The sequence below is a fragment of the Haemaphysalis longicornis genome, unplaced genomic scaffold, assembly GCF_048455015.1.
Source record: "Haemaphysalis longicornis isolate Haplotype H1 unplaced genomic scaffold, Haemaphysalis longicornis Haplotype H1 scaffold_9, whole genome shotgun sequence".
Classification (NCBI taxonomy): Eukaryota; Metazoa; Arthropoda; class Arachnida; order Ixodida; family Ixodidae; genus Haemaphysalis; species Haemaphysalis longicornis.
The window spans coordinates 82284281-82421916 of record NW_027526460.1 but is presented as its reverse complement, the minus strand read 5'-3'; the positions used below and the strand labels follow the sequence as shown (position 1 = coordinate 82421916).

At 45.9% G+C, this 137636-nt stretch overlaps 2 protein-coding genes across 3 annotated transcripts; one reads left to right on the top strand and one right to left on the bottom strand.

The window, feature by feature from the left end:
* The first annotated feature begins 45954 nt into the window (after positions 1 to 45954).
* Positions 45955 to 114184, top strand: LOC144152475 (uncharacterized). 2 transcript variants are annotated; one of them, XM_077683748.1, is made up of 6 exons: positions 45955 to 46099; positions 67328 to 67425; positions 88928 to 89001; positions 104283 to 104366; positions 109257 to 109298; positions 113970 to 114184. In XM_077683748.1, exons 1-6 carry the CDS (start codon positions 45992 to 45994, stop codon positions 114101 to 114103), a joined length of 540 nt encoding a protein of 179 aa, XP_077539874.1. In that variant the 5' UTR covers positions 45955 to 45991; the 3' UTR covers positions 114104 to 114184. The 2 variants fall into 2 exon arrangements, with proteins under 2 accessions (XP_077539874.1, XP_077539873.1); XM_077683747.1 differs by having other exon boundaries at positions 67328 to 67464.
* An 822-nt stretch (positions 114185 to 115006) lies between these two features.
* On the bottom strand, positions 115007 to 119499 carry LOC144153288 (uncharacterized). The gene is made up of 2 exons (XM_077684937.1): positions 118739 to 119499; positions 115007 to 115238 (listed from the first exon to the last, which is right to left on the bottom strand). Exons 1-2 carry the CDS (start codon positions 119497 to 119499, stop codon positions 115007 to 115009), a joined length of 993 nt encoding a protein of 330 aa, XP_077541063.1.
* Positions 119500 to 137636: the final 18137 nt, after the last annotated feature.

Sequence of the window (137636 nt, the reverse complement as noted above, 5' to 3'; positions counted from 1 at the left end):
ATATATATATATATATATATATATATATATATATATATATATATATATATATATATATATATATATATATATATATATATATATATATATATGTATAGCGGTTGAATGCATTCAGCGCATTCTCTATCACCTGATTAATCGAGTGAATACGATGCATTGTTTATTACCTTTTACGAAGACATGCTTGTTCATTAGGTTGACTGAATTCTAAGGTGGCAGAAATTCGGTTAGTGATTACTGTGGAAAGTACCTTGTACACGACACACAGTAAGCTTATAGGCCTGTAATTTTTCAAGTCCTTCATGAAACCTCCCTTATAGATTAGGAAGATGTTCGCGTCCTTTCAAGATTCTGGTACACTCGCGGTCATTAGTCACTGGGTATGCAGGTGTACCACTTTTTCTTTTACAATTTTCCCGCCATCCTTCAAGAGGTCTGGTGTTATCTCATCCCCACAGGTGCTTTGCGCCCTTGCATTCTTTCTAATCATTCTTCACTTATCCTGTCGTTACTGGTGGGATGCCTATCTCCTCTGAACTACTTTCAACTTCGGTTGATCCTGGAGGTCGCGGCTACTGTACAGATCTCAATACCACTCCCCGAGTACTATAAATATGTTATTCTTATATGTGATGACATTGCCTTGATTGTCTTTTAAGGCATACATACGATTTGTCCTCATGCTTGACGCCTCTTCACTGCTGTCAGACGGCCTCCGTTCTTTACAGCAACCTCGATTCTCCCCATAATTCCATTATATCAGCTGTCTTACGCATATTAACTTCAAAAGCTGAACTAGTTCGTATCTGTGAGCTGGCGTGGAGATTGTCATGCTTTGTCGTTTCCTAGTTAATCCTTAGGAACGTTTACCAGTATCCTGTCTAGTGATCGCACCTCCGACTTTTAATGCACACTCCGTAATAATGCATGTCAGATTGTCGCTGGGTTTCTGTTGGCCTGGGTTGGAGCTGAACACCGATTCTGCAGCGTGATCTTGAATTGTTTAATATTCCGTCTTACCGTAGGCTCATTCATCGGCTTCTTTCGCACTAGCTTGTAACGGGGTCTCCTCAAATCTGGCCTTATTCCAGATCTTACCAAACGGTGGTCACTACACCTCGTCCTTCCGAGAATTTCCACATCCTCCACGACGACAGGATTACCGCGTTGTATAATGTCCATTTCATTTTTACGCACCCTATTCGGGCTCCCCCACGTCAACTTCCGGCTCTGCCGCTGCAGAAGGTATTTATGGTGCGTAGATTATTCCGTTCGGCGAACTCGACCATTAAGTGCCCTTTGTTATTTATAAATCCCAGACCATAGTCCCCAACTGCGTTTTCGCCAGGCTGCTTATTACCTCATTTATTCTAATACAATGAAATCGAACCAATTTTTATTTCCTGATAAAACTGGGTGGTTTCCGGTGTAAAAGCTGCATAAGCACCTTGCCGGTGCCCAAGAAACTAGAAGGCTCAGCGGCGAGCATCATCGTAAAAATTTGAGTTTACTATTGAAGATAGAAAAACAGCATTTGAAAAATAAAACAAAAAGGTTTACACGCTTTTAAAAATTCAGAATGCTTCACAAAAGCACACAAAAACCGACAAGATGAAACTACAATTTCCTGGAGGTCAGTCAAAACATAATTGCCAAAATTTGTATAAAACAAATCTGAAATAAGGAAACAGAAGTAATCAAAAGTAATCATGCTACAAACCTGAAAAATATTGCCGAACTTCTTCGACTGAAAATTTGGCCATGTTTTCATATTTGTTCAAAACCGATAGAAGATTATAGGCCAACATTTGTAGTTTGTAATTGCGACAACAATAAGCTTTCTTTCAGACGTCAAGGCACCGTGTGTTTATATTTCTACTATGATAGCTATAATTGTACTATGATGATAATCAGCCAATTATGCTAGGACATTTCTGATACTAGGTGAAGAAAAATAATAAGTTTGAATGAAGCGAAATTCATAAATGTACTCGGCTTTGATTATATGCCGTTTTAAAATGCTCCCTTTGTTGTGTGGAGTGGTTCATTATTTGCCATCAATCGAACCATGCTGTTCAGGAGCCGGAACACTTTTGTTATGTTAGACTTGGTTGTATTTCTGTACGCTAAGCAGCAGTAATTTTGTCGTGAGTAAAATAATGTGTAATCAATATGAAGCTTAGCCGTTACCGCAATTAAGAACCGTGATATGGATAGTGCACTACAAACAGCCGAAGGTGCTTTACAGATGTAGTCGGTATGGTACTCCCAAACTATTGGGCCATCGAGGTATACCCCAATAACATTGTGCCCTTTACAATTTCTCTAAGTTAGAGGTAAATGTGTATCGTTTGATGTGCATCAACGTATGAAAACGATATTCTTTCTTGTGCTAATAAAACGCAGAAATTTTGACTGTATGTCTTTGCGTCTGTCTGTTACTTCATTTAGGCACAAGGCAAAGGAAAAATAAAATCTGCGCAATAGTCCTATATACTGACAGTAAAATCTAAACATCTAATTGCGGTGTCAATCATCATACTTGTCAACATTGTTGAACAGAACAAGATATTACAGGAATGTAAGGCAGAAAATCAATACATAAGTGATATTTGAAGTGTTGCTTTATTAAAAATTCACGTATGCTTGGTTTTTGCGATAGCAAATGATATACATCAACGGCACAAAACCGTCGCCTGGTGTTGCCAGGGCTTCCTCCTGGAGGCATTTAAGAAATCAAACGGCAATAGCAACGTAAGGTTCCACTAGGGGGGATCTACGTACCGCTTTTTATTTCATTTTCTTCTATAAAACAACCAGTTGTGTCTGCATATCAACACATTATTAGCAAAAATGTAACCTATATCGCGTCTGTGCAGATCTACGCCATATGTACGGGATACACGTTCCGTTTGGAACGCTCGTGCAGCAGAGCATCCTGGTTCTACGAATGTTGTAGTAGGGTGCCTCAATTCACACGCGTGTCTCCACCGAACGGCACCGCGGATATAAGGGCACCCGGCTTCGAGCGCTTGAACGCGGTGAATTGAAATTGACTTCAGGAAACCTCTAGCGTGTGATCTTGGGAGGAACAAAACGGCAAAAAACAGCATGAAAGGTGAACGGGAAAGAAAAGAGAGGCCTTTATTTTGCAAGAGCACCAGTCGACTATCGTCTATCTGCGACATTTGCAACAACAGGAGCAGACACGTGGCCATTCCTTGTTTGCACAGAAATTATAGCGTTAGTTTTAGGAGGTTTAGTTGTATTTTATTTAATTTTGACCAAGCGGGTAACTTCTGCACTACTACCTTGCATTTTGGTACCAAGGGGTTTATATCGGGTCCCAAAAAGAGCAATCACTATCATCACCATATATTATATAATTTACTCCTTCACCAATAATGCCGTTTATGTACGTGATGGATAACAGTGGACCCAAGACACTTCCTCAGGGTACGCCAGAACTTATTTGCAGAAGATCGATTTGTGGTTTTAATGCAAACAGGTTGGCTTCTGTTAGTTTAAATACGACTCTCGTAGTCATAACTGCATGCTAGGAATTCCGCAAGTGGAGAGTTTGTTGAGTAAAAGTTTGTGAATAACACACAATAAAACGCTTTATTGAAATCATCAAAAACACTGATTAGCATTGAAGTCTTCCATAACTACGGTGTACTGTCTTTTTTAGCCATTGCTGATTCCACATCTTTAGAGGAGCGTCACTAAAGAAGCCTCACTAACGAAGATGAGCGCCACCTGCAAGGAATCCAAGAGAGAGAGAGAGAGAGAGAGAATGCAGTTGAATGGTGCTGACGAGGTCTGCCCAGCAGATAGTCTAACATGCTGCGTCTGGTGAATAATAAGTAAGAAGCGACATGAGTTTAGTAGTTCGGGTAAAAATAAAATATGTGGTAAGACGCACTAGAGGAATGTTCGAACGCAGTGGAGAAATGTCCGCTTTCAATTTGAGCAGAGTTCAGAAACCGCGGAGCGGCCACACGCGATCACAAGTTCACTATGTCGGGGTAAAAATAAAAGAAGTGGTAAAACTCACCAGATAAATGTTCAGTTTCAATTTGATCACAGGTCACCAAACCACGCAGCGACCACATACGGTTAGGGTACGTTCAGCGATAGCATAGCTGTCATGCTGAACACCACCCCGAAATGTTTACTGGGGCACCACGTAGCATTTCAAGAGTGGAAAGGGGAGGAACACGGTCATGTAGCACAAGTCACATCAATGATCGATACTGTTAAAGACGGTGGACTAGACCTGAACTTTAAAGAAAGCTGAGGAAGGCTTTCATCACAACGAGTCGTTTCCTGGGGTCCACCTTTGAACAGAAAGATGTCAATTCACGCATATCCAATTTGCGCATGTGCGTTTGGATGCGCTTCTGCACTCGTCCACATTCTCGAATGTGTTCTGGTGCGAGTGTTTTACGCACTCTTCGTTCGGTTCGCTGGCGTATGGCACGAAGCCTTTGAAACTCTGCGACGGTGTCAGAAATACCTCGGGTAATATAAATGTTTTCGTGCTCGTTTTTTCGCGCACTACCTAGTGTGCTTCCAAAGTCATCGTAGGACACCACTGAATTCGGGCCCAATTGGGCGGTTGTGGCAAATACATCCTAGTTTGGGAATCGTAACTCGTGTTTCAGGTGAACACCCGCAAAACTGTCCAGTGTTATTCAGGTAGGGTGGTGGTTGCCGCCATGGGAATAAATGTCCACCCCAGACCAGCTTAATTTGGAAAACAGCTCGGAGGAAACCATGGTTACGTCAAGAGCGGTTGAAACACCTTTGCAGATAAAAGTTTGTTCCACCGTATTACGTACCGCCATAATGTATGATAAGCAATGTCTAGTAAGTGCTGCGCTTTAATTGTTGTTTTGCAGCTACCCCATGACGGATAATGCGCATTGAAATCATCATTGAGTATATACGGAGGCGTCGTAGCACGAAGGATATCTCCAAACGGTAACTCTACAACGCCTTTCGGGGTGGTATATATGCGGCAATCACGGTGAAAGACAGACCTTGAATTTTCACCGTCGCTGCTCCGTATTTATTTTCCGATCTTGGCGACGAATCATGGTGCATAATGGTGAGGTCATTTCTCAGCGGTAAAAGTACTTTCGTGTCAGGTACATCAGTTTTGGAACGCAATACTATATATTCCGAAAGGCGTACGTCTTGAGATAGACGTGATTTCGTGATTGCGATCACAGGGAAACGTTGCTTGTTTACAAATCTCCGGAAATCGGGTAGTCCCGACTGCAGCCGACGCCCATTCTACTGAAAAATTGTGGCTGTATTGAATATTTGTTGTATTCTAGGTGTACTGGCTGGAGTCATAACCGCTACTGCCACTGAGTGAGGAAGCGAACCGCACAGTCGAGGAGTGTGATAAGCGCTTCATCTTCTCGTGAAGGAAACGAGGCCAGGAATGAATGCATGGTCTCCATCATAAAGAGAATTAGGGAGCTCAGTTTCCCGAAGCCTTGTTGATTGGAAGGTTTTGACCGACGTTTAACGCATGGACGGTGTGGCGATTTTGAAGATGCATCCAAACAAGCACATTTTCCCCACCCCACTGGAAGCCGCATTCTCGCCTCCACTCTGTACTCCTCGCAATGCCGCTTCAGCGAGGCAGCAGACACGCTCTACCATATCATCTGGGGCTGGGATAAGAACCCCCACAAAACCCTCCTGCCCTTCCCCTCACCTGAGCACGGGGAAAAACACTGTCGAGCTCGCGCCCGGACGACCAGCTTTGGCTGGTACGGGGAGGCCAAGAAGCCGAACGGACTCAAGGGGTCCTGGAATGAGGATTCTTCCCTTTGCTGACGGCTTTAGAGACAAGTTTATTCCTCCTACTCTTCAACTAGCTGGTTTTCGTGGCTGGAGGTAGGCGCGTAGCCCTGTACCACCCTGAATATGTACCTTTTATTAATCCTCATTATTAGACAAGCTACCTTTTGTATTCGGCTATGTTTAGCCACCGGCTAAAATATTGTTTATGTTGCAACCTATGCTATCATTGACAAAACATCCCACTCCCAGTTCTGCCCGCAAGACCACGACAAAATAGGACATGTCGCTTTTTCAGCACTGTAAAGTCTTCACCTGTCCTCCTAACCTCGCTAAGCGCTATTGCATCTAATCTAAAGGGCCCTGAAAGGCGTTTTGAGCACACTAAATGAAGTAGCGCAATCGTTATATTGGGTCCTCAACGTCATCTGTGCCAAGTATTACTCTTTTACGCGCAGCGGAAAGCTCACACTCTTGCTGCAAAGTTTGTCGCCCTTTTCTCACCCTCCCCTGCGTGTTTTTGGACGCCGCCATCGTCGCATGCCTACGTCATCTATTCGCAGGTGTGCGTCATGAGGTAGACATCCTGCTATAGGCGGATTTTTCACGCACTTCCGGTGAAGAGATCTGTCGTCTGCTCAGCGCCGGCTCGGCGGCTGGTGTGCTAGCGGAGTGCCGAAGTGCTTGAACATTTTACGACTATCCAAACAAGTGCAAACAAACGCTTAACCGTTTGTATTGACTGCAACACCACCATAACACGACATTGGTCTTCCCTTACCCGGGTACGTTCCATAAAGAAAGCGTTTAAGCCCCGTGGCACTTCCTTCGTGCAATCGCAGAGAAAGCCCTGAGCCGAATGCCCGGGTTTGACGCATACATTTCATTAAACTTCAAAGCAATCCAGAGATGCGATTCTAACTAACACAACGTCACAACATGCGTTGCAAGTCTGAACCACAATTGACAGACGATCGGTTGCCTCCTCCTGCCCGTCGTAAATTCGGCACTCACCTCGCGCGCGGCTTGCGGGGACGAACAGCAAGTCACTTAACTCTGGCGCACAAGCCGATAGCTTTTAGCCACGCACACTGCACATACCCCACGCGAGGTTGAGTCGTACGTCGCTCGAGAAAGATAATCCAGACCATGGGAAGCACTATCCACCCACAGAAGCACAACGTCGCATTTAATCGCAAAACAAATGTGCCCACAACACACAAACCATCGCCTCCTGTATTCTTACGATGCCAAACGCATCGCGCACTTCCCAATGGGAGTGAGTGGTACGCCTGCAGTGCCCACATGTCACGAGGTGGGGCCCCAAGCTCAGCCGGGATCACGCAACCGTAACTGACTTCGAGAGTGGTTTGTGCCCTGTTGCTAAGGCAACCGATGTTTGAAATTGTCAAAGTAATGACACTCGCGCCAGCGCTGGAAAGCTCATAGCCACGGCGGAGCATGTTTTGCCAACGTTGCCGCTCTCCGCCACACGACGCCCCAAGCTGAACTAGTCACATAATTGAAGCGCTTGGAAGGCTACCGATTGGAGGAAAGTGGCCAGAGTAGAAGGAGAAGGCTTGGTTGCCCGGTCCGGTCTTATGCGTTTGGCAAGCTTTGTTCGGACAGTCAGGGATGTTACGACGATACAGATCTACGTGAGGGCGACATACTAACCCCTTGACGTATTTAAAAACACAGGGCCAAAGAACTTGGTTCATCGGAAGCAAATTACTGTCCACAGAAGAGCGCTACCGTGGATGGTTGTAGCGATCTTTGCCGCCATGTTGGAAACGCAAGCAGCCTCACGTACGCACAGCTATTTTGCTGAAATAGCGTCCGCTATTCTTCCGTCCGCTAAACGCAGAAGCGTCTTAACGTACGGCGCATGCGCAGTGCGAAAGATGCAAAAAATAGCGCTTGCTTACTGTTGGCGTACGGCTGCGTACGTTATTCTAAAACTCTCTATTACTACCGTTCACAAGATTTTGGTGTAGCTTGTCAGAACACGGATGCACGCTGCACGAGTGCGCCGCTGGTTTGCTGTTCGCCTTCCCGTTCATCGCCACTGATAAAGCGATCCGAACCGGCTTGTTCTGTGCACGGGTTCTGTATCGGTTTAAAATGTCTTTTTCACATGCCGCCGATAGGAATTACCACCGCCGCAAAATAAGACCCGGCACCAGTGGGGCCACATCTGGGACGGCACTTTTTGGATAAACAGCGCGGTGCATCAAAGGGAACGAGCGCACGATCCCCCCGTGCGGCTGCGAGTTCGGCGCCGATAGAAAGTCACGTGCCGCCGATAGCAACAGCAGCAACATACATCGCGAAAGGGGAACGCAAGGCCACACACATGCGGCCAGGTCTTTCGTTCGCTTTTCCAGCCTTGAGCGGAGTGCGGGATTCATCGTGTTAACAGAGATTAAAAAGCCAAAAGAGCTTACCCGTAGCAGACGGCAGTCTGAGGAGCGCAATAGCGGAAGTACGTCACTGCTGAGGAGCGCAGAATAATGGGAGGGAAGGCTTCCGCGCCATCACAGCGAAGAAAAAGTTGAAAGGAGGGGGAAATGCGGTGCGACGATAATGCGCGGTTTTTGATTTACGATTTCTCAGCTAATACGCATCGCTTTAACAAAATTCTTTCGGGAGGAGATTGCCAATACATTGCTTTATTTGGTTACATGTACAGCCATGCATCTGCGAAAGGTATTTCAGGATCCCTTTAATGCCCTCTAATTCGTTTAAGACCTACAGACTCGCCTTGCTGATACACTCCTCGTGTAAACGTTGCCAGGTTCAGATTCCAGGGAGGGCCTGTACGGATTCAGGGATTCTTAGCACCCTTGGCTGTATCACAGGTCTGACCGCCGCCGTGGTCAGTTTCTTTGCAGCCACTGCAGACTGCGGGCCGTGGGTGATTGATGTGTTCATGAGGGGGTTGGGGCCTTTACTACACCAGGGTGGCCAATCCTTCTCTAGTGAGGGAGGGCACTACTGGGAATGGTCGCCAGGATCAGGCCGCACCCCAAGCCTTCTTCTGCAATTCCATCAACACGGGAACATTTTTACTACGGTGCTAAAGGGGCTTTATAGCGATTTGAACCATTGCCTTTCTGCACGCGAGGCGGATGCTCTACCTCTACGCAATCGCTGTACCACCCTGTGCCATTTACGGCGAAAGGAAAAACAAGAATGATGTTCCTTCCGTTTAACATGATCTTGTTTACATGCATTATTGCTGCTGGACTTGGCATAAGGCAGTTGCATTATCAACGCCAAGTAATGCGGTTCTCGTGCTAACTTAACTTGAACCCTTCCTTTTTCACTACCAACAGCTTGTTATAACTACCATTGTTGTCCTGGGCGTTATCTTAACAGCCAGCCTTAATTGAAATACGCACGTCTCTCGCACTGTGCTAAACGCTAAGCGAATGCTTGTTTATATTTGGCGAAAACTTTCCTTAGCTCGCGGTTCTGGTATCCTGTGTTGTATCAATCTCGCGTTCAGTGAAAACTCTAATACGCGGCTTTAGTATAGTGTCCATACAGCGGATCGCCAATAAGGACAATTGAAAGTATTCAGAACCGAGCATCATGTGTCACCTTCCAGATTACGGCCATTTATCAAGTGTAACGCTGATAAAAACAACTCTGTCGCTCGCACTACTCTCACTGAGCAGGAATATATCGTGCCTGTGTCTTTCGTTAGATTGAACCCCACCAAAAATGAGCCCTTATCTCACCTCACTCATGTTTTCTGGCTCTTAGATGATTTTTGCGAAGAAAATATCCCCAGATGCCGCAGTGCAGTGCATCACATTCCGTGCACTTCATCGGAGTTGAATCGACTACCGCCAATTATATACTGATAACAAGATCGACGAGTTAAGAAAAAAGTTGTCAGATTACCACAGTGCAATCAAGCTTTTGTAAACCTGTGTTTGCACAGTGTTTATTTTGCTTTCAATATTTCTCACATTCACTGTCAAGGTTAGGTTTTCGCGCTCTAGGCAATACCTGCACTGATCTGTGTTAAGCCTTTGTACATATTTGCGTACGGTTGTATGTTTATTGTTTGCCTGCTGACCATAGGTCGGCGTACTCACTCGTGAGTACACTCATTTGTACTCATTTGTACTCAAACTCACGAGTGAGTACGATGATGAGTGATCACACACCCCAAAAAAAATAGTGAGTACGATGACGAGTGAGTATAGGGGTAAGTCCACTACTCGTGAGTACAGTACTCATGAGTACACTTCTCATGAGTATGAGTACTCATGAGTACAGCATTCATGAGTATGAGTACTCATGAGTTTGAGTACTAATGAGTACACAGCACTCATGAGTACACAGCACTCATGAGTACACAGTACTCATGAGTACACATCACTCATGAGTACACAGCACTCATGAGTACAATACTCATGAATACTGTTTTTCCGAGTGCTTGCACTCTTGAGTATATGCACTCCTGAGTACAGTAGTGCAAACAGTAGTGCAAACAAGAAAACGGACGACAAAAGCTGCCACCCGAAGACACGCAGAAAAACGCAGTTTACGGCCACGGCTGCACCGACAACCCCCGAGCTCCCCTGAGCCCGATCCGGCCTGAGAACAAGAGGAGACACCAGACGCAACGCGAGGGCTTACGTTCCGTTTTGCTTTGTCACATGTACTTGCCTTCGCGCAGTAAGTCGCCCAACGACAGTGCACCGCATCAGACGTTTTCTTCCTCTGTCCTGATTTATATGTAACCTGTGTTTTTCTAATCAATTAAACAATTTATTTTTTCTACTTAGTCTTTCATTCGAGCTACGACCTAGCTAACAGTGCAGATAGGTTGATTATTCGTGAGTAATACAAATTGAGTACTCATGAGTACAGATTGAGTACTCATGAGTGCAGAATGAGTAGTACTCATGAGTGAAAAATGAGTAGTACTCATGAGTAGTACTCATGAGCAGTAGTACTCATTGAGTACTCATGAGTACAGATTGAGTACGAATACTCGTGAGGACAAATGAGTTTGAGTACAAGTGAGTACGATTACAAATGAGTATTTGATGAGTGAGTACGAGTGATTTTGTGAACAGACGAACTTTTTGAGTCTGAGTTTGATTGAGTACAGCGTGAATGAAAAAAATTGTGATTGAGTTTGAGTGAGTTCTTTCTGTTTTGCCGACCTATGCTGCTGAGGCATGTTTTTTCTATGTATCCCATGTTTGTAACAGTTTGAACAAGCTGATGTAACATGCCCTTCTGTAATGCCCTGTTGGACTTTATGGTACCTGAAATAAATAAATAAATAAATAAATAAATAAATAAATAAATAAATAAATAAATAAATAAATAAATAACCCTTTAAAGTAAAGTCAATAGGGAAAGCGGGTCGAACATAATTTAGAAAAAAATCACTAAAATATACTAACAGGAAAAATAACAGTTTTGCAAAATTGAACTTACGAATAAAGAATAATATACACCTTTCCTCAAAGAAGGAATACTAAACCAAGGAATCTGGGCAAAAATAACATTAAAAATACGAATAACAATAGCTGGTGCGTTATACTAGCCAGCGGGACTGAGTTGAAATTCTTGGAATCTTGTCATGCGTGCGTTGAACATTCGGGAGCCGGTAACATACGCGCGGTGCTCTTGGGCTCCAGTGACCCCTGCTGAGGCTTCAACTTGCCTCAACCTGACTCTCAACTAAGCAAGGTGGAAGCAATCATCTGGTGTCGATCACAAATATGTATTACAACGCACCTATCCTCCATGCTATTTCCCCTACCCAATACACCTTCACTTCTCTCTTCCGGCCGTCTCCTAATACCACCTTCCACATGATGTGGGCCTGTCAAAACACCCAATCACTCAACCCCAATCCCAAGTCTTCCCGCAGCAGTGGGAGGGCCTGCTGACCAGCTCCCATCACGCTGACCAGATATTTCTGCTCACCCGTGCCAGGGTTGCAGCAAAGGCCCAATGGTTACCTGGACTGAGGCGAACCCACCCCACCAAGTGACGGCTCTGGCACCATTGTCTTCTCCAATAAACGTTTATTCTATCTATATAAAATACCCAAAAAGTGAAACGTTCTTCAAGATAAGTGCCGACCGAAACGCAAAATTCGCGGGAGTAGCACAATGAATCTGTATATTACTGTAAATGGAGACTCTTGGTGCAGAGGAATTTTTAAAAAACAAAACTTACAGAAATAGAGGAAACAAAAATTATCCACAAATGAACCGACAGATTCAGAAATGTGTACCGTATACATCTCCTCTGAAAAATGAAGAGTAAACTAAAAAACCCCAGGGAAGACGGTTAGTAATACAAATACGTTTGCGAAATTGACCAAATCATGAAACGCCCTGCATTTCCATAACGGTTACGAGGGCATGAAAGTAACTGATTAGTCGATAGAATAGTGTAAATGTCAATAATTTATGAAACCTAATGTCATAAAATCAGATTTTACCAAAAAACAAAACAAAAGAAAATTTTAAGTGTGAACTCATGAAATAAAAAACGGACACCTTATACATAATGTCTGCCAAAATAATCACAGAAAATAAAGTTGGATATACGAATAAAGAGAAGCACGAATAATCAAACAGTTTAACGCCCTGCATTTCCACACAAATAAATAATTGGCAGAAGTGACGGATTTATTTGTTTTAATAGCGTAAACAAATGTACTTACTCCAACCGAGTTTTGAAGGGAGAGAGAGAGAATAAATTCAATTGTCTTTGCCAACCGTGGGGCTTAGTCATCGGCCGTTGGCCCTTGGGCTCACGGCCGACGACAAAGCCTCATCCTGCTTGTATGCCCACAGTTGATCTTGCGGGTGGGATCTCAGGAGCATGGTCTCCCACTTCTCGACGTTAGTGATTGTGCGGCCTTTCGTCATTGCCTGCTGATATTGCCTTAACATGTGCGCCAGCTCCGCTCCTTACTGAAATCTATGACACTCGGGCGAGTAATGCCCTGAGTAGCAATAGCTATACAAAAGTGGGTTTCGACACTGTCGGGTGTGTAGGAGTCACCAGACGACCGAATGTCGCTTACTGAAGGATTGGTGTGCGGGTGGGTAGCGGGACGGGCTAAACAATAATGATTTGTAACGATACTGTATGACAATAGCCTGTCCCTGCCCGACATGGGGACGAGGTCCGCATCAGAGGTGCCGTCCCTTAGTGGCTTGTACCTTAGCGATACCTTAGTTGCTATGCCGTCCGGTTCCGGCACTGAGCTGCTTCGGAGGGCCGCAATAGCGTCCTGTACCTCCCGGAAGGTAATGTGGCTGTCGAGGGAGGTGTTATCGCTGCCCGACTAAGGGGTAGCGTTTATGTATTCTAAGGGACCATGTAGCGACCTTGAAAGGCCTGAAGAAGGTGTTTGCCGCTTCCGTTAAATTTGTGGAGGCCAAAGTTTCGACTGTGTTGTTGTGCTGTCTTGCATTCGTTAAGGTTTATTAAACAACGCATGAGCTGCCATGTCTTAGCTATCACGATCTCTCTTGCTCCCGATGAAATCACGTGGGCCATTTTTTCTCGAAAACGTTGCTGAGTACAGTCTTCAATTGCCCTGCCTAGTCGGCCAACCTGACGACGGAAGTTGCGATTTAGTTTATATTTGCGGAGTTGCTTTCGTACAGTGCTTTTCGCCTCGGACGTGTGAAGTGGCTGTGCGTCTGCCTGACACAGGCCTGCCTCGGCGGGATACGTTTGGTGAGTGTGTCGGCATCTCGAAGTAGGTGCTCCGCCCACATGTTTACGTCGACTAACTTTGCCGCTCCCGGGGCGAAATTTGAGTCAGGATGAAAAGCGCGTTCGGCTGGAAAAATTTCTCGGCGCGCGTCCAATTCGACTAGTCGAAGCTGCTAGAAGTTAAAGCTGGGTACGGTGGCGGTAATTGCTTACAACAATAGCGTGGTGCTTTTCCGAGCTACGAGAGCTCATCCCACCTAGCAAATGCTAATAAAAACTAATACAAGTGCCTCAGCAAACAACGAGGCACTTTTTTGTTTGGCCCACGTGATTTCTCTCCTCCAGACCCTCAATTTGATACCCCACATTCTTTAGTGCGGCATCTCTCTGAATTTTAACCCAATCTGAGACTATCCATGACTCCCGTGTTACACGGTTCGCCATTTTTGATATTTTGTCTTATTATTTCTTTTTTTTTTTGTTTTTTAACCTTTAGTTTGATCAATTTTCTACATTTACGCTTTTATAATAATTACAGGTTGAACTTCCCTGATATCTGCATTTTTGTGTAAATTCAGGGAGTTACACGGTCCTGGCGGGAGGAGGGTGTGGGGGGTACTCGGTAAAGAATGCTACGCATTAAAAAAGCAAAGGCATGTCAATGAACGCCTAGCGCTTCAGAGATTCGCAAGGATAGTTCGCTTTGACACAAGGCGGTTTTTCAGGATGCAGAGCAAGAATGCACGGAACCGTAGCCCTAAACAGCTTCGACGTAAATGAACGGAGCAGTAAGCGCACGTCCCCTCGCCCAGTCTTGCTTGTTTCGACCCAGGGAGCCAGCACACTCTTGAGTCTGGACCACTTCTGTCATGAACACAAACACGGAGCCTACAGCAAGAGTTTGGTATCTAATATATACGTACAATTTCTTGCAACCAGCGCTAGTCATCATGGGCAGCAGGTATAGCTGTATTAAATCTGCAACAAAAATTGTTTCCGACCTCACAGGAGCTATGGCGTCATGTCGTGCCGATTGCAAGAGTTTGAGATCACGAATTTGCACCCGTAATATTTTTACCACGCGTGAATTTGAAAACACCGAATGCTAATGAAATCAGAGTCCATATGAGCCCGAGTAAATTCCTAGCACGAGAGAGTTGTGACACCATATGAGTTTTGAATTCATTTTGAGTTCTCAGCCCATTTTGAGTTCTGAGTTCACTTTGAGTTTTGAGTACATTTTGAGTTTTGAGTCCATTTTGAGTTTTATTATATTTTGAGTTTCAGTACATTTTGAGTTTTGAGTACATTTTGAGTTTGAGTCATTTTGAGTTTCGAGTCCATTTTGAGTTTGAGTACATTTTGAGTGAGTGCATTTTGAGTTTTGAGTACATTTTGAGGTTTGAGTCCATTTTGAGTTTGAGTAGACTGAGTTTGAGTACATTCGGAGTTTTGAGTACATTTTGAGTTATGAGTTCTTTTGAGTGAGTACATTTTGAGTTTTGAGTACATTTTGAGATTGAGTACGTTTTGAGTTCTGAGTACATTTTGAGTTTTGAGTACATTGTGAGTTTGAGTACATTTTGAGTTTTGAGTCCGAGTGAGTTCTCAGTTTTGCGCTCAATATGAGTTTGAGTTTGAGTGAGCGCAGATGTGCTGCTCAGCATTGAGTGAGTTTGAGTGAGTGGTGATTCGAAAAAAAAAAAAACTTGTGAGAGAGGTTGAGTGAGCCGCGCCAACTTTGCCGAGGTATGCTCCCTAGACCATACCGGAAGACGCCGACTCGTAAGTGCAAATCTCACAGGATGTCCCGTCGATGACGATGCGCTCCACGAGGGCGTACCTGTCGGCGTTCACCTTTTTGCTGTGCTAACTATGACGATGTTCTGTTGGTTATTCAGGCATACTACGTCGTCCAGAATACCTAACCACAAGGCAGTCTAAATATTTCCTAAACTGTAAAAAGGCGTTCATATGAACGTTTAAGCGCTATGTGTACTTTTCTTCAATATAAAAGGCGCTAATTGCACTCAATGTGGTTTTGAAAAACGCCACTCTGCAGGGCTTTTGTAACTGAAACAAAAATTTGTTTTTAAAGCTTTAGAAGCATGTTTGCTTACTCTCAGTGGACTCGCATGTTACAGCGAGGGTTTGGATAGCGTCAATCCCCAATTACTAGTAATCGTGACTTGCAGTGGTATTTGAAAAGACTCCAAAGACTATGATATATCACATTTATGTCTATATATCAAGTCAGCATGCAAACAGTTCAAAATTTGAACAGATTAGTGTTAGCGTCCCCAAGGTATGTTTTTGGCCACTCTTTTGAATGATCTATATAAATGTCCTAGTTAACATTGATCACGTTACTAAATGTATAATTGCGTGACTTCCACCGCCTTACTACAGCACGCGACAACCCTGACAAACTAATTGTGATGGCAAACACTGCTAAATAAAAAGTACACTGAAAGAAAAGCATTTTTAAGATTAACTCCAGTACAACAAAAAAATGCTTCAGAACAAAAGCATACACATAAGTGTTCAGAAAGGTATGATTTTGGGGTGGTTAGTTGCCGCTGCGTTAATAAAAGTTAGCGCAGATGAATGGGAAAAGAAGAACAAACAACAACAACTAACAAAAATTGGCCGCGTATCCGCTCCTTTCGTTGCAAATGTCGTCAAAAGACGATAGACTTTGTAGACATTTGCCAAGAAAATGCCCCCTTTTGCTTTCCCGCTCAACTCTCATGCTGTTCCTGTACCGTCGCGCTCCTCCCAAAGTAAACACCGCGTTGCACTGCTACAGGCCGGGTTCATCCACGCCAGCGCTGGAGTACGGCGGTGACGCGCGTGAATCGAGGTGGCCGACTTCAAGGTTTTAGAACCGCGTGGCCGTGCTCCACGTGCGTTCCAAGCAGAACGTGGAACATAGTTATTGAAACAACCGATTTAACCCTGGCCAATCCCCCCTTGTGGGTGCGTGCCAAAATATTTGAGGACATCATCATCATTATCTTTTGTTGCTGTTGTCGCGTGATTTTTCATATGCCGCCTGAAAGTGGCGCGGGCAATAGCAGGCGACGGTTTTCTGCAGCAGATGTAGAATATCATTTGCTATCAAAAAACCAAGCATCCATGAATTTTTTAATAAAGGAACACTGTAATTATTCCTTGTGTACTAATTTCCTGCTTTATGTTTGCGTAACGTCTTGTTCTTGTTCAACAAAGTTGACAAGTATGAACATCTAAACCGGGCTTAGACGTTTACCTTTGGCTGTGAGTATATAAGACTATTGCGCAATATCTACTTTGCTTTGGCCGGGAGGCTGAATCGAGTAACAGACAGACAGACATAATTTCAGACAGACCCAAATTTCTGGGGTTAAGCAGCCCAAAAAAGACTATCGTCTTTCAAATATAACTGCTCATTTTGATACTGAAATGAGGTCCTTCTAAACGAACTTGTAGGCTTCTCAGAAAACGGTTTCCGTATGCGCTTTACGAAGTCATGCCGTTTTCTCGCAAAATGTTTTTCTCAGGCTCTGAGGTCCATCCCCGTCCGTATCCTAGCTGTGTATGTGCAGCAAGGAAAAGAACAAGAACAACGACTACTTCTTGTTCGGCAGTGGGCACGTGGTGCGCGAGAAGGGAATCTCTATTCCATGGTCTGGCAATTGGCGCTTATGTAATCAACCTAAAACCATTGATCAGTGTTTTGTTTTGCGCCAGGATGCGGTGTTTTTCAGGGATGTTTTGCAACAAGCAGTTAAAAAGGACATGAATATTACCCCTGATACCCTTTGAATTTCGTCTCGATTGATTGTAGAGTTTAACGCGCCGGAGCAACGCAGGCGATGAGGCACGCCGTAGTGGAGGGCTACGGATTAATTTTGTCCAACTGGGGATCTTTAGCGTGCGCCGAAATCTCGTACACACGGGCGTTGTTGCTTTTCGCCTCCATTAGAAAAGCGGCCGCCGCGGCCAGGAATCGAACCCGCGACCTCATGCTCAGCAGCGCAATGCCTTAGCCACTGTGCCCCCGCCGCGGGTATGGTATTGCCTCCTGGAGATGTAACTGGAGTGCCGTATTATATTTTCGTTGGTATTCGAATGTATAGGTTGTGGAAGTGCCGCATGACTCACAGGCACGCAAAACCCCTCGCCAAACGAAGTCCATTCTCCGGTAGCACGCTGCGTTTGTGCGGAGCATCTATGCGGCGCAAAGTGACCCACCAGAATGGCTGCATGAATTGGACGCCTGCGTCTGCTTGCCGGAGTTTTGACAGACGGCTTATTTTAGAAGCATTGACGTCAATCTTGTTAGGTGACTGATAGCTTTTGTAGGCTGTGATAACTGCAGTTTTCTATGCTTTTTCAGGCTGTGATAAGTGTACTTTTCTAGGCAGTAAAAAAAAAGTTCGGAGATAGCGCGGTTTATACAGCACTATATTTTTATTGTAGAGACCAAGGTTCAAGTACCCTTGGATCGTGTTTTTATTTGTGTTCTTTTTACTGTAGAGTTATAATTTTATTCTGTCAACAACGGCGGCGCTTTTTGCTAAAATGGGGGATTTCAGGCTTTTGCCTCCGTATGAATATGCTCTGGACATTGCCATCAGAGAAAAAAACAGCATCGTCGTTGTTGTGTTTCCCCTGGAAGAACGTGTAGTGAATGGCTTGAAAGATCATAAAAGAATTTACGGACGAAGCATTACGATTGCTATTCACTATTTAAAACTCTGCTGCAAAATAGCTAACGCTGTTTATGCATGCTCATGCGATATCCTTCTCTCCCACTCTGAAGAAATTACTGCAAAAATAGAGCGATTCGAATATTCTCGTTCGAATGTTTCGTCAGAAAAAATCGTCAGATGAAAACACAAAAATATTAACCATAAAACATATTACAGCGAGTGTGCAACGACTGCAGTTAGCATTCTTCTCTATGGGAAATATATTTTTCCCATTGGGAATCGGACCAAATGTACTGTGATCTTACAAAAAGATTCACGGAGTAGCTGATAAATAAACGTTGCACGTGGAGTAGGTCAGAAATAATCTTTCATTTTTTATGGTGTGGTAATTCTGTTTCCAGACCCCAACCGATGGCGGTATTCTTTGCGTGGTACCTCTATGAAAGATTCAGAAAGTCTTCTTAATGCCTCTGAAAGTCTAAAACGGTTTCACAGTTCCCAAATATTATTGCGGTTTTAAATGTTTTCACTAACAAGGAGGCAAGCTAAGTTTTTATTTTTAATAGAACGTGCTTAATACTTCAAATCAAAGCAGTGTAGATTATCCCCCTCAAAAGGCGTAGTAGCTTCTACGGCCGGCAACCCCCTGAATGCAACACTTGGTCTTCTTATACGGTAGAAATGAATTTCAATCCGCGAAGGATATTACCCTTTTACAAATGAAACAAGCCACGGGAAAACAATTTTTGCGATATTTTCGCTTTAGATAAAGGACCGGCGAAAAAAACGAACACCGTTGGGCGAAGATATTCCTGGTGCTACCTACAACTTCGTGCTGATCAACTCCGGAAGTACAGGTGCCCCAACGTCTGATTTATGTCATGCGCTGCCCTTAGACTCGACGCTAGCTGTTGGGGTCATATCCGAGTTTGGGAACCATGTGCATCTGTGGTATTAGCTGCGTGAGCCCTAGATATAGGTCCTGCGGTCAGTTGGTCTTATCAATTGTATAGGATGATTTTTAGATCAGGTCGCTTCCGACATTGTCGTGTAGCAATTCAATGACCACTATATTTGTTGTTCCTGAGTTGAAATTATTTACGTGTTATTGCCCGGATTTGTAGTATAATTCTGCATTTTAAACCCTCTTCGTGTATCTGAAATGGGTGATGTTAATATCCTGGTTTTTGTTTATTATTGGGGTAATCCTGCCCTTAAATAGAGCATTTTCAGAACCGTAGTAGTACCAATAGACTCTTGACCTTAGTGAGACGAATTTTTTTTTTATGCGGACCAGCTTACAGCTTAGCTTTCTGCCGTTTAATAAAAGAACATTGAACTGACAAGAAAACGAGGGCGAATACCTATGAATAGAAACTGCCGGTGCACAGCGAAGCTTGGAAAATAATACAGCTATCGCAAAAACAGGACAATCCACATTAAACTTTAGTGACTCGCCTGGAAAGTTAGCAAAACATATACTTGGACTTCATACCGAGAGCCATCGGAAAGGTCACAAGAAGTTCTAATGTCAGCCTCATATCAACGCAGGGTTTCTGGGCCGTGTCCATTTCACCCTTAGAGTTACCATACACGTAAAGAATTGGGTGACACAAAGAACCCTGTATCACCCAAAACAGTATGTGCCGCTAGGGAAAGTTTCTTTCCGAGTATAGAGTATTCCACAAGGTGTACCACTAGGATCAAAAGTAGGTTTATTACAGTTTGTAATTTATGTCAATGTTAATATAAGTATACTATTATTACCTGAACTTTGTATGTACGCAGATGTTACAAACATTTTCTTTTTTTACTTGACGCAGCTGAACTTCAATCGGATGTTAAAAAAACGTGAATGCATTTGTCCAAATATTTTTTGCACAACAAGCTAGAGGTGAACGAAAAAAAGACCACCTAATAGCATTGAGGCTACGTAACAGGAGCATGCAAGCTGCACTGCTCGTAGACTTTAATGCGTGACAATAGATCAAAAGAAGAAAAAAATTCATGGGGGTATGGTTTGTAGAAAACCTCACGTGAACTAAACACACCACTCGCTTTACAGCGATTTATATAAATGTGTCGGTGTAATATTTACAATTGCACACTTGGTACCACTTTGGCTGAAGCAACTATTATATAATAGAGTTGTAACTCATTATAACGAACACTGATATTTCGAATAATCGGATTCGCGTTTTATCGTCACAATATACTAATAATATTATTAATAGTAGTAATATTCAAATACATTAATAAAATAATTTGCCCTCCTATTGTGTAAAGTTAGATGTGTGCCTCCTTCACAGGATCCGTTCCTGCTTGGCAATCTCAAACCCTTTCTTCATGTCAGCTGTCATGATGTAGTCTGATTGATTGATTGATTGGAGGGTTTAATGTGCCGACGAAGCGCCGGTGATGAGCCGCGCCTTGTGGAGGGCTCCGGAGAAATTTTGACCACCTGAGAAGCTATAACGTGCGACATGATGTAGTGTGGTGGCCACTTCTAGAGGTATGGTTCAGGACCCTATGAAGCATGCCGAGGTTAATGTGTTGGCATGTTAGGGCTGAGTTAGGCGTGGAAGTGGTGTAAGCGTGGTCTGCAGTACTCCATATCACGAGTTATCCTGGTCACATGGTTAGTGTCAACGATATGGGCCTGAAATTTGTACCTTTTGTCGGTTGCGTTCCTGGTTTAGGTATAGGAATAATAATTTAAATACGCATGTGATCCCAAGCGCACCCTGGTTCCACTCCTCAGTGATGATTTTTGGCCGAGCTGCCTCAGTGTCATCGAAAACGTTTCGCAACATCTTCCAAGTGATGCCTTCATGTGCCGGCGCGGAGTCCCTTCTGCCATGCTTTAGGGCGGCATGAAGGTCTCCCAGAGCAATAGGGGCGTCTAGGTGTGGCTTCGTAGACTCGAGCTTCCGGGTTTCAATAGGAGCAGGTTGAGAGACGCTGGTGTGACAAACAAAGATTTAGTGATTTCCTCTTTCAGCGCGTCGATGTTTTAGCGCGGGGTCAGTTTCCAGCGGGGAGAGACCACTACGTTTTTTAAGCGTTTTTTCAATGATTCCCCGGAGCTGCTTCATGCTTTTACCTTTTCCGAGTCACTCGCATGTGGAACCACATTAAGCTCCACTGAATTGGTCCCCATGTTGTTAGGTGAGTTTGTAGGTGTCCCTGGTACTTGGAAAAGTTTGGTGCATTTTGTAGCGTAAGCTACATTGCCCGAGGTTGAGCCGTTTTGTGTGGACCTGGAAGGGCCGTGCTGCGCAAAAGTTCGGAGCATTGGGTTTGATTGCTATAGATTTGGATTGGTTTGAATTGGATTTGGATTAGTTATTGGATTTGATTGGAAATCCAATGTAGAGAATTGTGCGTAAAGAATTGGGTCTGCATATTGGCCAGTCTGCACATTCCAGAGGAGTAACGTCATAGCTTTGGCAGACGCAGTGGGGCCAGTGTGTGCCCAGCTGTGCGCCTCCGTTGCGCAGTAGCCAAGTCTGGCGCTGCGCCGGAGCCGCGTGATAGCCGTTTTGCGTGGCTATTGGAGAGTCGTGCTGCGCATGCGCGAGGAGCAGTGAGAGGACTGGACAGAACCGGACTGCACTGGACTGAATTGAATTGGGCTGGACTGGACTGGACTGGATTTTAAATCGTTTTAGATGCAGTAATCATGATAATCAGCTGATGCTAGACAAACAGGAAACCAAAGAATAACCAGGTGAACCTTAGCTCACGCTACGTATATCCTGATATAGCCGAGCTAAGCCACTGCTAATTTTTTCCGTTGGTCTTGTTAGCTTCCTACCAAAGAGATTTCATCGGAGAGTCGCTGAATCCTTCGTCTTCTTTGCCAACTGTTTACATTTCGGAATGGTACGTGCTGTTTGAGAGTTTTTTATAGATGGTTACAATGATGGGCTAGTGACCACTTCCCCATGAAGTAGAATGCTTTTCCTGTCGCTCCACTGCTTCTATCACCACTTTGCAAAAGCACGGCTCCGAGGCTCGTGTTCCAGGCATCAGCATGGAGGCCACAAGGTTTAGTGAGGTCAGGTGCGTGAATTATGGGAGGGGAAGCGAGGCAGCGCTTCAAGGTGTTGAACGTTTCCACTCGCATCGTACCCCCAGGTGAGGATGTTGCGTTGTTCCTTCCTCGTAAATCCGTTAGGGGCTTAGCAATGGCCGCGTGATTCGGTATAAACTTCCGATAGTAATTAGACAACCCACGGAAGGACTACACAGCTTTCTTGGTGGAAGGTCTCTGGGAACCAATGATCTTCTCCAGGGTCTAGAGAACTGGATTGACTTGAAGCTGCCAATATGATGCCCCAGAAATGTTATGCTGTGTTCACCGATTTTGCACTTGCTACGTTGGATGGTTACGTTTGACTGCTGTATTCTCTCGAAGACTTGCCTGAGAGCATCAAGCTGCACCGTCCATGTATCCGTGGTGATCACTACATTGTCAAAATTATGTTAGACATTTACCAAGTCACCCGGAACAACTCTCATGAGACGCGCAAAGACAGCCGGTGCATGTTAATACCAAACGGCATATACCACAAGTGCTAAAGACCTGACGTACATGAAAACGCGGTTTTTTAGGGCTGCCAGTAGCCATTGGTACTAGCCAATATCCTTTTGTTAGGTCAAACTTAGAAAAGAACTTTTTGGATCCAACAAGCGCCAGAACAACGTCAATTGGGGGATAGGTTCATACTCCGGCAGGAGAGTCTTGCTGAGCTCTCTGAAGTCAATGCACAGCTTTATAATGCCGTCAGGCTTCTGGACAACCACAATGCGTGCATAAGAAGACTGCGACATCTCGATGATGCACATTCGAAGCATCTCCCGAACTTCACGTTCAATTGCTTCGGGTAAGGCTAGAGGTAAGGGGTATTGCGGAATGCACCGGTTTGTCTGACGTAAAGCTCAAGGAACAGGACACAAGATTGGTCTTGCCTGGCAAATCTGAAAATATTGTTGCGTACTCTTGGATCAAAGTTCGAATTTGAACGATCGGGCTTTTGTGAAGGGAAGAAGAGAGCTTGACGCGTGCAGCTGTGTGGGTACTGAGGAGCGGTACGGACAAAAGAACATTTTCTGTTTTTCGCACTTGTGCTGGTCTCCTGTATCGGATGAGACATAGTTGGCCGTAATGGCAGCTGATGCCTAAGGTGGAGGCGAAGGTTCTCGGTCTTGGTATAGCTTCAGTATATTCACGTGGAATACCTTGATCTTTTCATCCCGATCAATCAAGTAGTCAACGTCAATTTTGGCCTGCAGGACTTTGAAGGGCCCTTTCCATTGCATCAAGACTTTGTTGAGATCGGTGGGTAAGAGAGTAAGAACTTTGTCGCCGGAACGGAGCTTCCTGGACCAACGCTTGCGGTCATAGTATCTTTTTTGCTTGATGCGCGCCTTCTGCAGCTCCTCATTCGCGAGTCACCACGTCTCCTCCAGACGGTCCCGAAGGTCGACTAGGTAGCCATAAGTAGTTCGCTCTTCGCTGTCAATATTTTCGTTGGTCCAAAGTTTCTTTAGAACAGTCAATGGGCCACGTGCGGGGCGTGTGTAAATTAGTTCGGAAGAAGAAAACTCGTGCTCGCTCCTCGCTCATGCTCCTCACTTCACACAAAAAGTAGTGGTGCAAGTTAGTGATCTCATGTTCGTGGCTTTTCTTGGCACATTTTCTTGATCATCGATTTGGGTGTGCCATTGAATATTTCCACGAGGACGTTAGCCATAGCATGGTAAGGAGTCGTGTGAAGAAGCTTAACGACAGTAAGCGTCCTACTTCTTTGATGAGGTCGGAGGTAAAAATGGCACCTTGGTGTGTGGTCATCTCTTGAGGTATTCCAACTCTAGAAAAAAATTCCACGACAGCTTCGGCGACATGCACAGCATTCATCGTAGGTAGTGCTATGGCGTCTGGTTATCGGGTAGCGAAGTCAATAAGGGTTAAGAAGTAATGGTTCCCACGTTTCGACCTAGGGGACAGTGGTCCTATCAGGTCGACTGCGACGCGCTGAAACGGCGTCCGGATCAAGGGTGCATTGATTACAGGTGCTACGCCGAATTTCCCTTTGGGCGTGGTCCTCTCGAAGAAGTCACATGATCGTTTCACATACCCTTGTAAATCCCGCCGATAAAATTATTTCAAAATCCGATCGGCTGTTCTATGTATGCCCTGATGACCAGCCATGATGCTCTCATGTGCGATACGAAGGATAGAAATTTTTAACGCCTTTGGCACTACGAGTTGCTTGAATGTCGTTCCAGTTTCGAGGTGGTATTTCCGGTATAAGAGGTCCTCGTCTTCGAGGAAAGTATAGTAGTGTCCTGCTCTGGAGCGAAACTGCTTCCCAACTTTCAAGTAACATCAAATTTTGGTCTATGCGTTGTTCCAGCGAGAGTTTATCTTAGTTGATGCTGGCGTTCGCAATCGGAAATAGGTTTAAAGGTGATGCTTTCACCCCCTGAGTGCTCGCGATGGTAGAAATCAGGTTGAGAGGTTGACAAGACGGTCTGTGTCCCATGCTGTTCGTCTTCGTTGCTTCGTCAACAGCGCCTTTATACGCCCAATCTGGGTCTCCTTGGTGAGGCTCACTGACGCCTGGGAGCTTACCGAGCACAAGGTCATAAATTGAACGACTCATGCAGGCAGAAATCACCTCTTTCACAAAGTATGGCGTGTGAACCTTAATTTTTTCCTCCTGTAGTTATTTTTATGCATCCATTAAGGAAGACAACTCGAGCCATTAAGGAAGACAAGTCGAGCAATTATCGTCGACCATGTCACGGTGGACGATGGCGATGTTGCTCCCGGTGTCTTTGAGGATTCTAGCGGCTTTACCGAGCACTCGGCATGAAACAACAGGCATCCCTCAACTAAAAAGGTAACCTACTGTCGGTGTTTTTGCAGTTTGAATCATCAGCCATGTTAGACAGCTTGGCAATGCTGGACTTTACTTCCGCGGCTTTGCTCGGGAGTTAAGTGTACACGCAGCGACTTGATCTTTGCCTCCCGGTCCGCACTGGCAATTATCTGCCCTGTGGCGTTGCCTGCTACATTTACAGCCGACTATATTGTCTTTGGGCTCATTCCGACAGTCCTGCGCGCGGTGTCCGGGACGATGGCACAAGAAGCACTTCTGTGTTTCTCTTCTCGGTGTGTGGGCTGCTTCATTCGGATCTTCGGCGCGTCACTTGGAAGCTTGCCTTGGTTAGGGAGGTTCTGTGCCTCCAGCAAGCGGTCCGCCACATCCGATAACACACTCAAGCTGTTGCACTCGCGTTCTTTTAAAAACACCAGGAGCTTTGAATGGCAACAGCGGTAAAATGGCTCCAAGTTCATTAGGTCGCGGAGGCCTTCAAAAGATTTAGAAATATTGGCCATGTTAACCCAATAATCGACGTAACTCGACAGCCAGGCTGTAATCTGCCTTCCCGTTTCGCTGTTTTCTTCCCGGCCTTCGTGGAACGTTTCCTGGAACCCTTCGGCATTTAATCTGAACCGTTGGAGTAGCGCTTTTTTGACTTTACTGTAGTCAAGCGATTCCTCCGCAGTCATCCTCCCAATTACGCTGAGTGCTTCTGCGGACAAGCACATACTGAGTGTAACGGTATGTTTGTCCTGGTCCCACCCCTGTCGAGTTGCCACGCGAGCGAAACGCTGAATATACGTGTGGAGATCATCGCGCCTTTCGTCAAATAGGGGTAGGAGCTTATGAAGATTCATCACGGGTACATTGCGGCTAGTTTCACTTTCGGTAGTTATATGTGCGGTCTTTCGCGATCCTTCTCGAAGACGTATCTTCAGCTCGAGGATTCGCGTTTCACTATCCGCAGCTTCTTTTGCCCTCTCACCGGATTCCCGAGCTCTTTTGATGGCTTCACGCCTTTCCCCGTTTTCTCGTTCCGCAGATTCTTTAAGCTCCTCTCTCTGTCAGCCGCCCTCTCAGCAGCACGTTGCGAGTCGATCCACGGCCGAAGTTCTGGCCCCGAGAGTCCTGGCTGCGTCCCTATCTCCGATAGCTCCAATGTTGTTATTACACTCACGTCACGAATATGGGATCGGCATCCAACTCGGTTCTGCGGATGTTAATGGGCGGATTGTGGGAGGCTCGCCACTCTTGTTACGCTAGGATCGCGCAGAACTCAGTGAGAGGAATGCCGAACGCACACACAGGACGAAGTGTATTTAGAACATATTCAAGACGTTGGACGACCACTAACAGAAAATAACGGTAAATAAAATTGTCCAGAAGGAGGGATCAGTTAGCTTTCTATGGCACTGGCTGGCGCTAGGCCAGCAAAACAGTTGCGTAAGCACGGCTCAAACGTATGCTTTGCTAGAGCACAGTGGTTGTCGAGGGTGAGGGTCGCAGAGCTTGGCTGGACGCTTCACGGACAGGTCACTGGTGAGCTGGTGTGAGACCCTCCATAACACCTCCGAGACCAAGCACGTCAGACCCAAAAGTTGCGGCCAGGCCTCAGCAAACCGGTGGTCCAAGCACGAGCATGGCGCACCACGAACGTCGGTCCCACACCAGAAGGAACCCTGGATCGAACCGGAACGGGCCGACGCAGCAGTGCCTTGTGGACTCTCTCGTGCCCGAGCGGGTAGCCACACCCACACGGCAGCTCACCTTGGTGACTGATGGCGACGGTCTCGTAACGGATGGCATGCCTCCCCTACGTCTGACGTGGGAAAGCCCAATACAACCGCGCATTGTCTCGTTTGGCCTGCGCTTCCCGTGTTCGCCGCTCCTTCTCGCACCGCCCCTCGTCTTCTTCCTCTCGGTGGTGTGTCTTTTCCCAGCGGCCGATTGGTGTCTAGCGCGGTGTGAAATCTTCTCTCACTATTTCCACGTTGCCCCCCCCCCCCCCCACCCGAGCAGCTCATCACAAATGCGTATAGGCGTTCCCTAGTCCGCACAGCCAAGCGACGCATGGCGCCATCTAGAGGCATGTTTGAAACTATGTCCACATGCATGTGGCCCTCAATTTATTCACTCAGATCCCTTTGGTCTCGTAGTGTAGTATCTCTGTATCTACACCTCTCGTAGCAGCGGGAGGTGTTTTATCATTATGTTGTGTGGAGACATGTGTCAATGTTTGAAGTTTTTTTTTACCATTATGTTGTGTGGAGACATGCGTCATTGTTTTGTTTTTTGTTCACTGTACCCAGCGGGTAATAAAGAAAAGGTCTCGTAGCGTAGTAGTTCCGCTTCCGCAAAGCAAACATCCTAACTCGGGTTCAAATCCCGTTGCCGTTTTTGTTACTTTCAAGGGTTCATGATATTCGAATGTTCACATCTGTTATCACTCATATAATGTATTTATGATACATAATGCGTTATAAATGGGATTTCAGGTATTTTCGTTGCCATTTGGTCAGTTTCAGTAACTGCGTCATGAAGTGATAAGAAGGAAGACGACGCGACGCAAGCACGTGCCGCCAAGGTCATTGCCTGGGCTACGGCGCTGAGCGCTCGAGATGAGAGCACGAGCTTGCGCCGGACGCGGGCCAATGGGACGCGGCCAGCGGCAGCAGCTGGCGGCAGAAGGGGCCGAAAAAGAAATACGGAGTGAGAAGAGAGACTGTTAACGGTGGAGCAAGACCGGGATGCGCGGCGGTCGGGCGACCAGACCCGTGCCGTGCCCTAAGAAGTCCGCCACGACGGCAGCCTCTATGTCTTCTCCTCTGCAAGGAAGTCGGCTCGCCGTGCGTCGGTGATAGACAGTGACGCCCAAGACAGCTGCGTTGACCTCTCTGCAATGGGAGGTGGGAGCGCGCTCGACAACCACGGCCACGACATCAGCTAGACCTTGCATCGCCGTAACACTTTGACTGCGCCTCTGGGACGTGAGGTAGGGCAACTCCGTTCCGGCAGCGAACACATATTTTGGACATTTCATTACCGTACTCAGTCCTCACCCTTGACTTCCGGATTTTGACTATTCCCCGTTTGCTTGAACTCTTTACCGTGTTCCATACCGCTTTTTCACCGGTATTCAGTATTTATTAGTTCTCCGCTGTAATTTAGTTTATCTCTGTTTACTGTGTGTATTTGTTTGGGTTTCAGGTTACATAAACAGAAAGTCTCGTTTCCACAGTTTATTATTTTTTTATTATTGTCCCGAACCTGACAATAATTGGCGTCGGTGACAGGACGAGACCAGTTCGTTTTACAATACCCATAAAACCCACAATGGACACACGGGAGCTCATTGCCATGGGCGAACGCTTGGGCTTGAGTGGCGAGGAACTGAGGCAGTGGATCCAGGCAGAGCAGAAGGGCTTACGCGACGAAAGAGAGTTAGAGCGGGAGCACGAGCGGGTGAAATCAGAGCACGAGCGGGTGAAATCCGAGCAAGAGCGGGCTCGTGCAGAAGTCGAAGAACGCAATTTGCAGCTGCGGATTCGCTTGGTGGAACTCAATTCAACGCGTGGAGAGGGGACGCCAACAGATGGCGAGGGAGAAACAACTGGTCAGGCTCAGGCTGCCACCCCGCAAAGCCTCAGCGCACGCAAATTCTTGCCGCCTTTAGAGGATGCTCGAGATGACCTCGACGCATACCTTAATTAAACGGTTTGAATGCGTAGCCCAAAGTCAAAGTTAGCTTAAGTCGAAATGGGCCATCGCCATCAGCACGTGTCTTACCGGAGAGGCACTGAAATTCTACGGCCGCCTTTCCCTAGAAGAGTCGCTAGACTACGACCAGGTCAAGCTTGCATTACTGGAGCGCTTTAGATTCACCGCAGAAGGCTATAGGGAGCGCTTCCGTCAATCGAAGCCGGAGAAGGACGAAACCGCTAAACAATACGCCGTTTTACTGAAAGGTTATTTTGAGCGGTGGGTAGAACTATCTAACATAGACAAAAACTTCGACAACCTCGCTGATTGGTTAATCACTGAGCAACTTTTCTCTAACTGCCACAGAAAACTCGCGATGTTCGTACGGGAGAGGGAGTGAAAAACACTCTCTGAGACCGCGACCACTGCTGACCATTTTATGGATGCCCAAAAATAGAACCACTTGTTGTTTCTTAATGATAATACCGGGGAACAACGCGGCAACCCGGAGCCGAGTGAACGTAACGTTGAACAGCAGGCTGGTCCCGGCCCGGCTGGTATAAGGAAAGAAAAATGGAGGGTGACTAATGCCGTCTTAGACGTCCGTGCAAGAATGGATAATATGCCTGTTTCGAAAGGCAGAGTCGAAGACAAGCCGGCAATCATTTTAAGAGACACGGGAACTAACACAGTAATCGTTCGCGAGTCTCTCATTTCAAGAGCGGCACTTACCGGCACCTCTTTCAGGTTACAGTTGGCCAATGGAAAATGTGTCACTGCCCCAGAAGCGAAAGTGTTTATCGAGTCACCGTTTTTCACTGGAATGGCGTTGGTAAGCTGTTTAAAATCTCCACTGTACGATGTGGTCATTGGCAATGTTCGAGGGGCACAAGACTGAGGATCTAGCCCGGAGTCCAAACCGACTGAGCCCAGAAACAGGATCGCCCGGTAACTGTACCACGTCGAAACCTCGGAGAATAGACGTAGCCAGAGAGCAGGTGAATACCGGTTACGATGACGATCCAGGCGGCTGTCAATCACGCCAATGGTTCCCTGTGTATCCGAGCAGAGTATTTTACTTGAAACGCCGAAAGCCACCAAATTCACTGTAATACGCTCAACAGCACTGCAATGTTGTTTTCTTGACTTGGCGCTCATTTGGCGTACGTTCAGTTTCAGGAAGTTTGCCTACAGTTGGTCAGCATGTGGGTTAAGTTGGGCTTGTGTGCCGTTCTTTAGTACGATGATGCTGTTAAAGACTAGGAATCGAGTTGGCGTGCTATATTATGAATGTTCTGCCGACAGCTTCGAGAAGTTTTGGTGAACTGTGCGTGGTAGGACTAAGTAACATTTTTGTGAAGTGATATTTAACTGTGCGTGGGGTGTGAACATTTTTCGGTGAAAAATGCTTAAGTGGGGGGATATTGTCATGAAGTGACAAGAAGGAAGACGACGCAAGCACGCGCCGCCAAGGTCATTGCCTGGGCTACGGCGCTGAGCGCTCAAGATTAGAGCACGAGCTTGCGCCGGACGCGGGCCAATGGGATGCGGTCAGCGACAGCAGCTGGCGGCAGAAGGGGCCGAAAAAGGAACACGGAGTGAGAAGAGAGACTGTTAACGGTGGAGCAAGACCGGGATGCGCGGCGGTCAGGCGACCAGACCCGTGCCTTGCCCCAAGAAATCCTCCACGACGGCAGCCTCTAGGTCTTCTCCTCTCCAAGGAAGTCGGCTCGCCGTGCGTCGGTGATAGACCGTGACGCCCAAGACAGCTGCGTTGACATCTCTGCAACGGGAGGTGGGAGCGCGCTCGACCACCTCGGCCACGACATCAGCCAGACCTTGCATCGCCGTTACACTTTGACTGCGCCTCTGGGACGTGAGGTAGGGCAACTCCGTTCCGGCAGCGAACACATATTTTGGACATTTCATTACCGTACTCAGTCCTCACCCTTGACTTCCGGATTTTGACTATTCCCCGTTTGCTTGAACTCTTTACCGTGTTCCATACCGCTTTTTCACCGGTATTCAGTATTTATTAGTTCTCCGCTGTAATTTAGTTTATCTCTGTTTACTGTGTGTATTTGTTTGGGTTTCAGGTTACATAAACAGAAAGTCTCGTTTCCACAGTTTATTATTTTTTTATTATTGTCCCGAACCTGACAAACTGCTTCTTCTGTGTTTTTGCGGGTTTTCCCCTTTTAGGTCGATTTCGGCTAGTTCTCTTGAACATTTTCTACGCCGTGGTTGTTAACCATTTCAGATCCGGTTTGGCTGTTATTTATTTCAGTTCGGGTGGTTTTGTATGGTAAAGTATGTCTATGCTGTGATATAACCCCCATAAGCCAGCTGAGGTAACGGCTGGCTGTACTGACTAGGAAACGCATATCCGCCATCACAAATACCTTGTGGGCGACTGACAGTCAGGATCTATGGCTGGTGTTACGGAAGAAGAATGAAAGCGAGAGCGGAGCCATAACTGCACAAAATGGGGCTGATCTTTTTAATCTCATGGTCTACACACGGATGGGGATGGACGGCGGCATACCCATCAGAAGATGAAACATCCTCCCGCTGCGGCAACGTTCGTACCTGTTCTTAACCGTTGCACTGCACACTGAACTTTCGAGCGGTTGAACAGCTTCCCCAGTAGGCGTTGTGCCTGGCGGAACGTTCTGACGGTACGTTCTGACCACTGCTTGAGTGTGTTCGAAGCAGGACAACTCTCCTGCAGTGAGGTTCCGCAGTCCATGCAAAATCTCGAGCGGCAGGTGGGCTTGGCTTAGCACTTAGCATGAAAGCGTCGCTTTGACGCGTGTGGGATACATCTGCGCTGCGGCATAGCCAAAACGTGTGGATGCGGTGCACGCCGTGTTGAAGTAGGTAAAGCTTTTGTTCTTTGGGGTTTCAGGACACTGCAAGTCTTGCTCAGTGACGTCACGCCTCTGCTGCATCGTATGGCAACTGAAGTCAAACGGTAACGAAGTATGTGTCAGCCGACTCGACCTCCAGCTCATGTCGCAGGTGGCCCTGACCCTCATTGTGTATGGCGATGTCTTCTGTGGCTGATCACCAGCTTGGAACAACGAATGGTTCTTCTGTCGGTGCGCACGATCGCGTGCCTATGATTCTCTGTTGGTCCACAGGTGAGTGAGTGTGTGTGAGAGGAAAAGAGGTTCCCAGCTTGCACAGGTGACTGAATTTCATCAGGTCAAAACATCTGTCTTATTCTCCACTCCCAGCTGTGAGAAAATCCTAGTGGGGTCCAAAAATTAGCCCGCAGTCATAGTGTATTGGTTTTCTTTGCGGAAGGTCATTCCGTCGGAACCGGCTCTCAAATGCTGTCACGTCTTCTTCCAGTGGTAAATCGTCCAGTGGTGAATCCGCCGTAATGCAGCATTCACGACAGCCAAACGGCGCCAAGCTGAAAGTTTGGACAACCAAACTGTTTTCGAGGCTGGATGAAATGTTTCCAGTCCGACATGTTTATAGAATTTGTAGTAACAGTCTCGTCTGACGATGCTGAAATTTTCGCTGTTGCGGTAGCCCTGGTACAGTGAGCAGAGCAGAGGTCCCAAACCAGTCTTGCGCTTTCCTTGGATTTACGTTTCCGTAATTTTTGTTACCGATGAGTTTCACTTTATGGTGAATATAAACTGAAATGTTTTCTCTGCAGCTTCTCCAACAGGCCTCACAGCCTCCTCGCATACGACCGAAGTAACTAGCAAGGGTTTGTAAGCTTTTTCAACACGATGAGATCGAAGGAGTCAGATTGTCTTATGACTGCAAGTTCCTGCTTTACTTCGATGGTTTCAGCTGGTCGGGTTCCACGAGGTTCTGATGGGTACTCGCCCTTCATAAACTCTGGAACGAAGATATACTCAAACTCAGTCACATTCAACACGGCAGAGCTCGGTGCCAAAGGCTTGGGCACCTATGGACGGAGAGTATGAACGCCTTCGCGCTGTGTGCAGGAGAGCAGAGCACCGTGCGAAGAAAACGCTATCACCAGATGACATTCGAGCTTCAAAACATGGGCAGAAGCGCATTGAGAAGTACTTGAATTAGCTCGCAAGACAGTGGGGGAGAGAATTTTGTTTTTAGCTTGATCCCCGCAAACTGCTGATTCGCATTTGGCAAGTTTTTCGCAGCCTTAGAGCAACACAGAGTCAAGCTCATCCGTTTCTATCAATAGCTCTCCAGCGTGGCGTGAGTGAACGGGACGCAGCAGACGTATTTTGCGCTAAGGTCACAGATCCGCGGAGCTCTGCAGTGATTTCATAGGTCTTCACTGATTGGCGCTCCACAACAAACGCTACGCTCATGGATAAATGATTCATTGTGCACGAGCTAATCACAGCGTTTGCGTCCGTTAACCTGCCTTCTTCGCCAGGCGCCGATGGCGTTACATATTTAGCTTTGCGACCCCTCGGCAGTGACGCCCTCCGGCAACTGCTTACCTTCTACAACAAGTCGTGGCAGACAGGCCTCGTGGAACAAGCTGGAAAGTTGGTCGCCTTGTAGCGATCCTCAAACCAGGAAAACCGCCGACTGACATCAACCCTTACCGTCTCATTGCTCTACTAAACTGCATAGGAAAGGTAATGGAGAAAATGGTGCTGCAGCAACTCGTCTGGGACCTTGAGGACCGAGAAGTGTATCCCCCATAGATGTCAGGGTTCATAGAAGGAAGAAGTAGCATCGACAACGTAATTGTTTTGGTGAGGGATATTCATCGGCAAACGGCTGCAAAAAATATCACAGTAGCTATCTTCCTAGACATCAAGGCGGATTTTCACAGCGTTGCTCATGAAGCTATTCGAAGGGAAATAATGTTTGTAGGGCTACGAGGGCGCATTTACATTTGGCTATGTGACTACTTGCAGAATCAGTATGTCTATATGACCAACAATGAAGGCGACAAACTGCGAAATTAGATCACACAGGGCATTCTTCAAGGAGAAGCTCTAAGTCTTGTCATGTTTAGCATGTCCCTCATCCTCATCACGAAAGTACTACGACAAGGTGTCAACATATCTGTCTACGCTGACGATATTTTTGTCTGGGCTTCTTGGGTATACGATGCAAACTTCAGAAAGCTCTTCTTGCAATTGAAAAGTACCTTAGTACCTGCGGATTGCTAATTTCACAAGAAAATTGTGCCGCCGTTTCCTTTACGAGGCGGGATGTATCTCGCTATCCTCTGGTCAGAAATAATACGGAAATACTATAGGTTCATAAATATAAATTTCTTGGAGTAACATTAGAATGATTACTAACCTGGGCCCCCCATTTCAGCCACCTCAGAGAAAGCCTGCACTCATTAAGTCCCATTTTTCAGATGCTGATAGGGAAAACATGGGGCTGCTCAGTGGCTTCCCTATTTCGACTCTATAATTATAGACACTATTTCTTGGCCTTCTGCAGTACAGCCTCCCAGCGATGGCTGGTTTGTCTGAGACAGACTTCAGAGTGCTAGAGTGTGTACAGGTTCAAGCTCTGCGTATCTGCGCGGGCCTTCCAAAGGGCACATCCACGAATGGAACTCCCGGCGAAGCAAAGTGCATGTCAGCCCAGACACTCCAAGCTCAAGATTTCCTTCGCAGCAGCCTCCGCCACGTAACTCGGTGCACTGACCATCTTCTAGCACAGGTGTTTACACCTCATGTACGGAACCTCGTACCAGCCAACTTCGATCACCCAATCAAGCCTGCATTTCCACCATTGAAAGTTGCACCATGGGGTATATGCCTCACCATACCAGGTATAGGCAAGGAATCATCTCTGCCTGAGCCAGCCTTGCTACACTTCACGCTGGAGCATATCAGCTCACGTTATCTTGGTCATGTTCACTTGTCCACAGACGGGTCAGTGAGCTTCGACTCGTCAGCTATAGGAGTGTGGATTCCTTCGGTTGGACTAACTGTGAAAGAGAGACTCAGTCACAAGACGTTGTTAACATTCACTGAGTTAACTGCTTTTAGAGCGGCACTCCTTCACATAATCAATAAGCCCGCTCCCGCTCAGCAATGGGTGATCTTTCCGGACTCGCGGCCTGCCCTGCAAACACTGATGAGGCTATCCCACCGCTGCAGCCAACTTGTGCATGATCTATACGCATTGCACACACTTGGGCTACGACTCGATAACTACATCTCGCTTCCATGGCATCCAGGTCATTTCCTGCATGCAGGGGAGCGTCCTCTCTGACGCAGCAGCGAAAGATGCTCACTATCTGTCTGTGTCTATTTGAATTCCGTTTTCCAGACAAGACAGAAGTACGGTCGTGAATGCACTGGGATGGAAACTGCAGCTGCCAGCTTGGCAGGACCCGATTAGGATACCCTTGCCTTTACACGTGATCAACCCTCGGTGCAATTTCCAGTTTCCGCAAGGCCTACAAAATCAAACAGAAGGTGACTTTCACCGACCATACCTGAACGTTGCCTTCACTGGTAGTTTTCTTTTTAAAGTAAGCTGGGCGGACTCGACAGTGTGATCTGTGTGCTCTGTGAGAGAAGACATACGGCATGTCTTGTGTTACTGCCCACAGCATACAATTCATTGCGAAACAGCGAAAAGCGCTCTTGCGCGACGGTTACGCGGAAACTCTTTAGAGCTGCATCACTTTCTTGGTCTGTGGCAAAATCGCGCTGAGGTGGCGCGAGGGACAAAAGCTCTCTTAACTTTTTTGGTTGACTCGGGATTAATCAAAGCTTTTTGACCTTGGGATCCTCAGATTTTTTTTTTAGTGTTGTAAATTTTCTATACGTGCGGAACTACTTTTATTTTCTTCTTCCTATTATTCATTGTTGCTGCGTACTTCTTTGTGCTGCGTACTTACTTTTTCGCCTTACTATGTTCACCCCCATTTAAAGGAGCAAGCCCCGCCATTTGTGGGGCTGACCTCTTCAGTGTTCATTAAAACTTTCTTTCTCTCTCTCTATCTCTCTCTCTCTATTTTTTGCCCATATGGAAATCCGCGTGTTTGAAATGTGTCAATGTTGCAGTAGGGGACTTTCTTGCATGAAAAGTAACCACGACTGAATTGGTGAATCCCATTCTATAGAGAGCAAGAAAGAGGGAGAGATAACCTCTATTTTGACCGGAACCTTCTGGGACAAGTGGGGGAAGTGAGAGTAAACAGTGGGGTTTTCTGGCCTTTAAGAGATAGTTTTAGCAGTCTGTCCGTTCCGTCGCGAACGTAGCTAGCGTGTTGACCGGGCCCCGTCTGAGCAGTTGGGGATTCGTCACGGTAGGGGGATTATTTCCGCTGGCCTGCCTTCGCCATGTCCGCGTCTCCTCGCCCTTCCTCCTCACCCTTCCGCGTGCGCAGGCGCAGACCGGTCCCCGTCAACCCGGTAACAACGTAACAAACGGAACGGACGGACTGCTAAAACTCTCTAATATCTTGAAGGCAGACAGTTGAAACAGAAACAGTTCGGCTCTTTCAGAGGGCAAGAAGACGCGGGAGATGTATAGAGCTAGCTCACGGATTTAAACTGCTCGCGCCATACTGCTTTGAAATATGTTGAAACAAATACTGCGTGGAGTGTTCCAGAGCATGAGGTCTAGTGCACAAGAAGGTGAAATTTCGAGAAGTTCTGATGGTCCTGTGGCGCACGAATTTAGTAGTGTCAAATTAGGACTGGAGATTGCCGGGTGGGGGGAGATGCGGTACAAATGTCGAGGCGGCCGGGATGGAGCAATTAACGGAGGGTCTCTTGGGTAAGGCTAGCAGTGCAAAATAGTTGTGTATAAAAATGTCAGCTGTTCTTGGGAGCGGAGGAAGCGTGGATAAAAAGTCGTTTGGAGTACCTTAGCTCCTACGTTTTAGGTGGCCCCTACAGTATTGATACGCCAGAGCTTAACCGAAAACCATTTCTAACTATGGAAGCACATCGCCGAACCAACTTGGTTATGTGGACGACACAATATTAGCACGAACTTTGTCCAGTAGGCAGGCAGTTGTCGACACTAGCCAAAGTAGTACCTACAAACAATCGGTATTTGAGAGATACGTGCCCGAAAAATATCTATACGGCTTGTGCAATATTGGAATTGGGTTCGCAGACAATTGCACAAGTGCCAAATGCATCTAGAAAATGTGTTTTACCCAGTGGTATATGATTTCTATTCCCTGTACCGCGGCATCCAAGTATTTGTGTGGCTTTAGTGCAAGTAATACAGGTGTGGTATAAGTACTTGCTAAAAGTTTGGTTTCTGCCTTGTTCATTATCCGTCTTCTTCTTGACCAGGGTGCACACTTTTCTCCGTAGTAAGTGCCTGATCTCCAACCACCATGTCCCAATATTATATCGGAATAAAAATATGCGGTGTTTATCACCGCTGACCTGGGCAATCAAAGGCTTGTCGTACCCAGAGGACATTGCTTTCCTTTGAAGAAATAAAAAAAGGTTCTGGAAGTACTCATATTCACACAAAAGTTTTGTTAAGTGTTTACAACTCTTATGGGTCTTAAAAAATTGTAAGGTGTTTTGCGCGTACACTTGCATACTTGTTCTGTGGCTTTTGGATGTATTTCGCGGGTTAACTAAAACTTCGCTGCCTTAGAGTTCCGATTCATCTTATAGAAAACAGTTGACTGTATACCAATGGAATTCAGTGCTTTCGGGAATTACACGTAGGACGCAGTCGAGGATTGAGGCCGGAGTTATTCGTTTTGCGCGTGCACACGTGTGCACAGTTCTACAATATACTGCACGTCAAAGTCGAATGTCCGCAAACACACGAAATGCTTAGTCAGCTGCAAGCGCGTGACATAACTCAACGCCAATAAGTATGTGAGCTATGTTTAAGCCTCGACTTCGAGCTAGTACGGTGTGATAGCGTTATCGAGTCCCCTTCATTCGCATCATTTGCTACGACGTTTTAAACCCTATCGCAGACGTCATTAGTCCTCGCGCTGAGCCTGGTAGAATGAGAGAAATGTTCCACTCATCCTTTAAAGGCCCCTTACGGGGGCATATTGGCCGTACCGGTCAGAACGTTCCGCTTATGTGACCATGCCATCTTTTGGGACATCACTGTATGATTTCGGGGATTGAAGTGGTGCCGCAAGTTGGCGCAATAGAGGTTTGGGGTGACGCCTACTTTTGTTAACAGTGAACCTCACCGACGCAACTGGGCCTTTACTACATTGTGTGAAAACTACGTGGACGCGATTTCGAAGATGTCGCCCTCAGACAAAAAGATAATATCGCCGATACTTTCTCCTATGTCCAACACTGCTTTCCGTCCACCCGAGCGCAGTATTTTTTGCCGCAAATAAAGCATGATGGGCTATACCAGTTCGTGAAAGTGGATAACCAGGGAATTTTAGGTGACACAGAATTTCGAAACAAGCACGAACTAATTTAAGGGAGAGCCATCTTTTATGAAGCCGGCGATGTCAGCCGAGCTGCGTTATCTGGCCTTCTATTCCAGATGATTGCGGGGACAATAATGAATGTAAGGATGGTTAGGTGGCGTTAACTTTTTTTAACTGTTTGCAGGGTTTTATGAAGGTTTGTGCCTATTACATGCTGAAAGAGGGCTTTTTTTTACTGCCCGAGGCTTGTTTGGAACAACTCCAATACCCTAATACGTCCCTAAGTTCTGGTTCGTCGCAGAGCGGTCAGCCAGGAGACACTGTGAGCGACGCTTTTTGAAAAGTGTTCGTCCATGGCCATCGTGAAGAAATGTACCCATAAAGTTTTGCTGGGTACAAACCCTTACATGCCTTATCAAAAAAAGAGTAACCCTCTTCGGAGACAACAAAAGTGGGACCAACACCACGGGGACTCAGTGGCCTAAATTCTGGAGAGAAGAAGCACAGCTATCAGATTCTCGGATCGGCTGTCACGTTCTTACATGTAAGCAGCGTTAACTGGGTACGTCCGATTGTTTGGTTTTATATACATTCACATGAACGACCAGCTCGGCTTGGAACAGTAAGACTAAACTGTACATGCGCGTCGCTCAACGTGCCGGCCACCAGGTTGGAACAATACGATTGCGACATACCTACCACCACAGTAGAGGTGAAAAAAAAGAGGCTCACAAGCATTCCGAAAAATGCCAATGCGAGGATGGAGAGAATGTGGACATACCCGGCGCCTGTCGCACATCCGCAAATCTGGAAAAACGTCCCAAGCTAAAGCAACTGCAGACCCAAGTAGAAGAAAGCAGGGGAGCAAGCAAGCAAGCAAGCAAGCAATGAAGCAGGCCAATGGGCCAACACAAACACCCGCGCTACGAAATTATTGACGCTTAAAAGACAAAGGAGGCCTAAGTTGTTTTTGCTTGATCACATGAAAGACGCATGAGAACCTCGCTGTAAAACGTTTTGCTCGTAGCTGTCTCATGTGACGACGGCTCACGGTTCAGTTGACTTGTTCCTAGAGAGGGCCAGTACGTATGGCTCCTGAACAAAGCGAAAACCGCAAATTGCTTCCACCTGCACTATTATTTAAACCCACGCAGGATCACTTCACAACAAAAACGCTTCCACCTGCACTATTATTTAAACCCACGCAGGATCACTTCACAACAAAAACAATGAAAGCCGTTCCACTATACGTGACCTCTGTTGAAGTACAGAGCAGTGACTCACCATAATGGGCTGTAGCACCGTTATCCGCTCACTGCTACCACCCAATACAATTCAAATTTCCTGGCTTCGCACTGCTCGCGCTCCCCCTCCAACTGAGCGAGGAAGAGTTCTGTTCTTTTTGTGCTTGCTTTTCCTCCCGGCCGTGCTGGGTTGCACTACCGCTTTTTTTCGCTTACTCTCGTAAAAACCAATCCACCGAGCGTTCCTAACTAAATTTACGTGGGCGATGTAGTTTAATTACGTATATTTTCTCTCCAATGTACCTTCAGTTGTTTTTTGCACTAAACAACGGGAAAATTTATTATAAGCGCCAGCAGTTTACGAGTTTCCAACGCTTATCTATATAAAAATCGCTTGACTTTTGAAGCCTATGTTGGACGCCACGACGACAGAATGCCCTGTGGCTCAAAGTGGGTTCACCGAGCGAGCCACGACAACAAGGCGAACCCCTAAACTGATGTGCACTTAAAAAGGCGAAGAAATGGCCAAGTGAACCTTAACGCCCTTTAGCCAGCCTCCTATCGCACGTAGAGGTCAAACAAGCAAAGTACTTAAAAAACGCGATATTGGAGTACTTGCGGAGTAAATATCAGCATCTGTTTGCGTCAATCTGAATTTATTGTGCGCTTTATACCACCTGCCCGCATCAGAAAATCCCGTTTATTGTTTGAAGCAGCAGAGTAATGGCCGTTTCAGGCTATTTGGTTAAACTTTGCTCTGGTATTTGGCTGGTACATTTTGAGCTCCTTAGCTATGGCAGTGGAACCATTGAGCCTGCAGCGGCCGTTTTACTGTAAGAAAGATAAAGTAGTACACAGGTTTCGTGTGGAAGCAAATCACCCTACATACATTTTTTTTATGTAATTCTGAAAAGTAACAAAATACTTCGACGCATAGCGCTATTTAGGGAAATCACGAGAAGATATATACCAGAAGATTCAAAGGTCACAAAAAGTTAGAATCTTTGCTTCGTGCCCACGTATACTTTCTGAGCCGGATTTATTCCACACGTTCTACTTTCACATAAGAAATTCGGCGACACATGGACCGCTGTTCTCGACAAGGCCTTTTTTTCAGAATATTCACGGTTTTCATCCAATGCTTTCCTTGCCTACCCGTCAGTTCCGTAACACGTTTGTGGCGAACAAATGTGTGCTTCGTTTGGAATTCTGACATTTCGTGACCGTAAAGAGTGGTGTTTTTAAACTCTGACAGTTTTATGGCTCCTGATTTTATGTTTTTCCTGGCTAGGATTTAAAAAACCTGCAAAATGCACCGAAGAAGACACCGGCGAACGTTTATTTGCTTTTGCAATAAAACTACGTTCTATTTCAAGCCTAAAAGCAGTTCTGCTTTTGTGATTGGCTATGCTGGACGACATATTTTAAACCTTGTGGGCCAAAGATAGCGCCCCGCATGGGGATATTTTTTTGTTGAAGGTCACTTCATTTATCTTCTGAAAGTTGCTGAACAATCTCACTGTCAGGCACAGGGAATTTACGCGTGAATATTAAGCGGCCGATTTTTCCCATGAGCTGTAATCCAAAGTGTTTGGTAAAAATTGCAACTTGGGAGCGTTTGATGGTATATGATAAGAGGAGTCAAGTAAGCTTTTGTGTTTACAAAGTGTTAATAAAACACCGTTTTCTATTGCGTCGAACGACATCGCGAGAAAGCAGTACATGAGATTCGTTTCTAGCACGCCACCTCACGGTTCCTGTCAAAAGTACTCGTTGTAGGCTCATATTTGGCAATATAGGCTTTGTTGATGAACACGCGTTGCAACGCTTTTACTTCTAGCGGGTATTTATTTTTTATTCTACGAATTGGCATTTTCACCAAAAAGAATGAAGGGGTTATATTCCCCGTTCATTTATTTTTAATTGGCTGCAAGCCTGCCTAGCGCTGCTGACGCAGGCGTTGTTCCCAAGGTTATTTTTTCCTTTTGGGAGGGAGACGAACATAAAAAAAGAATCCGAATTGGTGTTGTGGGTGGCCTTGCTACTCCTCATAGCCGCGAGAGATGCCAGCCGCTTTTGAGGGTACTAGTACGTTGATCTGCCTCTCAGGCAGGCAGGTTGTTCGTTCGCATCCCCACAGCTGCAGCTGGGCGTGAGCAGGTTTAAGAATTGTTGGTAGCCTACTAGCCACAGTGATGCAGCAGCTTGAACTGACGGTACACAGATAGCAAACCAACAACTCGAGCCGTAGTGTGGTTTACTTCTCTTCCCGAAACCTGTGGCGTATCACCTTTGGTCCCCGGACTAGGCGCAATAGAGTTATGCACTCACTCACTAGGTGTCCCGTCAGTTTGAAGAGTTGCACCCCCATGATGAATCTTAACCATCTGTCTCTCCATGGACTATTTTTTCTAATTAGACAATCTGTGGTGTTAGTGGTTGCATAGGCTGCATTGTCTTGCGAGCACATACATGGTTGGTGATATATTGTGTAGAATTGCGTTCCATGTCTGGGTATGTACACGTCACCAAAGCGGTGCGTCGCTGCGGTTGTTATAAAAAAAGGGCTGATCTGATGGGGAGCGGAGGCTTTTAAGCAGTTAGCGGTAAAGAGCCCCTTTGTAAAGGCTTCTGACTGGGAGGTGAGGGAGTGATTACGGTGCGGCTTTTGAGCTTTTTTAATGTCCGGGGAAGGGTGTATATCGAAAGCAGTGCGTGAGCAGCCTCAGTCCCAGGGAAGTTAGGGAGACCAGGTGCCAGACATAAATCGGGGGTCCTGCTGCGTGCATCGTAAGATGTTAGGAGCTTTGTGCCAAATATTCAGTCTTTTAGAACGATGTTGTTGATACGCTCTTGTGTAGCTGTATTTACAGAGAGCGCTATGACATCTTCGGCTACCGTCTTTGAGGTAGTAATGGTGAAGGTAACGGACGTCATGTGGGGACATTTTTTGAACTAGTGTACACACTTTTGGACTTGAAGAGGTTGTAACATGCTGTTGCGTGGGTTAAAATGGCTTCGGGTTGCTTTAATGTTGCTTCTAGGAGTAGAGTATTCTCACATTTCGGCGTCCTTCTTTCTGAACTGGGCGCATATGGGTGGCAAGTGGAATACTTTATTGCCCTCCCAGATGTTTCTGGAAGGCGGGTGGGTGCTTCTTTTATGGTTCGTTCCTTGGAGGAAATATCCAGTCTCCCGAAAACTGTGCAGCCTGTCGGTATAGAAACAATGGGCTAAGTTGGTTGTGTTTGTGAGTTCCCAAAATTTCTGACAGCGTATTTAAAGGCCGAGTTTGTAGATTTGCGCAGTCGTGGTGAAGCTTGAAGTCCAAGAGGCATTATCTGGTCATTGAGTGTGTTTCTGAATGTTCTTTGGTTCATCCTTTTGACTTACGGCCAGGTTGGCTGCTCCAACCAACAGGAATCTCGGGTGAGCGCTGTCGTCATACCGATCGTTACAGCGGCGAATCTCCCCACCCAGAGCAGCAAGAAACACTGCTATTATCACCACAATCTTCAACCAGACGCCACCGTCTCTTACCCTCACAGGCTGCTTCTCAAGCAACCATTCTCTTCTTCGTAGGCTCTGCTGGTTGCTCTGTACGCAAAGCTGGAATAAGCGGATTGTGCGTCCTTGTGCATTTTGCCTCTGAATGTAAACACACCGACATACACCCTCAACAGGGTGCACAAGGCTGAGGCCTCTGAAGGATAACCACGGCGGTCTTTCCTCCCAGGCGCAGCCGGGGAGCAGGTAAGTCAGAGAGACGGGGTTGGAATGGATGTATGCATAAGTAGGCCTCGATAAGGAATACATTTGTGGCGCTTTCAGGCACCGGTGAATGAATTTCGTGTAGGAGATCTAAGTTGCAGAAACTGTGGGTCAGGTGAACGCCTTTGCTGATGTTGCCACGTTACAACCTTTATGATTTTAGATGCAAAGCATCTCTTAGTCGACCCTCCGTCGTCCGGCGTCCGCACCTCTCCTACTCTCCACCACAGCTGTGATAACGCCGCTCTCTCCCCTCCTCCTCTCCACACCACCTGTGCGCTAGCGCGCGCTCCTCCTCCTACCCCCTCTGCACACCGGCTATACAATCACGCGCATGCGCGCTGCTCCTCCTCTCCACTCCCTCTGCTCTGCAAATAAACCCGTCCGCGCTCCGCTCAGTTGCTTCTTCGGTACTGCGCCGTCCGATGACTGCTAATGGACGCCAACGTTTCCGTCAGCGAACTGGCTGGCACACCTTCAACTAATGCTAGCCTGCACACTGTCAGAACCGCGAGCACCTCCGAAGACAAGACTGCACAGAGGAGAGCTCGCGACGCCGAACGTAAACGGTAGCGTCGAGCAGCGGGTTCCTCGCTTCGAGAACGAGAAGCCGCTTCGAAACGCCAGCGGCGAGTAGCTGATTCAGATGGCTTTCGGCAACGTGACAACGCTTCGAAACGCCAGCGTCGAACAGCGGATTCCTCGCTTCGAGAACGAGAAGCCGCAAACGTTCCCCACTACTCTATAAATAAAGGAGACATTTAATACGCTACTACACGTGTCTTTACTCTAACAACCAATTAACACGCTACTACTCCACGGCTTTGTATCCCCTCAGGGTTCCCACGTGGGAAGATGGCGTAATTTTTTTTATGTCACGTCACTAAATGTAGGAGGACGCTGCAAGTGGTTTTGTTGGGGCCGAAGTGGTGCGCATGTGCATGCATGGACCCCACATAACAGAATATAACCTACTGTGGTATCATGTTTCGCAAGGCGAACCTACCAGCCAAATGTCTGCCACATCAAAGACTTGTCAAACAGTCGTGTTCAAAGCCTGAGCTCGACCAGTGACTAATTATAAATACCTCCAGTTGGTTTTGTTTTATTTCGCCTGTTATAAAGTTTGGCTCACGAGCCTAGAACAAGCTGTACGGACACATGGAATGCTTCTATGTGTTCGAAGCGAAATTTGATAAGACTAACTCATTCAAGCACATGGAAAAGTATACTTTTTATTCTTGTTGCAAGACGATGCCAAACTGGGCAGAAGCGCACTGCCCCGTTAAATCCAGGCTTAGATGACGATATTCTGAATATGGCATAGCCCTGGTTTCCGCTCGTGCTTTCATGGGTGCCCAATAAACCATCACCTAATCTACCTTGGTTTGTCTCATCTTCATCCTGCCGCCGTTAAAAATCTTTGCGGGAGGGTGAAATGTCCATTTCACTCCTACATTCTAGTTCCGCACTACCGCGGCCTTGAATCGACAATTGCAGCTACATGGATTGTATCAGACACATTCAGCCCCACCGCACACCACACAAGCACGGTGATCTCCTCCGCCTCCTGACCGCAGGGAGCGAGACCTAAAAGACAAGACAAGAGAGCAGCCATGAGCAAATTGTAACTCCCCACCCATTTGCCTTTTGGCGCTGCTCAAAGCGCTACAAAGTGTCTTCTTCGCCATGGCAGCCTTTGCTGCTTTGAGGCCCATGTACAGACAGCTCTTCATCTCCATCCGTGGCGGAGAGGTCTTTCTCTTTGGTGGTTGCCATATTTCGAATCGACTCTCGCCATTACGGCACACGCCTTTGAGCTGTGACCTCGATCGAGAATGTCTCTCTCGACCGGCGGGATAGGTTAAAAGATATTAGAGAACGAAGGAGTGGGGAATCTTGTGAAGGATGCCTGAATAATGATGGCAGTGCTTTTAATGCGGCATAGCCCCTGTGCTAGCTGACAATTCACTTAGCAGGCAATCAATTTACTGATGCGTAAGGAGTAAATTTGTTTCCTATTGCTCGTCACACGTGTCCGACTTCCCTGCAATTCTATATTTATGCGCGCTCTTCCCAAGATTTTTTTGTTAACAGCTTGTGCACTAATATTAAGAAAGTAGAAATTCATAGCACAATAGCAAAGATATATTGAAAAACAATTTAAATAACAAAATTATGGTAACATTACGTTGTCGTCATAAAGATGCAAAGAAATGAATGGCAAAAAAACCCCATCAGCAACGTCCCTAAATAGGCATGTGGTGGCGACGTTTTTGCCCCCAGCACACCCTAATATTTGCTTAGTTGCTCGGTACGAATCCATCATAACAATAGGTAGCGCACAGTTTTCGTCAAGAATAGGCCTATTGTAACTACAGGGTTTACGTGTTCGCTCAAAGTCTCTGCTTCTTCACCTATATTATTAGTGAAAACAATCACCAAAATTCAGCGTTGCTACCATCAAGAGCCTCTGATTGATGGCAACGCACGTAAATTTATACAGTGCGCAATGATAAACGTCCTATTTATAGGCTTCTACCCTTCGTGTTAGCAAGAGGTCGGGCCATTCGTTTCTCAGCGACACATGGAATTTCAAAAGACTTCGTGCCCTTTCTTTCGCGAACATGTCCATCCACACTCCAAACTTAAGACACTCCCGCAGGAAAGGTCATCGCACGCACAAAAGTGAATGCAGCAGAACAACTAAAGAAATAGGAAATAGCACTGCTACGAGGGATATATTTATATATATATTCCCTCCACAGAATAACGACGTAGGTTAGTCTGCCTTCTAAAGAGGTATCTTCGCCACTTATGGTAAACAAGATGAGGGCTATCACTTTACCAATATCTTTCGCCTTCCTTGCATCTTTAGCTTCGGGCGGACTCTACGGACCCCCATATATGTCGGATCTAATGGAGGTAACAAAGCTTATTTTATTTTGTGAATGTTTGCGTAAGGAATTTGTTGTGCAGCGATACAAGTGAAAAATTTGTGACATTGTAAAAATGCAGTGTTCCGCATAATTTCTGCTTGTGGCATTCCTAATCAGTTCCCTAGGGCGCGCCTTGTTAAAACTTCATTGAACTAATTTCTCCAACTGTCCACGCACACGAACATGTGCGCTTAAACAGACGCAAACGCATGCGCACGCACCCAAACTTGTACACGCTCCCACACACACACACACATTTTCTGTACACGCACATATGCATGCACCCACACACACAGTCACGCGCAACCACAAAAGACACGCACACACACACACACACACACACACACACACACACACACACACACACACACACACACACACACACACACACACACACACACACGCACGCACACACACACACACACACTGATTGAGAAAAAAAGCGAAAACGTCCATGTGTTGGCGATTTCCGAGCCCTTTAAAGATTCCCAGTTGGTCAAAATTATTCAGGAGCCGTCCACTATGGCGCGCCCCATCGCCTGTGTAGCATCACCGAGTTGTGAAACCCCACAATCAAATCAATCAACACATGTAAGCACACGCACGCAGGCATGCACACACACAAACATTGAGGCGGCGTCAAAAGAGCACACGACGAATGGGCGCGCGACAGCAGAGCACCGAAAAAACAGCACAGCGTCAAATGGGCGCGCGACAAGATAGCACGCGACAGAAGAGCACGGCATCAAAAGCGCACGTTTCAGAAGAGCACATTGACAAAACAGCACAGCGTCAAATCAGCACAGCGACACAGACGCACTATTTGATGGAATGCCTAACTTGGCAATTGTTTAGATTTTAACGCGTGTACAAACATTATCCAGGGCCCAAAATACTGTGTCTGAGTTTCTGTTCACGCTCCCTTGCTCTTTCTCAAAAAACATGTTCTGGCTGGAATTACTAAACAACGTATGATGTTGGAAATGAAAGCGTCGAAAGCCAGGGTCGTCAATTGATAAAAACATTCAGACACTTTCAGCAAATGCACTTGTAACCAAAAAATTCAAAATAAACAGGCGAGAGCTTGGCTGGCATGACACTGAAAATGGCTTTTGTTTCCTTTCAAACATCAATGTATACGAAAAAGATCACTTACAGCAATCGTTTCTGAAGTAGCCCTTAATTAATCCTGAAGTGTTAAAGAGAAGTCTGTTGCATACGTACCACTGCGAAAAGGACGAGATTTCTCTACGGAGAACGGAACAGCTGGCAGAGTTAGAAACGCACTTAAATATTTTTACATCATTGGCATAGAAAAGAAAACTACAATCATTAAATACTGTTGAGGCATCTTTTATAAAGATTGAGACGAGAAGTGTTCCGAGAACTGAGCCCTAACGGACACCACTGGTGGCCTCATACGAACGAGAATACATTCCATTTACACGGACGATACATGGCCTATCACATACATAATTGCATATAAGAGATATGAGGGATGGTTTTATATCAAGATAGTTTTGACTAAGAGCTCGTGGCAGACGATATCAAAAGCCTTGCTCAAATTAAATAGACTACATTTAGTTGGCCTCTCCCTTGCACAGCTTCCGAAGTATGCAGCATCAAGTTGACCTGATTGGTAGTGGTCGATTGCCCTGCGAAAAAGTCATGCTCTAGGTATTCATGTGGTTTTTACACTGAACGTGAGTAGTTCATGCAGTACGGACTCCAACTGTTTAGAAGCAGCACATAGAATAGGTATAGGTCGGTAGTTCTTAGGGTGTAATTTTGAACCTGCTTAAATACAGGAAGCAATGGAACGGGAGATGATACGTGTAACATTAAGGGACAAGAAGAGAGCGGAGTAGGTCAGGGAACAAACACGTGTTAAGGGCATATTAGTTGAATTCAAGGAGAAGAAATGGACGTGGGCAGGGAATGCAATGCGAAGGCAAGATTACCATTGGTCATTACGGGTAACAGATTGGATCCCTAGAGAAGGCAAGCGTTGCAGAGAGCGGCAGAACGTTAGATGGGCAGATGAGACCAAGTAGTTTGAGGGAATATATTGGTCGCAGTTAGCACAGGACCGGGATAATTGGAGAATAATGGGAGAGGCCTTTGCCCTGTAGTGGGTGTAGATAGACTGGTGGTGATGATCATAAAATACAGGAATAACTCTTGCATTCTTCCAACGAGCGGGGAACTTTCCAGAGTTGAGAGAAGTTTGATATATACACGTCCAGGCTGGAACACGGGTATCACCAAACGCTTTCACTGCAGCAGAAGGGAAGCTGTCAGTGCGGCACGAAAAGGACGATTTTATTTGTTCTAGAGATTTCGCAGCAATACATTCTAAAACCAAAACTTCTGAGCATGTATAGCAACCTAGAGACACTGGAGGGGGACATGCTGAACTTTTTTGCCATAATCGGAACGTAATTGCCGCGCAAAGGCATTGGCAACGCTCGATATGCTCTCTCCTCGTTCATCGATGAGCTTAATGTTCCCATGTGAATTTTATGAGGTTTGAGAACGGACGTGGCCCCAGAAATCTTTGGCATGGCGTGTTGCGTCAACCTCAACCGCGGCAATGTAACTCGACCTATCGCGCTGAACCAGACATTAGCAAAGAGATCTGAGTTCGCGAACGTCATTCTGCTACCTTTATTGCCCCGTTTTTTTAGCTTGTTTGTACGCAGGATTTTTCCTCCCCAAAGCTCGTTTCAGTTGAGCGGAAAATCAAAGCGGAAAACTGCCTTTCTTCCAATATTTTCGGAAACAAATCTACCTAAGCCATCGTAAAGAACTTCAGTGAAAAAATCGGCCTGCTCGTCAACGCCGTTAAGGTTGGGTATTGGCGACCAGTATAATAATATTAATAATAATCAATCAATCAATCAATCAATCAATCAATCATGTTTATTTACGTGCCCAGGAACAGCCAGAGGCCTGAGTGCTGGCGCACGGGTAGTTTCATGAAAACAAAATACAAGAAACATATAGCAAGAAACAAACAAGCGACAAGACACACACAAATTGAAGTAGTGAAAATGACAAATACAGCACAGGCGGAGCCTGGGTACAGGTAAAAAATAAAAAAAAGAAGATGCCTATGTTGCTCCGCCTGTCGTAAAGGCCACACGACAGGCAGAGCAACAAAGTTTGACAGTAATACAACAAAAACAACGGCAAGAGTGTAGAGACAAATGATAAGACGAACAAATGACAGTAAACAGTTTCAAAAATAGGCAACTATCAGTTGGATAGACACAACCACAGAGAAACCAAATTCCAGAAAAAAAATAGCGACAGACATATCATAGGTGTTTAACATACTGTATTCAACAGCGCTGTACGGTAAATTGTAAAGGATTTCTGAAAGATGTCAAGGCGTTCAAAGAAGCGGTTGTAACAATTCTGTATTCTGCGCACAGGGGAATGATTGGAGTTGTGCGCAGCGGTCAAGAACGGGCGGTGCGACCTGGTGGGCCTTTGTGGTACACTAAACTCTAAACAGTTAAGCAGGTCTGCGCAAGAAAGGTCACCATGAACAATTTTGTGAAGAAATGTAAGGTCTGCACGCATACGTCTGCAGTTCAAGGAAGGGATGGAAGGGACTATGGGTAAGTCAGAATCAGGATGAGAACTGTGATTGTGATGACGGTGCTTAAATATGGATAAAAACTTCTTCTGCACACGTTCTATTAATTCACTACTAGATTTGGAGATGCCGTTCCAGGCAACAGAAGCATATTCTAACTGTGGTATACATATTGCATTGTATAGCATTAGAAATGGATCTGGAGAAGAGAATTCCTTTGTAATCCGACACACATTTCCAAGGCTTCGGAGTGCTCGCCGGGTGATGAGCCTAATATGAGGAGAAAAAGAGAGGGTACTGTCGAAAAGCACCCCTAGGTCCCTAATCTCATCAACCCTTTGCAGAGGAGCTCCCTCAATACTGTAGGAAAACAGCAGACGGTGGGTTTTCCGGCTGTAGGTGACAACCTTTGTTTTAGTGGGGTTTAAAATTAGGCAGTTTTTCCTGCACCAGACCGATAATTCCGACACATCCCTCTGCAAGGCACAGCAGTCCTGAACACCGCTGATGTGCCTAAATAGTTTGACATCATCAGCATAGAGAAGAAAAGAAGAGTTTGTTAACACTGTTGAAACATCATTGATAAAGACAGAAAACAATAATGGACCCAGCACGGAACCCTGGGGTACACCACTTGTTGCAGGGTAAACACTAGACTTTTTGTAGTTAACATCTACATAAAAGGACCGGTCAAGGAGATAGTTGGACAACAAGGCAACAAGGCTTGCGTCTACACCGGACTTAGCAAGCTTGTTAATTAATAACTGATGGTTCACCACATCAAACGCCTTACTGAGGTCAAAATAAATAACGTCCAACTGGGCGTTTTCACAAACTGCAGCCGAAGCCTGTGTCATAAAGCTTGCAAGATTTGTGACCGTCGATCGACCAGAGAAAAAGCCGTGCTGATTTGGTATCACAACGTTCTTGACGCAGGCAGCAAGAACTTTGTGCAGAGCTGACTCAAAGAGTTTTGAGGCGACACAAAGGAGTGAGATCGGGCGATAGTTAGAAACGGCTGACTTATCACCAGACTTAAATATTGGAAAAATTCGAGCAATCTTCCATGCACAAGGAAATTTACCTAAAAGTAAGCAGTTATTATAAATGGAAGTTAAGACAGGCACAAAAATGTTGCCGTAAGCCTTCATGAGGGCTGCTGGAATTCCATCTGCACCACAGGAAAATGATGGTTTCATCCGTTGAAGGCTATCATTGACAATTTTTTCATCGAACCTAAGTGTGTTAAAATTAGAGTTATTAAACGATAGGCGTTCGTCGTTGCCATCTGGCAGTTGAAAGACAGAATGAAAGTACTGAGCAAAACTGGTGGCAACATCCTCAACCTCTTCACCATCGGAATTAAGCAGGCTAACGTGTTCTTTAGACGCCTTAGAACGGCCGCGTACATACCTCCAGAATTCAGCCGGTTTCTGAGACGCAGCAGCCTCTAACGATTCTATATAGAGCTGGTGGTCACGCCGGTAGAGGATTTTACAAAGTGAGCGATACCGACTAAACTCCGCTTTCCACTTGTCAAGCCCAGAACGCTTGGCCCTTTTGTGGGCGCTATCCTTAAGTTTAAGCGAACTTCGAAGTTCTTTAGAAAACCAGTGGGGAAATTTGGAAGGGACAGGCTTATAACAAGGGATATACTTTTCCATGCCCCTTCTGACGATTTCAGTGAAACGTCGAACCTGTTCGTCAACATCATTGACATCCAAAACACTAGACCAGTCAGCAGATGAATAAAAGTGATACAGCCCAGCATAATCTCCACGCTTGAAAGCATATCGCGGGACTGCACAATTGTCAACACCGCCAGAGCGATGCTGGGTCGTGACCGAGACAGAGACAATAAGAGGGGGGTGAAACTTGTCGGGGTGCACAAGGGATGTTTCGGAGGCACACACTTGTACGTTTTTTAAGTTTGAGAAGCACACATCTAGAACATTACCACAAGAGTTTTCTATGCGGCAAAACTGCTGCATGGAGGTGAACGATTGAAAATCTAATAGCATGCTCCATTTCTGCGCTGCATAATGGTTTTTGTGCTCAAAGGAAAGACTGTTCCAGCGAATACCTGGGGTGTTGAAGTCTCCAAGTATAATGAGCTTATGGTTGGAGTGTGCATTTGAGACATTTTCTATGGTTGTGAGTGTTCGATTAAATACAGAAGGTAATACATCCGGGGATATATAGAATGCACCGATGAGTAGCTTCTCGCCCTTCGTGAGGCCTACCTCAAGCCAGACTGATTCGTCTAGGGTCTCGAGGTCAGCACGCCGCATGCAATGCACTGAATGATCAATGGCAACGAGAACCCCGCCACCTTTTTGTTTAGGTCCAGTTAATTTTCTGTCGCTTCTAAAGATTTGATAGTTAGAAGGGAAATAGTCGGAAGACGAGATATCATCGGAAAGCCAGGTTTCAGTAATGACAACAGCAGAAAATTTAGAGCATACAATATTTCTAAAAAATTCAGAGGACTTAGTTCGTAGACCTCTAGTGTTTTGATAGTATATGTCGAAACTCTCGTACTTACTGATCATTTTCAGTTATTTCGGAGCTGTGCAGCATACCAGGGTGGACCTTGCCCTGAAACGGCTTGAAAAGGCAGCCTTTTGGCCACATAGACGGGTCGCTCAGGCGCCTATAACACTCCTATAATAATAATAATAATAATAATAATAATAACCAATCAATCAATCCTGTATATTTATTCTGCCCAGGAACAGCCGTGAGGCCTTTGTGCTGGCACACAGATGGATACAAGTGAAAAAAAATGAAAAAAGTGAAAGGAAAGAACACTTCGACAACGTATAATAAGGAAGAGTAAAAAAATAACTTTTACAATGGATATTACAAAGTATACCGTACAAACCACTTCAAAACGAAGATAGCGTATACACTACATGCAATGAACACAAACAGGACTGACAGGATACAACAGAATTTTTAATTACATCGTACAGATGAAACAGGAGATCTGCACGCTACAGAAAATCGTGTAACGTTATAACAGCAATCCCTAAAATGGAAAACAACAAAAATATATGAACAGCATACTATCCATATAGTAAAGCAAGCAGGTAAAAAGAAGTTACTATAACCAGAACAAGATCCATTCAGTATGACGGAACAAAGAAATATTCCATATAGTTTCGTGTAAGAGAATAAGAGGGAGCGTATTAGCGAATGAAAATTCTGCAAGTGTCTGAACTGAACTGATTGAGGGAGCTGTTAAAAATATCTACGTCTGCAGAATAGAAGTTACACGTGCTCTGCAGCCTAAAGCGCGGCAAATGTCGGTTACAAGAGCTGAGAGTACGAGAAGAATAACATTTTCTTGTGGTTTTAGGAGCCACTGTTAGCTGGATCTCAGAAAGAAGACTATTAATAATATAAAATAACAAGCTATTCAATTAGGACCCCCTTACAAAACTTTTTTGAAGTCTCTGAACATCGCAGTTCTTTCGATTCTATTCAAATTTTTCCAAGCTTTACAATTCCGATTGAGTGTAGAGCTGCCACAAAATGTGGAAGCTCTCTTCTACCTCATGTGGCTCGGCGTTGCCTACACATTTTTTTCTTTAAAAAATGGCCCAGCTAGCACTAAGGGTGCAAGGCAGGAGAAAAAGCAGAGTTGGCGGCTCCCTTCCTTCGTTGTGAGACAAGGCTGCTGCATCTCATATTTATTTCCGAACTTGGTGCTGACAGCTCTCCAACACTAACAGCACCAGATCGTTTCGTCCGCAGACTTCACAAAGTGGACCACGTTAGCCCGCGCTGGAACTGGCGGCCGAGTCTAAAGTCAACGCCCGCGCTACGATCCCAAAGGAAATGCTGTGCGCCCGGAATGCGATGAGAGCTCCATCGGTATTCATAAAGCGAGGAACCCAGGTTCAATACTGACCACGAGCGGTGTTTTATAGGGTCGTAGCCCCTGAGGGGCTGGGGCTGTTGGCGTCTCCTGTCGTTGTCGTCGTCGTCGTTGTAATCACCGTCTTATGTTGTCATGGTACTAAAACACCGGGAAATCGCTTACGCCTCGCGCTAGCGCGTAACACGCAATAACAGACACCGGGACACTCCTTTACGCCTCGCGCTGGAGCGCTTCTTAACGCGTACTAAAAAACACCGGGACACTCGGTGACGCCTCGTGTTTGATATCTTCGTGCTTCAAAGGCAAGAGACTTTTACAGCAAAGCTGTACACCACTACCTCCAAACTGTTGCATCTCCGTTGGCATAAACGCCAAGGCGCCAATAATACACTTATACACTGCATGCTTCGCCCCTCCGGAGGTTTCTGGTTAGTGGAGATGGCCCAGGATTTATTTTTGTTTCCAACTATTGTTATTCTGTTGCTCACTGTTGACGCTCCCGCCGTACCCCTCGGGCCAAAGCTCCCACTAAGCAGCTCTGCTGTTGAAACTACTGTGAAAATTCATCATCCCTTGCATGTAGAGAGCACAAGGAAGAAGTTTCCAGAACGTATTCGATTGCCAAATTTACTGCCGGCTAAAACTTGAACTGCACCGCAACAAATAGCAGTAGCTAAGCATATTATGGTGGGTACAGCAGCTATTACGTATGCGGCTGACGCTGACCATGAAAATAACGTTCGCGCCTTCAATGCATTCTTTAACTCAACAGTTATCACTCAAAATAATAAAGAGATAGTGTAAGCCCGTCACCGCCAATTCCTGAATACGAACCCAGAAGCACCGACTGCACCTCGTGAACCGTGTCGACTTTGTCAGGTAGTTGGGATTTCTTTAAGCGGGTCTTTATCCCTTCGTTCAGTGCAATGGAGTAGCCGGGGTTTACTGGCCAACCCCTCCTCTGAATAAACCAGTTAACCGAGCTACCTGCCTATTTTCTAAACGACCTACATCGGTTTCTAGGCAAAAAGCTTTAAACATAGCTTGACTGAGGCCCAGGATCCAATAAATGGCATGGCTTACACTACATAAACCTACAGTGTCGAACTATTTACAATATAAACATCACGATGTTTCCTAGAATGTGTACCTTTAAAAAAATTACAAAATTCAAATTCACTAGATACAAGGATACAGAAGTTGTCCCAACCAGCACACTAAGTTCGAACATGACAGTGAACAGTGTTCGCTAAAGAGTGAAAAATCCTGAACCACCTCCACTCACGTGAAACCTGGGGAGGAAGAAGCATGCAGCGTATAAACATATTCTTTGCGCGTTGTCGTTTGTGCCCTCGGGGATGAATCCGTTGAGTGGCGGAGGTATACAGTTTTGCTCTAAAGGTTCCGTGTCTTTGAAGCACGAAGCGTTCTAGCGCTGGGCGTTGGAAAACGAGTGACCCGATATTTTAGCACCGTGAGTACGACGACGACGATGACAGGAGACGCAGAAAGCCGAGCGCCTAAAAAACATTACAAATACACATAACCTAGTACAATGAAGTAGTGAGATGATGATGGGCTTAACATACATGACCGCGATTGCAAATAAAACAGAATCAGGTCCTTGGCTTCAACCTACCATAAATGACATTCAGTACAGCAGGTCTCAAACAAAACGAGGACAGACATTGCGGGAAACAGTGCAGTTATTCAATGCAATGCAAATTATTCTTGCACAGCTGATATTCAAGGCGAAACCCTTCCACCGCGTATATAAAACTATGGCGGGGGTTTCTACGATCAGTTCACGCGCCGAAAAAAAACCGCCACCACATTAATGCCTTTTTAGCGAACAGTGTTTGGTGGGAGGACGATTCTGTGAAGACGTTTTGTTGAATTAAATCCGACACATCTAGAGAAGCATCTTTTGCGTGGAAGGACAAAAGATAAGCGAGGTTCTTGTATTGGTGCTCGCTTATATTTTCGGGATTAGTGCCTTTAAAGTTGGTATTTCGACAGCAAACTAGTCTTCCTATTTTATTGTACACGGTAGCTGCCCATGCCGCTCAATAATTTCTTTCAGAAAAATTATACCTATGAAGGGCGTGGCTCTTTGGGCTTCTGCGGGATATTAGCATGCCTTTTCTTAGCATTTCTATCATGTGTGCCTTATTTCAATTTCTGCCTTTCAAATTCTCTATGCAAACACGGTTCCAAGAAACAGAAAAATAAGCAAACCTCCCGTAATCTAACAATAAATGGCTGAAGCACGATGTCTGGTTAAGGTGAAGAAAGTGGTCGCTTACAATTCATTTCTTTGAATTCGATTTATTCAGATGTTGGAGCGGCATGGAATACGTTTAAATGGAGCAAGCACGTCATTCTGAACTTTTATTACAGATGTTCGTGCTCGCAATTCTGCGTTATTTTAGGCCAGCGGATGGTTAGGCAGTCTTGCGAAAAACGAATATTTATTTGTTAATTATGAGCCGGAATATTTCAAGCTTTCAGTCAATCTGATAGTTCGCGTTTCTTTTTTTTTCTGTGGACCTAATTTATACCACAAATCAATGAGAGCATCCCCGCGTTTTTTTTCTCACTCGTTCCTTGTAATGTCTTATTGTAGTAATTTTTTGAGGAACGCTTTGAGGAACCGGCGACAACAGATGAACAATATAGCAAAACGGCATGCGTAATTGAAGTGAGTGCGTATCGAAAAATTGTTTAAAATAAAGATTAATCAATTAAAAAGGATTGACGAGCGATCCTCATTAAATATTCTCAGAAGACATGGTTTCGAAAAACACCCTGAATTATAATTTTGCTATTTCTAATCATGTTTCCAGTGTTATTTTCCGCAGTTTTCTTTTTCGGTCTTTGTGAATTTTAGCTTATGTATAAGATGCACACTTTTTATTCAGTTGAGTAATTTTTGTAAGTTTGTTCTTTTTATCCCTTGGTGTTCAAAACTTCATTTGACCAACTGCCTCTAGTGACATTGATATAAATATTAAATGTGTCAGAGCTCCACAGATTATGCATTTGTTGTCCCTTAGTCTGCGCGTATACTTTCGTAGTACCTGCGAAAGTCTTCGTAGGTTTTTTACAAGGAACGCCGCATATGACAGCGGGAGATCGGGCGGGGGGGTGGGAGGGGCAAGATGAGCGTAGGTGGCGGCCGAAGAGGGCGAGGGAAATATTTGGACGCTATTGTGCAAAACACTTTAGACTTGCCAACTTTACGTCCTGGCCTCGCCTCACGGGGGAAAGGGTGACGAACCCAAATTCCAAGTTAAGGAGTTCTACGTACCCCAGGAGCCACTGACGGTCATCATTGCATTTGCGTGGGGCATCATTGTTTGCTCTTTAGGAGGGGAAAAACCTGGTGCGGTGCGAAAATGGGAATGTAGACGAAAACGTTGACCAGAGAGGATGACCGACGTGAGCCGATAGCTGACAGGTTGCCAGAGAGTAGTTAACGTCGACTGTACACGTTTTCGCCTTGCAATACACGAAACTAAGTTCTAATAAACGAGTGACGCCACAAGCAGTCATGATATAATGAGGCAGAGCGTTCAATCTCGTCTCGATCGCCGGTGAAGCCGCAACGAGTGTAAACGTCCATCATGGGTAATCACAGAATCCGCACAAAAAAAGAACGTGAACGATATGATGCGAGTAATCAACACAGCCGCTGCTTGAGCTGGCGAACATGGGCATGTCGTGCCCGCTAAATAAACACATAAAAATGACGGGATAAACAATCAAGAAGGGGGACCTCCAGGCGATATCCGGACATTTCGGTGTAGGATATTTTGGTGCCGGACGTTTCGGTGCGGACATTTCGGTTCACGAACATTGCGGTTGGTGTACCACGAAACAACCCCAAAGCCCTTTGCCTGTCTCAGAATCCCACTCTCAAAAGACCTGCGCTATTTCTACTCGTGTTTAAAATAGCTCCTCTCAAATACACACATTAGAATTTGACCCCCCCCCCACCGTGTAACGTAGGCTGCGCCCTTTCCTCCGTGAGAACGATTGGGGGGTGGGCTTTCGTTTGGGAGGTGGGCCATCCCTGCGCGGGTCATATATACCGGGTGCAGGAGGTATTTGAGAACGCTATTCCTTATTGTTGTACACACCAGCAGCCTCATCATACATATATAGGCTTACGGCTTCTTGTTCGTCGACCACTTATCATTGATACTGCGCAATTTGTTCAAAGATGGAGGGGTACAAGTTGAAGCAGGAAATGAAACGCCGTGCACTCCTCGTCGCCCTTGCCACGCACCACAGCGATTTGGAAATTGCCACCTTTCTCAACATAGCGACGTCTTTCCTTTGCAAGGCGCGGACAGAGCTCATGTGTTGTCGCGGTGACGTGGCATCTGCGGCGAAAAGGGAAAGCAAAGCACACTCAGCGGTCACACATCGTCAGAACCCTTTAATTTTTCCGCCGGAAGGGTTATCCGTTGTCCGCAATGAGCGTGTCGTCATGCCGCCCCACTTTTTTGCAGTACTCCGGGCTAATGCCGCCAGTTACGTGAATCTGCTTGACGCCGCTGTAAAGCCATTGATAGAAACTGTTTCAAAAGGAAGACCATAAGTCTTTCAGCAGAGTTTGGCTCCTGTCCGCACCGTCTGCGTCACCCAATAGTGGCTGGCCGACAACTTCCGCGACCCCATTACTCCCAAATTGTGGCCTCCTATTTTTCCAGATTTAAATCTCCTCGACTACTATGTCTGGGGCATCGTTGAGAGAAAGGCTAAGAAAGGGCCGCATAATGCAAAAGATTCGCTGGAGGCCGCCTTTTCTCACTCAATGGCCAACATCTGTAACGAGCACCTGTTCTGTGCATGGAGCTGTTTGCGAAGCCGAATCGAATCACTGATTGCTGCCGTTGGTGGATTTATTGAGTAGTTACGCAAATAAACCGTAAGAGAAGTACTTCGAGAAGTATGTTGAAAATATGTCTCATTTTGGTGGAGATATTTTGTTGTGCCTGAGGCCAAAGTTCTGTTCTCAAATACCTTAGGCACCCAGTACAATGGGCCCCTCCCCCCCCCCGCCCCCCCTCGACTCAACAGCAACAAAGGGGTATTACTGCGCGTGCGAGGGGACGTACAATGTGTGCAAGTGCTTTCAAAAAGTCCGTTCTTGCTCCACGGCAATATCCAAAACTTGCCTAGGGAAAAAGCTAGCGACAACATTGTTTGCAAATTCGGTTTGTCGTGACAACGCAGCCTACATAAAACTTTTCATACGATTTTCTGCATTTTTGGGGCCAACTGAATGTTTGTATAGCGGCTTCCTTTGTAAGGCAAGAGGGCCTTTTATTTCGAGCAAATTTCATTAGGAATGCATTCTACCGTAATAAACACCAGCCGGTTGTCTTAGCTGATTTGCTTCCCGTTAAAAATAGCGAATACAAATCAATGACTTCATCTGAAATAAAAAAAAAAACATGTGCAAAAAAATTTAATCTGTTCGCAGCATACAGGTGTTCCTTGAACGAAGTATAAAACTACAATATACAAATGCCCAATTTCTAAACATAACTCGCAAAATTCAAACACGTCATAAATCTAAAAATGCAATCCCTTCGCAGATCGTTGTTCGTAACTCACGTTATGCGGTAATAAACATACAATGGCTGTTTCAAAGACACATTCGGTCGCCGAAAAACGTGTACACCAAAATGTTCGTGCACGCAATGTCCGTACACCGATATGACCGTACGTCGATCTGTCTGTGCACCGAAATGTCCTACGCACAAATGTCCTACACCGGGATACGGACATTTCGATGCACAGACATTCCGGTGCACGGACCCTTCGCAGCCGCGTCTGGCCGCGGTGTAGTACCGGCGAACGTTTGGGGCGAGAACATCAACCCTGCCGTTGTTTGAGCCTGCGTGCGGGAGCCGGCGCGCATGCATACCCGAGAATTGAAGTGTTGAAAAAAAAAGCAAATCAAGCGAACGCAGACCTGAAATGCCCGCGTAACTTGTGCGTTGAGTGGGAGAGGGCAGCAATCGTGGGTGATAATATACAAGGCCACTGCAGGGGCCGGAATTTCTAGGCCCCCACGACCCCGCCTGGTAGAGACACGGCCCCGGACCAGCCCGAGCCCTACAAAACATTAACATAAAAGCCCGAGTCCGGCCCGCGCCCGAAACAGATTTAAAATATGAACCCGAGCCCCACCCGAGCCCGGCAGCTTTAATAAAACAGACCCGAGCCCACACACTGTTTTTATTTAACATCAGCCCGAGTCCGCCAGACTCCAAACCTGAGCCCTAAAAGTTTTTTAACGTAAATTATGTATAGAGTCAGTATATTGATTTTACATTTGTTTAGTAGTTGGACCTATATTTGTACAACATAAATATTCTGAATTAAAAAAGTATTTTGACACTAAATCTCGGTAAATTAAGCCCTGTATTTGCGACAGTCTTCGAACTTAAGGCACACTGAGGATCGGTTACATAATGCTGTGAAAAGTGGGTTTCTTTATTTATGAATTCCTTGGACAGATATTCCACCTTCCGTTATTTCATTCAATTCATTTCACAAAGAACTCTGTTTCCTTCTTGTTTTTGACGCTAGCACACTCTGCCGAGAGCTAGCTAAATTCCAGGCCACATTTCTTTTTATTTAGTGTAAAAAACAAAGGAAAAATACTTGTTTTCTGCTACCACGGTACTCTCGTTTTCTCACCCGTTCTCTCCGCTATGCTTAAGAAACCCCTACGTTTTTTTTATGTGGGCGTGCAGGCTTTTTAAGTAAAATACGTCATTTTATTATTTTTTAAAAGCGGCACGGTGACAGCACTTCGCTTTTTTGTTTTTATTTCACCTAAACGATCAATGAGCGGAATGTTTCTTATCAACAGTCTAAATTTGCGGCCCACGACTGCGGGTCTCAGGGTTTGGGTCGCCGTCTCGGCCCGTAAAAGCTTTTGTTCAAGCACGAGCCCGGCCCAGGCACGAGAAAATGCGTGCTACCCGGCCCGAGCCCGGCCTGTGGGCCGGGCCAGGTTTGGACTTTCAGGCCAGCCCGGGCCCGTGCAGTGCACTGACTACAGCACTGCACGGGCCGGAATTTGTATGCCCAGCCCTTGCTTGTCCGATAAAGCTACGGCCCGAGCCCGAGGCTGTCCCGAGACCGGCCGAATTGAATTAATTAAGCCTGAGCCCGCCAGACTGTTGTTAAATATCCCTAGTCCGACAGGACATAAACATGAACTCGAAGAAATTTGCTCTTAGCTTAAAAGACGTAAGCACAAAGCTAATGACACTAATTTGAATATAAATTTCCGCTAAACTTATTCCAAACTTCGTACAACTTTAGTATCCTCACAAGCTGTATTTTCCGTAGTCGCGAACCTCATTTGCCACTTAATTTGCCAGTCTTTGAAATCAAAGCCCACCGAGAATACCGTGAATGATTCCGGGCAAGTGGAAATTTTTTTTAATATTGCAATTTCTCAAAAGGTATTGCACCTTTTGTTGTTGCATTACTTGCTGAAGTTTGAGACAAGGATGAGTACGGGTTCACCACTTCATTTTTTTTGTTTTCCTCTAGTTACGTTCGCAGCAATATTTTATCTGCCCTTCCGTTTTTCTGGCCTTTAATGAGGGTTGAAAAAAATTGTCAACCGAACAAATTATGGGCTCTGCTTCAAAAATTGGTACTTCAAACTCTGCACACAGTGCAACGTCCAGATCACGTTTGATCTGTTTGATTTAGCTTGAAAAGCAGAAGCAACAGACAGTCATGTTGTACTCTGTGGCTGGAGTGCCGTCGTTTTCTGGCCCGCTCTCGCCCACTATGCTGATGTGGCCCAGACGTTTTAATGCGTAGCATTCTATGCCGCCTACCCCTCCAGCCAGGACCATGTAATGCCCTCCATTTCCACAAAAACACAGATACTGCGGAAGTTCCCCCTGTAATCGGTATAATAGCGTGAATGGAAGTAATTGGTGGAAGGAATTTTTGAAAACTAAAACTAAAAGAAAAAGAAAATACCAAGAATAACAAGAACTAGCGAAGGATGTAACGCGCTGCATTTCCACAACAATGCAGATTTCGGCGAAGTTTCAAATGTAATCATTATAATAACGTAAATGGAGATGATTTGTCGTACAAAATCTTAAAAAACTAAAAAATAAGACAAATATAAAATAATTAGGATAAATGCCAATACGTATAACGCATGACATTTCCACAATAATGTAGATATCGCGAAAGTTACAAGTGTAATTACTATACTAACGTTAATGGAGATAATTGGTAGAAAAGTTCGAAAAACTAAAAATAGGGAAAATATAAAAATATATGGAAAATGTCACAACATATACCGCATACCATTTCCGCAATAATGTAGATATCGCAAAATTTCAAACTGTACTCCTTGTAATAGCGTAAATGGAGGTAATTGGTTTAACAAATATATGAAAAATCTAAAAAAATGGGAATATGTAAAATAATTACGAGAACTGGCCAACCGTGTAACTCCCTGAACTTCCACAATGCAGTTTTCGGAGAAATCATGTACTCGTTCGTTATTATAACGTTATATTAAAGTAATCGGTATAAAAATGTAATCGTAATAATAACATAAATGGAGATAATTGGTCGGACGAAATTCTAAGAAACTAAAAAATTAGAAAAATATTGAAAATTACGGAAAATAGCAGAACGTACAACGCTTGACATTTCCACAATAACTCAGACTTCGAGAAAGTTTCCCCTGTAATCGTTATATTAGCGTGAATGGGGATGATTGGTCGCACGAAATTTTGAAATACAAATTTAAGAAAATATAAAATATTTCCAGGAAATTGCGAATCATGTAACGTCCTGCAGTCCCACAATAATTCAGATTCGAGGAAGTTCCACCTGTACTTGTTATAACATGGTAAAAGGATATATTTGCCGAACAAAATTAAAAAAAAAATATCAAGTAACAAAAATTACATAAAATACGGAAAATGGCAAACCGTATAACGACCTGCATTTAAACTGTAATGCAGATATTGCGCAAGTTCAACCTATAATATTTATATTAGTGTAAGTTAGATAAGTTGTACAATACAATTTTGCAAGACTAAAAAATAAAAATAAAACAATTACAAAAATGGCTAACCGCGCAAATCCCTGAACTTTCCCAAAAATGCAGATTTATCGAAACTTACAAATGTAGTCATTAACACAGCTTAGATGGAGGTAACTGGTGGAACGAAGGTTTTAAAAACTAAAAATAGGAAAAATATTAAACACTTACAGAAAACGGCAATCCTTATAACGCCCTGCGTTTCCACAATAATGCAGGTTTCGCGAATGTTCAACTTCGGATCGTTATAATAGCGTACATGGAGATAATTGGTCGGAGAGGATTTAGGAAAACCAAGAACTTTGACTGTAATAACTCACACCCAAGACAAGCGGCATAGGAATTCTACGCATTGGTAGACACTTCTGTGAATTTCTGCAGGATTTTTTAACGGATGTTACGGCTTTCTAAGTGCAATGGTCTTTTTATCATATATTTTAACAGCGCCGTAATAAATTTTACACTTCACTTCTTTTTGTTTTCACTTAACGTGAAGGATCAAACAAATTCTTTTGCTGTAAACAATTTATAATCTGCGGGACATGATTGCCGGGCCACAGGGAACGCCCGGGCCGGATCGAACCGGCACAGCCGACAAAAATTTTTGTTGAAGCTTGAGCCCGGCCTGGGCCCGAGAAAATGAGGTCTACCCTGCCCGAGCCCGCCTCGCCAGTGCACTATACCACACTGCCTAGCAACGCCAGCATACCCAATGGTTTCAGTGCTCTGCCCATACGGTGTGCGGTTCTGTCGTGTGCTGTTTTGCGCCGCACTCTTCTGTTGCGTGCGCTTTTTTCGCTGTGCTATTCTGCCGCTGTGCCAATCTGCCGTGTGCGCTTTTGAAGCTGTGCCCTTCTGACGGCGTGCTCTTCTGTCGCGTGCTGTGTTATCGCCGGCTCTGTTGTCACGTGCCCTTTTGAAGCCGTCGTGTTATGTCTGTGCTCTTCTGTCGCGTGACCTTTCGTCGCGTGCTGTTCTGTCAGTATACTATACAGATTTACGCCCACAAAAACGCGTGCGCTCCCACGCACAGACGCGCAAAGAAGATTATGATTTTCCGATAGCAGAAGTACCATTTGTAACGACACGAGTAGCAAAAAATTTTGCGGATCATTGTAAGCTCAGCCACGACAAAAATACTGCTCATACTAAAGAAGTTGTGATGAGTTGGGAATGCCGATGAAATTAATGTTCATACTTGTCAGCATTGTTGAACAAGAATAGGACATTACGCAAATATAAAGCCTAAAATCACTACATCAGTGATATTTGCAGTGGTCGTTTATTACCGAAATCAAGGAGGCTTGATTTTTGCGATAGCAAATGCAATGCAGTTAAAACTCGATTTTACGGAGCCCTATTTTAGCGAAATTCCTGATTGTAGTTCCTGATGACATTTAAGAAATCAAGGGGCAACAGCAACGAAAGGTTCCACTAGATAGGTTCCTCGTTCCGCTTGGAATGCTCGTGGAGTAAGCTAAAGTGGTCCTATATAACGTTGTAATAGGGTGCCTCGATTCACGCGCCTCTACGCCGTACGGCAGCCCTGGCATCGAGACATCCGTCTTGGGGCAGTGTAACCCCGTAAATTAAAATTGACTTGAGCAAACATTTATAGTGTTATCTCGAGAGGAACAAGTCGGGAAAGGAACAGCATAACAGGTGGCCGGTAAAGAGAAACGCGTTTACTTGCAGGAGCGCCAGTCGACAAATGTCTTTTGTCGACATTTGCGACAAACGGTCCAGGTACACGGCCATTTTTTTCTTTCCGTTGCCATTGTGTGCAGCTGAAGAATGGTCTTTAGAGGGGGCAAATGCAGTGCAAATATTAGGATAATTCCCCTTCACGGGCATGTACCGTGGCCATATTTCAAAACTTGGGTGCAGACACTTGGGGAACACTGAGCAAGGAATTTACTATTTCAGGGTTTCGAAAGCCTGAACTTTCTTCTAGGGGGTTATCTTAGAATGGGCAGGAAATCGCTTATACACACTTTGCCTCCGACGGCTTTCCTTTCTCCTCACCCTCGCCAAGGTGAACCCTCGGGGAGAGTAACAGAGCGGAAAAGTAACAATAACATCTCGTAACTGTACAACAGAAGGTAGAGAAAAAAAGAAAGAAAAAAACGAAACGAAAGGGGAAAGTTTGGAATGGAAAGGAGGCACATTTGCGACGTTGATAGAAAGAAAACAGATGCCAAAAGATCATAGTAAGTCTATAAAACAAACGGCGTGCTGCCTCTGGGTGTGGAGAGAGAGAGAGAGAGAGAGAGAGAGAGAGAGAGAGAGAGAGAGAGAGAGATTCATAATAACATTTGAACAGTCAAAGCTTGAAAGCCCGAATGTAAGAGCTCTAGATGGCAGAGAAGCATGCGAATCCCTTCCTACTAGTGTTAAATGGCAAGAAAGGACAAATAACATCATTTTTTATTGCCCATTGAGTCAGCTGGTACACAGAGACAGGTGCCACGTGGCCAGCAGGTGGCCCAAGGAAGCTTGTAGGGATACAAAACAGTCTTGGGAAGACTTGGAAAAAAATTACACCATCTCCCCGAAGGGAACTACGTGGTGATGCAAAGCATGGGGGTTCCGTGTAGCTTCCACACCGCCGCAGAACCGGCGCAGGCGGTGTCTCGGAGGAGACTGAACGCCGCGCAGCGCGCTCACCTGCTTTTATACAGCTGGACGAGAGGAGAATGAAGGAGAGACGCGCATGCGCAGTGGGGGTGTGGACGGAGCAACAACACGGGAGGGTTCCGTGCCGGTTCCATTGTGTTGCCGTTGTGTTGTTTCATTTATCGTAGCACGAATGGGATCGTAGTGTTAACCCCCATGTAGAGACAGACAAATGTAGCGACAGCGAAGAGACCGACACCGGCGTTACCTTGTTGAACACCTCCTGGTTCTCGTCTTTCTTTATTGGGTGCTTACGCTCCTACCCCGCTGCCGGCCCTCTCCGTCTTCTTCTCTGGTTGAGCTGCAAGGCGCGTCGGGCTTCCCGCCACAGCTTTCCCACGGGAAATTCAACATCCTCCTCTAAAGTTTTTAGTTCGTCGTTTCCGTTGACGTTCAGCTTCCCGTGCCTTCGTAGTATCAGTAGCTTCTTGACGTAGTTTGAGTGAGTCAAGGACATTTCTGATGGAGGCGAAAAGCAAAAACGCCCGTGTGTACGAGATTTCGGCGCACGATAAAGATCCCCAGGTGGTCAAAATTAATCCGGAGCCCTCCACTACGGCGCGCCTCATCGCCTGCGTTGCGTCGGCGCGTTAAACCCCACAATCAATCGAGTCAAGGACATAAGGCCGGTTCGTAGCACTTGCTCCTGTCTCGGTTTTGTAGCACATGAAGAGCGCCGCGTACCTCCCGTTGCGACTAGAGAGTCGTTGGATCGAAACCGGACGCCGCTAACTATTTTTTTTTGATAGTGTAGGGGGAGAGGCATGGACAACGGACGGACGCCGGACATAGCCCCGAGCAAGAGATGCTCTGCATCTGAAAGGGTCACGGAGGAACTAGTGCGCGGAGACTCGTCCGGAAAGTTTGCGTAGAATGGTCCGGAAAGTTTGCGTAGAAACCGCCTTAAGCCTCGTAAATTACCACATGCGGAAAAGGAGTGATTATCTCACCGTCGAAAGACAAGGCCATTGCCACCCAGAACGCCCCGCAATGTTTCATCAGCTAGCTTTCGCTGTCACTCGTTTAGATAGTCAATCTTGTTCCTAATAACTACAGCCCCGCCTTTGTCTGCATGTCTTTTTACAATGGCAGTATCATCACTCAGGCAATTCACTCGTTTACGCTCGTCCTTGGCGAGGTTGCTGCGGATGGGTAACCGTTTTGTGAACTCTCTGTGTCTTTTTGCATGCCGAAATGATAAATCCAAGTGCTTATGCCGTTGCTTGTTTGGTGTCTATATTTTGTCTGAAGGGGAAGCAAGTGATTTTCTTGCTTTCAGTTGAACGCCCGTGAAAGTATTGCTGCAGGCGCAGGTTTTTCGCAAAGTGGTCGAGCCCTTGATGTAGTTCAAATTCATTAACGTTTCCCGAGGAAGGGCAGAAGTTTAAACCCTTTGACAGTAATTTGATTTCCCCTGGAGAGAGCTGCCTACTTGAGATGTTCACCACGCCAGTACGCCAGCATTTCCGCGCAGCGGGAGAGGGCTGTTCATTTTGGACATTCTGTTTATTCGGCGCCGTCTTCAAGCGGAATGTTTATATAGAGGAAGGCTACACCCTTGGTGACAAGTAGGCTATTGGCCCGTATCCAGTGGTGAAGTATTTGACGGAGACATCGCTGGTGTCCTATATGTGTGAGGGTAGGGTGCCGGATATATTATCTATAAGAATATCTGCAAAGCTAGAAAACTTTTATTTGCAGCACGTGAAGGTAATACAGTGAGTCAGACAGGATGATCTTTCTTAGGAAGATTTGGTAATTTTTCGCTAAATATGCCTGCCTGTCTGTATAAGACGCAGAGTACTCACAGTCATCTTGTATTTTAGTTCTTGGGCCTTCGCGTATATCGCGACAGAGAAGCTTTATGTGAACGTTCGAGACATTAATTAAAGGTTGAGAATAACCGCTTCATTATTTTGTTGTTTTTCAGTCCCTGAACACGACCGAGCCGGTATGGAAAAAGGTTCAGAACTACATTCCATCCTACAATTGCACAAGAGCTACCAAAATTGACCTGAATAAAACAATGTATGAATTTAATCAGACCTACTTGGATAAAGGGGTAACGTGAGTACTTGTATGGTAATATTTATTATAAAACACAACGGTGACAGGAGAAGTAGGAATTGAATATTCCTGATCAACTCCATCAAGAATAAATCAAGTCATAACATTGAGGCGGAAACAATAAACACGCCAGTACACAAAAAGGCGGGGTCCGACAAGAGTGCGACCTTAAGAACATCCCCAAACTACCGACAGTGGCAACAAAATAACAATAAAGAAAATAAAATTAGGTGCGTCCAATGTTTATAGGCAACTTCTAAGTAATGCGAGTAAGATACGCGACCCATGTACCCCCACCCCCCCTGCCAACTTTTTAATGACCCGAGTGAAAGGTGGCACACTTTCGCCGCATATCAAATGCGACATGAAGGGAAATAGGTATGTTACAAAAAACGTGCACTTCCAACAAAAGCTCTAATATCCTAATAAAAGTAAGGAACTGAACGGTGACCCTCGATCAAAACACAAAAACGTGTCAGGAACATCAGACAATCATAGGTACTGCGCGCTTAGTAAATCTGCGGGATTGCCCATGTGCAATCGATGCAAGTGTCCGCCTTAACGTTCCCAGTTATCCCCCAGTGGGTATGAGTCCATTAAAGCTTAATATGAGGGTGCGCAGTTAAAGCATAAAAGTGCAAGGCAGTAACGCCGAAAATAACTGATGTGGTTATGATGTTAACCACTGAAGCACCACCTGAGAATCCGTGAGAACCGGCCACTTTCATTCTGACTGTTCGGTGATGTAGGCACTGGCATTCCGCAGAACATCAAATTTGGTAACCGTGGATGTTGCCCTGTGGTTAAGCATTGCACTGAAGACTGCACGGGAGGGCGGAAAACAGATACTTTTAGAAAATAGGATTGCTCTCACAGATACTATCGTGTATATATGGGTGTGTGCCCTGTATTTTTCTGAGATCAGTTCTAAGGCGAAAACTGCTAAGGAATAGGTGGGAATATCCTGCCTGGGTGTAATTCCGGGTACTCCAGTTGCAATTTGCGGAAGTGGGAACATCCAAAGTGGCTGCAGAGACGGAAAAGGGAGGTGGCAGTACAGCGGCAGAAGGCCTGGTATTTCAGCGGGTGAGCTGTGTTCTAAGGATTGTTATGATTGAAGGCCCTGCTACACGGCCCGCGCGTGCTTCAAGTTTAGCGTAGTGCCAGGAAGCTTCACGCGGTTCAGGGAAGCCCGCCCTCCTCCATCAAGTTACCACAAGCGGCGACGGGTAGAGACCTGCCCGAACGAACAGACAGCGCCCGCAGAGATATAATTACACCATCTCAGACCTCATACTCAACTTGCGGCGGCTATCACGAGACGGGGGAAGAGCGCTCTTATGTGTCTGTACTTTGTTTGGGCCGTGCGCAAAAAGCCGTAGAATGCAGAGGGACAGTTGCCGCTACTGTGCACAAATTCCGCCCTCTGAGTGGTACATATTAGATAACATTGGGGGCTGAACTAAGCGTGCCACGCAGCTCGTCGACTCCATGCTGTTCGTGCATCATCGCTGTTCATCTTGACATGCCATAAATATTTTAAGTTTTGCTCTGGGCTCTCGGCCGTCAACACCAAGGCAGCACTTATGCTCGCCTCTCGTTCCCCTCGCTACGACTACATGATGGAGTGGGCGGAGCTCGGTATGCCGACGCCTTCATCAATGGGACATGGGTGACCTTCTTGCCGTGCTATAAACCGCAGTAGCACGTGAAGGAGCTCCTGCGCACTACGGGAAAGTGGTGCCAGCCGTCTCCACTCCACTAGGGGTCCCTTTATGGATGTGGTCTTCGGCACGCCAATGCACACACTCTGGAGTTATGCGTGCATACTTTACAGAGCTCTCCCATTTTCTGTTAATAGGGGGACAAGGACAGGGAGGCTGTAACCCTTATTGAGTAGTTCGCCGCTGCTTAAACGAAAAACTTGGGATTTGTGGCGATAATTAGTAGCCACAGCCGCTGATAAAATGTCAGTGGGTTTCATGAAATAATTTACAGACGCGTTGCGTGTACACCGAGAAGAAACATGCGCGAGCACCTCAACGCTAGTAATTGGACAGCTGTAGCTTCGAACTTCAGGAGTGTGGTTTGCGCTGTGGTTTCGAGTTTCCAGAGGTCCCATTCAAGAAGGCTGAACGGTGTCGAGACAGACCTTGAGGCCCAGAAGCTAGGCATGAATGTGAAAAAAAAATTATGCAGATTTTGTAAGACTATTCCTTGTCTGCAACGAAGGTCGAATCATATATTCTGTCCAACCTCGTAAAACGGAGGTTATTATTCCCAAGCTCACCAACATCAAGGATGTTGGTGCTTAGTAAGCCAAAGAAAGAAGTTTATAGGACCGTAACGATTGCTCTGCGCCGCCCTATCTTTTGCACACAAACGACATAAAGTCTATAGCCCGATGACATTATTATATGTACGAAGCTATAGATTATTTGCTTGGAAAAAATCATCTCTTTTACTTATATTGTTCAAGCCGTACTTGCATTATTATAACCAGGAAATTGTAAAATGTGGGCGGAAAATACTCGAAAATGAGTAGCCCCATTTCATTAACGGCATATGATTACTACGAATGGCCAATCTCCCACGCAAATGAAACAAGCACAGTAGACAATACGACGCGTCACTTAAAGAGGTACTGGAAGCACCTAGGAAGGTCGAGAAAGCCTCGACAGCTTCCTATGCAGTCGAAATTTTGTTTTCTAAATTAAAATTATGGTGAACTCCTTTTCTGCAGCAACCAGAAGAAATTGCGGCTGCCGTTAACTGAACTGAAGATCCGTTTCGTTTATTTGAAGCAGCAAGGATCTCTCACAGCCAAGCAAAGTGCACAACTGGGCGCAAACTTTATCACACTGAATATCATCCGGCGTATTGGGCGGCGTTTACGTTTCTCGTAAGGCCCAGACAGAAAAACCGCACTCTTCTTCTGACAGACCCTGGGCTCACAACCGTCTTATACCGCTGTCGTTAGATGAGCTGCATAACAATGAAGTAGATTCGGGGCCTAGTCTCCCACCCTTTATTATTTTTCCTTTGGAGGTGCCGGCTCTTGCAAATTAAGCGGGGTATTTTGAAAAACCTTAGTAACATCCAGGAACTCGGAGTCATAACCAAGCTACACGGACTGTTTTCGAGGAGGCGTGTACACGGGAGTACAAGTCTGGGAGGAGGGGAATCCTTTTCACCTGCGGAACGTCTTGCCTCAAGGGCTGACGTGCACGACACCTACACAGCTTTCACGCCGTTATTTGCAGGCATTTCGTGCGAAACGCCATCTTCAATATCTAATTTGTAAGGTGAAGCATCTACTGGTCACCCCTTAGGGCCACTACAATTGCGTCAACCACGCCTGTAGAATTAAATATTATTTCATGGTCAGGAACATCTGCTTTCTTGGCATTCCGGAGCATAAGTAATGCCGCACACTGCACTAGATTGGCCATACCGCCATTAAGTGAGAATACTAGATGATATATGGCATGGATCCACAGCTACCATAGTCCTCCATAAGAAGAGCAGTAAAAAGATATAAGGAAGGGCGTCAGACAGGGAGACACAATCTCTGCATTTTTACTCACAACATGTTTACAAGTGGTATTCATAAAATTAGATTGGGAACAGGTTGGCGTAAGGGTTAATGAACAATACCCCAGTAACGTACGATTTGCTGATGACGTTGCCTTGCTAAGTAACTAGGGGGACGATATGCAAAGCATGCTTACCGCACTGTACAAGCAGAGTAGAACAGTGACGTGAAATGTATTATGTTGATAACTGAATTAATGCTCAATAAACTCAGGAGAGTACAGCAAGTTGATATACGTGACAAGGAAGTGGAAGTAATACGCGAATATATCTACTTAGGCAAAGTAGTGACCCGGGATTCCACCCAATAGGCGGAGGTAATTATGACGATAAGAATGAGGGGAAGTGAATTCGTCAGGCCTTCTCGGATAATGAATCGTAGCCTACCATTGTCCCTGGTATAGAAAGTGTATGACAGCTGCATCTTACCACTACTCAACTACGGGGCAGAAACTCGGAGGCTCACGAAAGGGTTCAACTTGAATTAGGGACGCCTCAGCGAGCAATTCAATGGAAGATGATAGCTGCAACATTAAGGAACAAGAGAGCGGAATGGGTCAGGCAACAAACGCGGGTAGCGCACTGGTTAGTTAAAATTAAAAAGAAAAGGGTGTCGGCAGGGCATGTAATGCGAAGGCAAAATAACCGTCGGTCATTTAAGGAAGTGGATCCTAGAGAAGAAGGCAGGAGTGACAACGGGAAGCAGAATGTTAGATGGGTAAATGAGATCAAGAAGTCTGCGGGACTAAGTGCGACCAATTTGGTCGCACTTAGAACAGGATCGAGATAATTGGAGATCTATAGCAGAGGAGTTTGCTGTGCAGTGGGCATAGATGAGATGATGATGATGATTATGGGTATGGTGATTATGATGATGATGATGGCCAGTCATACTTATCAAAGAGGGGACCCTGTAGTGTCGACTACGTCGCCGTCCCTGTGGCAATGGATACAAAGTAACGTGCATAAGGGACGACGGCGAGGCACCGGATTCCATACGTGTCGATAGGATGAGGAATATCATCAGTGACCTTGCCCTCAATCAGTGTCCAATTAATTCCCTGGCTACCCGTACTCTTGCGCTTTATTCTGGCGCATCGCCAGCTTTCTTTGTATACAACTGGTACGTTGTAATACCTGAAAATGTAGTGTGGTTTGTAAGTGCGCAGGCAGACACCGTAACTTTCTGCCAGGCATCCCTTGAAGCGGGATTCATTACAAGGCACTTCACGATTTTCACACGCCCTCCTCCACACGGCAGTCACGTCGTTTCAAACTAATTCGAGCACATCACTATCTGAACTTGGTGAATTTGAAATACCTCAATAGCAGAAAGGTATTTTGGACTTGCCACGTGCATCAAGGCATCCCGGAATTTGATTGCCTAGTACCTTCGACCACAGATAGAAGCATTCCTGTCAATAATATTCTGATCTATGATGCCGCTGGTACGGCGGCCAGAATGATTCTGCTGTTACCAGCAGTTCCGTGAGAAAATGCTGTCGAAGCTCGGCTTGAAACCGATGCGGTGTCTATATTAGGGAGACGTAGCCTTCGAGTACGACTTCTACTCCATCAGACCGCAAAGCCTTGGAGTTTGCAAACGGAACGTGAACTTAGTGAATGTGATGTGTCTTTTGTCTCAGGAATATGTATTAGAGGCATTTATTCAGTCCTACATGAGTAATTTCAGTGTGCTCGTTGCAAAAAATAAAACAAAGCAAGTTTACTCTATTTTATGGATATGAAACCTACAAAGGTCCAGAAAAAAGAGAAACAGACGGTAACAATACCCTTCTATACGTACTCGCTATACCTAAAGAAAAAAGAGAAAAAACAGAAAATAACAAAACGGCGCTAGCAAGGAACGCCCATGACGAAGGTTGTCACAGGACGCAATCACAGAACTGCCTTACTACTGGGAAGCTTTAAGCATACTAATTATGAAAGCAGCAAACCGTGAGTCGGCTAATACTGTATGCAGGGCGAGCCATGTCGATTGGGCAAGATTTTAGTCAAGTAATAGAAGAAAGAAAGAAACGCCGCAATGGAAAAAATTGTAAGTATGATTAAAGCGGTCGCTATACACCACACGTAGACCGAGGAGAATAATTTAGACATAATAATTGTCAAAGTTTCAATCCACCTGTACCCCAATGAAAATGGCGGTTTTCTAAAAATGGCAGATTTGCAAGCCTTTCAGTCGTACAAGCGCAGAAAATGGTAAAGAACAGATACAGGACAACGACGATGCTAATGAGAAAACAACTATGCGACTGGACCCGTTTCTGTACGTCTGGAGTGTCTCTGCGATGGACATTGATGCGCCTAACTCAGAGGCAGCCGTAAAACGAGGTCACGGACGCCATTACACCCGTGTTGATGATGATCGTTGGATGTTTATGGCGCAAGGCCAACTGGGGCAAAGAGCGCCAAAACAATAGTCGATGATAGGGGTGGAACCTTAAACACTAAGTAAAATCAGCAAAAACAAAAGTAAAATCACAACACGACAATGAGCATGGCTGGTGTATAGGGCCAGATTTCATGATGCGTGATAGGAAATGAGGTTTAAAAACTTGACGTCGGACAAATACTCAAACACGCGTTTCACGGAAACAATGGCATCATCACCTAGGAAAAACGATGGATGTAGGGGAATATGTTGTCTGTAGAGTTCTCTGAAGTGTTTGTGTCGTGTTGTGTGAAGTGCCTTGCATGTGATTAGTATGTGCACTACGGATAGGGCCTCTCCGAACCTGCTGCACTGGGGTCTAGAAGATCCCGTCAGCAGATACGAGTGCGTCGCATGGGTGTGCCCTATCCGCAGCCTACCAAAGGCGACTTCAGTGTGTCTGTTGTGTGAGTCAGATGTGTACCGTCCCAAGTGTGGCTTTATTACATGTAGTTTGTTGTCTGTCTGTTCGTCCCAGTGTGTTTGCCATGTTCCGCGCAGGTCTTGTCTTATGTGTGGCTTGAGGTCTGTGTAGGGTACCGTTGTAATGTCCACAGTGTTCCTGAGTGCAGCAGCACCGGCCCTCTCGTCTGCCAACTCGTTCCCAGCGATCCCTGCATGTCCTGGGACCCAGCAGAGGACCAGCTCATGCTTTTGTGCATACACGGACATGATAGTGCTGAATACAAGATTAACTATGTGGTTTTTGGGGGGCTTGTGCGATGACAGTGCACGAACAACACTCAATGAATCTGTATAGATGATGGAATTGGGAATTTGAGTTTCAAGAATGTGTCGTACAATCAGTAAAATCCCATACGCTTCTGCTGAAAAAATTGATGTGTGCACGCTCATGGTTCTGGCTGCATTGAAATTAGGACCATGAGCAGCGCACGACACCATACTAAAGGATTTAGAAGCGTCACTATAAAATTCTGCACGTGTGTATTTAAACTGCAAAGACAGAAAGTGCTGCAGTATTGCAGCCCGTGGTACACGATTTTTGTCAAGTCTCATAAAAGAAAGGTCGCACGACACCGGGCGAACTTGCCAAGGCGGTAAACTGTTAGAAAAGGATGACCTGTACACATCTAAAAACGAAGCACTTAGATCCGAGGCTCGCTCTCTCACTCTAAGTGAAAAGGGCAGAGGAACGGATGGGCGATTTGGAAAGAGCAGAGATGTTGATGTATTGTTAAAGACAGGATAAAAAGGATGATTATTCAGTGATGAGATTTTAAAAGCATATAGCAAGTCCATGTACGTTCGTTGGTTCTCAAGGCTCCACTTATCACACTCGACATACAGACTCTCGACAGGGCTAGTGCGAAAAGCACCCGAGGCGAGACGAAGCCCCAAGTGTAGCACTGGGTCAAGCATTCGCAACGCTGTATTAGTCGCCGACCCATATACCACACTGCCATAGTCTAAACGAGACCCAACCAAAGCAGTATAGAGCCGTAGTAGGAGTTCTTTGTCGGAATCATAAGATTGATGGGAGAGAACCTTAAGTATATTCATTGTTTTCAGACATTTAATTACACCCGTGTTGAGTCGCACAAAAAATACCGCACTAAGGGTGAGAAGCAAGCGTGCACTCAGGTAATACTGGCAACATCCGGCACCCTACCACACGTGACGGCGAGAAAATGACTCTATACACACTCACACACACTATATATATATATATTGTAATGAACCAACGTCCGATGCCTACGACGCCATGTTTATTCTCTCGCCGAACGTGCCCCGCGCTTCTTCTTCCTTCGCTTCCAGTCGGCCGCCGTCCTCGTCGCTCTGATGATGGATTGGCCGCTGACTGCGCTTGCAGCTTTTCTGGCGCGAAGCTTCGCGCCTTTACAATATATATGTATGTGTATATATATATATATATATATATATATATATATATATATATATATATATATATATAAGATCTAGGGAGTAGTAGAACTTTGAAGATGGTAGAGAACACAAGAGAAGAAAACTTCGAACAAGGCAAAAGCACGATTGTGGCCTACGTTTCAGCAAAGAGAACTTGCTTTCCTCAGGGCAATCTCTCGCCTGGTAGGCACGGTTTATATAGGGGTAGGACCCCAGGTGAAAGGAGAGGGAAAGATGGAAGGGAAATTGAGCAAGCTGATTGGTTTGGGAGTGTGTCGGGGGAGAGATTGAGGGGCCAAGAAGGTTGTCTAGTTTAAGCCGTGAAGTAGGTCACACGGGAGTCAGCTGGTGGTTGATATTCGTGGAATTTTTGGAGAGAAAGGATGAGAGGGTGTTTATTGACCCGCCGCGGGGTATAGGAAAAGGATCTCGGAACCGCCGGAAGCAGACCAGGCGGTGAGGGTGGGGTCCTTATCAGAAATTATCTGCAAGCCTCAGGTCAAAAGAAAAGATAGAGACGGGGGGAAAAACTAACTAGGTCAAGAAAAAAAGAAAACAAAGGGAGAACAAAATCAGGGAGGGAAGCCACATAAACTCACACACAAAAGAAAAAGCAATGACCCGGCAACTGAAATGGCACGTGTCACCCACGGCAACATTCCTGGAACAGGCCTGTCCTGAAACTCAAAAACGAAAAGATAAAGTTAGAGTGACGTACGGGGCACAAGACCACGCGAAGTAAAAAAAAAGGGAGAGAGAAATAAAATTGAATTCCAAAAGCAAAGGTTGGAGGGATGAGGGCGAGTATTAAGCTAGACGCTAAGGAATAAAAAAAAGGAAATTAGGGTACCAGGTACAGAGCAGAGTGAACGGTCGTAGTCTTTGGATGAGGTATATGCACGAAAATACCTAATGCTGTATTCCCGGTGAATATCGCAAGGATTCCGAGTTGCCCTTAGACGCATTTAATTCCAGCAGGTTCCATGGAGTTGAATTTGTGAATTAGGTAGGATTCTCGGTATTTCCTGTACCTAGGAGACTTAAAATTTGACTGAAGTATATATAACTTGAGGTCATCAAAATTGTGGCCTGGTTGGTTGAAGTGCTGCGCCACAGCTATGGAGGATTTGCTAAGGGTATCTGCCCGGTGACCATTAAGCCGTAGGCTCATAGGTTGACTCGTTTCGCCTATATACTGTTTGTGGCACATTGAGCATTCCAACATATACACAATGTTGGATGAAGTGCACGTAAAACTTGAATTAATCTTGTGGACATAATTACTGGCTGTGCTTTTTACAACGCAGTCTGTTTGCAGGTGCCTACAAGTCTTGCATCTGATGATGATGATGGTTTAGGTTTAATGGCGCAAGGCCGACATGGGCAAAGAGCGCCAAATACAAAGTTATTTGATAAGGAGGGAAATCGGATAAAGTCAGTTAAATACTATGAGCACGTCTGGTGTAAAGGGCCAGGGTGAAGAACGTGAGTGCTTAAAAGATAAATACGGTGGCTGGTGTATAGGACCAGGGGTAAAACTATGGGTGATAAGAGATGAGTTGTAAGAAATGAACTTCAGATAGGAACCTTAAGGTTCGCTGAACAGAGAACATGGCATCATCTCCTAAGAAGTATGACGGGTGTGGTTGAATATGTCGTGTGTGTAGTTGTGGGAAGTGTTTTCGTCGTGTAATGTCGAGTGCCTTACATTGTATCAGGATGTGGATCACGGATAGGGCCTCTCCGCACCTGCTGCACAGAGGTCTTGGAGACCCCGTGAGAAGGTGCGAGTGCGTTGCATGAGTGTGCCCTATCCGTAATCTAGCCAAGGCGACTTCAGTGTATCTATTACGTGTGTCGGTGGTGTATGGTCCCAAGTGTGGTTTTATTACGTGTAACTTGTCTGTTTGTTCACTCCAGTGTGTTTGCCATGTTTTGCGAAGTTGTTGTCTGATGTGTGGTTTCACGTCGGTGTAGGGAAATGTGGTTATGTCTACTGTATTCGAGAGTGTAGCAGCAGCAGCCATTCGGTCCGCTGCTTCGTTCCCGGCTATACCACTGTGGCCAGGGACCCAGCAAAGAACCAGTTCAAATTTGCGTACATACAGCGACATAATACCCTTGACTATTAGATTTACAACGTGTTTTTTTGAAGACTTTGTTGACGACAACGCCCGCACGACACTGAGGGAGTCTGTATATATAATGGATTGTGGGATGTGACTTTGAAGGATATGATTAACAACAAGAAGTACACCATGAGCCTCTGCCGTAAAGATACTGGTATTACTGTTAAGAGTTCTAGTGACATTAAGGCCGAGCCCATGCGCCGCGCAGGACACAGAGGTGGCAGTTTTAGAGGCGTCCGTATAAAATTCAGAAAATTGATACTTCTGCTGCAAATACAAGAAGTGCTGCAGAATTGCACATGTGGGAGCTCGGTTTTTATCTAGATGTGTGAAGGATGTGTCGCATGATGCAGGGTGGAGATGCCATGGTGCTATAAAATCTGTTTAAAAACTTTGTATTGTGTCTAAAAAGGAGACAGAAAGCTCTGACGCTTCCTCTCTAACTCTGTAAGAGAAGGGCGCAGAGAACGATGGTCGGTTTAGGAGTAGTGCAGTCTGAGACGTATCATAAAAAGCCGATTTAAAAGGATGGTGTGGCATAGATGAAATTTTAAAAGCAAAAAGAAGATCTGTGTATGCTCGCTGACGTTGTAGGTTCCACTTATTACACTCCACATAGAGGCTTTCGACCGGGCTAGTCCGGAAGGCGCCACATGCCAACCGGAGCCCCAGATGAAGCACAGGGTCCAGAATTTTGAGGGATGTCTTACTTGCTGACCCATAAACAACGCTTCCATAGTCTAATCGTGAACCTATCAGGCTGGTTAAAACACGTAAAAGAAGTTGTTTGTCAGCCCCATATGAAGAGTGGGAGAGAACCTTGAGTATATTCATGGCCTTTAAGCATTTATGTTTAAGTTGTTTTATGTGTGGAATGAACGAGAGCTTTTCGTCAAGGACTACACCTAAAAACTTGTGTTCATTTCTGACCGGAATTGAGACACCATTGAGTTTGATGTCTGGATCCGGCCGAATGCCGCGCCTTTTGGAAAAAAAAACACAAGTACACTTCACTGGATTAAATTTAAAACCGTTGCTATCTGCCCAGCCAGCTAGCTTGTTAACACCAAGCTGGACTTGGCGCTCGCAGATAGACAGGTTACAAGACTTAAAGGATAATTGCACGTCGTCTACATAGATTGAGCAGGAAATGGTTGGTGGCAGAGCCTTCCGAAGAAAGTTCATTTTTACAATAAACAACGTGCAACTCAAAACTCCACCTTGCGGAACACCGTTTTCTGCACATGAACTCTAGAGAGTGCAGTTCCAACTCGCACGCGAAACGTTCTTTCAGAGAGGTAACTGGCAAGCGTGTTCCACATGTTACCCGACATACCAAAGGAATTCAGATCGCTGAGGATGCCGTACCGCCAAGCAGTGTCGTACGCCTTTTCAAGATCAAAGAATACTGTCATACAGTACTGCTTATGGAGGTAAGCATCTTTAATATATGACTCTAACGCAACGAGTTGATCGTTCGTAGATCGCCCCGCCCTAAATCCTGCCTGACAGCTCTCGAGAAGACCGTTGTACTCTAAGAAGTACACGAGTCTCCTGTTTATCATCTTCTCGAAGAGCTTACACAGGCAGCTTGTCAGGGCAATGGGGCGATAACTGGCGGGAGAGGAAGGGTCCTTCCCTTCCTTTAGGAAAGCCACAACTATGGCCTCCCTCCAAGAGCGTGGGAAGTGCCCCGAAAGAAATATTTTATTGTAGAGGTGAAGAAGTGTTTCAAGTGTGTCTGCATGTAAGTGTTGTATCATTGTGTATGAAATCCTGTCTGCACCTGGAGCTGAAGGTTTACAAGTACCGAGTGTGACCTTCAGCTCATGAAGTGAAAAGGGGGTGTTATAGGATGAGTTCGACTTATTAGTGTCTCGCAAGGACTTCTTCTCACATGATGCTTTGTGTTTAATGAAAGTGTTGGTGTAGTGTGCTGAACTGGACACGTGTTCGAAGTGTTGTGCAAGTGTGTTAGCCTGGTCTTCCAGTGTGTCCCCTGTTGTACTAACCAGGGGCAGGCTGTGTGTCTGTTGTCCTTTTAGTTTTCGTATTCGTGTCCAGACTTTGTGTGTGTCAGTGTATGAGTTGATGGAAGTGAGGAAGGTGCGCCAACTCTCCCTTTTCGCCTCACGACGCACTCGCTTCCCAAAAGCCTTTGCCCGTTTAACAGAAATGAGGTTATGTGACGTGGGGTACCGGCGAAGGACACCCCACGCCTTGTTCTGGGCCTCTCGCGCCCGCCTGCAGTCCTCGTTCCACCAGGGCCTCCTTGGGGTGCGGGACCCACTGGAGGCCTGGGGAATGGACTTTTCGGCAGCGTCGAGGATGTGCGCCGTGACGAGTTGGGCGGCTTCCTCCACGTGTAGGTGTTTTATGGATGTGTGGTGTAGTTGAGATGTTTGTGAGAATGTGCTCCAGTTTGCTTTTGATTCATTAAACCTTTTATGGGAAGATGGACTGCTCGGGCCTATACCTATATACGTTAATGAAGTGGGGAAATGGTCACTACCATATGGGTCCGTGCCCACATCCCACTCAAGACATGGAAAGAGAACTGCGGAACCAATAGCCAAGTCAAGATGCGAGTATGTATTGTGTCCTAAGTTATGGTATGTAGGCTGTTTTTTGTTGAAAAGGCATGCTCCGGAGGATGTAAGAAACTTCTCTATCAGGCGACCTCGGGCATCCGTTCTAGAGGAGCCCCAAAGAGAGTTGTGCGCATTAAGGTCGCCTGTTATGATGTATGGTTCGGGCAGCTGGTCGACCAGCGCCTCGAAGTCAGAGCTCAGAAGTGCAAAATCAGGAGAGAAGTAAATGGAGCACACCGTTACCAACCTATTAAATATTATTGTTCGAATTGCTACAGCCTCGAGGACAGTGTTCAGAGTGACAGGGTGGCAGTCTAAGGATTTCCGGGCGACAATTGCCACACCTCCTGAAGAGTGTGTGCAGCCAACCCTGTCCTTTCTGAATACCATGTACCTATTTAAGAAATTTGTCTGTTTGGAATTGAGGTGAGTCTCTTGGAGACACATGAGACTTGGCTGATTGGCATGCAGGATATCATACACATCATCAAGATTTTTAAGGAGGCCTCTGCAGTTCCATTGAATGATGCTTTCTGTTCCCATTATTTAGGTTTAAGAATGAATGGAGTGTGTGTATGTGTTCATGTGTCGTCTTTCGGGGCTGTTACTCTGGGGTTAGGCTTTTTAGGCCTGTCTGTAGGCTTGGAAGTCGGTGGCCGCTCCTTGCGCTGCGTTGCAGGCAGGAACGGCCCGACATCCATCTCGTCGTCGGATGTCCGAGGGGTGCCCGACGGACCGGGCCCCCCGGACTTGGCCCCCCCTCGGGAGCCCTTCGTTTGAGCCGCCACCGCCGAGGGCGTCCGGGGCACCAGAGGTGCCACGGGCGGTGCGGTGACGGTGGGAGCCGGTGCGGGGCCCGTGGTGTCCATCACCTCGGTATCCTCCAACGGACTGGAGGACGGGGGGGAGACAGAGGCGGGAGCGGCACCGGTCCCGACAGAAGTGGTTTGCACCACAACCGCTGCTGCCTCAGCAAGCGGCGTCGTGCCGGGTTGGGCTGCGTGAGGCAACCCAGCGGGGGGCGGGGGCGGGACCAGGTCAGACTCGCTGAACTGGGTCCCTGTGGAAACCAGACGCCGCTCTGCCCCCCGGCGAGCCGCGTCTGCGTACCTCCCCAGAGGGAAAGAGGCGAACCTCTTTCGCGCCTCTGGGAAGGTGATGTTCTCCGTGACCTTGATGTTAATTATCTTTTTTTCCATTTCGAATTTTTCGCACTTGCGGGAGTACGCTGCATACGGCCCCCCGCAGTTTACACAAGTGAGAGTTTCGGATGGGCAGTTCTCGCTCGGATGATCGTGCGCCGCGCATTTTGCACACGTCGTTCGGCCACGGCAAGAGTTCGTACCGTGCCCGAACCTCTGGCACTTAAAACAGCGCCGCGGGTTCGGGATGTAGGGACGGATGGAGCAACGGATAAAACCTGCGTTTATGTATTGTGGAAGAACTGCGCGGTCGAAAGTCAAGATAATGTGTTTGGTCGGAATCTCCCTGTCGTCTCTGCGGATAGTGATGCGTCTCACGGCAGTGACGCCCTGATCCTTCAAGCCGGCAAGGAGATCCGCATCCGTTTCGTTCAGGAGATCTGTCTCGGATATCACACCCTGGGAGCTGTTGAGGCTCCGATGGGGTGTGACCCTGATGTCTAGATCAGCCAGTCTAGTCTGAGCTAGAAGCTTCGTGGACTGCTGCTTGTCATTTATTTCGATGAGGAGTTCACCAGACCTTTGTTTTTTGCACTTATACGATTTTCCTACTATGGCTTCAAGATACTTGGCAATCAAGAAGACTGACTGAGATGCAAGAGGGTGCGTTAGATTGATGGATTCCATGACAAGAAATCGAGAAAAATTATCTGGTTCAGGAAATGTCAAAGATGGCAATGAAGGAAAAGATACTTCGGTGCGGCCCCTTTTCAGGGACCGATCACGTTTGGGGGGGGGGTTTAGAGAATGCCATACATCATAGTATAGAAGCAGGGGACGGGGGTACTTTCTTCTCAAACCTTACCCTGATAGCCTGAGAGGTCCCGGAGCTCCCTGCCTGGTAAACAGACAGGGAGCCCATCCGCCGGAGCTTGACCTGGGCTCCGACGGCCACCGTTTGAGGCTTCTACCCTTCACCTTTAAACACATCACCACGGTAGGTTACAGTTTATGTTGAGGGCTCGGGGTCCGCGGTGTCGCCAACACCGTCACCATGAATACTCAAGGTGCCCCGTGCGGGGAAGTCTTGCATCTGGGGCGGGAGCAGCTGGCTATGACTGGTTGCTTTGAAGGCCCTGTTTTAGCATGCACTAAAATATCTTTTAGATTCCTGTTTCTCCGGTAGGTAACCCTTGGTGCTTCCGGGAAAGTCTTTTTAAGTCGGTCGTTACTGGCTAAAATGGGGTAGTACTTCCGCAGTATATTGTTTACGTTTGGGAGGGCGTTTGAAAATTTAGTTATTAGGGTAGGTGGCCTGACGCTTTCGTTTTGCCGCTGTTTGTTGAGAACGAGCTTTTGGGGTGGTTCCTATTCATAAGGGTGGCCTTGAGTTCGTCTAGGTGCTCTACGTAGTCACTGTCATCACTGCATACTCTTCTAAGCCTGGTGGCTGGTCCTACAAAGATCCCTTGTTTGCAGTGTCTGGGGTGATGGCTTTTATAATCTAGGTACTGCTGCCTGTCTGTTGGCTTTCTAAAAAGCGTGGTTTTAAGTTTAGCGTTGTCTAGAATGACGGTAGTATCTAGGAAGTTCACTTCTTTTTCAGAATACTGGCAGGAAAATTTAATAGTCGGATGTGAAGAATTGAGATGGGATATAAACGTTTCTAGAGTCGCGCGACCGTGTTCCCAAATCATGAAGATGTCGTCTATGTAGCGGAGGTAAACCTGAGTTTATGCGGAACCTCAGCCTCAGGTTTACCTCCGCTACATAGACGACATCTTCATGATTTGGGAACACGGTCGCGCGACTCTAGAAACGTTTATATCCCATCTCAATTCTTCACATCCGACTATTAAATTTTCCTGCCAGTATTCTGAAAAAGAAGTGAACTTCCTAGATACTACCGTCATTCTAGACAACGGTAAACTTAAAACCACGCTTTTTAGAAAGCCAACAGACAGGCAGCAGTACCTAGATTATAAAAGCCATCACCCCAGCCACTGCAAACAAGGGATCTTTGTAGGACAAGCCACCAGGCTTAGAAGAGTATGCAGTGATGACAGTGACTACGTAGAGCACCTAGACGAACTCAAGGCCACCCTTATGAATAGGAACCACCCCAAAAGCTCGCTCGATCAGGCGTACCAACGTGTGTCTAATCTCAAAAGGGATGACGTTCTCAACAAACAGCGGCAAAACAAAAGCGCCAGGCCACCTGCCCTAATAACTAAATTTTCAAACGCCCTCCCAAACGTAAACAATATACTGCGGAAGTACTACCCCATTTTAGCCAGTAACGACCGACTTAAAAAGACTTTCCCGGAAGCACCAAGGGTTACCTACCGGAGAAACAGGAATCTAAAAGATATTTTAGTGCATGCTAAAACAGGGCCTTCAAAGCAACCAGTCATAGCCAGCTGCTCCCGCCCCAGATGCAAGACTTGTAGGCACCTGCAAACAGACTGCGTTGTAAAAAGCACAGCCAGTAATTATGTCCACAAGATTAATTCAAGTTTTACGTGCACTTCATCCAACATTGTGTATATGTTGGAATGCTCAATGTGCCACAAACAGTATATAGGCGAAACGAGTCAACCTATGAGCCTACGGCTTAATGGTCACCGGGCAGATACCCTTAGCAAATCCTCCATAGCTGTAGCGCAGCATTTCAACCAACCAGGCCACAATTTTGATGACCTTAAGTTATATATACTTCAGTCAAATTTTAAGTCTCCTAGGGACAGGAAATACCGAAAGAGAGAGAGAGAGAGAGAGAGAGAGAGAGAGATAATATTTTATTCGCAGGTAGAAAGTGAGGAGGAGTTGTAGGGAGCGCTGCGAGATTCAGAGGCCTCGGTCCAAGCTTCTGCTGACGGCTTCTTGAATGAAGTCAATCAGGCCGCGTTGCTCCTCTTCTCGTCTAGGTGAGGTCAGCCACTCTCTAGTGTATTGTTTTCTAAATTGGATGTATTGGGGGCACTGCCAAAGAATGTGGTCTTGGGTATTTGTAATTTTGCACTGTGAACATGATGGTAAGGGTGTTGTTTTGCCATATCTGATGAGATGTAGCCTCGCAGGTGTTTCGAGTGTTCCGGCTTGTGCTTGTCGGAATAGGGTTTGCTGCTGTCTTGTTAGGTTAGGGTGGGGAGCTGGGAGTAGTCGTTTCGCTGTTTTGTATTCTTTAAGGTGAAGTTGCGGGTGAGTTGGCTCCTGAGAGGTCGGACTTTGGCAGCCGTTGCTGGGAGCCCGGATGTATGCGTCTCGGGCAAGCTGATTAGCCTTTTCGTTTCCCAGTACCCCGGCGTGGCCAGGAATCCAGTACAGCTTCACAGTTCCTTGAATATGCTTGAACAGGTGTGCCGCCGAGCGGGATATATGACCGGAGTCTAAGAGTCGACATGCCCTCTTGTTGTCGGTATAGATATTTAGGGGACGGGCTGGTTGGGAGAGGTGGATAACAGCTTTACCAATGGCGTATATTTCCGCTTCTTCTGCTGAGTTGAACTGTTTGTTCCCTTCTGTATAGGATCTGTAGAGCACCGTCCAGTACGCGACAGCCCACGAAGTGCCTTTTCCCGCCGCGTCCGTGTATACATGCATTTGCTGGGGTTCTCTTTCCGGTTTCTTATTGAAATATTTGGCCCTGATGGCTCTTCGCTCTGCGTGTCTAGTGCCGTCCATATTACTGGGAAAGGGTGCTATCTTTAACTGCTGTCTGTCTATAGGTTCTATCTTGCAGTAGTCGTGCACCGTTGCTTGGGAATCATAGCCGATCGATTGCAGGAGTTGAATTCCGGCCTTGCTTTGCCTCAGTCTCCTAAGTTGGTTGTGTTTGTGGACTGAGACAATTTCCTCAATGGTGGCTGTGGTGCCCATGTCCTCGATTACCTTATTACAGGCGGTTATCGGTAGTCCTAAAGATATCTTTGAGGCTTTTCGTAGTAGAGTGTCCAATTTCTGCATTTGGGTTTTGTTGACGTTTGTATAAGGAATGGAGTATCTTATGCGAGATGTGATGAGTGCTTCCTTAAGCCGGAGTAGGTCTTCTTCTTTAAGTCCTCTCTGCCTATTGGAGACACGTTTCATAAGTTGGAGTAATTGTTCTCCTTGCTTTAGAATCCTGTTTACTGTGGTGTGGCCCCCGCCATCCTTCTGGAAGTGTTGGCCAAGAATCTTGATAGTTGGCGGGTTAGGGATGGCTGTGCCCTGTAGCGTAAGCTGAAGGGGGGGTGGCTTCCATCTTCTGTTGGTAACCGTCAGTAGTTCCGTTTTTTCCGTGGAGCATGTCAGGCCAATTGTTTCGGCTGCTTCTTGGACTTTATTGAGGGCCTCTTGTAGTTGTGTTTGAATATGTCCAGGGGAGCCTGTCTTGATCCATATGGAGATGTCATCTGCGTACATGAGGTGATGTACGTCTTCCACCTGGTTTAGCGCCCTGTGAATTTTAAGGGCTGCAAGGTTGAACAGGGTGGGAGATAGTACTGCACCCTGTGGTATGCCTCGTTGCGGATGGGGGAACGGTGATGTCTCATGTTCACCTATGGAAATCACGAGAGAGCGTCCTCGTAAGAAATCCCTGACGTAGTTGTACAGGCTTGGTCCACAGTTGCTGGCGGCCAACTCCTCTAATATGGTATCGTGGTCCACGCAATCAAATGCCTTCTTGAGGTCAACTGCGAGTGTGGCCTTGAGTTGCGCCAAGCTTGGTTCAGCCATAACTTCTTCGTGGAGTGCTAGGAGGGCATCTTGTGTCGACAGATGTTGTCTAAATCCCAGCATGTTGTACGGAATGACATCAAGTTCTTCAAGGTGATCGTGCAAGCGCTGTAGCACCATACGTTCCATAAGTTTACCTACGTTTGAGGTGAGCGTTATAGGGCGTAGATTGCTTGCAGCGATGCTTTTGCCTGGTTTAGGTATGAAGATCATTCGTCCTTCTTTCCAGGCTGGATTCAGCGGTTTTTTCCCCGTCCACACTTGGTTGATTTCTACCAGAAGTGTCTGGCGGTCCATATCCCCTAAATTACGTAAACAGGGTGTCGTCATCATGTCTGGTCCTGGTGCTTTGTTTCCCGCACATTTGCTTATAGCTGCATTGAGCTCGGCAAGATTGAACTCTGTATCCATACAGGGATTATTTGGGCCACTGTATTCCCTATAGTTTGGTTGTACATGGGGCGGGATATAGGTCTCTTTCACGGTTTTAAGAAGTTTTTGGGGGTCGTCGTACTCTTGGATGAGTCGGTGTATTTTCTGTAGGGTTGAAGTTTTGGTGGTGGTTGGGTTAATAAGGGCTCGGAGCAGCGACCAAGTTTTCTTCATACAGAATCCTACTTAATTCACAAATTCAACTCCATGGAACCTGCTGGAATTAATGCGTCTAATGGCAACTTGGAATCCTTGCGATATTCACCGGAAATACAGCATTAGGTATTTTCGTGCATATACCTCATCCAAAGACTATGACCGTTCACTCTGCTCTGTACCTGGTCACCTAATTTCCTTTTTTTTATTCCTTAGCGTCTAGCTTAATACTCGCCCTCATCCCTCCAACCTTTGCTTTTGGAATTCAATTTTATTTCTCTCTCCCTTTTTTTTACTTCGCGTGGTCTTGTGCCCCGTACGTCACTCTAACTTTATCTTTTCGTTTTTGAGTTTCAGGACAGGCCTGTTCCAGGAATGTTGCCGTGGGTGACACGTGCCATTTCAGTTGCCGGGTCATTGCTTTTTCTTTTGTGTGTGAGTTTATGTGGTTTCCCTCCCTGATTTTGTTCTCCCTTTGTTTTCTTTTTCCCTTGACCTAGTTAGTTTTTCCCCCCGTCTCTATCTTTTCTTTTGACCTGAGGCTTGCAGATAATTTCTGATAAGGACCCCACCCTCACCGCCTGGTCTGCTTCCGGCGGTTCCGAGATCCTTTTCCTATACCCCGCGGCGGGTCAATAAACACCCTCTCATCCTTTCTCTCCAAAAATTCCACGAATATCAACCACCAGCTGACTTCCGTGTGACCTACTTCACGGCTTAAACTAGACAACCTTCTTGGCCCCTCAATCTCTCCCCCGACACACTCCCAAACCAATCAGCTTGCTCAATTTCCCTTCCATCTTTCCCTCTCCTTTCACCTGGGGTCCTACCCCTATATAAACCGTGCCTGCCAGGCGAGAGATTGCCCTGAGGAAAGCAAGTTCTCTTTGCTGAAACGTAGGCCACAATCGTGCTTTTACCTTGTTCGAAGTTTTTCTTCTCTTAGATATATATATATATATATATATATATATCTGTGTGTGTGTGTGTGTGTATTCTGTAGGTCGTGGGTTCGCATCCCACCCTGAGGGCATTTTTTCTCCGCTTTCTTTTGTCGTTTAAATTTCTTCATGTTTTTCAAAGACCTACCGCCGTCTCCCTTTGGCTTTTTGAGGCCTCCTTGTCTTCCAAGCCTTATTTCTGTAATAATTCAACCAGCCCCTCATTTCCTATGCTGATTTGCTAAATGCATAGCGAGGGCCTCTGTTCTGGAAGTCTTGGTGCCATAGGTAGCTTAGGAGGGTTCAACTCTGGTTGACCCTCTTGACAGTCGTAGACACTCGAGTCACCGCCCGGTGGTTAAAAAGAAGGTACCCTTCACCCCGTGTAGTCCAAGTGGCGCTGGCTACCACGCCCAAGCACAGGAGACAAAAGACCTTAACATAAATATTCGAGAAAGTAGAGGGGAAACAGCCCCACCGGTAGCGTAGCGGTCATCGGACCAGGCGCGTATTCTGGAGGTCATGGGTTCGGATCCAACCCGGTGGGCATTTTTCCTCCACTTTCTGTCTTTAAACATTCATCTGTTTCAATGAATTACCGCATGCTCCCGTTTGCTTTTCGAGGCATTCTTTTCTGCCAACCCTTATTTCTGCATTTTTAAACGAGCCTCTCATTTCCATTCAGGTTCGCTGGATGTATGTATGTATGTATGTATGTATGTATGTATGTATGTATGTATGTATGTATGTATGTATGTATGTATGTATGTATGTGTGTATGTATGAATGCATGTATGTATGTATGTATGCATGCATGCATGCATGGCAGTAGCAACAGACAAAAGAATCGCAACAACAGACCTACTTCGAGGATAGGAAAACTTGAAAAAGATATCAAACGTACACAATCTGCTTCATAAGCAGTGTTACTTGCCTGTGAGTTATTGTGCCTAGAAACATGAAAGTCTTAATTGAGAAAGTAACGCCGGAAACAGCAATCGGCAAATTCAGTGCAAGAAGGTTCCTATGGTAAACAAAGTATATTGCGATGCCGTAAATAGCTAATGTTTACACGATCAGGGGAAAGCTTATGTTGGAAAAAAACATGGCTGCGCAACTTATTGCAATAAGTATTCGGGTTTTCTTTATGATGAGAAAAAAGATTTAAATAGACATCGACTGATTTCTTTGGGTAGCCGAGTATAAACGCAAGAATTTTTATTGGACGGGCACCTTGTAAACTTCCAGGCTTCAAACAATAATTGAGAAATTGTAATTTTAAAATCAAGAATTTGCATTTGTCTTTCCGCAAACATTGTGCTTTAAAAAACTGCTTCTGTGGTTTATGTAAAAGGAAGTTTTCATTCTTGCTTGAAGCTGTCGCCTGCAATGCACTAACCATCTTTATATCTTTCAAAAGGGAATGGAATCACTTATATGCCAAACTCGCGTACCGTGTTTGGCAGCCCATCATGGAGGTCAGCAAGACACCAGGTGAGATGCGCCACATGCCGGTTCGGCAAAATTTAGGCACTCTCTTTAAAGCTTTCAAAAAGGAGCAGTTTAAACTGCTGCATAAGACTTATCTGAGCAGTTGGGAATTCTAGGCAAACTCCGGCATAAATGATACAAGCTAAGTTACTCATGAAGCATGCTAGCTTATATATCGCAAGGCAAAATCACTAGCGGATTAGCCCAACTAGCAGAAAACATGTAGCGGCAGCCAAGGTTGGAGATACTTTAGTACAGCGCTGCACGAAAATGCGAAAGTATCGCAGTATTTAACGCTTTATTGCTCCGGCTAGCATTTATAATAAGCATTTCGGATTTTTACCAGGCTTCCGTAGGTGAGCTTCGTCAATGACTGCTACGGAAAACTTTCTTTCCAGATAATACTTCTCTAAATTGGTCCGTCGAGCCAGGGCACCCTAAACCTTGTCTTGTAGTAGGACAAAAGTTCAATGCAATTATTGTTATCAGAACTGTGATCGTATAAGTATTTATCATATGTATTTATCAAGTAAAAACATTGGGTGTAACGGTATACAACAGGCTTTTAAAGCTCTAAAATGTCTAATGCCGGCCGCTTCTACGTATGGACAACTTATTAGGATATGTAGTACAGTAACAGGTTCTCCACAGTGCTCGCAAATGGGTGCCTGTTCCTTTTTCAACAGGAATTCATGCGTCAGCACAGTGGGACCTATAAGCAGCCGGCACAAAATAACCTCGAAGAAATGATCTCGCTGTCTACAACTTTTCCATTCAGATACGTAAGGTTTGACTAGATGTATTTTACTTCTGGTTTATTCCTCCCATTCACACTGCCAGTACAACTTCATTGATTTTCGTATGCTCCGTTCTTTACAGCGTATTCGATCCTCTCCATATTATACTTCCGTATGTCAGCTGTCTTACGCTTATTGATTAACTTCGAGTGCTCGGCTACTTCTATTCTGTCAGCTGCGGTAGAGATTCTCATGGTTTGCTGTTTCCTGATTAGATCTTTCGTTTCCTGTGAAGGTTTACCAGTATCCTGTCTAGCCATAGTGCCCCCGACTTCTACTGCACAGTCCGTGATAACGCGTGTAAGGTTGTCGCTGGCTTCCTGTGTCGTAAGCTCGGCTTCCTCGTTAAGGGCGGAATATCGGTTCTGCAGCGCGATCCTGAATTCTTCTACTTTACGTCTTACTGTTAGCCCATTTATCGGCTTCTTTCGTACTAGCTTGTTGCGGTCCCTCCTCAAATCTAGCCTAATTCAAGATCTTACCATACGGTGGTCACTACACCTTACCCTTCCGAGCACTTCCACATCCTGCACGACGCCAGGGTTATCGCATAATATGAAGTCTATTTCATTTTTGTGCTCCCCATTCGGGCTCCTCCAGGTCCACTTCCTCCTCTCCCGTTTACAGAAGAAGGTATTCATTATGCGTAGGTTATTCCGTTCTGCAAACTCAACTAGTAGGTCCCCCCTGCTATTTCTACAGCCCAGACCATAGTTCCCAACTGCCTTGTCTCCAGCCTGATTCTTGCCTACTTTAGCATTGAAGTCCCCCATAACTACGGTATACTGTGTTTTTACTTTAGCCATTGCCGATTCCACATCTTCATAGAAGCGTTCCACTACTTGGTCGTCGTGGCTGGATGTGGGCGCGTAGCCCTGCACCTCATTGAGCTTGTACCTCTTATTGAGCCTAATTACAAGACCTGCTGCCCTTTCGTTAATGCTATAGTGTTCTTCTATGTTGCCAGCTATGCTTTTATTGACTAGAAGTCCCACTCCCAGTTCTCTTCTGTCCTCTAGACCACGGTAACATAGGACGTGTTCATTTTTCAGCACCATAAAGCCTTCACCTGCCCTCCTTACCTCGCTAAGCCCTATTACATCCCATTTAAAGCCCTCTAATTCCTCGAACAACACCTCTTGCTTCGCTAGATAAGGTTCGCGCGTTAAACGTTGCCAGGTTCAGATTGTATTGGCGGCCTGTCCGGATCCAGGGATTCTTAGCACCCTCTGCTGCGTCACAGGTCTGACCGCCGCCGTGGTCAGTTGCTTCGCAGCCGCTGGGGACTGAGGGCCGAGGGTTAATTATCGTATTCATGGGAGGTTGTGGCCGTTACTACACCAGGGTGGCCAATCCTGCTCTGGTGAGGGAGTGCATTACCGGCAATGGTCGCCGGGGTCAGGCCGCACCCCAAGCCCCTTTGTGCAATTCCATCAATACGCGGATTTTTTTATTATTTTTTTAATCCGGTGGGAATTGTCTGGCACCGGGATTCGAACCACGGTCCTTCTGCACGCGAGGCGGGTGTTCCACCTCTACGCCATCGCTGCCATCGCTGCCACCTACACCAGTTTTAGCTAATTCATCTCACAAAACAGTTTAAAAAAAATAGCCATTTCTATATTTATGATACCTTGAACTAATCTGTTACCTTACATTGATATCTTCTTACCTTGTGTTTGGCGCATTGTAACCGAAAGGTTGCTGCGCCATTAAACCTCAACTTAACTTAATTTTATTATATTCCTGTGTGTTATTCCTATTGTTTTTATTATTGAACTTTTCAGCATTATTTTTATGTCCCAGGAATTGTTTTCTATAATTTTTATCACTACAGACTTCTGCAAATTGGGCACCTAAAGCATCTGCTTGTGTTTCGAGTACATTAAGTTGCACGCACCGTCTGTAGAGAAAAGGGGTATGCTGAACTGTCTGTAGTTGCCTTTAAATTTGCGCAAATGGTCCCAGACATTTTTGTGGGAGTGGAATATTTATCGTACTTACAAAGCTTTGCTATGAATTCCTTTTGGCTAGTTTTCTGATTTTCCGGGAGGCAGCACGGGCTTCTTTAAAGCTCAGACAGTTCTCTAAGGTGGGGTATCGTATAAATAATCCCCAAGCCTTGTTCTGATTTTTCCGGCACTCGCGACACGCATCGTTCCACCACGGCTTTGGTTGCTTGGTAATCTGTCCAGATGTCTGGAGGATCGCAACTTTTGCAGCTGTAAGAAGTTCCTCGCAGATGTAGGTATTTGCCTCATCAATGAACATGCTGCAGTTAAAACGATCAAAGCAAACTAACTCCTTAAATCTTTCCCAGTGTGCCCTCTCAAGCTTCTATCCGGGTGCACAGCTCTTGAGGGAAGGAAGAGTTTGCACTTCGCGCAGTAAGACAGGAAAGTGATCACTTACATACGCATCATTTACAGCACTCCACTCACAATCCATCTGGAGGTCCTGCGACCCAACACAAAGGTCTAGAGCAGAAAAGCTTCCACTACCTGAAGAAAAATGCGTTTTATCTTTAATATTGAAAACAAGAAGCTGTTCGTAGTAACCCACTGTTCAATGTGTTTCCCCGGATGTCTATTCTTTCACCTCCCCACAAGTAGTGATGAGGATTGAAGTCTCCCATAATAATTATTAGAGCCGGAAGTTGTTGAACGAGGTCATTCAGTTCCTGTAAGGACACATGGTCTGATGGTGGCAAGCACAGTGAAACAACAGTGACAAGCTTGTTAATATAGATTTGTTCTGCAACAGCTTCCAGCGTTGTGTTAGGTTGTATAGACTTGAGAATTTTGCCTTGTGTTGTGCCACAGCCAAAGCCAAACCGCCTCAGGCACGGCTGCAGTCTTCTCTGTCGTTTCGAAGGAGGTGAAAGTTGCGAAAGATGTTGCCAAGTCTTTTCGTTAGTTTTGTCTCCTGCGAGGCTAATATTTTGGGTTTATATTTGTGTATAATTGCATGAATATCATCTATATTGTGCAGTAACCCACGGAAGTTCCATTAGACTATTTGCACCACATGGGAGTCTTCTAGAGTTTTTGTTTTTGGGGTCAAGTACAAGTGGACGGAGACATGCTCCCTGAGGCACTAGGGCACACCTCCATCTCTTCGCCTACCTCTCTTACACTGCCTTCAGTTCTGTGAATGCCATTAGGGGGACCAGGCTGTTTTCCCCGGCCATTTGGCTTCTGTTGAGGGTCGGGCAGGTCCCCAGCTCGTTGCCGCCCACGAGCAGCACCTGCAGCAGTGCCACTTCCTGACGGCGCCTTCCTCTGAGGTGCATCAACCCTTACCTCAGGAGAGGAGGTCGAGGGTGTGGCAAGGGCGGAGCCTCCGCAGTCTTTCGGTGGCTTGGAAACGACAACACGTTCTTTAGTGGAAGGAGATTGGCTGCCGGCTTGACTTGTTTAGGGGGATGTGGCTCTGCGCAGTCCCCCTGAGTGGACTGCGCCAGTGCCGGAAATTGAGGCAGCCCCGCCCACTGACGGGCTACCTCATCAAAGGACCCTTTCTTAGTGAAGGCCAGGCATCGTTTGGCCTCCTGGAAGGACACATTCTCTTTCACCTTGATCGCTGGCCGCTCTTTCTCTTGTCTGAATCGTCAGCACTCCCTGGAGTACGCGGGGTGTTTAACGCAGCAATTCACACATTTTACATCTACATCACAGGCGTCATTTCCATATTCGGTGCTAGCGCACAGTGCACAGGTCGATTATCCAAGGCATCACTGGTGTTTTTGCCGATACCTCTGGCAGCGGAAGCAGGGCCTGGGGTTTGGTACGTATGGTCTCACACGTAGATCCAGGTAGCCTAGGTGGACATTGTCGGGTAAGGTGGTGGAATTGAATGTTAGAACCAGGTGTTTCGTGGCAATTTCTTCACCTTTCCTGCGGACCTTTATTCTTCGCACTCAATACCATTTGTCTCTTCTTCTTTAAGCCCCTCTTGAATTTTATCTTCAGACACATCAATCAAGACTTCATCCGACACAACCCCCACCATTGTATTTATGTGCGGTGGGCAGTTACATGAACCTTGTGTGTTGCTAGTTCTTTCACTGACTTTAGGACATGTGACTAAAATTTTGCTTTGACCTCCACAAGAAGATCTCTGGTTGGCAGCTTTTTAACACTGTATCTCGGTCCAAGTAGGTTTCTCAGCTCTCTGGCTACGTCAAACGGCGACACGTTCCTCAAGGACTTCGAGGGTCGTAAGATTGCATCACCAGATATTTTGGGAATGTCGTCTCAGTGGGTGAACGATTGCTGTTCGAGCTTTGCGAGGCATTAACTTCGTTGCGCCCTCCTTCAGGAGGGCGATCAGGGTCAATATTTTTTTTCTTATCCATGAGGAGTGAAAAGTTCGGCAGTGGTGCTGGTCGCCCACCACGGAGCCCAACAAGGAAACGTGATTTTTCACGCTAACCATACAGCGCTACTATAACCAGATGACGTCTAATCAAGGCTGATTATAACCACGGGGTTATCCCTTGCCGCCTCAGGGGGAAAGGAAGAAGCTCAGGAAAAGAATAGGGGAAAGGAGTGGAATGGAAAGGTGATAGAATAAAAAAAAAGAGAGAGGAAAAGGCGACCAGCTGATTTTCCCAGGGCGGGTCAGTCCTGGGGTGTCGTCTGCAAGAAGCAGGAGCCGAAGTTGGGTGTTGTTTAAGCTGAGGGGCCGTCCAAAAGCAACCTCAGCGTCAACACAGCAACCAGAATTCCTTTTTCCTTGGATACGGCTAAGCCACGCATAGCTAGGGCGTGGGTGGTTCCAAACCACATGTGTTCGGTGTCCGCGGTGTCACCACTACCGTCACCTTGAACACACAAGGTGCCTCTTCGGCGACTGCCCTAACAGTCTTTGGTCTTTGGTGACAACGAATATATAATTGTATAGAGAATCCGACTAGATAATAAAAATGGTGTATTAATAAAAATCGCCCACGTGTTGCACATCTATCAGAGTTACATTAGGTTCAATTTCTTTAATTTCATAATGCATGATTTTCTTACCAAGGACCCCAAAAAGCTCTGGATGCACATCACACTCAAAAAGAATCCTGTCACTAGAATAAAAATAGACGGCACAGAAGTTACTGATCTCACCAGGATAGCAACAGCTTTTAACGATTTTTTTCGTCGGTTTTTCTTCACAGCAACAGCACAACTGAATCATTGCAAACAAAAGGCTTTGATCTACCTGATTATAACAATAGGTGAAGAAGGAATTTTTTCAGCCCTACTAAGTTTAGACAAAAGTGGCGCGAACTGGGCCAGTTGGTACAGATTCATAGTGGTGAAACAGCGCGCAAAAAACCAGGACAGAAAGAAGAGGACAACAACACGAGCGCTGTTGTTGTCCTCTTCTTTCGGTCCTGGTTTTTTGCGCGTTGTTTCACCACTATAAGTTTAGACAATAAGAAGTCTGCGGGACCCGATGAAATCCCGAATGCCTTTCTTTTTTGGTACGCGGAATGGTGCAGCAAATTTCTTTTTACAATATTTAGTGAAAGTTTAGGCAGAACCGAAATACCGAAGGACTGGAAGACGGCGAAGGTTAAACCCATTCACAAATCTGGTGACAAACTGCCGCCCTCGAATTATCGACCTATTTCTTTGCTATGCACATGTAGCAAAGTACTGGAACACTTTATTTTCAGCCACATCAGCTCATTCTTAGAGACTAACAACTTTTTTCTTGAGAGTCAGCATGGGTTCCGGCGTGGACTATCAACGACGACTCCGCTTATCCACATAATTAATGAAATCTCCACTTCACTCGATAACGGTGGACAGATTGACGTTATTTTTCTTGATTTCCACAAGGCCTTCGACCAGGTTTCTCACGTTCATTTAAAAACTAAACTTCGCCAAATATTACTCAACACAAAAATAACTCAGTGGCTGGATACCTATCTTTCTGAACGACACCAATTTGTTAATATAGGCAACTTCAATTCCCCATTGACGGCAGTCCTCTCGGGCGTGCGCAGGGTTCTGTCCTTGGGCCGCTTCTATTTCTCATTTTTTTAAATGATTTGTCGTTTGAGTTTCCTGTGCGATGCCGCTTTTTTGCGGACGACTGCGTAGTTTACCATGATGTCCGATCACCTGAGGATCACCAACTGAAAGATACGTATCTTCTCGCGGTTGAAAACTGGTGTAGACGTTGGGAAATGACCCTAAATAGTTCAAAATGCATTCAAATGACCATAAGTCGTAAAAACAACTCGCTACAGCATGTCTACAAAATAAATGAAAACCCAATCAAACAGGTTACTCAGTGCAAATACCTAGGCCTTCTTATATCATCTAATCTATCTTTGAATGCCCATATCACCAACATGGTGTCGGTGGCATCACGACGCTTATGGTTTGTAAAACAGCGACTAAAGCACTGCACTAGCAAGACAAAACTTGTTGCCTACACACACCTAGTACGCCCATTATTGGAATATGCGGACGCCATCTGGGACCCGCACACAAAAAAATACACCGCTTGTATTGAGGGCGTTCGGAACAAAGCGCTAAGGTTTATCTATCCCGCGTATGGGAGGCACGTTTCTATCACGGAATTACGCAACAGGCCCGAACTCCCAACACTTGAATCACGCCGCAAAGTTCACCGCCTCAAAACCCGGTTCAACATTGTCAATGGGCACACTAGACTAAACTATCATGACTATGTACAATATAACACAGCGCGCGAGACACGAGGGAAGTATGATAAGACAATTCTGGTTCTTCGTAGTAAAACAAACGCCCACTGTTTCTCTTTTTTTCCAAGGACGATTAGGGACTGGAACGTTCTTTCGTACGAAGTGTTAAATGCGTCATCCTTGGATTCTTTTTTGGCTACGCTCGGTTCTAATCCTTGAACACAGAACTCAACCTGCATGTCTTATTTGAAACCCGACAACTGCTTCACTCTGATTTCGTACATCTGATTGTCGCTGAACCATTCAATAATATATATTCCGACGTGTTGGCTGTTGTCTATGCTGTTTTTTTTCCTAGCCTGTATTTCCCCTGCTCATGCATTTTTTGTGTTGACGCCATTAAAAGCAGTTATGGCCTATATATGACTTTATAGCCTTTTTCTGTTCCGCATAAGCTACAACTAGTGCTACCCCTGACGTACACTTTTTTGCAGTGTGCACTTTGTCATTTACATGCCAAATCGTACTGTTACGAACTTGATCCTCTCACATTACCAAATTCAGTAATATTTGTTTTTGTATCTTTGTTTTCATCGTTCTTTGAATATTCAGCATATTTGTGTTATATGTCTATGTTATCTCTTGTTCCTCTTCTGTGCTCGCAGTTTGCAAAATCCATTTCACTGTTTTGTACACTCCTGCCTTGGCGGCTAAAAGGCTGCTGGCAGTATTGACCAGATAAATAAATAAATAAATACTGGTGCTCACGTCCCGCTTGGTCAACTACAGACGCGGTGCGTTAACGCAAGTTTTCTATTATGCGTAACAAGAAGGCGTCGTGGCTTCCCTTCGTATGAAGGAAATGATTCAAGAGGCCAAGCGCGAGATAAGATTCGTCTGCGATCGAGCGCAGTGCACGTATGGCAAGCGTTTTCAATTTTAACCTACTGTCCTCCTTAGTTGAACCTTAGTTGAATCGGGAATGCCGAGTTAAAAAACAAACAGTTCTGCTATTTTTTAGATGCGAAGCTTCGCATGGTCGGGGCAATGTCCCTCTCTTGTTGTTGTTGTTGCGCCTTCCACACCCCCACTGGATATTCTCGGCTTGCTGAACGCCCGGTGGTGTCTTACCCTTTAATGGCTCCTGGAGCGACAGTGTTTCCGGTGTCTTCCTGGGCCGACACGAGACGAGCACGCTTCCCCTTTAAGGGCTGCTGGAGCGACAGTGTTGCCGGTGTCTTCTTGGGCCGGGACCAGACGAGCACGCTGCACGCGCCTTCGACGTTTCATCGTCGTCGGCGGCGGCGTGCGTCGACGATTCTCGGTGGGCCGTGATTACAAGCAGCCCACAACCATCGGGGGAACGTGCATCGACCTCATTTTAGCAACTTTTGGGTTCATCCACTACAACAGCCCTTGACTTTACATTCCACAGACCGTAAGGCGTCATAATCAAAGCGGAACGCCTACTACAGCTCGACGTCACCTACGTTGAACATGATGATGATAATGCCTAAATAACGACAAACTCATGCCCGGTACAACGTCTCTCTCTCTCTTTTTAATGACTCTCCACTCTAACACACCCTCCAATAAAATTACACCATCTTCCCGTAGAATGCTTATGGTCGAGCCTGTTCCCTCCCTTGTTGTTGCGCCGTTCACACCTGAGCTCAAATAAAGTTACTACTACTACTACTACTTCACTGTGCATGCGCGTCTCTCCTCCATTCTTCTCCTTACAGCCGTATAAACCAGGTTTGCACTCGCACTGCACGCTACTCCACTGCGCATGCGCTCTTTTTCATTCTCATCCGTACACTACCCACGCGTCTCCTTACTCTAACATCACACACCAACTCTACTCCAACTACTTCAACTCTACTTACACACCAACCAACCCCCACTGCTGCTTCGCATCTTCCTCAATGTCCCCCCCCCCCCCCGGGAAGATGGTGAAATTTTTATTATAAATTACGTTTTGCTTGGAACCTGTGTAGGTGGAACTTCGCAGGCACTGCATAATCGTGCCCAATCAAGTATCCAAAGTGTACAAAGGTCTTTGCGTATTATGCAATGTGTATGATTTTATTACTTGGCCCATAGTCTGTCCATCTCAATTAATCTCAATTCAGTTTGTTTCACCAGTATCTTCTGGCTTGATTGCTCAGCTATAAACTCCAGTATCAGCCTGACGAGGCCCGTCAAACCGCTACGAAGGAGCAACGTCACGAAACATTTATGACAAAAGTATTCTTCGGTCCTCGAACGTGACCAAATGCTATCCGGTGACGCGGTTATGCTCGCTTGCTGACCGCTCTTACGGGCGTCAGCGACGGCAGCATATCATCACTGTCACCTCCAAACACGCAAGGAAAGCAAATTCTGTTGCTGCCTCATTTACGTGAGATAATAGCGAAGTAAGAGATGGGTTGCGTCTTGCAGTGCATAGAACGAATGTGGCTTTGATTCGAACATATACGTCGTACAGAAATCGGTTTTATGGGAAGATTATCCCACTGTGCACACTTATGGCAAGAACCAAGCAAAGTTAATAAAGCCACGGAATAAAAACTGGTCTCCAAGTCGGGCATAAAACAGAACAGCTCATACGGGAATGAAAAGAAAACGCAGTACAGCTTCAGACATGCTTAAAACATTCGTCTAAAATTAAGCCGCGTAGAAAGAGGAGAGTGGAATGCTTAGCTGTCGTTGTGTCCGAATGCAGAACAAAATCAAGTAATGAACGTTTTAGTAAACACCTTCCTTTTGTTTTTCTACTTGAATGCACAGCTGATCACTCGGAGAAATAAATGTTTGAAACACAGGGCAGCCAGCTCACAAAGCATAAAAGGTTTCGCCAGAATAATGTGTACTTGAAAAGACCCTCTCACCTTAATTTGTGCTAGTTTCTGCAGGCTTTCTGTGTCACATGGGGATGTTTTGCAGAAGCGTTTAGTCGAGGACGTGGCTTACTCTATGAGTCCTTCATTGTGCCGCTCGCGGAGGATATAAGTACCAGTTGATGAGCGTTCAACTAAGGGCAAGAGGACCATGCATTAACTATTTGTCTTGTTCTGATCCCATGGTGTAATTTGGTATTATACACCATACTTATTTCGTAAAATATTCTCGAACTTTATGCCATATTGCTTGTCCATGGTAGTGATCAATATCCGAGGTATATTAGCGCCAAGCGTAACTGTCGCCCTGTGAAGTATGAAAGCTACGCTAGATTATGTATGCGCAAAAAAACAATTTACATCATATGGTATAGCCGTACATGAGCATCTGAGAAGCCTGGCTTACGATTACGCCATTAGTAAGTTTGAGGCCAGTGGAATAACAAGAAGCTAAATGCATATTCCGGCTTCGCGGTGCTAATCTCTTAACCCACTCCTGTCGCTCATACAGACTCAACGTACCACACTAAGATCGCATGAGAATCGTTTACACTCTCGTAAAAATCACTGCGTTTGTGAACAGAGTGACTGCTCCACATTATTTTCGTATTTCGAAAATATGTAAGGGGTAAATCTCAGTCCTGAACGAGCCTCAAAAGCCGCGGCGACAGTGTGGAACATGCTAGAACGTTCCGCGGCTGCCTTAGAACCGGCCCGCTAGAATGATTGCATAGGCGCCTCTACAGCCCGCTCTCGAGGGGTGCAGCGCACGGGGCTGCTACTGCTAACCTGCCGGATTTAAAGCTGTTCTGATCACGGATGCGTTTTTCCCTTTACACCTTTGACATTTTCATTACCACACAACAATTTCCAGCAGACTGAGACACTTTAGACTTTCGCCGTAAAAGTGGTGCCGCAATACTGTCGCACTGATTGACAGAACATCAAACAAGGACACCATGCGTGCAAAAAGGGTGCAAAGAACACCATGCTTGTAAAGCCTGGAGATGGTGGCGACGTTGGCAGCGGGGGTACAGTTTGTAAAAGGGCTGCCAACCCAGGTACGTTTGATCGATGTCCTACTCACCCGATGCCCGGACGAAGCATCTTGCACACAGGGATCGGTCGCCGCTTTAACTTGGCGTATTCAGTGAGTGCAGTGTCGGGAAGGCGGCCTTGCATGGACGCCTAGCCGATGCCAGACCCCTATGTTTTCGATTTCGCTTTTAGCCTCCATCAGAAAAGCGGAAGCAATGGTGTGGAATCGAACCAGCGTCCTTTGTGGACTATTCGAAACAGTGACCGGAAAGTGCTTCTTCTGGCTCATTTTTTTGTGATCCATGCCATAGAACAAAACGCGCTGTATATTTTGGGGGTTTAATTCTTTCAGAAATATGCCTGCTGTCAAGCGCGCGGTACGCCATGGAATGCGTTAGCAAAGAGGTCACAGCTTTTGGACATTTTTTTACAAATGATACCCGGTTGAGTGCGCGTTCGATGGACGCTGGCCTACCCGAGTATCAATTTCGCGATAAAACACACGTCTTTAAGCACACCATCGAGCTCGGAGTAGGTGTATACTTCCGCTAGTGTGAATCCACAAAAGCTGAGCACAACGGACCGATAAAAAGGCGAAATAGAAACAACAGCAGGCCGAGCAAACGCGTATACAGCGGCGAAATCGAGATCAATTGCAATGCCAGCCGGTGCAGTGGCATTGGAAAGTATTACAAAAAGCCAAACAAGCCATAACAAATTCGGCACGCGGAATCTGCGAGCATGGCATGTCGCTGTCAGAGGTCAGTCGTGATTTAGAGCATCGAAATATTTTTGATGGGGCGAGGCCGGTCGTGCTGTAGAGCGGAATACGGAGCGCTGCTCCTACATCAGCAACATAGCTAACAAACTTTGCCAGATTGTGTATTATGACCAAAAACCTGCGGACAACAGCAAAGCTTGCCGGCGCAGCCATCTTTTTTTATGGCGCAAACTTTCTTGAGATCAGGCATGATTGCCGACAAATAAACCACGTAGACTAAAAACACTACCCGAGTGACTTGAAAGAAAACATTGCCCGATTGAGGGTAATGTCGGCTTTAACGAGCCTTTCTAGCACAGCGTACCGCCATTCGTCTTGCTGATGTTCCGCTGCTCCTGTTCACCATCTCAAGTAAACCGCTGGTTCAACATCCCCGAGAGGTCATCCAAGATTACCGCCATTTGCTTTTAAAGTTTCCGGTTCCACGGTGATACGGAATGGCATCAGTGGAAGCAGTAGCTACTAAACTCGGTGATAAATGATGCGAGCTTCTCACTTTATTTTACCAGTTTAACGTCATGGAACCCTGAATTGGCATGCGATTACGAAAACCCCTTACCCCCAAGGAGTTGCCCGAGGGCGTCGCCTACATATGGCAACACACATTTTTCACGTAGGACGCCTGGTTCAGCTAGGTTAGGTCCAAGAGTATTAGCACCTCGCCTAATGGTTTTACTACTGGCACCATTCCCGCGCACCATTTGGTAGTGCCGTCTACACTTCGCTTTCGACCGTTTTGTCCAACTCTAATTGGATATAGTTCTTTAAAGTTATGGGTATTCATGGAGGTTATATATGGTGAAGGGAACAGCACCCTCATTTATGCGAACAGTCTATTCACTGGACATCGCATCCAGGAAACAAAAAGGTTTCGATACACGCACACGTACCGTTTATTATCAACAGCATCAACACGTTTGTAAACACCGAGAGCTTCAATGGCTCGGAGCCTTAGAAAACTGTGCAATCAATCCACAACGTACAGTGTTTATTTTGTCGCTTTGCCTCTCGAAACTGTATCAGCAGAAAAAGAACCCTTAATTTCGAAGCGCTGATTTCCAGTGCTTCTCAAAACTGCATGTGATTTGTCTATGTGAAGTAGTGCACCGTGGATATCGCGCGGCATGACTGCGACTTCCGCCCCGAATCAATTCTTGAACGTACGCGTGCATTGTTAATACACACTTCCACGTAACTGGCATTCGAGTATTGAATGTCCAGACAAAAACCCGTCCTTCGGCTTCTAGTGCATACACGCCCACCGGACTGCTTTCCGTTTTCTTCTGACCGAACACGGCGAATTTTTTATAGACTCGCAATGGTGACACCGTGCTTAACGTGCCAGGCGCAGGGCTCTCGCGTGGCTCCTACGACCACGGCTGAAGAAACTGCCGTTGCTGTTCGGTGGTGCCTCCTCCTGAATGTAGAACGGCTCCCTCGGCATTCGTTTGATCATGCCAAATTTGCCGGTCACTCCCTTGTTTTTGGCGACCCAGAATTCCAATCGCTCTCCCTGACCTCTTTCTTCTGGCGTGGCCTTCGCTAGAGCAGTCACTAGCGTAAAAGTGGCGTGCATCTGGAGCCCTCGAACAGTTGTGCATCTTGGAGACTGACGACAAATCTGCTGTGATCATTCGGTCTCAAAATTCTGCAAATTCGCAGCGGCGGGCTAATTGATGCAAGGCTACCACAAACTCGTCCACACTTTTCCTAGTTGTTGCTTCTGGCGATGGCAATTAGCGACTTCATAGGCAATGTTCTTGGTGGCCACGAAATGGGTAACAAGCGTTTTCTTCACTTCCGCGTAGCTTCGGGACTTTTCATCGGTAAGCGCGAACGTCTGAAAAACGTTTCTGGCCGTAGTCGCCATGGTGTACAAAAGTGTTGTAAACTGGGCTTCCTCCGTTTTGCCATTGAGCCCGGATGCGTAGCGGTGGTCATCGAAGGACGTAATAAATTTTGGCCACTCGGACGTCCGGGCGAAGTTGACGGTGCAGACGGTGGCTGAGCTGCTGCTGGTGGGCTGGCTACCAGGGACCGTCATTCTGTAGGTCGAGGCAGGGTGAGCGCGGCAATGCCGTCTAGAAGAGCAGGTTCATGCCACGTCTGACACCATGCCGCGTCAACTCCTTGGGGAGCGGGGAAGAAAGAAAAGATTGACGCAACTCTGTTGTAGCCTTTACCCAAAGAAGCCCTGTGTGTATTTACAGCCGCATTTTATAATGTTCAAACGGTGCCGTTACATCCGCCCTTGCATACCGGCTCTCGGCAACAACAGAGATAACAGACATGAGCCTTGCACGTTATAAAAGCCCTCTTAAACTTGGTATTGTTGCGACAAAATACATTCAGAAACAGATCATAAAGATACAAATTCAAAGAAAGCTTTATTTCGGCCCAATAGACTCAAAGAAAGATGCTGGTGTTTAATGAAAAAAAATTTCTACGGTTTTGGATGGGCAAAAAATTGTCTAGATCGGTACTTTACTTTATTGGGTAATTACTAGTATTAAGAAATATTTTGTTGAAATACCAAATTGCGACCATAATTTTACCATATAATCATTAGTATAGCCACAAGCTATTCACACGAGCCCACACTTGTAAACAGCAAGGTAGGTGAACCCTGGAAAAACTGAGTAACTCTTCTTCGGTGTGCGCTTTAAACAAAAAATTCTAGAAGAATGGGGTTGCGCCAAGACGCGAATCATAAAGGCTACCTTTCTAACTAAAAATTCGCGGGTGATAAACCGAAAGTTTACAGACCATGCCAATCTCGCGGAGCTTTTTTCGGCAATCTCTGATATTCCTCGACCATTCAACGTAGCATTGAATCTTTTTAGTAGTGGCAATCAAGATGTGACTTACTGTTTTCTGAGTGTTTTCTTGCATGTTCCGAGCAAACAGGCTGCTGCTTGATTCGGGTAATAATTAGGGTGCCTTGAAGCACTCCTAATTGCCCCAGACAAAGGTGTATCCTTGGACACTGAGGGGTGCGTAATGTGGTGTTTCAGGCGTCTGTGCGCATTTTCAAGTTTTGGCAGCATGTATTGAAGAGAACAGTGATGTTGATCTTGTGTAATGACTTATTTTCACAGGAGGACGAGGTATAAATTACACTCTGCACTACTGGAACCGGACTGAAAAGTGCGGTATTTTATTATTTCAACCGAGCCAAAGCAGTAAGTTTATATGTTTTCGCATGCAACTCTTTGCAACACAAATACTCTATACACCAGCTATAAAAGCGGGAAACGATCGTTGAATAATGGGGATAGTTTTTGACAATTAAGTCTTTTTAAGCAGCCACTCTTATTGGGGTTTATTTACTTAAGCAGGCCATTATATGAACGACTTTATTTCGTTTTGTTTAAACATGACGTTTTTGCCCTGTTTTGAGGAGAATAGTTTGAAAGAACGCACAAAACATTTCATCAAAACCGTTTTTCCTGGTCTAATATTTGATTAATTTTGCGCATTTTATGGGTATCTGATTTAGGTTACGCTGAGAGCTGTCGTAAACAACGTTACAAGAATGATTCAAACTGTTTTCACTGAAAAAGACATAGCACACCGAACAAAAAAAAATTGACCTAAGGTCACTATTTAACATCAAGGTCCGTAGTTCGCCTGCTTGGAAAAACAGCGTCAGCGGTACATTCAATTGGCCGCGCTGTCTGAGCAGTTCCTCCACACCAGAAGCCATTTTGCGAGCACTATTATTTTTTTGTCATATGCTGCAGTTCATTACTCAAGAAAGGACTACCCGGAAGGTGTCATGCTAAACCCTATTGCACAGGAGATCTTTTCAACTCATAATAACTGAGCCTTTATTGCTGGACCTTTCAGACTGCCTCACCATCTTCTCCCAGTTTGTCACGAACTGAGGCTTGCCTCAATCCGCATCCTTTGCTCCGCCTTCATAATTCCGCAACGGGGCGTTTCTCCTGCGCCCGCTGTATATCGTGCCAGGCGTGTTTACCGGTCGGTCTCATTGGTGACGTCGCATCGGTTTGTAGCGACACTGGCTGCCTGCCGCTCGTTTCTGGTCTACCAGTATTTTTAGTTCGTCGCTGTGAATCTGATTCTTTCGTGTTTCTCAGCCCTTTACTGGCTGGTTACTTGGTTCTACAACGCGTACAAGCTGCGGCGGAAGTGACGGGACCAGCTAAGACAGAGGCACCTGGTGAGCCGCGCCTCTACTTATCTCACTGGAAAAGGCACCACCGTTTTAATGGCAGCTGTTCCCATGCTGTATCTCCAATCCGTCATTATGTGTTCCTTTGTCTCAGTCTGTGACAGAGCTGCGAGGATAGTCGCGGGCATTTACCAGACATGCCTTATTGCAACGCATAGGTTGGCTTGCCGATGGGGCGATGTCCGCCAAGTTTTCAGCCACGGCTTCTGGGGACGGTTGTCCCTGAACCAGTTGACAGAACACGCGATCTCCGCGTCTGGAGAGGCGACAGCCTAGTCGCGTTTCGAATTGACGTTTCCTTTGAAACGTGGGCAGTGTTGAAGAGGCGTACGATGCGCTTCGGTGCCATTTGAGTTTTTAAAGACGATAGTCTATTTTGGGCTGCTTGAAGGAGAAAAGTTTGGTCTAACGGTCTTAATGTCTGTCTGTCACTGAATTCAGCCTTTTTGCCAAAGCAACACAGATGCTGCGCAATTGTCTGATATACTCACAGCCAAATCTAAACGTCTAAGTCCGTTTTTCTTGTTCATACTTGTCAACATTGTTGAACAAGAAGCAAACCTTACGCAAATATAAGACAGAAACTAAATACATGAGTGATATTTGCAGTTTCCCTTTATTAAAAAATTACGGATGACTGCTTTTTGCGATACCAAATAAAATACTACATCAAGTGCAATAACCCTCGCATTCTGTTGCCCGCGCTACCTGGCGGAATTCAGAATTCATGACTTCGCGTAGCGCCAAAAAAACGACAGAGGACACAGAAAGGTGACTTGACAAGCGCTAACTTTCAAATGAGTTTATTGTCGGGGCACTCTAGCTTGGTGAAACCTGGAGTGGCAAAGCTGTGGTTGACTAATGCGCTGCAAAGGTTATGTCCCCAGAAGATCAAAGAATGCTTCTTGCAGCACGTGCAGCTCCTTCAACAGGCGGGGTTCCCGCCACCGCTTGTCACCTCTCTCGCTGAGGCCTTATTCAGGACTATCAAGCACGCCGGTAGAGATGCACAGCTTGATGCGCGAAACGGCACTGATAGCCCTGCCAAAAAACGGCTCAATGTGATTCCGTACTTTCATGACCCATTACATAGGCTGAAGAAGTTTGGTGCGAAGGCTGACGTGAATATTGCGTTCTCCGCCCCAAGACAATTGTGAGCCTTTGCGGCATAATTCACGGCGCTGCTCCCCGGCAGCAAATGTGTGGCAAGAATCACAAAAAGCTGTTCGTTCTATGCATGCGCAAAGTTGTGTACGCCATTTCCCTGAAGTGCCGTAAAGTATATGTTGGCCAAACAGGTCGGTGCCTGAACCACCGGCTGCGTGAGCATGACTACAATGTTTATAGGTTTGCAAAGACCACTTGGGCATTCATTGTCGCGATTGCGGTTGCACGCCCCTCATTGACAGTTGTGCCGTCATCGCTCGTCACGCCAACCAAAAGACCAGGGAAATGATCGAGGCAGCCGAAATAGCACATTTGGGGATCGTTGCGCGCCCGCGCGATCCGTGGCCTTGTCCGATAAGGAGATTGCCTATCTGAGTGGGGGTGAGTGCCACCTTAGTTAATGCCTCCTGCTGCCTTTTTGTTCGACGTCACAGCCTTGTACGAATTATTTTGTGTTCAAATTTTGTCATGACGACTTTTTTTCTCTTCTTTCCTATCTTTGTTTCTTTTGATATTGATTGATTGTGGGGTTTAACGCGCCGACGCAACGCACGCGACGAGGCGCGCCGTAGTGGAGGATCCGGATTAATTTTGACCACCTGTGGGATCTTTATCGTGCGCCGAAATCTCGTACACACGGGCGTTTTCGCTTTTCGCCTCCATCAGAAAAGCTGTTTCTTTTGATAATGCTCCGCCCCAGTATTAAAGTTTCACGCACTTTTTCAATAAATTTAGTCGGAAGGTAGCGCTTGTTCCCGTCGTCTCCCTGTGTCCTCTGTCATTTTTTGGCGCTACACGAAGTCATGGATTACCGCTACCAACTAGCCCAAACCCAAACTCTAATAAAGAATTTAGAAAATGAAATGGCCGCAGCAACGAAAGGTTCGACTAGATAGGTTTCGCGTTCCACTTTGAACGCTTGTCCAGTAGGCCAACGTGGTTCTGTGACGGGTTGTGTTCGCCGAGAAGACTTCGGCGGGTGATTGGCCTCAAGAAACTGCATGCTGACATACTGGCACAGTGTCGGGAATCCAGGGAACCGGCGCTAAAAGGGACTATCGCTGGTTCTAATATTGTTTAGACCTGTGTATGTGTGTGCCTTGCATTTTCAAGGATAGGCGACGGGACCCTCCCAAAAACGGTCGACAGCCCCACACGGGGAGCACGTCGCTGGGCCAGTGCCGATGACCCGCAGTGCAAAGGGCACCTTGCTACCGTTTTGGAGACGCCGCTCGAACCTTCTCTCCTACCGCTCCCCCCCCCCCTTCCCGATAAGAAGAACTCCTTTTGTGACAACCTAAGTGGCTCATTACGCCCCCGCCAGACACGAGGGTACAGCGGTCATTGAGGGCATGGGAGCAGGAGTATAAGTACGACGAAATGTATTAAAAGAAGAGGCCGACCGGAGGGCGGGGGAATCAGATTCAGGCAGTCAAATCCAGGCAGCCAGATCCGGAGAGATCGAGGGACAGCGATCCGGGAGTGGACGAGACGAGTCGCGAGATGCGTTAGGCCGAAAACTTCGTGAGGCTTCGGGAGACTCCGGGGACTCCGGACACCAGAGTCTAGCCATCGCTCGAGTGCGACGTTTGACCACCCGTCTGCACACTTTAGTCAACCGAAGTCCAGCCATCGTACGAGACCGTGTCAAAGCAGCCTCATCGTGGCGGGCCCTTCGTTCAAGCCCGAGCCGCAGAAGCCTCGTCGCTGCGTATGCCACCTCTTCTTTCGAGCGCGCGCAGCAGCAGCCTCAACGCGCCGAACCCTTCGTTCGAGCCTGAGCCACCGCGGTGTCACCGCCGTGGTGCCGCACCACGCCGAAGAAGCCCAGCGACGCCGAGCCGTAAGCGAGATCGAGCTGCAGTTGACTGTATGAAATATTATATAAAATCTTCCATGTGTCTTTGCCTCCGTCTCATCATGCCCAGTGTGGACCCAGGGCCACGTTAAGAATCCCGACCATCAGAGGTCTATGAACGATGTAGTTAGGTGCCTCGATTCACGCGCGACTCCGCCATACGGCAGCGCTGGCATCGAGGTACCCGACTTGAGCAGTGGAACGCTGTAAATATCAATTGTTTATCAATTGTTTTCAGCAAACCAGTAGCGTATTATATTCGAAAGAGTGAGACTGGAGCGCAAAAGCAGGAGAGGTGAGCGGGAAAGAGAAGGGATGCATTTACTTGCCAGAGGCGCCAGTCGACTATCGTCTTGCGTTGACATTTGCAACAAAAAAAGCAGATACGCGGCCTATATTTTAGATGCGACGCATCTCTTGCTCTCGGGCTTGTCCCTCCTGCGTCGTCGTCGCGGCGTCCGTCCGCATCCATCCTCCGTTCTTCTCTCCCACAGGTGTGTGCAACACTCTCACTCCGGCTCATTAGCATACCACAGCTGGCGCGCTTGTTTGGCGCGCGCTTCACTGCGTTAACAACTGCTCCGGTGCGCGCAAGTGCGCGCATGCGCGACTCTCCTCCGTTGTCTCTTCTCCTTCAATCGCTGTGAATATAAAGGGAGTATCGCGCCGCGGCGGTTCAGTCAAGCGCTCGCTCTTGCACTCACGTGACCTTGAACCCCCCGATGCGTCGCATCACACCAGGGTTCCCTCCCGGGAAGATGGGCGTAGTTTTTTAAAGAATTCGTTTCAGCCCTAATTTCGGTGACATATTTTATGCCTCAACTATACCTAAACATCATTTGTTTTCAGAGATGCTCAGTACACCTGCGACTACCCATTACCGAGTGTCAAGTAAGTACCACTAAACAAACTCGGTCTAAAAAAGTGCGGGCTATAGCATCATGTTGTTTTACGCAGACGAAATAGAAACACACTATAATGTTTCCATGCTCACACCCGCAATTAAGAAACGGCCAGAAACTACAACGAAAATGGTTGTTTCTACTTTATTTTTAGAGGCTAAGGGGAGCGTCATTTGCGGTTTTGCTTCTATGAAACCTGCCTTGTTGCAAAACGTTTTTTGAAAGTTCAGCTCACACTACTAAATTTCTCGCATGTTTTTCATCTCGTGAAATCTACGGATGCAGAGAGGTTTACCATAGAGACTTAACTAGCAATTAAATACGACTCAGATGAACCATTGTCTCTCCCAAAAAATCTGCGACTTCAGAGTCATCCATTGCGAGAACTGAGATTAGGACACCACTGTTTCCGATAGTAACCTGCCTTGTTTTGAGTTTGCTACTATGAGGTAATCATTTGTTATGAATACAAGCCTGGTTATTACACATTCACAAAGCGCGTTTTAGGCTCCAGAAATAGGCAGGCAAAACAGTGTTTTAGGCTTAAAATTTCGTCAATATAGAAATCGAAAATTTTTGGAGAGGTTCAAATAATTTCAAACAACGACGAACCTTTTCGATATCTACGACACGAAAATAAAAAGCTTATTATTTATGTCCGCAAAAAGGCGTCAACAGTTGAACATATCCGTTCAATTGTTCCATGTCTTTTGCCCTAGTTGTCTGACATCATTAAATGGCCAGTGTCGCTTGCTCGAGCGGCGTATAGAGTGAAACAGGCATGAAAAAGATACCGGAAAGCTGAAAGTACTGTTAAAAAAAGAGGCACATTATGTTTGCCTGATGCAAATAAATTACGACACAAGAACAGCCACAACTAATAAATGCTAGGGGAATGATTTATTAAGAAATAACTTACTCTTACATAAAGTATATTAGGTAAACCTCTGGCGCATTCCTCATACACAATGATTCCGGACTTGTACAGGCAAGCCTCCGAACTCAACCCCATACTTTTCAAAACGTTTCAAGGTCACTTTCCAAAACGTGTGTAGCAGCCCAAAGCACTTCTGAAAGACAAGCCTATTTTAGAACCCGTCATCAGTTGGAATTTTAAGGCGTAAGGAAACGCAGCCTAGCAGTGGTGCAGCAGCGTTCCTGCACCAATGCCATCCTGTACCGCTGCACCGCTGGATCAGGACAGGCCATCATTTGAATCTGAACCTGGCAACGTTTAACACGAGAACTTTACCTAGCGCGGCGAGTCTAGAGCTGTCGTTCAAAGAAGAAGAGGGCATTGAAGGGGATGTAATAGGGCTTAGCGATGTTAGGAGGACCGGTGAAGCCTTCAGAGTGCTGGAAAATGAACACATCCTATGTCACCGTGGTGTACTGGACAAAAGAGAACTGGGAGTGGGATTTTTAGTAAATAAAAGTACAGCTGGTAACATGAAAGAATAATATAACAATAACGAAAGCATAGCTGGTTGTGAAATTAGGCTAATAAGAGGTACAAATTCAAGGTGGTGCAGGGCTAGGTGCCGACATCCAGCCATGACGACAAGCTAGCTGAACGTTTCCACGAAGATGTGGAATCGAGAATGGCTATAGTAAAAACACAGTGTACGGTAGCTATGGCCAACTTCAATGCTAAAGTATGCAAGACGCAGGCTGAAGACAAGGTAGTTGGGAACTATGGTCTGGGTTGTAGAAATAACAGAGGGGAGCTATTAGTAGAGTTCGCAGGAGGGGATAATCTATGCATCATGAATATCTTCTTCTGCAAACGGGAAAGCCGGAAGTGTACGTGGAGGAGCCCAAATGGTGCGCATAAAAAATGAAAGGCTTCATATTATGCTAAAACCCTGGCGTCATGCAGGATGTAGAACTGCTCGGAAGGGTAAGGTGTAGCGACCCCCGTATGGTGAGATCTCGAATTAGGGTAGATTTGAAGGGGGCCGTAAGAATATACAAACAAAGACGGCAATGATTGAGCTAACAGAAAGAAGGAAGAAGGGGGCGGGCACGCGCTGCTAAAGGTTTCATGCCTTTAACCGATGGCATGTTCGTTGGGGTGGCGTGAGGTATACACGTGGCCATGAAACAGCCTAATGTGACCGGTTCGGTGTCCTCAGGAGTAGAGCGGATTGGGGTGATGTGTTACACAAACTGTAAAATGCCTACGACACGGGCCCGGAGAAAGAGCTCTGTGTTTGTCCGCTAGGATAATGCTCGGGTGTTTCCAAATTTCTTTCCGATCATTGTCTCGTAAGTAGGCGCAGTCGTAAATTACAAATAAATGTGTTTTGTTTGGTGCACTCCGTGGATGGCGTGGGACTTCGCAGGTCATCTGATTTCACAGAATGGAAGAGCGCAAGATTTTAGGCTCACTGAGAATCAGCGTTCCATTTCACTGCTGATACCTGTTGCCTTCGTGGATTTGTTTGACTGGGTTGAACCCCATACAATTAAGTCAATTGTGCCCGGCAGCATGAATAACGATTTTCTGAAACTGCACTCAAAAGCGAAAGTTGCGGGTAAATAGTGTACATTTAGGCACCGATGTTGCAATTATGCATTTATACCATTCAAGCGTTTTAGGGTGCAAACGTCGAAATAAGCATTTAGAGGCACTTTAAAACGGCATAAAAGACTCTCCCATCCTCTAATGCAGGCTAATTTATAACAAACGGGGCCCAAGAAACAGAATACGCACTTGCCTAAAATCCGATCTCTAGTTATAAGCCCACAACTTTAAATCACATTTCTCACGAATTCCGTTGCTCAAGTGGCGAAAAAGTGGTATCCCCAGAGCCCCATAGCCACGTTCTCAAATTTCCCTTTAGCTGCACGTAGCTTTTAACAAATCGCATTGACGTTCTGTGGCCAGACTGTTCTAGTCAAACCTCTTATTGGCAGCATATTTGGGTATGTTCTCGCGTAGGCTCCGACTTGGTGGCGAACCGGGGTATGCGGAGGTATGCCTGACGTCATCCATGGCACCGACGAGTCACAGACCCGCGTACGGATTATGTGGCTGCAAAAAACCTACGTGGTGGCATTATGTGCGGATCGGGCAAGCTATAGCTCCACGTTAGCCTGAACGTGCCAGTTTCAGGTCTTAGGTCGCAGACCGGTACCCGCATCTTCGCGCGTGAATAATTCGACGCTCTCTGGCACTTCCTATGGCTCAATCGTAAGGTCATCGAAGACAATGCTGATAATAGCCGCAAAAATACCCGAACACGGCTTTTGTTCAGAGGCGATAGGAGAACCCATGAGACGCTCTACGTGGATTCAGTCATTCTCATTTCTCAGTGAGGTTAACATTTCCGCCCAAATATATGCTTCCGCAATTCAGTAATATTTAATGTTCACACATTCTAACACCACAGAAGGAAACGCTAGCCAATCTCGCCCCCCCCCCCCCCCCGGGAAATTGTTTTCTCTCCTGTGTTACTCCACATGATTATTAGTGCGTATAAATAGCTAACCAAAATGAAGCCTCAGCTTGCAGTTTACACTAAAACGTAATAGCCGGACTCATTCTGATTCAGCACCTTTTGCTTAAACCACGTCACCAATAGGTTTTAAAGTAGGTGGGAGTGCAGGTAACAAGTTGTGGGAAACTCACACTGCTTTCTCGTTGCATACAAAATTGAGGTAGACATGAGGGTAAGAGCTATTCGTTTTACTCAAGCGCTCAAGATTTTCCTAAACTCTCCATAGTTTTTATATTTTGCGAATTTTTTGAGGTCCAAGTTCGGAGCGGGTTGCTTAATATTCTGACCCTTTCACTCGTTCAAAAAAATTTCCATAAGTGTTTGTGGTGTTCCTTCGAACACTTTTGACATAGACCACTGCGACACATGGCAAAACTAACCTGCTGTTTTCAACAGATGAGTTCCGCGAAAAGTTGCATAACTAGTGCTATATAGTAAAAAATTGGGAATACCACACATGCAAGTAAACATCAAGCAAGTATATAATATTTGATAAAACTGGAGGACGACACAGCCCTATAACATCGGTTTGTAGTTCTCAAAAAGGACCCAATGATCTCACTGTGTATTTTCCAGGGAGCTAGAGGGAAAAGTAGATTTTGATATTTTCGCCCATGGGAAAAAAGTACGTAGGAAAGGTTGATGTGCGTACTGTTTTCCCAGAATAAATCTAGGCCTATATTTTATGAATTACTTTTACCATTTATTGTCAAAGAATTTCCTTCGGAATCAGACTAATACTGTGTGGTGTAATGGCCATTTAGAATTACAACACACGTTGTAATGTGCGTCACATGAAAACGCAGGACAGAGCAACAGCTCTTTTTTGTACTATCAAACATTCCCTGCGATAGTAATGTAAGCTTTAGCAGGGTATAATATTTCTGACAAACCAAACTTATTGTAAATCAAAAGTGATGTCGTGACGGCAATATAAATGTTATTGGAGCTCGTTTTTATTTAAGGTTTTACTGCATATCAAACAGCATACAATGTCGGCGGGGCTCATAGCCTCAACGGCTTGAGAGTCGTACAGTTGTAAGCTGAAACCAGAATTGTATACTTATAATTTGAGATTCAAGTCTATCAATAAAAACATTCGATATAGTTCTAGCCTGATATCCGATAGTAACCGTTATTTTTACTCCACTTTTCAGGGTACTGTGAACTGCATGTGTGGAATAGCACCATTAACAAAAACATCTCAAGTTGTGACAGAGAATACAACAGAACTTGTGGCGGCCTGCTTCACTCCGTTTATTCAGATAACTGCCAGCGTCTAACAGTTTAGGATGACAAAGCGTCGGCGGTGAATGTTCGTACCAGTGACGATTTTTAAAGTTGTTGTGGCTTCTGCTTGGGCAAAATAAAATGTGCATTGCTAAAATGCCCCTCTTGTCATGTTTTCGCTTCTTTGAAGGATGCGCCAAATGTGTGCTACACAAGAATCAGATTTGTTGTAGACAGTTTTAATGGTTATCACCTGATAGGGAAGTTATTGCTCGCCTTGGACCACCCCTTTGTTGTTGTAAACTTTACAGGTGCGGCCAATGGATCCGAAATACGCGCCGCCACTAATATACAGAGTGCTGCCCGTATTCCTTCTTCTATTTGGTCGGCTGTGCACCTTGGCGTCAGGAATACTGAGGCATGCGGATGTTTCACGTTAGGAACAAGCACATTACAAAGATTTCACGGCTGTGACCACCGGGGTTCGCACGAGCTGTAGGAACGCAAGTTGAAGATATCTGCAACCACACTGCGGAACCCAGGACGCTTCTTTGCCGCTGCCTTTTCGTCCATAGCGGCATGATCGGACCATCTGCACTTGGCAAAACATGATTTTCTCCGTCTTTGTGGTCAGCATTTGTGTTGCGTCAGCTACTTCCCTGGAATGTATTGTCACGTACAGAAAATGCGCGTTGGGGGTGTTGGTGAGCTTTACTAAAACGCAATAGAAGAAGCAGCGGAGGAGAACGGTCTTGACCGCGAAGCACTCCAGCTGCCAGAGCAGAACACTGATGATGATGGGTCCCGGGTAGCGCTCGTTCGTCGTCGTCGTCGCCTTGGCTGGGATGTCACAAATTAAATGTTCATTCAGATTCTTGGGGGTACGTGACAGTTTACCTCCCCTCCAAAGGAAGCATCGTCCCGATGCTAAGGCAGGAAGGAGCGGAACTTCATTTGCGACCCGTCACGTCCTGGCGAAGAATGGTTTCATGCGGACTATGTGGACGACCTCGGGCCGACAACGGCGACGCATTGTGGAAACGCTGTCCACCGGAGTAACTGCATACGTGACGTCGCTAAGTTGCTGTAGTACTCTGTAGGGCCCGAAGTAGCGCTTCATGAGCTTCTCGCATAGCCCTCTTCGTCTGATAGGGCTCCATACCCACACGTTGTCACCAGGCTGGAAAGCGGCGTGCCTGTGGCGAGAATTGTAAGTAGCAGCATCATGCAGCTGTTGTTGCCTGATTCGATGTCTTGCGAGCTGACGCGCCTCTTCCGCGCGCTGGGCGAACTCCTGCGCAGTCATGTCGTCAACCCCACCGTCGTGAGGGAGCATGGCATCTAACATTGTGGTTGCCTCCCGACCGTACACAAGAGCGAATGGCGTCATGCGCGTGGTTTCTTGCCTGGCGGTATTGTAGGCAAAAGTCACGTATGGTAGAACTTGGTCCCAACTCTTGTGTTGCTCGTCGACGTACATGCTCAGCATGTCTGCAAGTGTTTTGTTTAACCTTTCTGTCAGTCCGTTTGTCTGCGGATGGTAAGCTGTCGATTTTCGGTGGGAAGTACCTGTGAGGTTCATGACGGCGCGCACCAAATCTGCGTTGAATGCGGTACCCCTGTCTGTAATCACAATTGCCGGAGCTCCATGGCGCAAAACAATGTTTTCGATGAAAAAGTGGGCCACGTCGAGAGCTGTGCAACGCTGGAGGGCTTTCGTTTCGGCGTACCGTGTAAGATAGTCGGTGGCTACAAGTATCCACTTGTTGCCGGCATGAGACGTAGGAAAGGGCCCAAGAAGTCCATGCCGATTTGTTGAAATGGTGTTTCCGGTATTTGGACAGGTTGAAGGAAACCGGCTGGGCGTCCCGGTGGTGTTTTACGTCGCTGACAGTCGCGGCAGGTACGGATGTATTGCTTCACTGTCGAAGGAAGTTTGGGCCAGTAGTAGCTCTGTTTAATTCGGGACATCGTACGTGCATAACCTAAGTGACCAGCGGTTGGGTCGTCGTGGCAGGCCTGTAGTATTTCTTGTCTAAGGCTCTCGGGAATAACGAGGAGAAAGTCTCTTCCATTCGGGGTGAAGTTTCGCTTGTAGAGGATGTTGTTTCTCAAAGAAAAAGACTGGAGTCCACGTATGAACAGCCTTGGCTTGTGTGTAGTTCGTCCTTCCAGAAAATCGAAAAGTGGCTGCAACTCAACGTCATCCCTTTGCTGATCGGACAAAGTTGTGGCGTCGATGGCACCAAGAAACGCCGCGTCGTCATCATCTTCCGGTACAGGGCATTCGACTGGAGCTCGAGACAGGCAGTCGGCATCAGAATGTTGTTTCCCTGACTTAAAGACTACCGTCATATCAAATTCCTGAAGTCGAAGGCTCCAGCGGGCGAGGCGACCAGTAGGGTTTTTCAAACTGGCCAACCAACAAAGAGAGTGGTGGTCGCTAACAACTCGAAATGGGCGACCGTAGAGGTACGGCCGGAATTTCAAGACGGCCCACACAACAGCCAGGCATTCCTTCTCTGTAGCTGAATAGTTAGACTCCGCGCGGGACAGTGTTCGGCTTGCGTAAGCGACAACTCTCCCCGCGCCGTCTTGCCACTGAATCAGCACTGCCCCAAGGCCAACGTTGCTGGCGTCTGTATGGATTGTGGTGGCCGCATCTTCATCGAAATGGGCGAGCACAGGCGGCACTTGTAAGCGACGCCGCAGGTTCTCGAAAGCAGCCTGCTGCTCAGTGGTCCAAACGAAGGCGACGTCATTGCGGGTGAGGCTTGTTAGCGGAGTCGCGATGTGGGAAAAGTTTGGGATGAAGCGCCGGTAATAGGAGCATAGGCCTAAAAATCGCCGTACGGCCTTTTTGTCGGCAGGCGTCGGGAAGTTGGACACGGCGGATATTTTGTCAGGATCGGGCTTGATGCCGGCGTGGCTGACAACGTGGCCCAAGACGCGTAGTTCTTGGTACCCGAAATGACACTTTTCCGCTTTAAGTGTCAGACCAGCTGCTCTTACGGCGCCAAGCACAGAGGATAGTCTTTTCAAGTGTTCTGAAAAGGTTGACGAGAACACGATAACGTCGTCAAGGTATACTAGACACGTCTGCCACTTGAGACCGGAAAGAACAGTGTCCATCATTCGTTGGAATGTTGCCGGTGCCGAACACAAGCCGAAAGGGAGCACTTTAAATTCATAAAGTCCATCCGGCGTTATGAAGGCTGTCTTCTCGCGGTCGCGCTCGTCCACCTCGATCTGCCAGTACCCGCTCTTGAGATCCATCGATGAAAAGTAACGGGCATGACGAAGCCTGTCGAGGGAGTCATCGATCCGGGGCAACGGGTACACGTCCTTCTTTGTCACTTGATTGAGCTTTCTGTAATCAACGCAAAATCGCAACGTGCCGTCCTTCTTTTTGACCAGAACGACGGGTGATGCCCACGGGCTTCGAGAAGGCTGGATGACATCGTCGTGTAACATCTGCTCCACTTGGCTGCGAATTGCATCACGTTCCTTCGCAGAGACACGATAGGGGTTTTGGCGAAGTGGCCTAACATTATCATCAACAATGATGCGATGTTTTGTAAGCGGAGTTTGACGCACGCCAGATGTCGAAGAGAAACAGCCCTTGAAGGTCGTCAGCAGCGAGAGGAGTGCTTGTTGTTCACTTAGAGGCAAGCCGGAGTTGACATCGATGATCAAATCGGAGCTGGTTTCACCAGGTGCGGCGCCTTGTAACGCAAAGCAGTCTTCGCAAAGCAGTCAATAACCCGCAACGGCGCTCGGCATGCTGCGAGTTCTGGTAGGCGGTGGCTCGACGAGAATGTAATTAGGCGTTCACCAACGTCGATCACAGCGTTGTATTCCCTTAAAAAGTCCATCCCTAAAATAAGATCCTTGCAGCACTCCGCGAGGACCACGAAACTGCCGACAAAATCAGCGTCACCAATGGTAATTCGGGCGGTGCACTTCCCTACTGGAGTCATTAAATGGCCTCCAGCAGAACGAATCTGAAGTCCAGACCACGGCATCTTCACTTTTTTTAACCGATCGGCGAGGGTCTGACTAATTATAGAGTAGTCTGCACCAGTGTCAATAAGAGAAACCACTCATGTCCATCTATGCAAATTACGAGGTCGGCGTTTCCAGCTTCGGCGAAAGACATTCTTGCGGTATCCTTTTCCGTCGGAGACGTCGAGGGGTTTTGAAGGTCTTGCGTAGGTAGGCTACGAGCAACCCTGCCTCCAGAGGTTGCTGCTTTTGGTTTCCCCGCCTAGGGCTTGGGGATCTGCCTCGCAGTATCCCGCCGAAGTTCCGACGGTTAGGGGAGACGTTCGCTGGGGACGGTGAACGTGGTCGACGGTTCGGCGAAAGATCTCGTCTCGCAGCAAGGTATTCCTCGATAGCAGGGGGTCTTTGCCCAAAGAAAGGGCGTGGAGCCGTGGGAGCGAATCCAGAAAGCCCAATTTCGCGGTACGGACAGCGGCGGTAGATGTGGCCTGCTTCGCCACAGTGAAAACACAGCGGCCGGTTGTCATTTGTGCGCCAGACGTCGGACTTCCGTGCCTGTCGTCCAGCTGAAGACTCCATTCGAGGCCGAGGATGCGGGCTGGTGTGCACTCCCTCATGCCAGGAATCGGTCTGGGGCGCCCGTTGAGGCGCTGGAATAGTCGGTACAGGTGGGTGACGACGGACAACCGACAGATAGCTTGGTTGGAGCTGCTGCGGCTGGCGCTCCGGAATGGCCAAGGCTTGCCGGATCTCCTGACGCACGATGTCGGCGACAGAAGCATGCGAAGGCTGCGAAGAGCCTATCCCGTGTAGCTGTAGTTCCTCCCTAACTATCGATCGCACGAGCTCACGCAGTGACTTGTCCCTGGATGCAGTCGCTGCAGCAGTAGCGCTTGAAGAACCGCCGGTGACCCGGTCATACTGCCGGCATCTGTCCCGCAGGGCACGCTCGATGGCTGTGGCCTCCTTAATGAAATCCTTCACTGTGCGGGGTGGATTTCGTACCAGGCCAGCGAACAGTTGTTCCTTCACGCCATGCATTAGATGCCGTAGTTTCTTCGGCTCCGACATTTCAGGGTCGGCTCTACGGAAGAGGCGTGCCATGTCCTCTGCAAACATCGCCACCGTCTCGTTGGGTTTTTGGATGCGAGACTCCAAAAGGCGCTGAGCGTGGTCACGGCGGTCGGTGCTGGCGAATGACTCCAGCAGCTCCTGGCGAAATTCCTCCCAAGAAATTAACCTCACTTCGCGGTTCTCGAACCACGTCCTCGCACCATGTTCTAGCGAGTAATAGACCTCACGCAGCTTTTGACGATCGTCCCACTGGTTGAATGATGCTACCCGCTCAAACTGATCCAGCCAGTCCTCGACGTCCTCAAATACCTCACCGTGAAAAATGGCCGGCGTACGCGGCTGTTGGAGAGTTACCTGGGAGGTGAGTTGTTGCGCCATTACTTGGGGTGCCGGGGCTTGACGTCTACGTGCGGTGAAGTCAAGGTAACCGCACTCTGGAGACAGTCCGCGTTGACGACGACTAGCCCGGTGGACAGGTGTGTGGACAGGGCGAGGCCGTTCCGGGCTGGCCGAAGGGGTCCTTTGCATGGGGCTGTCGTACCCAGCACCTCCACCAGTGTCACGTACAGAAAATGCGCGTTGGGGGTGTTGGTGAGCTTTACTAAAACGCAATAGAAGAAGCAGCGGAGGAGAACGCTCTTGACCGCGAAGCACTCCAGCTGCCAGAGCAGAACACTGATGATGATGGGTCCCGGGTAGCGCTCGTTCGTCGTCGTCGTCGCCTTGGCTGGGATGTCACAAATTAAATGTTCATTCAGATTCTTGGGGGTACGTGACAGTATGTAGAATTTAAATCACGTATCCACAATAATCCCTAGTTTATTGTTATGTATTTACAAAATGGCAGGCGTTGCAGGTTGTTTGGGCTCGGTTAGCCTCTAAGTCGACGACGATTGTCCTAATTTTAGGACTTGTGCGCCGATCATCCTAGGGTGGTTTTTTGGAGTGCTTACACAATTAACTTTTTCACACCCCTATGGGCAAAAAAGGATATAAAAATCGTGTCCCGTGGCACACGCTTTTGAAGGGTGTTTTGAATAAAAAAGGGTGTATGGCTGAAAAACGCGTAGGATCGTGAACACGCTGAACTCAGGAAGGGGATGCTTAACAGCCTAATATGAAGTTGTGCGCAGCACCACTATGCTTTGCAATGAGAATCAACTGAGTCCACTGCACAACACACTAAAACATTCAACACGCGCTGTTATGCTTGCTTATTCTTACTAAGCATCATGCATAATTAAATGGGGCAGACTCCGCACACCAGCCATCACCATCGCCTTTATTTGACTTTAGTGTTGTTTGTCGGAATTACACGTTTTAATATCTACATTTTTGGGGCAATCACTGTTGTTTGGCGCTCTTTTTCCTAGCTGACCTTGCGCAATAAACATCCAACAATCATCATCATCATCCTTACTAAACTTACCAAACCAATACGGCTGCTCTTGTTGCTTATATCACCAGCAAATGAAAGCCAACATAGAGTTGATTGATGTTATTGATAGTGGAGTTTAACGTGCCGACGCTACACAGGCGATGAGGCATGGGAATAAGGGCTCAGGAATAATGAAGGGCTCAAGAATGAAGGGCTCAGGAATAATTTCGACCACTAGGGAATCTTTAACCTGCGCCGAAATCTCGAACACACTGGCGTTTTCGCCTTGTGTCTCCATCCAAAGAGCGGCCGTCGCGGCAGGGAATCGTACTCGTGTGCTTGCAAGAGAGAGTCGGTGGGGTTGTCAAACAAAATATTTTAGCGCTTTTTTCCAGTATTCATTTTATGTGAGCATATCAAGTCAGCGTGCGTATTTGCACAAACTGTTTAATCGTGATGTGCTGCAAAACGCCGCTGTAGTCATTATGCTGAATAAGTCAGAGAATTTTATTAAATATCAAACACTTTTATCACACCCTCTAAACATTTCATGGGAAGGGTACGTGTTTCTTATTTCAACACCCCTTTATATGGGAAAAACGGTGCTGGCACAAACAAACAAACAAAAAAAATTCCCCGCATTTCCCCGAGGGAAAGAATGTGATAGTGCGAATGCACGAGTTGAATTTGCGCGGTTCGGTAATGTTCGCGAAAGAGAGATCACACACACACACACAACTACAAAGAAAGAAAGATGCATTTATTCACAGACACCTATTTGTGTTGTCGTTGTACTTGATTGCTAGAGCGGATCTCAGCTTTAAAATTTTGTGTCAGTACTCCTTTAAGCGGGTGCATTAGCCCTTCTCACGCCCGATTCCTGGCCAATCCCCCACGTGGGTATGTGCCATGTCAGCGGCCAGGCAGCGCGCGCCCATCTCCCCCCGTTGCCAAGGAAGACGAGGAGCGCGCGCACCCGCAGCTGTTGCTATGCGGACGGCGGCGGACGCTTCAGGCTCGCTTAAGAAGTGCATTCGCACTTAAAAAACACGTGTGACCACCTCCCAGCGGTTTTCACAGCTTTTGGAGAGGACTAGATGAAAAAGGTTTAACGTTTGTATCTGCAGTATTCGTTTTTCAATACCTATGAAAAATTGTAGTGTATTGAAGCGAGTAAACTGTTAAAGTCTGTGATTCATCATAATTTATTGTATGACTATTTTTTGTCTAATCAGACCTAACGACAAAAGAATGTCCATTAGATTACCACATACACCTTTGTAAAGTTATCGCCAAAGAGTGTAAGAGCATAGCGATAATGTTATGTGGATATTTTGGAAGCAATACTGCTAAAATGGAGGGTTTCTGAAGGTGGATCTAGACATTTCCTAAGAGCGGAGAGATGCTTTTTTCTCACTGTGTTTGAAACGATATGATTAGGGATGATCTGATTAAACCAAGAAACCAATTTTACATCATTTCAACCAACAACGACAATCAAGGGTGTTCATGCGGACACTGCCCTTTCCGTTGCCCCGAATGGGTGTCATTAAAACCAAAATAAAATAGGGGGGTTGAAACGCAAAGCAAAGTGATGTAACCACTTCCCACTACCCTAACCGAAACTTTTTAAAGAATTAGAGTGTATCGAGAGAATGTGGGAAATCGTGGTGGGACGCAGACAACAAAAGCCCTAGGAGAGTTAAACGGCTTCTCTGTTCCTGCCGGTGTGAATTGATTCTGGCCGCAACCGTCGCGGGGTCAGATGCGCTGATCACTCTTCGAGGAAAGCAGAATAAAATGAGAATAAAATAATAATAATAATAATAATAATATAATAATAATATAATAATAATAATAATAATAATAATAATAATAATCAATCAATCAATCATGTGTATTTACGTGCCCAGGAACAGCCAAAGGTCTGAGTGCTGGCGCACGATAAGGTACATGAAAACAAAATACAAGAAACATATTGCAAGAAACAAACAAGCGACAAGACACACACAAATTGAAGTAGCGAAAATTACAGAAATAAAGCATAGGCGGAGCCTGGGTACAGGTAAAAAAGAAAAAAGAACATGCCTTTGGGGCTCAGCTTATTGTAAACACCACACAACAAGCAGAGAACAAAGTTTGACAGTAAAACGACAAAAACAATGACAAGAGTATACAGACAAATGATAAGACAAGCATGATAAGTAAACGGTTTCAAAAATAGGCAACTATCAATTCGTAAACAGAACCGCAGAAAAACCAAATTACAGATTTGAAAAACGAAGAAAAAAGAACGACAGACATATCATAGGTGTTTAACATACTGTATTCAACAGCGCTGTACGGTAAATTGCAAAGTTTTTCTGAAAGATGTCAAGGCGTTCAAAGATGTGGTTGTAACAATTCTGTATTCTGCGCACAGGAGAATGATTGGAGTTGCGCCCAGCGGTCAAGAACGGGCGATGCGACCTGGTGGGCCTTTGTGGTACACTAAACTCTAAACAGTCAAGCAGGTCGGCGCAAGAAAGGTCACCATGAACAATTTTGTGAAGAAATGTAAGGTCTGCACGCATACGTCTGCAGTTCAAGGAAGGGATGGAAGGGACTATGGGTAAGTCAGAATGAGGATGAAAACTGTGATTGTGATGACGGTGCTTAAATATGGATAAAAACTTCTGCTGCACACGTTCTATTAATTCACTACTAGATTTGGAAATGCCGTTCCAGGCAACAGAAGCATATTCTAACTGAGGGATACATATTGCTTTGTATAGCATTAGAAATGGATCTGGAGAAGAGAATTCCATCGTAATCCGACACACATTTCCAAGACTTCGGAGCGCTCGCCGGGTGATGAGCCTATAATGAGAAGAAAAAGAGAGGGTACTGTCGAAAAGAACCCCGAGGTCCCTAATCTCCTCAACCCTTTGCAAAGGAGCTCCCTCTATACTGTAGGAAAACAGTAGACGATGGGTTTTCCGACTGCACGTGACAACCTTTGTTTTAGCTGGGTTGAAAATTACGCAATTTTTTCTGCACCACACCGATAATTCCGACACATCGCTCTGCGAGGCGCAGCAGTCCTGAAAACCGCTAATGTGCCTAATAATATTAATCAATCAATCAATCAATCAATCAATCAATCAATCAATCAATCAATCAATCAATCAATCAATCATGTTTATTTACGTGCCCAGGAACAGCCAGAGGCCTGAGTGCTGGCGCACGGGTAGTTACATGAAAACAAAATACAAGAAACATATAGCAAGAAACAAACAAGCGACAAGACACAGACAAATTGAAGTAGTGAAAATGACAGAAATAAAACACCGGCGGAGCCTGGGTACAGGTAAAAAATAAAAAAAGAGGATTCCTATGTTGCTCTGCCTGTCGTAAAGGCCACACGACCGGCAGAGCAACAAAGTTTGACAGCAATACAACAAAAACAACGGCAAGAGTGTAGAGACAAATGATAAGACGAACAAATCACAGTAAACAGTATCAAAAATAGGCAACTATCAGTAGGATAGACACAACCGCAGAGAAACCAAATTCCAGAAAAAAAAAGAACGACAGACATATCATAGGTGTTTAACATACTGTATTCAACAGCGATGTACGGTAAATTGCAAAGAATTTCTGAAAGATGTCAAGGCGTTCAAAGAAGTGGTTGTAACAATTCTGTATTCTGCGCACAGGAGAATGATTGGAGTTGCGCCCAGCGGTCAAGAACGGGCGATGCGACCTGGTGGGCCTTTGTGGTACACTAAACTCTAAACAGTCAAGCAGGTCGGCGCAAGAAAGGTCACCATGAACAATTTTGTGAAGAAATGTAAGGTCTGCACGCATACGTCTGCAGTTCAAGGAAGGGATGGAAGGGAATATGGGTAAGTCAGAATGAGGAAGAAAACTGTGATTGTGATGACGGTGCTTAAATATGGATAAAAACTTCTGCTGCACACGTTCTGTTAATTCACTACTAGATTTGGAAATGCCGTTCCAGGCAACAGAAGCATATTCTAACTGAGGGATACATATTGCTTTGTATAGCATTAGAAATGGATCTGGAGAAGAGAATTCCATCGTAATCCGACACACATTTCCAAGACTTCGGAGCGCTCGCCGGGTGATGAGCCTAATATGAGAAGAAAAAGAGAGGGTACTGTCGAAAAGAACCCCGAGGTCCCTAATCTCCTCAACCCTTTGCAAAGGAGCTCCCTCTATACTGTAGGAAAACAGTAGACGATGGGTTTTCCGACTGCACGTGACAACCTTTGTTTTAGCTGGGTTTAAAATTACGCAATTTTTTCTGCACCACACCGATAATTCCGACACATCGCTCTGCGAGGCGCAGCAGTCCTGAAAACCGCTAATTTGCCTAATAATATTAATCAATCAATCAATCAATCTATCAATCATGTTTATTTACGTGCCCAGGAACAGCCAGAGGCCTGAGTGCTAGCGCACGGGTAGTTACATGAAAACAAAATACAAGAAACATATAGCAAGAAACAAACAAGCGACAAGACACAGACAAATTGAAGTAGTGAAAATGACAGAAATAAAGCACCGGCGGAGCCTGGGTACAGGTAAAAAATAAAAAAAGAAGATGCCTATGTGCTCTGCCTGTCGTAAAGGCCACACGACCGGCAGAGCAACAAAGTTTGACAGCAATACAACAAAAACAACGGCAAGAGTGTAGAGACAAATGATAAGACGAACAAATCACAGTAAACAGTATCAAAAATATGCAACTATCAGTCGGATAGACACAACCGCAGAGAAACCAAATTCCAGAAAAAAAAGAACGACAGACATATCATAGGTGTTTAACATACTGTATTCAACAGCGCTGTACGGTAAATTGCAAAGGATTTCTGAAAGATGTCAAGGCGTTCAAAGAAGTGGTTGTAACAATTCTGTATTCTGCGCACAGGAGAATGATTGGAGTTGCGCCCAGCGGTCAAGAACGGGCGATGCGACCTGGTGGGCCTTTGTGGTACACTAAACTCTAAACAGTCAAGCAGGTCGGCGCAAGAAAGGTCACCATGAACAATTTTGTGAAGAAATGGAAGGTCTGCACGCATACGTCTGCAGTTCAAGGAAGGGATGGAAGGCACTATGGGTAAGTCAGAATCAGGATAAAAACTGTGATTGTGATGACGGTGCTTAAATATGGATAAAAACGTCTTCTGCACACGTTCTATTATTTCACTACTAGATTTGGAGATGCCATTCCAGACAACTGTGGTATACACATAGCATTGTATAGCATTAGAAATGAATCTGGAGAAGAGAATTCCTTGGTAATCCGATACACATTTGCAAGGCTTCGGAGTGCTCGCCGGGTGATGAGCCTAATATGAGGAGAAAAAGAGAGGGTACTGTCGAAAAGCACCCTAGGTCCCTAATCTCCTCAACCCTTTGCAGAGGAGCTCCCTCAATAGTGTAGGAAAACAGCAGACGGTGGGTTTTCCGGCTGTAGGTGACAACCTTTGTTTCAGTGGGGTTTAAAATTAGGCAGTTTTTCCTGCACTAGACCGATAATTCCGACACATCCCTCTGCAAGGCACAGCAGTCCTGAACACCGCTAATGTGCTTAAATAGTTTGACATCATCAGCATAGAGAAGAAAAGACGAGTTTGTTAACACTGTTGACACATCATTGATAAAGACAGAAAACAATAATGGACCCAGCACGGAACCCTGGGGTACACCACTTGTTGCAGGGTAAACACTAGACTTTTTGTAGTTAACATCTACATAAAAGGACCTATCAAGGCGATTGTTGGACAACAAGGCCACAAGGCTTGCATGTACACTGGACTTAGCAAACTTGTTAATTAATAACTGATGGTAGACCACATCAAACGCCTTACTGAGGTCAAAATAAATAACGTCCAACTGGCCGTTTTCACAAACTGCAGCCGAAGCCTGTGTCATAAAGCTTGCAAGATTTGTGACCGTCGATCGACCCGAGAAAAACCGTGCTGATTTGGTATCACAACGTTCTTGACGCAGGCAGCAAGAACATTGTGCAGAGCTGACTCAAAGAGTTTTGAGGCGACACAAAGGAGTGAGATCGGGCGACAGTTAGAAACGGCTGACTTATCACCAGACAAATATTGGAAAAATTCGAGCGATCTTCCATGCACGAGGAAATTTACCTAAAAGTAAGCAGTTATTATAAATGGAAGTTAAGACAGGCACAAAAATGTTGCCGTAAGCCTTCATGAGGGCTGCTGGAATTCCATCGGCACCACAGGAAAATGATGGTTTCATCCGTTGAAGCCTATCATTGACAATTTTTTCATCGAGCATAAGTGTGTTAAAATTAGAGTTATTAAACGATAGGCGTTCGTCGTTGCCATGTGGCAGTTGAAAGACAGAATGAAAGTACTGAGCAAAACTGGTGGCAACATCCTCAACCTCTTCACCATCGGAATTAAGCAGGCTAACGTGTTCTTTAAACGCCTTAGAACGGCCGCGTACATACCTCCAGAATTCAGCCGCTTTCTGAGACGCAGCAGCCTCTAACGATTCTATATAGAACTGGTGGTCACGCCGGTAGAGGATTTTACAAAGTGAGCGATACCGTCTAAACTGCGCTTTCCACTTGTCAGGCCCAGAACGCTTGGCCTTTTGGTGGGCGCTGTCCTTAAGTTTAAGCGAACTTCGAAGTTCTTTAGAAAACCATTGGGGAAATTTGGAAGGAACATGGCTTATAGCAAGGGATATACTTTTCCATGCCACTTCTGACGATTTCGGTAAAACGTCGAACCTCTTCGTCAACATCATTGACATCCAAAACACTAGACCATTCAGCAGATGAATAAAAGTGATACAGCCCAGCATAATCTCCTCGCTTGAAAGCGTATCGCGGGACTGCACAGTTGTCAACACCGCCAGAGCGATGCTGGGTCGCGACCGAGATAGAGACAATAAGAGGGGGGTGAAACTTCTCGGGGTGCACAAGGGATATTTCGGAGGCACACACTTGTACGTTTTTTAAGTTTGAGAAGCACACATCTAGAACATTACCACAAGAGTTTTCTATGCGGCAAAACTGCTGCATGGAGGTGAACGATTGAAAATATAATACCATGCTGCATTTCTGCGCTTCATAATGGTTTTTGTGCTCAAAGGAAAGACTGTTCCTGCGAATACCTGGGGTGTTAAAGTCTCCAAGTATAATGAGCTTATGGGTGGAGTGTGCATTTGAGACATGTTCTATGGAAGTGAGTGTTCGATTAAATTCAGAAGGTAATACATCCGGGGATATATAGAATGCACCGATGAGTAGCTTCTCGCTCTTCGTGAGGCCTACCTCAAGCCAGACTGATTCGTCTAGGGTCTCGAGGTCAGCACGCCGCATGCACTGTACTGAATGATCAATGGCAACGAGAACCCCGCCACCTTTTTGTTTAGGTCCAGTTAATTTTCTGTCGCTTCTAAAGATTTGATAATTAGAAGGGAAATAGTCGGAAGACGAGATATCATCGGAAAGCCAGGTTTCAGTAATGACAACAGCAGAAAATTTAGAGCATACAATATTTCTAATAAATTCAGAGGACTTAGTTCATAGACCTCGAGTGTGTTGATAGAATATATCGAGACTCTCGTAATAATAATAATAATAATAATAATAATCAATCAATCAATCAATCAATCAATCAATCTCTTTATTATAGTGCCCAGGTACAGCCGTAGCCTTTGTGCTGGCGCACTTAAGAAAAAGACAGACGACGACACAAATACATCCACACGTGAGAAGAACAACAAAATACAAGCGAAGAAAAAAACTATAATGAAGAATGAAGGTCATTTAACAAAATCAATGATTTCGGCACACTAAAGTTTGAACAATCGCGAAACGATAAAACACAGTGTCATAAAAATTTGACAATAATAACGGGCAGATATATATATATTTATGAGTAGGAACAGTAACAAAGGCGAGCAACATAAACGAAAATAGGGCAATGAAAATAGAATTAAAACTGGTCGGAACCAAGTCGGGGAGAGAGAGAAGTCAGAAGGTCGCACATGTAAGACCGAAGGGGTGTATGAAACAGGTCAATATTATGGGAGTAGATATTGTCTGTTTCTTGAAGGCGGTACAATGTGCAGTGTCTATTGCATGTCTTACGGGTGCGAAGTATAGGAGACTTACGGGTAAGTTTCGACGGTACTCTAAGATTTACATTTGCAAGCAACTCCGAACAAGAAAGAATCCCGTGTACAAGTTTAAATAAAAAAATTAGGTCAGCATTGGTTCGTCTGGACTTCAAACTTTGGAGAGGATTAGAAGTAAAAAAGTCTGAACTATTGCCTCTGTGGCGGGAGAAACGATGTTTGTGGATAGATATGAACTTATTTTGCACTTTGTCAAGTATATTACTGTTCGACTGGCACGTGCCGTTCCAAACAACAGAGGCATATTCTAAAATAGGGCGGACAACAGACAAATAAAGCTTTAGTAGTGAGACAGGGTTGCTGAATTCTCTTGATATTCGACAGACAAAGCCCAAGCGGCGAAGGGCGCGCTTAGAAATAGAATCCACATGAGCAGAAAAGTTTAGTGCACTGTCAAATACCACTCCAAGGTCAGATATTTTACACACACGCGGTAGTGGCACACTTTTCACAACGTACGGATAAAGTATGGGGTTTGTTTTACGAGTGTAGGACATAACCTTCGTTTTAGTGCCACTAAGAACAAGTTTGTTCGCGGAGCACCAGTTGCTAAAAGCATCCACATCAGATTGAAGAGCTATGCAATCTTCAGCGCTAGTAAATTCTTTAAATATTTTGATGTCATCGGCATATAACAGAAAACAAGAGTGATTTATAGAGGCTGAGACGTCATTAACAAACAAAGAAAACAAAAGAGGCCCCAGAACAGATCCCTGAGGCACACCACTGGAAGCATAGTAGGCAGCAGATTCTTTGTCATTAACACAGACAAAGCATGACCTATTATTAAGATAGCTGCTGAGTAACTCCACGAAGCAAACGGGAATGTTATAAGTAGACATTTTATGCAGAAGCAAGGAATGGTCAACTACGTCAAACGCTTTGCTGAGGCCACAGTACACGGTATCGAGCTGACCCCGCCCATGCACAGCTTCCGAGGCAAAGGACATGAAAGACACAAGGTTTGTAGTAGTTGAACGGCCAGATAAAAAACCGTGTTGTTCTGGAAGAAGGATGTTTTTGACACTACTCGACGAAATTACGTGCAAAATTGATTCGAACAGTTTGCTTGCCGAGCAGAGGATAGAAATTGGCCTGTAGTTTTCTACCTTTGTTTTCACACCAGACTTAAACACAGGAACAATACGCGCGACTTTCCAAAGGCGCGAAAAGGTAGATGATTTTATACAGTTGTTAAATATAGAAGCGAGAACCGGAGCTAGTATGACCCCGTACGCTTTTAGTAGTGCGGAGGGAATTCCATCCAGACCAGAGGAAAGAGATGGCTTTAGCTGTTTGAGTGCCTTGAGAACGTCTTCTTCGGATATAAGGGTGATACAGAAATTCGAAGAAGACAGTTCGCGGGCGCGGGAGAGGGTATTGGGTCCAAATACTGAACTGAAGTGTTCAGCAAATGCATCGGCAACAGAATTGATATCATTTCCCTTTTCATCGAGATGGCTGATGTGTTCCCGGCTCTTCGTGCCGGAGCGAAAACGGACGTACTGCCAGAAGCATCTGGAACTCCGCGTAGCATCATTTTCAACAGCAGAGATGTACAGTAACCGATCCGCTTATAGAGCACTTTGCACAAAGACCTGTAATAAACAAATTGCTGTTGCCATGACTCACTATTTGTCCGCCGTGCCTTCCGATGGGCACGCTTAATAATATTAATAATAATAATAAAGAATAAAATTAATAATGAGGTTTACACATAGCACATCTTCCGTTTTCAGCTACACATTTAACGCACAATCACTTGATACCGTAGATGACTGCAAATAACTTGGAGTTACCTTTACGTCTAATTTGTCGTGGTCAAACCGTGTTAATTCCATCACAAAGAAGGCACTGAAAAAATGTGACTATCTTCGACGCATGCTGGCTGGAGCACCCAGGGAAACAAAGCTGATTGCTTACAAGCAGCTAATACGCCCTATGCTCGAATAAGCTTCGCAGGTTTGGAACCCGTATAAGCAATGTGAAATAAGCCATATTGAATGTGTTCAAAAGAAAGCCGTTCGTTTTATCTGTCGTCGGTTTGATTCAGAATTTTTACCTACTAAAGTACTTCATTTCTTAGGAATAAGACATTTACCAGCCGCGGTGGCTCAGTAGGTAAGGCTTTGCTCTGCTGAGCACGACGTCGCGGGTTCCATTACCGGCAGCGGCGGGCGCTTTTCTGATGGAGTCAAAAAGCAAAAACGCCCATGTGTACGAGATTTCGGCACACGCTTATCATTCCCAGGTGGTCAAAATTATTCCGGAGCCCTCCGCTACGTCGTGCCTCAGCGCCTTCGTTGCGTCGGCGCATTAAACCCTACAATCAATAAATCAGGACTAACACATTTACCCGTGCGTCGGAATACCGAATCACTAAGTTTCGCCATCGTGTTATCAACTCGCCCTGTAGCCTTTCTGATAATCATTACGTCATCCTCGCTGAACCGTTCACTACGCGTAGTTGTCACTCCCTCATGTTACCCGGTATTTTGCTCGCAATAATATTTTCGAGTACAGTATATTTCCCCATACTAAAGGAGGAGGTACTAAAGAAAAATGGAATCCTGTTCCGGCTCAACCTGCTCTTTTCCCTTTGATATATTTGTGTACGATATTGAGGGACATTGAATATTATTGTATAAAACTCGTTCTGAGCTTACCTTGTTTTTATATGATGAATTATACTTGACCCAGCACTGCGTTAGATCGATTGGGCTGCATTATACAATAAATAAATAAATAATAAATAAATAAATAAATATTCTCGTTCGAGAATAAATAAATAAATAAATAAAACATGGGTGGCGACGATTAGACTCAGCCATCTCAGAATAGGAGTGTATGGAAGGCCGTGGAGATGCCTTCATCCACAACTACGCTAAATAAGCTGATAATGGTTCATGACGATAACCACGATTAACTCACCAGCAATTCTACACTTATATCAGCAGCACAGCAAACTAGCTGCACCAGATAGCTCACCGGCAGCATCAGCGTTTAGATTTATTGCCCAGTTTAATAGCCTAAAATATTGGGTTTATCTGTTTCGCAAATGCTGGACGTCCCGAATAAAAAATTCGTTTCATTTGTAGGCACCAAAAGAATAAAAGGACCACCTTCTCTTAACAATATGTATGTGTCAAAGAAACACTTCTTGCAACTTCAAAGGCACTTCAAACAGATGTTTCTTGGGGGTTTGAAACAATCACTATTTAAGGACGAATACAGTAATTGGCATATTGTCACTAAGCCAAAGACGACGCAGTTGTCTTAAAAGAAAATGAGTTTTATGGAGCGAACTTGTGCTCCCCTAACAACTCAAAGAATACACAGGCGGCGAAACAGCAGTCAAGAAAGTGACGTGCGTAAGCAAGCGTCGAGAGTCGAATGCCGCGACTTCCGCTCTGCAGGCTTTTATCTTTCGGCGCGAGTATTTCTGGAACCGCCGATTTACATCCAGAACATGGTAGATCAAAGAAGATTATTCTGGGCTAGTGACGTTAGGACGAAACAGTCTGCTTCTCTGAATGAGATAGCCCGTGCAGCATGAAAATAAATAACGGAAGACACGCTTCGCTTGGGACACAGATAACAGAGCCGAGCGTGGCCCGGCAGTAAACAAACAATAAACAAACACATACATGGTTCGCGGCAATATTGAGGGAGACGTCAAGGGCAGCCGTCACGCAGAAGAGACGTCGCAGAGACAGAGGAAACAGCGCGTTTATTCTGAGCGGCAACCCAGAACTCCAGCACCAGGAATGATGATGAGGATGGTTATGAAGAAGAGACGAGTTACGGCATGATGATAAATTTCGTGAGAAGCAGATGATGTACGCGAAGAATTGGCCATGACAGTACAAGGGCACTTATCCATGTCTCCTCGAAGTGGGCACTTGCGCATCGTACAGATTGATGCTCACACTATTAATGGGGGAGTACAGTTAACCATCATCACCATCCATTTCTATTTTGTATGTGTAAAAAAGCAATTAACGTGCCGCACATCAAATTCACTGACACTTTTTACACGTCTGAGACTTTCATCACATCGAACGGAAGCACCACATAAAACAATCCCGCATATTATTTGGCGAGAAAAAATGCCACCACTGTACAAGAGTTCTTTATTGATGGTATGTTTGTTTCAGACACAGTTTTCCTCAAACTCCCTACCGTTACATTTTACCAGAAAGTTGTTTCAAGCCATCTTCTCCTTTTCTCGCGTCAGTAGATATTTCTTTTCACGCTGGTGATCCAGGTCTCTTTCCTCAAGCGCTGCTTCTGCGACGTCCTGAAAGTTTCAACAGTGAAACAGTTATAGTAGACTCCGACAAATTTGGCACTTCTGAACTTTTTACGTCAGCATTGGCTGTATTGAAAGTTTATCGTCTCGTGCGCCACATCCGCACAACCAGACCAATGCATAGGTGAGATTGTTCCACTTTACTTCCTGGACAAATGCTAACGCTCAATAGCGACGTTTCCGCTGTTCTGTAAAGTCATATAGCCAACCAGGAACTAATAAATTAGAATAGATGCCCATACGACCACTTCTCTAAAACGTAATCGTTTTATGTAATTCACTGATCTGAAACTGCGGAAATCGTTTTTTTTTATTCAGCCCTCTCTTTTGGGGCGTATGCGCGCAAAGAAACGCTTTTGTGAGTGCGGTATGCGAAAATTGTCAGACCATGATGACACGCAATTCGTATTGTGTGCAAGAGTAATAATGCGAGCGAAACCTTTTCTGATTTCCGTAACCCCAATTGACTTCCTAAAATAGTCACTATAAAGTATTTCATATCGCTGTGGGAGTACCACGAATATTGCTCGTTTCACATGCATCACAACGATACGGCTGGAGATTGAATGCCATTTAAAACAGAAGTTACCTGAAGTAAATTACGCTACTGCTTCACACACGACATGGGCTTGTGCTGGTGAGAGAATATTCGAAAATTTCGAATAATACTCCAATAATAAATATGTGATATTCCTATTCGCTTCGAAAACTATGTATTCGAAACATTTCTAATATTCGAAAAGGTTAGAATAATCAGATATTATCGCATATTTAAATTCATTAGTTTAAGGAGGGGACGCGGCTTTTAACTTCGAAAAAATGACCAAAACATCGTTGTTTGAAAGCCACATATCTGGCTTCAATTTTTTCTATCCTGTGCGTTTCCGAACTTTTTCCGCCGAAAACCTGTACAAAGTGGCATAAAAAATACCTTTGGCAGCCGCGGTGACAATATGACGCGGTGAAAAACGGCAATTTTCGGAGCGCTGTATCTCCGCAAAGGTGCCACCGGGAGCGGTCATTTTGGTACCATTGGATCGGCGGAGCGATCCTCTTACCGGTCACCCGCCGCCGTGGCTCAGTGACTAAGGCGTTGCGCGACTGAGCAAGAGGTCGCGAGTTCGATTCCTGGCCGCGGCGGCCGCTCTTCTGATGGAGGCGAAAAGCAAAATTACGCCCATCTTCCCCCGAGGGGAACCCTGATGTGATGCGACGCATCGGGGGTTCAATTGGCGTTTCCATTGGTTGATTCTCTATGGTCGTAACGTTGCCTTGAGCGTTTGGGGTGTCGCTGATATTGGATTGCGTCAATCTACTCGCTGAAGGGACCGTCGCTTCAATCACGTCTTCATCGGAAGAATCAAGCCAAGCACGAAGTCATCAATCGAAATCACGCGGAGTCGAACGAGAGCGAGCGCTGACTGAACCGCCGCAGCGCGCTACCCGCTTTATATTCACAGCGCCTGAAGGAGAGGAGAAAGCGGAGGAGAGTCGCGCATGTGCGCACTTGCGCGACGGGAGCGGAGCGAAGCGAGCGAAGCGCGCGCACGCAGCCGTTGTTTATGATAATGAGACGGAGTGAGAGTGTTGCGCACAGCTGTTGGAGAGAAGAGCGGAGGAGAGTCGCGCATGCGCAGGTGGCGTACGGACGCCGCCGACGCCGACGCAGGAGGGGCATGCCTCAGTGCAAGAGATGCGTCGCATCTAAAAACGCCCGGATGTACGTGATTTCGGCTCACGTTAAAGATCCCCAGGTGGTCAAAATTAATCCGCAACCCTCCTCTAAGGCGCGCCTTCCCGTCTGCGTTGCGTCGGCGCATTAAACGCTACAATCAATCAATCAATCTTTCCGGTCCCGGTTATCTCTTTTACCTTCGTTCATTCACAAACGCACAAATGGCAGACAAAGAAAAACGCACAAACGAAGGCAGAAATAGATGCCGAAGAGTGATTGGCCTTCCGGTCGGCGCTCACTGTAACGGCCCTCTGATATGGCGTGGCTGCGGTAATGCAAGATGGTGCCCACCTGAACTGCGTAGTGCGCGTTTCGGAGTTCATTTTCGCTGCTTCGCTCAGCCAAGTTTCTGTTCAGTCATTTTATCGTGTGTGGTATTTAACACGGACATTATCACGATGAGAACGCATGAGATCACAAGCCAGATTACGGGAAGTTGCTTGGCTCGAAAGGCGGGGGTCATCAAACGATTCGTGGTGCGCGTGACTTTGCCCCTGAGGGTGAAACGTGGTGTGTGCGCTTGTTATAGCCATTCGCGAAGTGAACATTTCGTCTGATTGGCGATGCTTACACGCTTAGTTATTGCTATGTTTTACATAGGCTTGCTAACCTTGTGAAAGAAACGGTCGACGCGTCAAAAGCTGCATCGCCTGACTGCACCACCGGGTATGATTGAATGCCAGTAGTTGTAATTAATGCCTGTGACCTTAGATTTAGTCTTAAGAGCGACCTGACTGGCCATGTCAGGGATAATCTTAGTATGACATGTTGCAATATACGAGCGCCGCGATGGGGGCGAGCCATATCGCTTTCTTGCGCAACGTTTCGCGCACTTCGAGTAATCATGCAAACAGTTCTGAGGTAGCAATAAAAACGGGCTGACGGCGTTAAAAATGTACCTTACTGTCGTAGCATTTACAAATTGAATTTTAGCGAAATTATTATACCAATGCATACATCTCTAGTTGGGTGCATATTGGCTGTGCTGCGAGGAATATTGGATGACGTGAATTTCAAAAGCACTAAAAAACGTGCATGTATTGGAGTTGAAGTTGTGCAGATTATTACACCAAGCTTCAAAGTAGCTCATTGGTATCCGTGTGGTATGTAAGCTTTTGGTAATGAACACCTGCATGTACGAGTACGAAGTTCCTGCTCCAGGCATGGTTATAAAACATAAAACCAGTCAAAACTCAGTGCTCAAACTTAAGTAAAAAAAAGAGTCCTTACTTGTTGCCATGGTCACTGGCCTTTCAAGATTCCACTGAGTCTTTGTCTCTACCTTCTAGCTAACTGTACGCCCGTTGCCACGCAGTAGCAAGAAAAACACGTCTTCTTTCCACAAGTTAAGATTTTGGATGCAATTGCGATCGCCAAGCTTTTATTCTCCTTTTTTGCAGGTGCTTTTAAGGAATTTTCATATTTCATTTTTTTGTTGCAAGACTGGCCTAGGAAAGAGAATGTGAGTGCACTAGCCTGGCTTTGTACAACAGATTTGTGCACGCGTGGAAGCTCTTAGGCTTCAGGAGTTTAAAACAAACAATGTGAACACATGTATATACGAACATATTTTGAATGCGAAAGAAATACATGATATGCAGAATATTTCAAATAGGAAGGCTGATGCAGTCAAGTAAAATACCCCATGAGGCAATCCCAGAGTCAAGAAGAGCTGAGCCAAGAAACTGGGAAAGATCTACAAGTTGATGATGACGAGAAAGATCCACGTGTAAAGGTATGACGTATAAATTGATTTCTGTTGTGCCGATGCCTTAACACCCAAGAAAAAGTGTAGCACTAGGGTGTAACACATAAGTTTATAAGACTACATAGGGGAAACGCGAGAGTTCTTTTTTCTGCAATCCTTCATCGAAGCTTTCATCCAATTATTAAAAGGTAAGAACACAGACTTCTCTGCCTGTAGAAACTCTTGCCTTGCTTTGCATGTAAAAAAGATAAAAAAGAAGTTAACAACCAGACAAATAGAACACAGAAAAAATATAAAAAGTGACAACAATATATTACAAATATATGTTTGGAGAAATTAAAAATACCCAATCTTGGTAATGTGTGATGGAATGAACACCAGTGCAACTATGATAACTAAGAAATATACATGGATCTTTGGATAAGTGACTAGCTATGAGACCTCATCATTACTTTATATAAACGATGAATGCCACTGAGCAGCCTCAATGCCTCAATTCCAGCGTTTCAGAGAGAGACAAACATCTATTATTCATGCGAGCAGGAGGAAATTCTTAGGTTCTCAACCCAGTGAGAGGCATCCTTATTCCAAGATGCCTTGGTGCTCGCTAGCCTGGCGGGCCCGTTCTGCCAGCCGACACTGGTCCGATGATGCTAATGATGATGGTTGCATTTAAATGGCTCAAGGCCAACTGGGGCAAAGAGCACCAAATCAGTGGATATGTATGAGGAGTGAAGTATAAAACACTACAATCGCCCAATAAGAACCACAGATTAGCTGAAAACAATGGTGGTGGCTGGTGTATAGGGCCTGTGTTGATTATGCATGGTAGAAAAGGAGGTTTAAAAGCTTAACATGTGACAAATACTTAAAAACACTTTTAACGGAAACCACAGCATCGTCAGGAAAAAACAACGATGGGTGCAGTTTAATGTGTTGTCTGTAGAGTTGGGGAAAGTGTTTGTGTCGTGGTGTGTCGAGTGCCTTGTATTGAATGAGTGTGTGAACTACGGATAGGGCCTCTCCCCACCTGTTTCACACGGGTCTTGAAGATTCCGTGAGCACATACGAGTGCTTTGCATGTGTGTGCCCTATTCGTAGCCGAGCAAAGGCAACTTCTGGGTATCTCTGGTGTGTGTCGGTGGTGTATGATGCCAAGTGTGGTCTTATTACGTGAAGTTTGTTT

Coding starts and splice junctions, on each gene's coding strand:
- LOC144152475 (XM_077683747.1), top strand. CDS start 45,992: ATGGTAAACAAGATGAGGGCTATCACTTTACCAATATCTTTCGCCTTC. Junction 89,002..104,282: donor GGAGGTCAGCAAGACACCAG/GTGAGATGCGCC, acceptor TTATTTTCACAG/GAGGACGAGGTATAAATTAC. Junction 109,299..113,969: donor TACCCATTACCGAGTGTCAA/GTAAGTACCACT, acceptor TCCACTTTTCAG/GGTACTGTGAACTGCATGTG.
- LOC144153288 (XM_077684937.1), bottom strand. CDS start 119,499: ATGGCGCAACAACTCACCTCCCAGGTAACTCTCCAACAGCCGCGTACG. Junction 115,239..118,738: donor CAGCTCCAACCAAGCTATCT/GTCGGTTGTCCG, acceptor TTCTCGCCACAG/GCACGCCGCTTTCCAGCCTG.